The sequence below is a fragment of the Lontra canadensis genome, unplaced genomic scaffold (genome assembly GCF_010015895.1).
Source record: "Lontra canadensis isolate GAN:19392208 unplaced genomic scaffold, GSC_riverotter_1.0 scaffold18, whole genome shotgun sequence".
In the NCBI taxonomy this organism is placed as follows: Eukaryota; Metazoa; Chordata; class Mammalia; order Carnivora; family Mustelidae; genus Lontra; species Lontra canadensis.
Genome location: NW_022631012.1, coordinates 8,832,470 through 8,975,379, shown reverse-complemented (window position 1 = coordinate 8,975,379; position 142,910 = coordinate 8,832,470). Strand labels below are relative to the sequence as shown.

Here is a 142,910-nt window from a genome sequence, read left to right as displayed (position 1 = left end):
TGTATTACTCACTATATAGTGATGGGTAAGTCACTTGAGCATTCCTTAGCTCCGTTCCCTCATCCAGAAATGCCAGTAAGTAACACAGTGCTTTCATGTTGCAAAACCCAGAGAAGATTAAAAATATTTATAAAGTAATCCCAAAAGGGGGAAGGCAACCTTCTTAGGTGCTCAACCTTCCCAAGGGCTGAGGGGATCAGTACCTGCCCATACCACCTGCCTTTGAAGGCATGCTGGTTGGGGGCTTTGTGCAGGCATGCGAGGCGGGGAGCATTTTACCAAGTCATCCCACCATAGACTATTAAGGCTAAAAGGGACCTCAAAAAATGGTCATCAGGATTCAGGGATTGCCTTGGTCAAAATCCAACACATGGCCAGAATGTGCTTACCCTCCCTTTGATCAGAGGGCAGCCCGGAAACAACAGTCCCATCCTTTTTTGGGGGGGGGTCACCCCTACATCACGTGGGATGACACGCAGATTCATGGTCCCCCTGTTTTCCTTGCAGCCTGAGAGCGTGGCCAGAAAACAATTGCCTTAAAGTGGGCTGCCTGTGCGGAATGACAGCCTGCAAGGTTCTTTGCTCTTTTTCTTCTCCTCTGCTATCTGAGAAGCTGCAGTCGATGACTGTGTGCAGAATTAAAGCCAGGAGTGTGGGAACACAGGCCCGCTCAGAGAGCCACTCAAGACCAACAAGTCGACCACTCCGCATGTTGAAGTCATTTATCTAGCCGGAGGATTGTTTTTCCTCTCTGGGTTTATTTCGTTTGCGGGATGGTTGGGGTTTGGGAGAGCTGTTCGTGTCCTGACACTTGAGCTGCTTCTGCACCACTGATTTATAACAGATTCATGATTCTAGAAACGCTGGTTGCCCTGTTTGCATGCCGCCCTGAGCTCCCTCCCCCTCCCAGCTCCTCAATTCCACTTCCCCCTGCTGCATGGAGATGAAAAACCAGAACGTAAAATGTAAAATGTGCTGGTGACAAAGAAAGGCCAAGAAGCCACTGGTTACATGGGCTTGAGAGTGGAAGCCAGGTGCATTCTCTCCAGCATGGCTGCAGATCGTCTTTGAGACAGATGTCACCCACTCCTCCGCCATTCTCTTTCCGTGAGAGAGGCGCAGAGCTCCAGAATGGGAGACAATAGGCATTAATATCCATTGGAATGACAGCTGTTTATGACTCGCTTTGCACGGGACACGTGTCCCCCAAGCAGAATGATTAGCGCTCCGGCAGAATACGATATTTGTGGGTAATCAAAAGCGAATGGCAAACTGTTTGGACTAATGGGAAGCAGGGTCCACATCAGCCTTTCTGGAAGTTCCCACCAAGAATAAATAAGAACGTGCGCTCAGAGCAATAGAGAGGTAGCCTCCCGCCTCCTCCTAACATGGTGGATTTGCTTAGCGTATCCTGGGAAAACTTACCTGCCTCGCCAGGGTGTTACGAGGATTAATTAATGTTTGTAAAGTGCTTGGAATTCCACTGAAGAAATGTACCTTGTCGATGCAAATTATTATCATTCTATAGTGCCTTTCATCCCAGAATCTCAAAGTGCTTTCCCAACAATTAATTAAGCCTCACTACACCCCTGTGAGAGAGGAAAGCATCATTCTGTCCGCGTTAATACAGTAGAGTTTTTGCACCTGAGTCACAGAGTCTAATGTTCAAGTCGCCCTCCAGGAGGGAGAGAGACCCCATTAACGAGCATCCCTAAGTGCTTCATAATACATGAGTCGCTAACAATGCAAGGCAAAGCACTATACCCGATACCTATGGCCATAAGGACTTGTTTAATTTTGTTTGGTCCCTAATTGTCTGGGCTGCTTGTTTTATTTTCCTCCCTCCCCTGTAAGGCAATAAGGTGCTTGTCAGATAAGAGCCCAATTAGCAGCTGTAACGAGTTACAGTGTTCTGACTGCACCCTCGAATCCTATCCCTTACCATCTGTAATGCCAGAAACAGGTTGCACCCCTCTCCCACCATGTGCATCCCCAAAGAAGTTAACTTAGCTTTCACAAAAATTTTAATGGCATTATTAACAGGATGGGCAGCTCGATGCTGTGTTAGCAACTAGAAGCTGTGCACACATCTAACATGTGAGCATCTCAAGCACGTATTGTAATTCTTTTTTCATTCCAAGCGCAATAATTCATAAGCACAAATCTCTTGTATTGGCTCCTTTTAAAAGAAGCCTGGAAATCAAGCAAGCATGTGTAGCATTCCAGTGTGTGCTGGAGACAAATCAGCCTGCAGGGTTCTCACTACGTGTATTTGGAAACGGAACTTGTTGGCACCGTTTCTGGACAGGTTTAAGACAGGCTCGGGTGGCCAACATTCTAGTCATGAACACTTGGAGGAAGATCACGATTTCCAAATCTAATCCTATCTCGGGGGTTGAGTCACTGCATGACCTCAGAAACACCCCCTCACCTAAAGCTTCCGATGGCTCTTGGGTTCATCTTGGAGGTGGAAGACCCCACTTTCCAATGGGATTGGCCACTTTCCAATGGGGCTGGCCACTTCCCTGGACAAGCCACTAGCCATGCTGAGGCCCCATTTCCTCATCTCTAACAATGGCTACCCTACATACTTTCCGTGTTGCCATGTGGCTGGAGTGAGATCATTTGTAGTTGGGAGTGCTTTGTCAGCCATGACCACTAAAGTGTAAGTGACTGCTAAGAGCAAGATGAGTCATCATAAGAACCCTGCAACTGTAGGAAGATACGTTTGTTCGTAGTCATAAATCACACAGAGGTAGCCATCTCTAGGTGCGGCATACTTAGTCATGCTAAGTGGCACGGATAAGAGAAACCGAAGAGCTCTAAGATTTTGAAATTCTTAGGCAATCTCAGATGGGTTGTAGTAGTTCGAGTTCTGCGGGTCTAGCTTCTTTACCTCTCCCTCGCCCTATCCCCATCTCCTAGTCTCCTTGTGCTGGTGACGATTCCTCCCCTAACACCTTGTAGGCATGGTGGGGCTTTCATGTACAGAGTCTCATCTGCACCCAACTCTGAGAGTGGGCACGTGATCCAGGTCGGTCAATCAGAATACTCCACCCCCTGACCTAAGGGGTGGGCACCAACTGATGCCTGCTCTGTTGGAGTCTTTTCAATGATGTTCAGATGTCGGGAGAGAGAAGTCCTATTTCCACTGAAGTGACTAAGCCAGAATAATGGACACAAGTTGTCTGCCCCTTGAACAAAGCCCGCCTGGGAATGTCAGAGGCAAGAGGGAAGTGAATATTTGGGGCACATGTGTTAATATGGGGCAATGACTTGATGTCACATGATTTGGGCTCTGAAATCTAGCTGTTCATAGACTTCTGATTTTCTAATTATATGAGCCAATAAATTCCCATTTTACCTGAGTTAATTTGGGTTGAATACCTGTTCCTTGTAATAGTAAAAGATTTGGTTAATTCAGGCATAAACTTGCCAACGGAGAATAGACAAGATTTATCCGTTCATCCTGGGGGGAAGATGAGTCACAAAACTCCAAACCCCATGACTGGATGAAACAGTTATTTTGTGAATCTCTTCATAGTATCTATAACACAGAGAGAAAAGATGATGTGAAATAACTGTTTTTTAAAGAGAATATAGTCCGCTTCCTTACAAGTCGTTTGGGTGTCATTGGATGTTTGGTGTCTATTTTCTCTACCTGCTCCTTGTAACACAAGGCACGTTGTCAACCAGTGACTATTCTCCTGATACGAAGTCCTGTGTTTGGGCTTCCCCCTCTCTTCCGCACCTGCCCCATCAGAAGCCTTCGTTCTCATCTCTTCCTCTCCATTTGTATCATATTAATCTCAGTAGGGTTAGTGCTGTCCTGTGGGGAGATTGAAAGCTCCTTGGGGACAAGTTTGGAACCTCCGAAAGTATAGTACACAGCTTGATACATAGTGAGATCTTTAATTTCCTCATTGAGATTGACTGTGACATACTGCTCATTAGCTTTAAGGGAAAGCCAAGGCACAGAAAGATGATATTTTTTTATTCTGAGGACAACCTGGTCAGGCACTCGAAACATTTAAGTGTAATTGGCGGGTGTGCAAGTATGTGTGTGTGTGTGTGTGTGTGTGTGTGTGTGTTTTAACTCGCAGGATTTTTGTTGACTGGATTGAGGTATACGCATACTTGGGTGCATGACGATGAGCTCCAACTCTGGTTCCAGACGACCTGGGTTTGAATCCTGAAACACTGTGTGACTTTGGGCTAATTATGGTCTCTCTGTGTCTCATTCTCCTTATCTGTAAAATTGGGCAAAAAATAAGGTTACCTTGTTACTGTGAAAATTCAATTGATTTGTGCCAGGAGAGCAGATGGTATAGTGCCCAGATCATAGCAAATACTCAAAAAACATAAACTAGTATTCTTAAGGGTAAAATCTGCCTCAGAGTATGCATTCACCTCTGGGTGTGCGGACACAAAATCCATCCATTTTACAAGGCACACTTCAGAGTTTTTCTGATCATTCCGCCTGTGGAATCAGGTGTTGCTTCACCACGCTGAATCACGGTCCTGTGGGGCTGGGCAGCAGGTGTCATGCTCGTGAAAGCCCATGATGGTGTGTCGCCACCACGGTGAGTCCCAGATGGTGTTCCGAGACGCAGTTATGAAAACCAGCGAGAAGAGACTAGGGACACCCATCAAGCTTCAGTTAAGAATCACAGAGCTCTTCTCTTCGTTCTTGTCAATGTTTTTTCTGGCTTGTTACCTTCCCCAACCTTTATTTTTCTTTATCGCATCCCAGCGGTGGGTTTTTTGCTGTCTCTGTTTGGACATAAACCTCCACGTTTTCACCAACTTCCTTCCCCACCGGCCCTCATCTGATCTTTATTTGCATCCCTTTGCTTGCGTGAGAAACGTCGTCGTTCATGAGTGTCAAGTGGATGAAACAATTCTCACGGTAAGGCAAGTTTATCTGTCCTCCGGGGCTGCCAGAAGGTAACTTCTGACCTACATGCGCTGCCTTCGTGGGGCTTTGAAATGCGTTCAACTTGCTAACGAGTCAGAGAGTATTTACAGAGGAGCGATGAGTCAAATGGGGAACAGGAACAGATGGAGAAAAGCCCGTTGTCATGCTTCAAGAGTCCATTTCCCACGCTGGAACGCATCAAAGCCTGGCGGTATATACTGCGTCAGGTCACCCACATAGTATACAACTGATTTAATTTACTACCAAACGCTTTGTTTTGCCATTACATGATCACAAATGGGCCCCCAAAGAGGCAGTATTGGAACATAAGCCAGGGCAAGGAGCCAGCCAGACATGAGTTCTAGTCCTCATTAGAAAACTCCTTCCACGTCCTTACAAATCCTCTGCGGCCGTTCTGATCTGTGACAGAGACATACCCTGACACCACTCTGGTCTGCGGACTGGTCTTCCGTTTACCTCGCTGTGGTGTGCCACTTCCCGGGCAGATTCTAGAGCGTGCTGAGGCCATAAAGGAAATTGACCTCGTGCCTTTGGGTGTTGAAGTGACGCCCAGCTCCACCACCCCATATCCTGCCTTCTCCATTGTGAAATCACTGCTCTGAAAACAGAACTCGGTGCAGCTACAGAAGGGCCTGGAGAGGATGGCTCTCGACACGTTTCCCCACAAGGCCTTGCTGTTAAATCTCCCTCAAGCTCTCGGAGCAAATTGTCAGCGATCCACTTAGCCAGCCCTACACTCCTCAGCTGCCTCTACTGGATGAGGGAAATTGCTTTCAGGGATAGATACATCTCAAGAAAGTTGGTTACAAAATGGATTTCTATAAAGAGAATTCCATTTTCCCCTGGCTTCCATTACAAAATTGGAAAATTTATCACACTGGGCGGGGGGGGGGGGGGGGGATCCTCTCAGGAGACTAAAATGAACATTTGGGATGAAAAAGAAATTAACGTAAAGCCACGGCAATGGCTCATCTCTTGTTGGAATGCACCAGTGCCTGCTGGGAACCACCTAATGGTTCACTTTTCTTTTGAACCATTTTCAGCATTTTGTAGAAGTGTTGGAACTCCTGAACCTTATACACACTGCCAGTCCTTTTCCCTCCTCACTCAAATCTATTAGAATTATCCCCATGATGGAAGGTTCCATTTCCGTGGTCTTGAGCCACTCAAAACTTGCTAGTGCTCACTCCTACTGGCCGAATATGGCGTCAGGCAGCAACGTAACATTCATTCATTCATTCATTCACTTATTTATACCCTGCTTTACCCCTATAAAGAATTTGATGTGGCTTATAGGGATAAAGATGATAAAATGGTATGTTTGCATTTCAGATTTAGTTCTACTTGTTTGCCCTAATTAAGTCAATTTTGACATTTTAATGTCATAAGTTATAGCACTAAATAATAAATATTAATCTGTTTGAGTTGGAAGAGTTTGAGAGGTCATCTAGTCCTACCTCCCACCCAATAGAGCTTCTGTCATATCCTGTCCAGTGAGGTGGAGAGAGATTTCTACTTCAGCTCCATCACAAATTATTAAGAAACCGCACAAAAGTCTTTCACAAAATGGTACATGAGAACCTGTATTGCTGACGTGAAACTTGGCGCTTTCTACTGAGTGGAGAGAAGTTTGAGTCTCTGTGGGAAGATTCTGTCATAAGGAACCTGTTAAGTTCCCACTGCCACTTTTCTCTTAATAGGAATGCCTGAGACATTTCTATCTTCTTTTTCAGTTTCTCTCCCTTTTAAAATTCCTGGAAAAGCAAGAGATTTTGTTCTCTGAACCCGAGCCCCCTCTCCACCCACGCCCACCTCCGGATTGAAACTGCTCACCTCATGATCTACCCTGACTCAGTGGAATTTCCTGTACCCTGTCCATGGAATCCCTCTGCCCCAAACTTCCCCTTTTCTGGGTCAGTTCCCCCAGTTATTTCCTCTTTAAAGACTGTGAATAAGGCACAGAGTCCTTTGGTTGGCCCCACAAGATGTGACCACAGCTCTCCTCGGGGAGAGGAACTATGGGCAGGAACATTGATCTGACAGCTTAACCGGTCAGGTGATTTTCAGAGACCTCCTCTGATCTCCCTACCCAAGGCCAAGGACACATCCTTCTGGCAAGGACACACCTCCCTCAGAGTGTCTAAGTCCCATTCCGTCTATCACGTTGTCCCAGGATCACAGGGAGCACCTGCACAATCTAAAGAGAGTTTGAATAATCCACGTCCAAGAGTTCATGCTGTCATAACCCCAGAGTCAGAGTGACTTACATGCGAAGATGTGTGTCTCGCTCTCAGCGCACATCGGCACGGCTAACCAGCAGCTCAGCTTTGCCCTTTGTTTCTCCTCATGCTGGGACCCAGCTTCATGGGGCAGCCCAGGGTTGACACCTGCCGTTCTCTTGCCAGAGGCAAAGGGCAACGGCTGAACCTCACGATGGCTCTCCAAGAGTCAGCTTGCAGGTCACACTGTGTCACTGCTGCTCAGTTTCCAATGGCCAAAGCACGTTCCTGGCCACGTCTGATGTCAAAGGGGCGGAGATGTGCACTCTCCCTTAGAGAAGGCACTGCACCCCGCAGGGCAAAGGAAGGCCCTATCATCCTTCTGCAGTTAGTGAGCTGAGTAATTGCACCAATGACACGACCTATCTCAGCGACGCTAAAGTTTGGGGGAAAGTCCACAGAGGAGCTAACCTGCTTATTCCAACCACACATTGACATGGAGTTCCACTGTCCAGATTTTGGGGGCACCCCCTTGCTGCTATTTCTTCTGGTGGCACTGAGTGTCCTTCAGGGAATTTCTTATCCCTTCTTTATGCCACACGCTTCACTTCTTACTACCCTCCTCAACTCTCTCTCTCTCTCTCTCTCTCTTACACACACACACACACACACACACACACACACACACGGCAACGGGGTCTTCTTCGCTCTCTCAAGTTCCCTATACCCCCTTCAGTCCCAGACTGTCGTCCTTCCCAAAGCCTCCTCTTGTGTGCCTCGGAAATCGTTAGGGGCACGAGGGACAGATGTTCTTGCCTGTTCCCGTTTCCTCTGTTGGGTAAGTCACAGGGAAGTTTCCAGTCCTTCTGAGAGAAGGAAAGAAAGACATAGGCTGGGCTTGACTCTAACCGACAGGCTGCTGTCGTTTGCTCCTTGGATTACTTCACTTGCGGTCACATTCTGAGTAGATCAGGAATCGCACGCTGCGGAGGGAATCTTCCGCCCACAGGTTTCCCTGAGTTTATAGATGAGTTTCATATTGTCCCTGCTCACGAGGCTTTTGTACCTTCTTGGGCTAAAAGGGTATCCGCCTCCTTCACAACCTTTGGTTACATACAAATTACTTTTCTGTGAGTCATCCTTAAGAGATGTGCCCCAGGGTGGCACTTTGAGGATGTGTCAGTGTGTGTGTTTGTGCGTGTGTGCGCACGTGCGTGTGTACTCTGGTTTTCGGCTTTTTCTTTACTTGTTTTCAGTGCTAAGTAGAGTCACTTCTGCCACCCGGTCACACAGAAGCCACAGGGCACGAGTCCCATCCACTGAGTCATCGCACCCCCCCCATCACCACATTTTCCTCTCTCGTCGTCCCCCAGTCCCGTTGTTTCTTTATATTCCTCGGGACCGTCCCCCGGTCCAGAAGGAGCTCTGTCCAGAGGAGCACTTTCAAAGGGCTCTGTCTGCATGTGCTTCTCCCAGCGTCGCAGGATTTCACAGCCCGGTTTAAGGGAAATAGTCCAAGTTTGTTACCGCACACTGATACGTTCAGATGATCTCCGAAAGCAACGCTGATGTGTGCCAGAACCTTCACTTTTCAGTTTGCCCAACTGCCTTTCTATAGTCCAAGAGCTCCAGCCCGAGCCCCGCGTCCACGCCCAGTCTCCCCTGAGGCTGAGCGCCGCCACCCGGGGTCAGTAACAGTGTCTCTGGGGGAAAAGCACCTTGTGACTGGCCCAAAGCCAGACTCTAATGCCACGCAGGTATGCAACTGTCTTGGTTTCCCCCCCTCCCCCGAAAGGTCATGACCTTTGACCTTCACGATGTTTGCATGGCTGCCCCTGTGCCTCACCCTGCTGCTTTGGGACAAAGGGCGCTAACCTATAAAGGGCCAGGCTCTTTTCTCTAAAGTATGGGTGGCCATTGGAAATCGTGTAACGCTAACCCCCGCTGAAAGGACACACATCGAGAGAGGGCTGTTGACACAAATGTCGGGTGAACGGACGTTTCATAGACCCATGGAGTAGAAGAAAGCTTCGTCTTCCAGGGAGACCTATCTATTCCAACCCCCTCACTTTCCAAAGGAAGACACAGAAACCCAGAGCGCGGAGCACGACTTGCTTGCAGAGCCGCTGAACGACAGAACGTAGACTTCCTATCCCTTAAAAGAATGTTCTTTCTGCTTTACCGTGTCCCCTTCGTGGGCTAAGCACGGTGATTTTTTTCCAAGCACCAAAAAACCAACAAAAAGATATTTGAGCTATTCCTCTTTTTGAGAACGTTACGTGACCAGGAATGGCAACTTGTCCCCATTTATTCAACTTAGTTCCCGTCAGCACTCAGTGGTTCTCCCTACCGAAGCACAGCCTATCTGCCTGGTCCTGGAGAGATCGTGCCACACCAACAATCAACAAGTTATCACTCAGGTGAGGATAACTTACTATCCAGGAGCGTCATACCTGGGTCTTTCCGCCTCTAGGACAGTCTGCCTATGTGACCTGCACTCCCAGAGAGGCTGAAGGAGGAGTTTTCTCTCTGCACGGTCCCATCTACCCCCCCAAAAGCAATGAGGTGCTTAATAAATACTATTGTAAGGTGATACGTTTTTACTACAGCGGTGATAGCTGGGGTTGTTCTGTTTTGTTTTGTTTTTTTAAATATTTTATTTATTTATTTGACACAGAGAGAGATCACAAGTAGGCAGAGAGGCAGGCAGGGAAAGGGAGAAGCAGGCTTCCCGCCGAGCAGAGAGCCCGATGCGAGGCTCGATCCCAGGAATCTGAGATCATAACCTGAGCCAAAGGCAGAGCCTTAACCCACTGAGCCACCCAGGCGCCCCTTGTTTTGTTTTTTTAATCAACATTCTCATGACAGACCCCAGTTGGACCAGCGGATGCTGATTTGTGGTCTCTTGTAAGATTTCTCTTTGGGATCTATTACCAAGTTCTTTTGTCAGTGCATGAGTAAACAGATCATGTGGAGAGGTGGGGAGAGCAGGAGTTTGAAGTCTAAACATTGCCCTGTGGTGAAAGGACAGTACTTGGTTTAGAGTTTAATTTCCTCTTCAGCCAACAACTCTTTGTGTGATAAATAAGTTAACATTCCTGTACGTATAGGCAGAAAGACAATCTACACAACTCTGGGGCAGGGGAAACCTGTTTATTTTGCAATTAGCAAACAGTGAAGGGTCTTGTCTGGACCATGTTGTGAGGGTCCCGGACTTTGACCCTCTCCACTGACAGTGGGCATCTCCCTCCTCGTTAAATAATCCTCCCGCCACCACATTTTAAGAGTCAGAGAATTTTTTTTTTTATTAACTCTAATAAACAGCACAGCAGCATTTGTTCAAAACAACTTTTTCAAATTCTTTTCAATGGATGTGGGGTTGCTCCCACGTGTTACTCTTGAAAAGAAAGGATCAAAATACAAAAGCTATCATAACAGTATTTCTGCTGGAATTGCCCTGGTGAGCATTTTAAAAATAGCAGCAGAAGATACTTTGATTTTTTTTCTCATCGTGATGTTGCAAAAGAACCTAAATACAGCTTTGCATTTGTTTAACTGAAAGCTGCCATTTCTCAGTGTCAGTTAGATGTCGAGTCCCAAAATGATGAGCACAGTTAACTTCAGCTACCAAAAAAAAAAAATTATATGAGTCTTAGCATATTTTTACCAGAGTGTCTTTGTTAAAATGATTCTACAAGAGAGTCTACAAGAAGAAAATCTACAAAAACTGGAATTAGGGAAATACATGGGATGGGTTTGGATTTGACATAATTTCTATTTAGCAATGCAAAATAAATAAATAAATGTCAATACATTGAATTTCTCTGGCCTGGACAAATTCATCATTAGTTACAGAAGCAATAAAAACAAAAATAATAACACCAATAAAGACCATAAAATGGTGCAAAGGCCTTTCATGAGTTTTTATACATTTTATACATTTTGTTCTAAACAGTGGCTTCAGAACTGATCCCACACATGTATGTTTTAGTTAGTTCCAGATCAGTCTACACCTACAGGACAGATCCTGGGATCCTTATTCCCCTCAAAATACATGCTTTCCTCAAGCAGTGGCTTCTTTTAGATTATTTATAATATATTTCACAAAAATGTGATTTTTTTATGTCTTAGCTCAAGAGCACATTTTTGCCTGAACCACGGTGCCCTCAGTGGAGGCTCAGTCACGCCCACCACGTTGTCCTGTGCTCGGCAAGCTGTTGCAATGTGACTGGGGTACCAGGATGCTGATATTTCTTCTGTGTCTGCTTTGCTTTAGGGAAGGCAGGAGGGGATGGATACAGAAGGTTGGGTGTAGCAATCCTAAACTCTGAGTCAATTTGCCTGGCCGTGGATTTCAGGCAATTAAGGAAATGGACTTGAAAATTAACTCGTGGGCATGTGTGTTGGGCCTTGAGTGGGTTCCATTGACTCTTGCCTTCCTTAAGGATGATGTATCATTGATTCCTCAATGGGATCGCCTCGGTCTGGCTCCCCTATCCCGATGGACGTCAACAAGGGATCCAGGCAAGGAAGGATGGAAGGCTTGGATCATCTATTTCTAATCAAATGTATAATTTTTAAAAATGATTCTGAGACTCAGAAACTTACTATTTAAGCCATAACGAAGGGGAAAATCTGTGTTACAGTAAGAACACTACAGCTTTCAAAAAGCTGTCTTAAGAAATGAAACCTCACATGAGTCACAAGAGGTTTCATTTCATAATTTCATTAATAAAACTTCCTCCAGTTTTAGGAAGGCAGAATTATCTGGATCCCCCAAGAACAAGAAATAGAAAAATTTCCCCACTAATTCTTTTCTTTCTTTACACATTCTAAAACTTTATTGAATTACATTTATAAGTGAGAAGAAAGCAGTTTACCCTACTTGGGAGAAGAACATGTTAAGCTCTTTTTTTTAATTTTTATTTTTTTGAAATCTTAACAGAGTTTCTGAGCATTCTAAGAAAAGACAGTTCTTAGCATCACAAGGGCAATAGAATTTTGAATTTGGTTTATAAGGCTGGCATTTGGGAAACTATAGTAAATAATTTTGATACTTTGGTAAGTTATTTGGTAATTCATATGAAGTTGCTATATTTAAGACCCAGTACATAAATCTCATGTTTTCATTTTCAAAAACATTTGTCACGTACCTGAAACTGGGCTAAACACTCTGACGAAAATAGACAATAAGTAGTAGCAATGCTACTGTTTACTCAATAATGAGTAAAATCAAGGAAGAGCCATGCTCCACTGAGCCCCTGCTATAAAAATATAATGGGGACACCTGGTTGGCTCAGTGGGTTAAGCCTCTGCCTTTGGCTCAGGTCATGATCTCAGGGTCCTGGGATCAAGTCCCGAATCGGGCTCTCTGCTTGGCAGGGAGCCTGCTTTCTCCTCTCTCTCTCTCTGCCTGCCTCTCTGCCTACTTGTGATAATTCTCTGTCAAATAAATAAAATCTTTTTAAAAAATTTAATGAAATCATAGAATTTGAGAGCTTACAAATATTTTACAGATCACCTAATTTACTACAACCCCCAGAAAGAAATATATTTTCTTGTGACCCAGAACACTTGTGTCTATGTGTCTATGAAACATACAGAAAGGGAAACCAGTTTCATGAACAATGTGTACGCTGATCTTATTCTGATCTATTGCATTTTTTTTTAAATGTTGATCACAAACTTCTAAGTTGATTTTGTAACTCACTAAGGGAGCTCATCCTGAATTTTGAAAGACACCAATATGGTACAATTCCCCTATCTTAACGATGAGAGCCTGAATTAGGTCACTTGCTTATGGCAGAGGCTTGGTTCGTGGAAGGGCTAGCCCGGATTTCCTGTCTGTTGGCATACGGGTCTCTATCATGTTATCTTATTTTGTTTTCTTCTTAGAAACTCACTATCACCTTCTGAAATGATCACACTCATTGCTGACTTGAGGGTTACCGGCCTCTCTCACTAAGAGAACACCCGTCTTCATTGATGATTCATTATTATTCCCCCCATGTAAAGCTTGGCATACAGTATGTGCTCAATAAATATTTTTTCTTTGAATCAGTGAGAGCCCTAAACTGACCCTGCTTTCTCTCACGTGCAGACTCAGCAGAATGGTGGGGTAGGGTCAAGGCTTTGAAATAACAACGTGCCCTGGATGAGTGAGGAAGTAGCCTCAAAAAGAGAGAATGGCTCTCATGACACAAGGCATACTCAGTGCCAGGGAAAAAAGCTATCACCAGGAACTAGGTCTCTGACCCCCGTTCGGGGGCCCAAGTTAGTTTCCTCTGACATGTCTGCCTTACATTGTCAACCTAATTATTCATGTTATCAGGCTGACTTGCCCTAGAATACGCCTCACCCCCGCCATGCAACTTTCCCATTTTCTAAGAGCTGGGGGAGCTCAGGGCTTAGGAAACCCCAGTCTTTGTGAGAATACTGTCAGTCGGGTATGGCTACAGGCACACTTCCAGAAGTGTTGAAAGGTCAGAAATTACATTTACTTCTTCTAAATTATGATCAAATCAAATGGGAAATCAAATGGGAAGTGTTTTCACATCCTAGCTCCTGGCCAAATTCTAATAAAGAGACAAACTCGCTTTGTAATTTAACTTTGGGGGACTTGTTTAAAGGAAGCAAACTGCTTCTTGTCAGAGAGGTTTTTGTTTGGCCAGATTTCCTGTTTTGATTTTTTAAACTTCTTAGAAACTAATCTCCAGGACTCCATGTCAAAGAAAGGAAGAACAAGAATGGGCTACAGAGAGCTTGCGATGGGAGGCTACAGAGGAAAGTTAAATTCCGCAAGAATGACCCGCGTTTGCAATAATGCGTGTCACAACTCAAGCACAGTTTGTCAAAACTCCAGGGCCTGCTCGAGAAAGCCCCAGCTTCATCGGGCACATGGTTTAGCAGGCCCTAATGACAAGTGCACCTTGGGCTTTTCCTTTCATAGCCCAGCTGGCCCGAAATGTCCCCTCCCCACCCCGAGCCTTAGTAAATACAGGAATCTAACAACTGTAATGGAAGGTTGAGAGGAAGTGCCTTTGATTCTAAAACAAAAGTTTTCACTGGATTTTGCCTCAGTGACGTTGGGTATTGTGTTTGGCAGTATTCTGTCCTCTGAATCAGATTTAGCCAATAATAAATACAGGATGGCCAGGCATTCCGCGCCTTCCCTAGTGACCCTCAACCAGGGCTTCCTCACGTCTCTCCTGTCTCCTTTATAGGAAGTTTGGATTAGAAAGAGAAAAGGAGACTAAGCTAAAAGTGATCATATTTACTGTGCTCTAGAAACAATTTTCCATTTCGTATTATCCCAGCATAAATGTTGCCCCTGCATTCCATTCACAATGCAAAACATCAGGGTACAGAACTCCCATGAGGGTTTGTTTCTGCCTAATGTACCCAGGGGGAAAGCCTAGAAAACATTAAAGCAGTAGCTCGGAGCTTTAATGAAGTTAACCTGCTGAAACCAGGGGAGGTTTGCCTGAACTACACCTGAAAGCACTTTGATTATGGCATCAGCTTCAAAAGAAACCCATTCCCTCATTTCTGAGCTCTGCTGCATTGAGAAATAGAATTGCACCTTTATATTCAGGCTAATTTTGCTGCCTTGCTGAGGGCTGAAAGCATTCTGAAGCATTCTAAAGATGTAAGGGAGGCAGACTTCTCCTTCCTGTCCCCTTCACCCCCCCACCCCCCACCCCACACAAGCCCAAATGGACAGAGGGTGCTCTCAACTCTCCAGGTCCTAAGAATGTAAAGTCTAGTATGATAAATGCCTTCTGGTCAGAAAAAGATAACCTCTCAATTTCTGCTAACATTGAGCCAATACAGGCTCTACAGGTATGCTAAAACAACAACAACAACAACAACAAAAAACCACCTTTGTAAATTTCCCCTCCCTTTACACTTAACCTTCTTTTAGCTTTTTAATGTAACTTCCTTCTCCATTTCCTTTCACTTTGTAATGCTCTGCTGTTGTGTATTTCCGCTTTCCTTTTCTTTCTTTCTTTTTTTTTTTTTTTACTTTTGCTGATGTCGCGCCTTAACGTTCCTTTTTCATTTCCTTGCGCATCTCTTCCTCTTGGATTTTAGTTCAGCCTGTGCTCCTGCGGTTTTCTTTTCTGGTCCCAGCTGCCCCCTAATGGTTTTCAAGATCATTACTGCTTAGGGGTAGGGAGGGAAGAAAAGAGAGCTGGAGAAAAACATAAAATGTGTTTTTTCTCCTAACTTGGAACATAGTATCAATAACTCTGGAAGGATATTGACCGCCAAAGGGTATCAAAGGGGAGGTGAAATGGAGAGGTAAATTATAAAATTGGGGGATAGGGTGGGAGGGCAGTTTGGGCTTTCATTGAGAACTTTTTGTGCTGTTCAAAATTTTTTTTTAATGATCTACATGTATCACTTATTTTCTCTTTAATTTAGAAAACAAATAGAATCCCAGCCTGGAGATGCCTCTACAAATTATCTTTCCTTGCAGAAAGCAGGAATCATTCCAAGCCTCTTCCCCACCCCCACCCCACCCCCACAGGGATCCAATCCTGATACTAAAGCTGATTGGCAGCTCGGTAAACTGCGTAGGAGTAAATATGAAGGAGGAGAGTGGGAACTAATGACAAGGGTGGGTGTGAATTAACCCACCCTGGAGTATCCTCAATCGCAAAAGGTCAGCTCCCTGACTCTTGCCTTTCCATCACGACTTTCATGCTCAAATTAGCAGCTATCGCCATGATAATGTAACAATCACCTGACATGTAGATGTCTAATTAAGGCACCATAAGTCACAGTTTATAAATTCAAAAACAGCAATAACCAAAAAAAAAAAAAAAGAAAGAAAGAAAGAAGAAGAAGCAGAAGAAGAAGAAGAAGAAAGAAAGGAAGGAAGGAAGGAAGGAAGGAAGGAAGGAAGGAAGAAAGAAAGAAAGAAAGAGATCCCTTGTAAATCTACAGGGATTTGATAGGGTAAGTCTGCACAGGAACGAAGGAAAAAGCATGTGCACACATGGATGAAAGATTCAAGCTTCTAAAAATGTTAGTCTATACACTTAGTGAGAGACTGTGAATTTTCAGTTCAGAGTAAGATTCACCTGAATAGTAGAAAATTTCAGATCATAACCTTAAAATGTCGAATCGCATCACCTATAAATGCCATGAAGTTATAAATAAGCTCTTGGCTTTTGTTTGTGATTGTCAAGTGGAATCTCTTTCTCGTTTTGTTTTGGGTTTTTTGTTTCATTTTGGTTTGGTTTTCTTGAGGATCTAGCAAAGGACTTTGTCCAAAAAAAAAAAAAAAAAAAAAATCTCTCTTTTGAAAGCCCTGTCAGGATACCTAACATACTATTACTCACTCTTTGAGAAAAGGTACTCATAAATACTGTGATAACGGAATATACAATTAAGCCCCATCCATGCATTAATGTCTTCCTGGGGGATAAATGGCTGTTAATTTTAATTACTTAGGGTGGCTATGAAATTTGAACTAAAACAGTTTTAAATTTATGAATGAGGAGGGAGTCAGGAAATATTCCTAGCCAAAATCCAAAACTGTAAAGGGATAGAAGTCATTCAAACTAACCCCTTCACTTCTACAGGTGAGGAAACTGGTCCCAAATGAGTTAACAGAATTTCAAGGACACTCAAGGGCAGCAGAGACCTAAGGTCCATCTGTCCTGACCTCAGGTTTCTGCTGCCCCAACCTGCTTCTCTATACCGAGGCCCAGAGCTGAGGCCAGGAGCCCTGGGAGCTCTGTGGAGTGTCTGGTTCCCAGTGAGTGCTCTGGAAAAGTCATCCAAGAGAACACAGACGGAGCACAGGATGATAGATAATAATATGATCCAGCCCTTCTCTCCTTGCCAAACAGACACCAAACATTTTCAAATGATGCTTCTGTTCATACTGGGATTCCCTTTTTGGTGAGCAAGCAAAGTAGCCTCAGCGACTCGCATAGACCGACTACATGCCGGTCTCTGGGCTTCTGCGGGAAATCTCCAGCTCTGGTGTTCGAGTATCTAGAGCTGAGCTGTCTCCCATGGGAGCCGCTAGACACAAACGGAATCTGTATTTTTTTGAGGGGATCCGAAACATGTTTAAGGAAGTTAAATACAATTTAAAATTCAGCTCTCCAGTCACATGAGGCACATTTCAAAGGCTCGTTCGCCATGGGAAAAGCACAGATATAGCTCCTTCGTTGCCTAAAGTTGTATTGGAGGATTCTGTTCTGAAGAGAAGGGTTGATGGGGATCCTGGTGCCTCAAATGTTCAAAAATCAGTGTGGCCGAGGGAGATCAGCCTCATTAAGCCGAGCAGACTAGAAGGAGCGATGTGCCTCCTTTAGTTTCCTTTGCCAAGGATTCCGGGATATTTGAGTGAATTTTGCACATTTTGCTTACTGTTTTGTTTTTTTCCACTTGTAAGGTTCCGTCCTACCTGATCTAGTGTCCATGCCCAAAAAAGAGATGAAAGATAGACACAATTTAGAGTAAAGGAGATTTTGATATTTTATGGAAGTCTGTAAAGATTCTGGGAACCCACCGAAGGTCAGATCAAGTAGAAACTACTAAGTAATATTCAAATGTATTGAATCAAAGAAAAACATTGTTTAAGAAGTGAGTGGAGGAAAAAAAAACCCAAAACCTATTGACCAGAAACCTGGACTTCACTTCAAACAAAAGAGAGGATAAAAAATGAGGACTTATTTTTAACTTAACTGAGGCTTTGCCTCTGAGACAGATGTAGCTAAATATTAACCAGGACAATGTAGTAAATTACAGATTAAGACGCAATTATGCCTGGTATCTCCCCCTTTCAGGGTGAGAGCTTATCGGCGGCGGTGCTCAGATAAGGGGAAGCACCATGTGACAGGTGGCTTCTATTGTGGGTGGAAGCACGAAACTTCTGGAGCCTTTGGATTCCGTGTTCCCAGGAGGCAAGACCCAAATGTCTTATTTGCCTGCACACCTCCTGCATAGTCATGCTTCCATGAGCATTTAATAAGTACAATGTGATGAACACAGATGGAAAACCATACCTGAAACAAACCTCTAGTAACAACCAATTGGTTGAGTGGGTTGGCGCTGAAAGGGCTGGATCCAGCTCCATAAACCCCAGCAGCTAGCACTTTGAACATGTTCTTGCAAACCTCCTGCTCCCGAGATGTAGAGGCTCTTGGTGCTTTCAAGAAGCTCTTTGCTTTTGCTGCTAAATAAATGTCACAAGGTAAAGCTGGGAATACCACCGCTCTGTCATTTTAAGAGACATGTTCTTGGAGGCTTTTTCCAATGTTTTCCTTGAAACATCTACCCCCTATCTGAAAAGTGCCTGGAGAAAAAAATGTGGAGAAACACTTATCCAGGTATCCTTTGATGGGAGTACATACATGGAAGGCTTGTGTAAGTATAACACCTCAGAACAGAGGTTTCCAATGGCTGGCCAGCTGCGCATTTGCATCAGAATCACCTAAAATGTGTCGAAAAATCGAGATTCCCAGACACCACCCTAGATCCAAGGAATCTGATTTGCAGGAAGATGGTGCCCAGAGATCTGAATTTTTAACAGTTACCCTGGGTGATTCTGATGTGCCCTGGCCCTCAGGTGTGGGGTGTCTAGCTGGGAACACCCAACTTTCCACTGGGGTGTGGCCAGGTTACAGCTTTCTCTTAGCATCTTTTACAAATCTGTTTATGTTCCCCACATCCCTTCCTGTCAAAGGAATGGAATGTAGGATGGGATTATCTATTATTATTTCACAATTAAGGATAATGATGTGAATCATCCCAGGTGAGTCAGTGACGCTGCCAGGAATCTCAGACTCACTGGTTAGCTGATTTCTGGTTGGTTCAGTGTTTTCTCTCAACAAGCCCATCATTTCTATCCACACTACTCGTCCTTTAGCAGGCAGTGTTTGCGGACTCCCAAAATAATGAATAGTACAGACCCTAGCTCCTCACCGCTGAACCTCTGGTCGAAACTAAGCCAACTACAGCCAAACCCCTGAGAGTCCAAGTCTAGACAAAAATGGGCTGGCAGGTCTGAGCCAGTCCCAGGCTGGAGAATTTCCCTGGAGATTTCTTTTTCATCAGGCCCACGTGAGATTTGTGTTTAGTCCTTGGAAGTCCTGGATTAAAGAAATTCTAAGTCCTCCCTGGGCCCGTGGGCTCTTGTTCAGCGTGGTCTGGTGGGGAGATCCGGTCTCTCTCTCTTTCCTGGTCTAATAAAGTGTTTTGAGCTCCGGGGAGTAAACGCACCGTGGTCAGAAGCGCTATGGCAGGTAGAATTCGCATTATTTATTGAGTGCTGCCCCCTAGAGGATTACAAGCTGGCCGGCCGCCTGGAGTCCCCAGGGTTCTGAACCAGGCTCACCCTCTACCCAACTGCAGGAAATCAGGACTTCCCTCGGGTGGATTGATGAGAAGTCTTGCAGCAGTCGCGCTGAGGACTGCCAGGAAGTAAGTTAGCTCCCTCTTTAGGACACCTCTGAAAAATTAAAACCCATAATGCTGGGAATCAGGTCCAGGAACAGAACACCAAAACTGACCCTTCTCCCTACCAGACCAAGGACCCTTGAAGCTGCCTGAGCAGGACCCCCAAGAGCAGGAGCCCAGAGCTGCCATTCTTATGCTTTCCCAATGGGTTTTAGAGTACCTTTTCTCTCTCTCTCCTCCTCCTCCTCCCTGTGCCATTCACCGAAACCCTGGCTGTAATGGTCTCAGAAACAGGATTCTTCCATGTGGGGCACTTATTAGCACAAATGGCTTGGTACCCCTGGTGAGTCGTGGGGGGAGGTGATGCTAAGTGACTTTCTTTATACAGGTTGTGTCTCTAGAGATAGTAGTGTTTCTTGTCCTTAGGTTAGCGTCTTGGCAAGGACAGAAGCTGGGATCTCTACTGAAGGTTCAAAATCCAGACTGCCTCTTTCTCCTATTAAATACTGGGGAGGGGTGGTCTTTCTTGACAGTTGATGTTTAAACAGGGGGAAAAAAGTAAATCTGGAGTTTTTAATAACGTAGATGTGCTCTCAAGCCAAGGGAATAAGGAGGGCATGAAGGAAGAGAGAGGGTTGGGGGTGGGGGATGAAAGGAATGAAAGGTAGCCTTTGGGCCAGCCAGGGGTTATGGTCCCTGGAAGAACTCACTAGGCCTCTGTTAAATACCCTTTCAAACCAGGCATCTGAGATTAACAGTGTGATACGGGGTCCGTGGATTTACACAGCACTGTAAAATCCCTCCGTGGCTTGGCTCAACTATTGCAAATCACTTCTGATTCAATTTTGTTTTGGTTATCTCAGTGTAAATAACAGTTAAGTGGGAGTTACAGATTTTTCAAACACTAAAAGTGATAAACAAAGCTAATGGCAAGTCCAGATAAGGAGGAAAACCACCCAGAAGAATCCACAAGTACAAGCAAAGAAATAAATGGGATCTTCAGATGTGTGTGTGCTTCTTGTCACCGAAACTTTATTTTTCTTCATCAGCCGAGTGGCAGAGAAGGTACATGCCAGTGTTATTTCGACTGTTCTTGTTGGAGTCTTTAGGATAATGTAGTAATAGGTGCTTAGTGAAGCAAGACAGTTTGGAATCCACAAAGCCATCCTCAGAAACAAAGATACAAGTGTTTCCCCAGCTGTTAGCTTACAACTCCCTCTAAACAGTTTTCACACCTCCATTTAAAAATAGGTGGCATAATGCTGTTTTCTTTCTCGGGCGCGCTGTGACCACATTTCCCTGGGGGAAAGGTGAATAGAAGTAGCTACAGTAGCATTCGGAGGAGAAGCCTTCACGTACCCGTACTTTGGGGGACGATTGGGGGGGAATCCATTTTAATTACCTGAAAAATTCTTGGCATAAAGTCTCTCTTCTTCTGATAGTTACGAGTTAGGCGCGCAGGGAGAACTGAACCCTTACCCAGCGAGCAGAGGAGTCTGTTTGGGACACAACAAAGGACCCGAGTAGTAAACGCACGAGTGTTTGGGGTCGTATTCAGCCGGGGCCGGCCGTGTGTGTCGCCGCCACGCACTGCTGCCGGTGCGAACGCATGGCTGAGCCGCCGCCTGGTTCCCTAAACACCGCACGCCACCCAACTCCTCTTGTAACGCCATTGCGCGTGGCATTGTGCTGCCTCCTACGTGTGTGGCCTCGGAGCTCGGGAATTTGGGTTGGGGGGCAGGGATTGCCCGCATTTCCTGCGGAGTCTCCGGCGGGCGGGGACGGCGCGGCCAAGGGCAGTGCGCCCCGGAGGTGCCCCGGAGCGCTCCCTCTCCTGGGCATTGCGCGCGGGCGGCCGGGCGCAGCCGGGCGCGGAGGTGCCCGGGGTGGGCGGGAGGTGCCCGGGGTGGGCGGGAGGTGCGGGTGGCAGAGGAGCGGCTGGATGGGAGCCGCCTCAACTTTGATCGGGCCGCCGCTGGGCGGGTGGGGGGGGGAGCCGCCGCCGCCCCGCCCGAGCCCCGTGCCGCGGCGCTGATTTGTGCGCCGCGCGTCTCCGCGGCTGCCTCTTTAATCAGGAACACAGAAGGGGCGGGCCCAGAGCCGGCGCGTAATCGGATAGCTCTGCCGCGGCTCTGACATCCACATGCGGCTCGGCCTGAAAAGGCTGGGGGGAGCCGGAGGGGAAGCAGAGAAGGCGAGCGAGGCACTAGCCCGAAGCCCGCCCCCGGCACATCCTCAGACGCGCAGACCTCGGCGAGGCGCTGGGCGAGGTGGAGGTGAGGGCGGGCGCGAGCGAACTCGGAGAGGGGCTCGCTCACTCCTAGGCGATCCCAGCCGCCGCCGCCGCCGCCCCGCCAGCAGCAGCAGCAGCCGCAGCAGCCACAGCCGCCGCCGCCGTCGCCGCAGCAGCTTCTTTCCTCTGACTCCCCTCGTCAGGCTGGCCGAGCGGGTGTAGTTGCTGGGGAGGCTCCCGCTAGGGGAACCCGGCGACGGCAGGAGCTGGGCGGCCGCCTCCCACTCCGGCCGTCCGGCGGTGGCTGCCTCCGCCCGCGCGTCGGTCCCGGGTGCCGGGGGATGTGTGTCAGTTTACGCCTCTGAGATCGCACAGCTGCCTGGGGACCGTGGGATGCCCAAGCCAAGTCTGGGCTTTTCTTTTTATCGTCATTATTATTATATATATATTTTTACGCTTGGCTTCCGGGAAATCTTCGTGATGTTGTAGGATAAAGGAAATGATACTTTGAGGAACTGGAGAGGACATAGATGCGTTTTGTTTTTAAGAGAGGAAACCCGTCCCCTCTTGCTAGCTTGCTCCCGCGTTGCTGATTTCAAGAGCCACCCTCCTCTTAGTGAGGTGAGAATCCAGCAGGAATAAGGTGAAGACGGGCCGCCGGGACCCAGGAGGGAAACACTGACCATTAGAGACCTTTGCAGAAGACACTGTAAGGAAGAAAGCAAGAGAGAGGAAAACAAAAAGACTTAAAATTATACAAGAAATCTACAAATCCAGCTCTGAAAGCCTCTCAGAAAGCCTCCTTCTCCAAAATGGATATGTTTCCTCTCACCTGGGTTTTCTTAGCTCTCTACTTTTCAGGACACGAAGTGAGAGGCCAACCAGGTAAGCCCCTGAAAGTTTTTCTGTTCATTTCAACATGCTTTTTCCCTTTAAAACCAACGGCTTATATGGGCCCCCACGGAATGGCATAGAAAGAGGCTTCCTCTATACTAAATAATTTAAAGAGAGATCCCAGCCGGCCCTCCCTACACCACCACCACTGCTCCTAAAACCTAACTTTTCTTCCCTACTAGGAGAGTGTGTGTGTGTGTGTGTGTGTGTGTGTTTTGAAACATAGAATTTGGCGGTGTTCAGATGTCGCATATGGACTGAATCAAAGGTTTAAAAATACTACAAAGCCTTTGCATTACAGTTTTGGGGATTTTTTTCCCCCTGTCTTGAAGCAGAACACATCTCCCTTGAGTTTCTTCAACCTAGCCAGTGAAATATAAATCATTTGCATTCTCTCCACTTAGCTACATTGAGCAATGTTAACTGAAGGGCTTGGGAAACACAAGAGTCTAGTTTTGGTTTTCCAGTGCTGTGGATTCTTTGCAGAATGTGTGGATATGCCTGGAAATCACAGGGCACAGGCTGATGGAGCGAGTGGGCCTGCAGCTGAGCTAGGGGCCTGGGGCTGGGCGCTGCTGGCAACCAAGGCGGCTGGTCGTCCCCGCTCTCCTCCCTGCATCCATGTGTTTTCTGGGAAAGTAAATCATGTTCTTTTCAAAATTATTATTAGATAAAACAGACTGCGTCGCCTTCGAAGGTCTCTTACTCTTGTGAAGTGGTTAGAAACTTTTGAGTGGAATTTGTTCTCAACCACTGCCAAAAAGGGTGTGTGGACAGACTGCAGAGATAAGGACTGCAAGGCCCAGAACAGTTTGGGGCCAGTATTTGGCAGCGGGGAGGAGGGCTGGCAAGGGGCACCCGGCCTGAGAAGGGATCGCTGAGTGCAGGGAATCCAGTGGGGCTTGCCTTTCCTTCCCCACACCACTCTCCCGAGAGTGTCTCTCTCCCCTCTGAAAACCGTGGGGAATCTGACAAAACTCTTGGAAGCTGCTACAGGTGATTGAGATTGGGGAAACCATCTATGGAGGAAACAGGGAAAAGAGAACGAGGAGATAAAGCTTCCGTGAAGTGCCCTTAGTGGAAGGCACTTCCAAGGCTACAGCCGGCGGGCGGCCGGGGTAGGGCTAACCCCCTGCGGCTTCCTGGGCCCCTCCCCTCCATCACCGCGGCATGGGGGTCCTGCGGGAACCCAGAGGGGAAGCTGTTCGCCTGGTGCTCTGGCTCTCGCCGCCAACACACCCCATTTAAGCTCGAGTGTTTAGTTGAGGGGAAGGAAGACTGAGGATCGCCTTTGCTATCCAGATCACACGTTTGCTGCTCCTTCTCTGCCATATAGCCGGTCTTCAGGGCAGCTGCAAATCGGATCAAAGAGATGGGCGCAGGTCTCACTTGTCTCCCCATCCCCTCTTGCTTTAATTCTAAGTTCCCAGCTTGAAGCGAAATTAAATTACCTCCCACAGACCTAGATGCTGCATAAATTATGTATGTTTGTGTGATTCGCTGTGTGTGTGTGTGTGTGTGTGTTTGCGCGCGCGCACGCGGTGAAGATGCCCACAGTATATTATGTGTTCAGGCACGGACTCTAGTAGGCCCCGGCGAGCGCGCGCACACCGGGGCACACACCGCCGCGCGCGCGCTCTCACATACACACGCGCGCGCGCGCGGACACACACACCCAACTTCAGGTTCCGTGTGCTTTGCGGAGCGGGAGGGGTCGTAAAGACTCAGACCCATCTCCTACCGCAGATGTTCGCGCATCTGTCCCCGAGCGCTGCGCGGAGTGTACGTGTGCGTGCGACACCCGCTCGAACCCACTCCCGCTCTGCCACCTGCCTTTCGCGCTCTCCGCAGAGCCCCCTCCCACCCTAGCCCCGGGCCGCGCTGCGTCACTTCTAGAGAAGCCCAGGGGCGCGGAGCGCGGGGCAGGTCACCCACTAAGACGCCGCAGGCAGCCGGGCACCCGGGGTGGGACCTCCTTGTGGAACACGGGGCTGGGACCCGCCCTGGGTGGATATTCTCCAGCTTCTCAAAAAGGCGATCGCAAGCCGCGGGGAGCTCGGGCTTCCCGTCGGAGCACCCGATTGGCACCCGAGGAGCTGGCAGCCGCTGGCAAAGGGCGAGGCCCTACTAAACCTCTGACTCACCCGGTGCGCGCCTGCCGGGAGGGGGCTGAGCCCAGCCGGCGGCCGCGGTGGCGGGAACCCGTTCGGAGAAGGAGTCAGGGGAAAGGGAGGGCGGAAGGTGCAGGAGGGGGAGCGACTGAGCAAATGACCCCGCGGCCGCGGCGGCAGCCTCTCGGACTGGCGGGAGGTGGGTCGGCAGGCCGCATGGGCTGCGCGCTCCAGGCCCCCCACTCCCTGACCCGCCGCCTGCCTGCCTGTCTGCCTCCTTCTGCCTGGGTTCGGGGGCTCGGGGCAGCCCGGCGGGCCCTGCCCTGAGCGCCCCCTCCTGTCTCCCGCGCCCTGCTCTGCGCTGAATTCCCCCGGCCGCCCCTGGAGGGCCGACTCCGAGGGGCTGAGGTCCGGGGCCGCCGGAGCTGGGGATCCGAGCGCTGGCCGAACTGGGAGGCGGGAAGTCAGGGTGCGATTTCAGAACGAGGGCGGAGAGGGGCGGAGGGGAGCCGGCTCTAGCCTCGGGGATGCGCGCAACTCGCACGGCTCCTAGCAGCGCCCAGCGCCCGCCCCGGCGCCTGAGCAGGTGAGGAGCACGCGGCGCGCGGGCATCCACGTGGCGGGGACGTGGTGGCCCTCCAGCCTGCCCCACCCCTCAGCGCCGTCTCTAACACTGCATCGATTTGTTTGGGCTACGCAGCAGAAACAGAGCCGAACGATCCATAAACATTCTATTAAGCAAAAATATTACAGCGAAAGCAAAACCGAGGCTCGAGACTGGGAGAAGCTGGCTGCCTCCAACAACTCCAGCCTTGTCCCCTCCTCCTTCTTGACTAAGGACACCCCCAGGGAGAGGCTTGCGGCATTTCCTCCACGCTGTCCACTGCCAGAAAGTTAAGTCGCCGCTGCGGTTCTCCGCTGGGGAGAAACCTCTGCAGTCGCCGGCGCGGTCAGCTTCCCCTCCCCCGCCTTCTCGCTCCTTGCTTTTCCACGTGAGAAAGAGAAATACTCACAGCCAACGCTTCATTTTCACTGATTGATTTCTTTTTAATATCAACACAAGTTAATGGAGGCGAGGCGAGCTGTGATTAAACGGCTGCCCCCCACCCTTTGCCTCGGGCTGACTGCGCCGCAGTTTTTCCAGCCGGGTCCCAGGAGCCCGGCGGCTGGGTGGGGGGCGCCCGCAGAGCAGAGGCGAGGTCCAGGGGCTGGCGGGGGGGAGGGGGGCGGGTGGTGGAGGAATGAACCGGCCTCTCCTCTGGGAACCGTGGGGGTGGGGTGGGAATCAGCTTTCCTGGCAAGCTTAGGGGATCCGGCTCATCCGTGTCGCAGCTTCTGCGGCTCCGGTTGAATTTCTCTGAAAGGGGAGGGGATCCACGCTCTGGTGTACTGGCGTGTGCTCACGGCTCGCCGCCCTCCCTCCTCCTCCTTTCCTTTCGGCTACAGACAGAGAGGAGAGCCCCCTGGCGCTAGCCCCTCCTAGTCAGCGCCCGGCACTACTCACCCCTTTGCTGGGGGAGGGGGGAGGAGGCGGTCTGCGGTTTGCTCAGGAAATTGTTCAGGTCCTGACAATGGGTTTCTTCAGATGGTGGCAACTCCCAGCCCCAACGTCTCCACCCCCGGGTCCCGTCGCTTGTGGCCAAAAGAACCCAGACCCTATAACCAGCAACCTTCCCTCTCCCGCCCCCAGAGCTTTGATCTATGCCTGGGTTTAAACACCATTGCCATGGACACGGGCAGACGCGGTCAATCAACCTTGCGTCTGGAGTGGATGATCAGATAAGAGGTGTAAACTGTCCGTGGGAGACAGGTCTGGGTTCAGACAAATCCTAAAAGAGAAGCAATGACGTTCTAGGCGCCTGATGAGGATTTCTCTTTTAGCCCCTCTCCCCAAAATGCTGGATGACCATGAGCAGGTGTAATGATTTGCAAGCAAAACTCTGAACTCCTAGATTGTACACAGACAGCCGGCTCTAGGCTCTGGGGACTGGTCTCATGCCCACGTTCAGTGCGTGCCCAGTAAACTTTACCCCATAAGCAGCCACTGGAGGTAGTGAAGTTCTTTCCAGCTGCCAACAGAGCACACAGTGCAAAACAGTGGAAAGAAGAGAGCTCCCCATGAGTGCTCCAGGCAAGCACCTTCTTGTCCAGGATGTGCCTGGTAGGGTTGCGAATGCCCAGGCAACACGACGGGTTTGGACTTTGGTGCCTGCCTTCAGATTAAGTCACAGAGCACCCAACTGGCAAAATGTAAGGTTGGAAGACTGCGGTGACTTGGAAACCCCGGGCTATGTAGACGGGACTCCTGCTGTCTACCAAATGGCGCTCATCCCCTGCTGTTGACTGTAAAATCCACATTTTGCCACAGAGAGGTCAGCTCCTACCTTCCTTAGTATAGAAAAAGAGGAGTCCGAATGCCAATTCATATGCAATGAGGCATGAATGTAAACAAGGGCTGGAAGGGGCCTGGGGGCATCTGTGGGGAGAAACACCATTGGCTAGATGATTCTGAGGTCCCTGCCTGGTGCTGGTGCTGTTTGTTCATTTCATTTAGCTGCTTCTTAAAGTCATCAAGAGAATGAGCTGACCGTGTGGTCAGAGTGTGGGACAATTCTTGGTTGATGGAATTCAGAGCCAGGTTGGTAAGCTGGAAAAGACTAGGAAATAGAGAGGAGGTTCTTCTTTTTCAGAAGTTGGAGCAGGAGCATGATACCTTTTAATTTCTTGCACTGTTGAGAAAGGACTTGAAACGTGACATCTGGGCAGTAGTTCATGTTGTCATTAACGTATTTGCAGTATTTTATCATGTGACCATTATTTGCCACTCTGTGATCTTTGTGGCACCCTCCTTGAGGGGCAGACATGAGTTTGAGCCCCAGAAGTAAGTCTTTGTACCTTTCCTTCCAGGTAAAGAAGTTACTTTTTTTTTTAATTAACCCATTCCTGGAAGATCCTGCCTGAGTTTGTCCTAGAGAGCCTACAGCATTTTTCAAAGCTTTATCTGCCTTGATGAGAAATGGCCAAGGGGCTTAATGGTTTCATTACCTAACAGGACTCGGGGAGGCTGGATTCCGGGACACAGTGGCCCTGTAGCATGGCTGGCCCTCCAGGAGAAAGGATCTTCTGAAGCTTTAGGAAGCTGTCAAGTTTAGATAAGGCTGAGCTCCGATCCTATGGGACCTTGGTTGTATTAATAAGAAGAAATTAATTTTTAACCACTGGGAACGTTGCCAAATTATGTGACCTTTGGCAGACCAGCTGTGCTATAAAAATAAATCCCCCATTTCTGAAAATGCTTCCCCTATCCAGTAGAACAATAACAACGTGGCATTTAGGATAGGGATGAGTGGGCTTGGGGCGACAGGAGAGAAATGGGAGTTGCCAGCAAAAAACCCTCAATGTTGTGACACATGGTTTCAGATTCGAACATCCTATCCACACCACCCTCCCACCCTGAAGACACACCTTGGTTTCCGGTACACAGGAAAGAGGGCTGGGATGACAAGGAGCTGGGTGCCAGTGTGTACAGGGAGGGAAGAAGAGGTTAAGGGCTCCCAGCCCTCCCCACACCCAGCCTTGAACGGAGAGATTACTGGCAGGCGGGAAGAGCAAAGGGAGTTTTCCGCCCAGGCAAAACATTTGTCTTTCCCTAAATGCCAATAAATAAGTTTGTCACATAGAAGTTTTGGGGAGCCCTGCCTTGGGCTTTCCAGCTTCCAAAACACTGTAGCTGGACTGCCCAGGCTGAAAAGCCAGCTCAGCCATTTGCCAGCTCTGGGGTCCAGAACACTCCGTCTCTCTGTACCTCAATTTCTTTTCTGTAAAGTGTGTTTGATAGTACTACTCCCCCCATCGGGTGTTTTGTGTTGTGGCAGATTGCACAGGGCACTGCTTGGTCCAGTTCTGAAGGCCTTTATCCTCAGAAGAGTTTCAGGGAGGTTAACTGGAGCTCATGATCATAGAAAGTACATTATAACCATTGTGATAAGTTTATGTTATTTTTATGAGTTTTTGCAATAAAATAATTATCATTCTCAGCTCTTACCCACTGAACACTGGTCTGTGTTTCATAAGCTTCAGATGATCTCTCAGCACACTGTTCTTCAGAGAGCAATATTCTTTGCTGGATTTTCATCTCAGATTTACATCTCCTTGTTGCATTTTTTTCTCTCTCTCTCTCTCTCTCTCTCTCTCGCCTTGTTCTTCTGCTGGCGGTGTTCTCATCTCTACTTTTTTTTTTTTTTTTTAATCTCTCCCCCTTTCCTTCCCTTTTCTCCTCTTCCATCCTTCATCCCTGCAAGTGTGCTCAGCAGGGAGCATGTGTGGAGGGTGCTCCCCCCCACCAACGTGCAATAACTTCTACTCTGGCATTAAGGCCCCTCAGCAGCTGAACTCAAGAAAGTCATCATAAAGACAAAATAGCTTTTACCCAGCAAGACTCTTAATAATCCCATTTCCCTCTGGGTCTTCATAAAAGAGTCATGATCTAATCCAGGAAAAAGGAAGGGGGCTGGGAATAACAAAAGGAAAGCTCTCCCTGGTAGCCCACAGTGGATGGGGCTGCTAGCCAGCTTAATGCACATATCCAGTGAGTCCCTGCTCTGGGCCTCAGAAGATCCTGATAACCAGTGATCTGGGCTCTGGCCAATCTTTCAGCAAAGAAAATAAAGGGAATTGCAAACTGTGGGACTGAGCGGTAGTAATAATAATTGTTTTGATGAAGGGGAAAAATAAAACAGATGTGCCCCAAGAAGCATCTTGGGGGCCAAGGGCAGGGAGATAGGGGAGGGATGGGGAGACGGAAGAGATCATTGATTACCAACAACCTGTTTAGTGATGAAGTAGGAGCATGCCTCTTCCTGGTGCTATGGGTAACAACTATCTAGAACTCACCTTCGGGAGAACAAGAGAGGCAGGGGGTGAGGAAATGCTCAGATAAATTATTTTTACCATCACTAGGATTAAAATGTAAATATCCTTTGAACTGCAACATTATTATCCGGGGTTTAGAGTGTCCTTTGGAGACCAGGTTCACATAACTCAGCCTTGACTTATGACCAGGTATCATGATCCCAAACACGTTAACTGAAACTCTCAGTTCACCACTAAAAAATCTTCGCATTTAACAGCACACTGTTGGGTTGGGAAGGAAGGGTAGGACTAGAGAAGCAGAACAGTTTGGATAAAGCTTCCTCAGAGTTTGTGCTGGTTAGCGATACTTTGGGTGCTATGTTAGTCAACTAGCAGTTGGTGAATTAATCCCTCAGAGTCTGACTTTTGGGCAAGGCTCTGGGTTTGATCCTAAAAAGTTCACTAAAGATGAATGAGGAAGGAGTCATGCTGTCAAGTTGCTGTGGTCCTGAGGAAGGGATAAGGGTGTCCCGAGCCTTCACACACCTTAGAAGATGTTAAAGAGCTTCGGTCTCAGAGGTTCTAGATATGGAGTCCAGAAGAGTACTCTTGGTGTGGGAGACCAGGGAGGGGGACATGGTATGAGCGCCTAGACTGAGAGGATGGATGGGCATTAGAGCTGGGAAGGAGTATCAGGGGAAGATGAGAACTGAGAAGTGGGGGGCGCCTGGGTGGCTCAGTGGGTTAAAGCCTCTGCCTTCAGCTCAGGTCATGATCTCAGGGTCCCTGGATCGAGCCCCACATCGGGCTCTCTGCTCAGCGGGGAGCCTGCTTCTCTTCTCTCTCTGCCTGCCTCTGTGCCTACTTGTGATCTCTGTCTGTCAAATAAATAAATAAATAAAATCTTAAAAAAAAAACTGAGAAATGGGCACTGGGTTTATTTGGGGAACACTCAGAAGCTGCACTTTGGAATGTGTGGAGGGAAATAATTGCAAATAAGGTCAGAAATGATTCATTAGGCTAAACGCAAGGCCCCATTGCTAGGCCAAGGGGTTTGGATTTCATTCACTAACCAATGGGGAGCCCCTGATGTCTCACCATAAGCCTTTGGTTCGCTTAATCCAAATAAATGAAAAAAAAATTATATTACCTTTTTTTCTCCTTTGGTTTTTGGAGAGACCTCAAAATTAGTCTTCCTCTATTTCCTTCCCCAAATGTCTATTGAAATGGGCAGGCATTGTAATCCCACATCTCTCATCAATGGCATCAAAATTACATTTGCAATGAGGACTGGAAAAGAGTGGACATAAATAAAAACTAATGATATTATATTGGCTGCCCTATTGGAATTGCATTTGTTTATGATATAAGATGACAAATAACAAGGTTACCACAGGTGGCATGATTCGAGGTCAGAGGAGGTAATCACATCAAACTTAACGTTTTTTAAACGATTACACGAAGGTTCATTTTTAGAATCCAGATTAAAGGGAAGTGATTTTTCCAAAAGTCCCCCTTTCCAGACCCAATTCCTGGTTCTGTCCCCGGTGAATCCATTGGAGGTGTTTTCGAAGAGGGCACTTGCCTGGTTCCTTACTCATTTCTTCTTGCCTACGTGCTGCCTTTCCCTCCCGCCCTCTCATCCCCTCCTTCCTGCCCTCCCAGAGGTTCTTTTATTCAGATTTTGAACTTTATCACTGCAAAAGTTCACAGGGATTTCCATTTGCTGTGCCTTCAGGAGTGTATCACTCACTGCCACCCGGCCCCATAAATTGAATAGATTGCATCCCTTTCCAGTTGCCTTAGGAAGTGGTCAAACAACCGCATTCCTGGGCTGATGGATTGGCTCATTTCTTCCCAGCTTAAGCCAAGATACAGATTTTATGAGACTGTCTTGTGACAGACCGAAGTCGCTTTGAATAAAAAAAATCCAGCCTCGGCTCACAGAAATAACTCTTAAAAAGCAGCTTATCCAGGGTTAGTGAGCAAAATTTGGTTAAAACCCTGAGCAGGGAGCTTAGATGATTCAGCCAAGGGATTTGAAGAAACTTTTTGGTCTTCCTTTTTATGTATCGGTGTTGCTCACATGCTGACACACAGAACTGCGTATCCACAATATTTATACATTTGCAGCTACAGACTCAGTTAAGGAAAGAAACTCACGTCAGTAGGGCTAATGTGATTAAAAGACATTTGAACTCTCTATAATGCAAGACAGGCGTGCTCATCGGAAAAATCCTAGAGGTTGTTTCAAGGCTTACCAAACAGATGAAACATGAGTGACACCTTGAGTAAAGGTCTTGTTCTCTAGGTGGGGAAACAGCCTTTTCAATTTTTGGTTCAATCTGTGGGGTTATGGGATCTTTTCCCCACCTCATTATAGGGGCTTTGAATTTAAGAACTGAAACTGACCTTTAGAATCGCTCCTCTCATTTTATAGATGAGAAAACAAAGTCTCAGAAGTGTTTCCTGACTTACCCAAGGCCACACAGCTTGTCAGTGGTGAGACCATGTTGAAGGCAAGACTTCTTGCTAATGAAGTGGCAAGGTGACAACCGTCTCTCTTTTTAAGGAGGAGAAAGGGCTGCTTCTTTGCTTGCTGCTAATAATGAAATGAAAGCAGTACTTTGGAAGTACGAACAGGATGGGATTATGCTGTGGATAAAGGATAAATTATAGAGGAAATAAAGTCTGTTATTGTCAGGGAAAATGAAACCGACTGCTCCTCTCCATCTGACCCTCAGGGATATACGAGAAATGGTTGTCTTCTAATCCTTCTATCCTTTCTTCTTGTACAAGGTGTTTTAAAGTAACAAGGGAACTGGGTTCTAGTTCAGTGAGTTTCAAACTGTGCTCCCCAAAGCCCAGCAGAGGTGACAAGGGAACTGAGGGGACCGGATTCTACACCCCTTCTCGCCACCCTATCCTGCACCCAAGAGAGCCCCACTTCCTTCTACCTGCTTTGGACATTGGAGTTCTGGGTGGACTTTTGTTCAAAGAGAAAACAAACTCTTCAAAGAAGAACTTTGAGAACTACCCACTTGGTTTAATCCTCCCACTGAATTACAGTGTAGGAAGCTGAGAGGAATCCACTGGCCTCTTCTTGCTACCATGGGACCACCCCGCTTCCCTTTCCAGTAGCTCGGTCCCATCCTCTCGGACCCACCTCTGACCACAACCTGACTCCAGTCCCATGTTCAGCCAGTCCTAAATTTCCCTGTTTGGGCCAAGGACGTTTTCCTTCCATTCAGCTAAGCCCGGGATAGGACTGTTCTTTTGCTGGGGGACTGCCAGCAGGCTGTTGCCTGGTGTCTCCTGGTGCCTCCGCCCGGCCTGGGGTGAGCCATTGTAATTCTAATTATTCAAAAGTATTCGCAGCCATCAGGGTTTCCTTAGTGAACCTTAGTGTCAAGCGCAGGCCCTACAGGGTTCCTTTAGAACAACTCCAGCTGAATTTCCTTAGAAGGCAGACCAGATTTTAAAAAATATTTTCTTTTCCTTCTCATTACTTCCTAAAAATCATATATTACCAAGGAACTAGTGGTTTGGCTTAAATTTAGGTTCCTGAGAAGGGTGGGTTCCTTCGGAAGCCGGCAGAGTGAGTGGCTCAGAATTGCCCGCCGGCGGGTACAAAATCACTTTACCTGATGCAGAGCCCGGTTACCTCTAGGCGGCTTCAGATGGTGCCTCAGCCACCAGCAAAGATGAGGGCACCTGAGGAGGAGAGGAAAACAAAACAAAAAAACAGAGAGAGACTGGAGGATATAAATGTCAGAAATCATCTGACATTTCACATGTCAAGTAAAAACACCTAAATGCTCATCATGGGGGAAAAAAAAAAATCAGACCTTCCGGACTTGAGGACTTACTGTTCCCCTTCTTTCCAATTAGGTCTAGAGGTGTCCCCTTAATCCTTTTATTCTGCCCCCCTCCCAGGTCTTTATCTGGCCTGAGCTGGCTCGTGCCTCGGGCTGCCCTCACAGATGGAGGAGAAAAGCCTCTCTGAACCGCCCCAGCCAGGGTCTGCCTTCTTTTTGGGAAATGAATTTGCCCCAGGTGAAAGGTACTCACGAAATAGTTGAAGAAAGAAGTCCCTTGTCAACTCACTGAACAGGCCCGGTGGCTCCAACTTCCACGGGGTCCACTTCCCTTCTGTATGTGGAGATTGGCCTAAAGGGATTTGCCCTTGAGTTCAACTCTCTTTTGGCTCTGCCCGGACTCCTCTGACACAGGACAGACAGCATTTATGCTGTTCCTTCTGGGACACAAGACAGACCCCCCAGAGTAACGGGCGGTAGCGCTCTTTAGAGTTCATTTCTACTGGGGGCGTGTTTGTGTTCAAGAAATGAAGATCCCCAAACCTGGAAACGAGATATCAGTGATCAAGAAGACGTGTGGAAGGATTCAGTGTGTTTTCTTTACAAGTTTTACTGATATCTTTCCAGGATTCAGTTCTCTCCAAGAAAAACAGAGGCAAAAATGATAGTATTTATCTTGGTGGCTATGTGTCTGTGCAAACGACGTGTGATATTTTACGAGCGGGTGTGAAAGCGTGTACGGGCCTGAAGTGTGACTTTCTAATAGATGTGTGTCCCTGACTTCTGCTCGGTATCTATGTGTGTGTGTCTGCTTTTCAGTGTGTGTGCCATCCAAACAGGAATGCGAGTTTATACAGGCTTGGGTATTGAAAGGGTTAACTACACCAAAGCAAAGCAGATGTTTTAATGAGTGTTCAAAAATTTTAATAAAATGCCTTGATTTTCTTCAGATAAAGAAAGGACAGGAAAAAAAAAAAAAAAGAAACGAGTTACTCCTTTTTCTTTCCATTAAGTTTTTACTGTGGAAAATACAGACTATCCGCTATGGGTTATACGTAATTTCAATTTTTTCTGAGTGGGGAAGTGGTTACTCCTGGTGTGGATGAGAAATGAAACCTTCCTATGAGGAAGTTTCCTGCCTTGATTGCTGCTTATGTGTGCCTGGTCTGATTCCTAAAAAAGCTTGAACTTGGGGAGAAAGGGGGGATTGAGGGAGAAGTTCTCCTTTTGGGAGTGGCTGGAGAGGAGAGCAGGGAGGGAGAGGGAGGGAGAGAGTGTGGGTGATGTAGAAACCATCACAGGAGCTCAGCTCCCATTCCTTCTGGAGAGTTCCAAGGCGAACGGGGTGGTTTGGGGGTGAGTCTGCTAGTCAGGGCTACAGTCTTGAGCAAAACAGCTGGCAGAGAGCTCTACCGGGGAGAAAACCCCTCCCCCTCCCAGCCTGGTAAGAGCAGCTGGTGATCTGAAGTCCCCACACCTCTGCTTTCTCAGAGGTTCCTTCTCAGCCCCATCGCATGTGCACGAGCCAGCACCAACTGGCCCCAGTTTGACTTGCTGGAAGGTGCTGGGCGCCCAGCATGGCCCGGGGTGTGGGCAAGCCTGCGGAGATTGGCTGCGGAGGAATGGGCGGTCCAGGCCCGGGGTGGGGGCTCCTCTCTGTCCGCGGGAGGGCTGAGCCTATTGTCCTGCAGGACTGGGGAGGGTGCAGGGTCATTAGTTAGAGGATGGTGTGGGCTCTGCTAGCCAGAGGAAATGGCCTGCTTTTGTTTTCCACCCAGTAGGAAATGGAACCCGAATCCATTAGATTCTGGGCAGTTCAACACGGCACAGTTTGAGCTCGCAGAGGCACGATGCCTAAAAGGCTACTTGTGCGGATCTGTGTGTCCCACCGCCATTGTGCGGCCTGCCCATCTTTTATGCATTTAAAGCCTGTCAGGCTGGTAATCTAAAGCAGAGGTCTGGAAGACAGTAATGCCAACAGACATGGGGAATAGTAAAGTGCACCTGTAGAGTTAAAAAATGCATGACCCTTTCCCTCAAAGAGCGAACGCAGGAGAAAGAGCCCGTCCTGTAGGGTAGATGCTGAGACGTGATACATAATTCACGGGCCCACGCTGCTCCATGCAGATGGCGATATTAAATCCTGATTGATGCTCAGAGAGGCACACATCGCAGGAAGGTCTCCGGGAGGCTTCTGAATATTTCCAGGTCTCTCGTGCCTTCCCGTCCTCGGTTCTAAGGTGGTATTAAGCAAAACCCCCCATTTCCCCGAACCCCTCCTGGGGATTACACTCCCAAATAGATGAGATTCTTCAAATGTCATCACCCACCTTTTCTGCCTTTGAAGTCGCCCCCTTGCCTCTTGGCCCACAGGAAGCTGTTTACCTCCAGCCGGGCACTGCTGGGAAGAGGGGCGGCTACCCCCCTGCAGTGGCCTTTCAAGTGGCTGGTGACTGGTTGGCCTGGAAAAGGCAGCAGCACACTCTGGTGGTGGTGACGAGGCAGGAGGGCCGGTGGGCAGAAAGCAAGGGAAAAACACAAAGCACTTTTGTGGGAGCTCTGAGGTCAGAGCCAGTGAATTCTCTAATGCAGATTTTTTCCACTCGGTGTATAATGAAATAATAAATCAAATTTGTGGTGTATGTGGAATTAAATGTTTGGGGTTTTTGCTTTTTTTTTCTTAAAAAAAAAAAAAAAGAAGAAGAAGAAACTAAAATCACCCTCCAGGGCCTATTCTGGCCCAAAGCTGAAAGTGTTTCCTCCATATCACATGTAATTGTTACCAGGCTTGCTTGTGGGTCGGCACCACAAAACCACTATTGTCACTTCCCGGAGCCGTTGCTTCTGGCTGCCTGGGCTGGGCTGGGAGACGCTGACTGAAATGAAGGATTTATGAGATAAAGATAGAGAGGAGAGGTTTGAACAAGAAGGGCCAAGGAGAGGAGACAAGGAAAGGCAGGGGGCAAGTTACATTTATAGCTCTCTTGTTTGTTTCACATCAGCGCATATAATTGGGAATATTTATGATCATTTTCTGGAATATTTTCATTTGGGGAACGTGTGTGATTGTGCCCATCTGTGTGTGTGTGTGTGTGTGTGTGTGTGTGTGTGTGGTGAGTGGCAGGGAAGATGAGTTGAAGTAATCTCTTCCACTGAGTGAGTAAGTAGGTTAGTCTTCTGGACTGCCATAAAAGGTTTGTAAAACAGTTTTAATCAGCCAGTGGTAGGGAAGAGAAGGGGGGAGACAAAAAAGAGGCCGTAGCATATTTGAAGTTCTTTGGGTTCTTTGACTTTTCTTTCAGACTCACCCTGTGGAGGTCGTTTGAATTCCAAAGATGCTGGCTACATCACCTCCCCCGGTTACCCCCAGGATTACCCATCCCACCAGAACTGCGAGTGGATTGTTTACGCCCCTGAGCCCAACCAGAAGATTGTCCTCAACTTCAACCCTCACTTCGAGATTGAGAAACACGACTGCAAGTAAGCGCCTGATTCCCACCCTCCCCCTGTCCCAGGCTCCCGCCCCTTCTGCTGCCTAATGGCAGCCCCCCTAACCCACCTCCTGAACAGGGGCCCCAGAGGGAAACCTCGAGATGACATTGTCTTCCAGGAGAAATAAAGCCTTAGGGGATCCCATAGTATGGAGGAAAGAGCCTTCTTGAGTGAAGAGGGTAGAGAAGCGCACCCTGTCTTCAAAGTGGGTTGTGGAGGAGAATCCCATCTAGGGGCCAGGGGTAGACTGCACTATACCAGCTCTTGACCTTGGGATTTACTTTCCCCTTGGAGCTCTCCCCATTTCCACCACTGCCACCACGTGTAGAAGCCCTACGAGCTTCTCCCCATTTCCACCACTGCCACCACGTGTAGAAACCCCACAGAACTAATACCAGGTCCCCACAAGGAGACTTCCTCAGCTTCCAGCCCTGGAGGATGAGGCTGTTCTGTTGTGAAGCGGCCGCTGGTTTCCTTACAGAAAGAGAGTGAAAAGTTTGAGTCCACACTTGGAGGTTTAAGCTTCGCACTGATTCTTACTACGCGTGCCGCATGGGTTGGAGTCTCCAAGCTGGTTGTACGGGTTTATGTCACCGACACCGTTCTAATTGCTTTACAAGTATCCCTCCGTCCTGCCCTCCTGGTGGCCCTGGGACATTGGTGTGGTCAGGGCTAACATTCTGCAGATGAGAAAACTGAAGCCCAGAGAGCCTCTCAGTCCCCCAAGGAGGCTTGGCTGGTCTCATAACACCAGTCCTGCTACCTTGGAAATGTGCAGCTTGGGAGATACCAAGTGGGCATTCAGACATCCATGAGTGCTTTAGAAACGGCTTCTCGACCCCACGGTCCCTTAAATGAAGTTGAAGGAGCAGGTAGCATTGCAATGTCAAGGATGTGCATGTACTTTGCACCTTCTAGTGGGCTCTATCCGAAAGTCTTTGCTCGTTGAAACAATAGTGTGAGTTTTCGGTGCAGAAAAGAACATAGCGATGATCACATCCTGCTCCAAAGGTGCCCCAACGATGTGCCACTGGGTGTTCAGTGTCCCGTTACGATTCCTAAACAGTCTGGACATTCCTTGTGACCGAGGTGTCGCAAAGATGGAAAAATTCATAAAGGGGCCAGCTGGCGAGAAAAGTGCAAGGGAGCAGGCCTACCTCCAGGCTCACGCGTCCTCGTGGAGGAGACAAGGCCCGCCCTTGAACCAGGGCTAGACTGAGAGGCGGTGAATTGATGTTGTTGTTATCCTCCTAGGACTACTTCACGCCTACATAATGGTTTTCTCCTAGCAAGAGGTAGTCTGCGCTGAAAACCGGAGGGTGTCTGGGATGGCTGCCTCATGTGATGAACAGTCATAAGACGGATTTTCTAATCCCAGATCTACTCTTGACTCAGTGGATGACATAGGGTAACTCATCAGTTCCTCTTTGCTTAAGTTAAAATGCACAGCCTGATACACTCCTACAGCATCTCAGTCCCGCTGAGTCCCGGCAGGGGACTTCAGCAAGGGTTTCTGGCAGAAGAGCTCCTGTATTGGGTGTTTTTGCAGCCCAGTGCCTTTGGCTGGGCTGCAGGAGGCTGGCACAGACTGGAGCCTAATGCACAGGGAGCTTGGGTCTGAGCTCAGAGAAATTTGACTAAGCACCTCTGTCTACCGAGGGCCAAATTCTGTTATGCGTATGCCAGCAAATCTCCCAGGGAAATTGCTAAGAGGTCATCTTATGTATATTCAGAGTGGCAGGACAGGAAGGCATGGCTTTTGGAAGGAAGAACTCGGAGCCTAGTGAGCATGGCTTAACACATGTTAGGGAACTAAGCAAGGCCAGGAAAACATGCTCTTACCCTGTTTGGGGCCGCAGGGTCTGCCTTCCCCCAGCCAGGACTCAGCCCCCTGGGTGGGGAGAACTCAGGTTGCTGGAGTCTCCGGCAGCAAAAGGGGACAAGCTCTTGCTGGACTTGGAGTAGGGGAAGCAGAAAAGTTGCACGTTATCTTCGGGCTTATAATCCTTACTAAGCAGCTTCCTGTTTTTCTCCCCACACCCCATGGATGCTTCTGGCTTGAACTGAAAAGGTCAGGAAGGTCAGAAAAAAAGTCTTTCTGGGGTCTCTTTTCCCCAGTGCCACGTTATCAGAAAGGCTCTGCTGGGGTCAGGCCTCCACTACTTAACCTCGTCCTTAATTCTCTCTCCCTCCCCCCTTTCCCCTCTGTTCCCCATTTCTCTGTCATTCCTGTTGACTCTTGTATGTAGAAAGACACTCCCGGTTCTCTCCATCTCTCACTCTGCAAGGTATTTTTAACATTCTTCCCTGGCCATTTGCATTCAGAATAAATGAGCTTCTCCTCCCCCACGGCCTTGTACCACTAGCTGGTGAGAGGAACAATTAAACTTATTGAAGTGTTCGAAGTTCTGTCTGGTGCCTTCTCTCTCCCCCTTCTGTCCTTTTCAGTCCAAGGGAGCTCCTGGGTTTGGAAAGCGCTGACTACCAAAGGAAATTAGACTCCTTTCTCTTTTCATTTCCGGTGCATGTTTTGAATTGGACTTGGCTCTCCAGGCTCCTAGCGGGGATGGATGCTTACCAAGGGAAAACCGCCTGCACTGTCCTCCTCCTGACAGGGCACAGCAGCAACACCCCTGCAGAAAGGAAAGTGAGTAAGAGCACCAGGAAGCAGCCAGCCCCACACTGGAGGAAGGGCCGGCCGCGGACAGCACCATCCCCTCCTCACATCTGTGGGGGTAACGGGCAGAGGTGGCCCCGAGATCCAGGAGCAGGCCCGGCCCGGAGCTCCCTGGGCCCTTGGCTCTCTGTGTCTTGAAATCCTCAACCCAAAGGTGGAGCCCCTGAAAAGTAAACCCCAGACAGGCCTTTTGCCTTGAACAGCCGCTTGTCCGTTTTGTTCCACCGAAGCCTGCTGTCTGCTTGGAAACTTTCCCTCACAGCCCCAGCTCTGCCTGAGTCAGCGCGGTCCCAGGCCACCACCATCTGTGGGGAGCTCTCTGACTCCTCCCTCGGGCTGTGAGCAGGAATCCAAACCCCCAGCACCCACAGGCTGCTCTCTGTGGGCAGAAACCAGAGGCCCCCGTGGCCTGGCCACGTAGATGTGGCCAAGGGACCAAAGGGCAGGACTCAGGGTCCTCTGAGGGAACAGGGAAGAACCACTCATTCCCTGTGGTGAGGAAGAGGGTACTACTGCTTTTCCCCTGAGTCAGCCAGCAGTAGGCGGGACACTAGAGGGCTTTGGGAACATATGTACACAGACTTGAATCTTTTTCCATTTCTGAAATCTAAGATACATGCGTTTTTTTTAAGAACACCCACCTGCATATGATACACAACTTATTCATGAGGCCTCAGACCAGCATGGCCTCCCTCCCCAGCCCAGAGGCCCAAGGGAAACCCAAACCGAGAGTCTGGGCCCTGTTAAGAATTGGTCACTTCCAGATGGGTGTCTCGGAAAACATGCTTCACCAAGTGTGCAAACCACTAGGAAGACCTAAAAGAACATTTCTTGAAAGAACAAAAAGCCCACACGAAGTTTATGCGAGTGATTTTAGGCATGCGTTCGGCATCTCATTTTCCACGGGAGAGCCGTGCTCCGTCCAAGGGAAATGTTTAGATACTCGGACCTACTCATTTAGAGTTCCACAGTCCTCTTTTGAAAGGATTTCTAATAAAGAACATTCTAAATCCTGTGCCACACTTCCCTGTCTTCTTAAGCAAAACCAGCAGTAAGGGGAGTCAACTTCTCCTTCATGATTCAGGCCTCTAATTTCAAATTTCGCTTTTTGTGACCCAGGCCAGGTTTTGTCCAATTTGGATCCCGAGAGATTGAGAGTTGAGTTTTTGTTGACCTTCTAAACTTCCCAGGCCTCAGTTTCCTCACCTGCAAAGCTGATCATAAGTGCTTCGCAAGATTGCTGTGTCTTGTTTGTGTGGATACGCAATGAATTAGCAACCGCATTAACACCGTTGTCCTTTGTCAGGGGAAAGTCTGTGACTTTTTCCTGTCAGTACTCTTGCTGTCACTTCCTGTGAGGTGTATGCCTGCCTCCCGGAGCCGCCTTCTTCTGACTTGTATTACTCTTTCATTGTGTTGTACGGATATTGCTTCCGGAGATCTTGCTGTCCATTGGGAAGTTCTGGGTCTGGGGTCCCAGCTCTGCCCGAAGCCAGTGTCATCCAGGGCCAGCATGTCTGCTTGGCTTCAGTCCGCCAAGCTCACGGTGGAGCAGGCTCTGAGGCACACCCCCATGGACAGAGTGTGAAAAGCATCAGTGCACAGAATCCTGGCACCAGCTGAGGTCCGCAAGATCTTTTCTTTCTATTTTTTTTAAAGGTTTTATTTATTTATTTGACAGAAATCACAAGTAGGCAGAGAGACAGGCAGAGAGAGAGGAGGAAGCAGGCTCCCCGCTGAGCAGAGAGCCCGATGTGTGGCTCGATCCCAGGACCCTGGGATCATGACCCGAGCCGAAAGCAGAGGCGTTAAGGAACTGAGCCACCCAGATGCCCCCTCAAGGTCTTTTCTGAAATCATCCTCCCAAAGCCCACCCATGTTCTGAATACTGGAGGTTTAGGGATATTTGGCCTTTAGCTAAGTGTGCTGGATAAACAAGGAGCCCCTGTATTTTTGGCCAGAGGAGCTCTTTAAATCTTAGACTTGCCTATTTCTCCCAAAGTAAGGGATGATATTCTAGAGAGGCAGCAGCTTCCCAGGTTGATAAACTGATTATGGTCTACAGAGGGAATGGACCAGATCTCAATAATCTAGCCCCTCCCCATCCAGCTGACAGCAACTTCTGTGCTCCGTGAGCATCCTCCATTCCAAGCAAACAGCCAAAGAGAACCTTATATCTGCACGAGACCCTGTGAGTGCCCAGTGCTTGGACCCTCCTCCTTCTCCCCTCCACAGGGACCAGCCGCACACTCCCTTCGTCTTCCCTTCTGTTTCCTTGATTCTCCCAGTTCTCTTTTATGGTTCCCAAGGTCGAACTCCCAGAGCATTGCGTATTGCCTTGATTTGCTGGCTTGCCTTTAGTTCATGGGCGGTCCGTGTTATGTTCTGAGAGTGTAAATTCTCTAAGGGCATGGACTACATATTTCATTTCTGTACCCTCAGGACACCTGGTCTTAGAGTAGTAAGCAGGTGCATGCACAGGATTGTTGCATATTTTTACATTTGAGTTGCCAGGACATAGGTCAATGTGGCAGGAGCCCATGCTGGAAGCAGACGGAACTGTCTGCCCTATGCGTCCATCACGTGATGTGATATAATGAGAGCAGGAGGATGAGACACGGGCTTACGGAGGTCACTAAGCCCTCTGTGACTCAGCCTTTCACCAGTGAAATGGCAATAAACCATGCATTCATCCATAGTGACTAAACGCCTACCATGTGCCACACGTGATGATAGCATTGGGAATGCACTGATGAGTATATCATATTCTTTGTCTTCATGGAGCTAAGAGTTTGGGAGCAAGTCTGGGGTGCCTGGGTGGCTCAGTCGGTTAAGCGTCAGATTCTTGATTTTGGCTCAGATCATCTGTCAGGGTCCTGAGTTCAAGCCGCATGTCAGGCTCTGTGCTGAATGTAGAACCTGCTTAAGATTCTTTTTCTCTCCCTCTGCTCCCTGCCCGCCGCATTCACACACGCTCTCTTGTTCTAAAAAATAAAATTAAATAAAATAATGTTAGGGATGCCTGGGTGGCTCAGGGGGTTAATTAAGCCTCTGCCTTCGGCTCAGTTCATGGTCTCAGGGTCCTGGGATCAAGCCCCGCATCAGGCTCTCTACTCAGCCTGCTTCCCCTTCTCTCTCTGCCTGCTGCTCTGCCTACTTGAGATCTCTCTCTGTCAAAAAATTAAATAGCATCTTTAAAAAAAAAAAAAAGAAAAAATAATGTTAAAAATATATGGTTATTGATGATAAAGCTACCACGTCTAGAGCTTCACCTCTGAGACTAGCGCTTTGCTCAGTGCTCCACATACATCATCTCATTGATCCTTGAATCACAAAAATGTGAAGTCCTTGTTACTCTTCCCATTTTACAGATGAAGAAACTTGGACTTAAAGACTAACTTCTGGCCCCAGGTACCACTCACAGGAATAGTGGGGAAGGGATTTGAAGCCAGAATGCCCTCCTATGCGACCTGTGCTCTACTCTTAGGCTCCACTGTGTCCCCCAGCACTGTGAGCTCTGCCTGGGGATATGCAGTGGGCCTGATTATGTGAGCCACCAGCACTGAGACCCAGCGTAGGCTGGGGAGATCAGGGAAGGCTCCCTGGAGGAAGTGATGCCTGCACCAATCTCAAAGAAGTTAGCCAGACAGAGCAGAGCTATATATCTCTGGTGGTCCAGGTAGAGAACATCACGTCAAAGACAAGACAAGGAAACAATTTGATGCCTTAGGGAACCACAGTAATCAAAAGGCCATCCTTGTGACTTGATGATCAACAAAACTTGTTTTCTCTGAAGAGTGCCTGAGCAAAGCTGTTGAATTTTTTTTCCTGGCCAGGCGACTTCCACCATCTTAGAGAAAGGCTAGGGTCAGGAAGCGGGGAAGACTAGGACTTTTAAGCACCCTCTGCTGTTCCCAACCTCCCTGACCAGGGTCTCTACAATTTTACACCTTGTGTCCTGGGACAAACCCCCTCTGACCCCCCAGTTTAATGCCCGAACCTGGAAAAATCCACCTCTCCATTTACTCCTACGTAGGACTCTGAACACTACCCAAGTGGAGGCGTGGCTTCAACTGGAGTCCACCTAAGTCTCCAGAAATCGAAACAGAGTGTGAGTTCTCTGGTTCAAGAGAGTGCCTTGCACTCAGGAGAGAGCCTCACGTTGATTACTCATGACATTATTATAGATTTACTGCCTGCCCAACCACAGAAATATTCTGATTCCCCCAAGGAGCCAATGAGCAGCAATATTTTTCTGTGTTGCAACAACCCTACTAATGACAGAAACAGATCCCCCTGCAGGTATATGGTGCAATAAAATGGGCAGCCCAGCTGACTCCGGCTCAGCCTGCGGCGGACCCCGGCACATCAACCTTGACCAAGGACTCCACCCAGCAACTCTGCTTGCTGAGAAGTGGGAAAAAAACATCACAGATTGTTCTCCTCCTCCCACCAAGGCTAAAGAGCAGTTGGGACAACGGTTATTTTTGGCAGTTTGTTTTTAAATACACGATGTTGCAATCGCCATGCTCCAAACGCAAGCTTTGCTATGGAAGTCCTTCTTAACAATGCATTTTATCTCCTGATTGAGAAAATCACTTGAGGTTTTCTAATCCACAATCCCACTTGTTCTGCCTCTCAGCCCTGGCACCTTCTCTGAACCCAGCTGTCCCAGAGGGCCAGCATCTTACCCCATGTAACTGCGTGTAATTCTCCCAGCTAATTACACCGGGTGAGAGTCTGTCTTCAGAAATTCAGTGGGAGTTCAGGGTGGGGAGGGGATAAAGAGGACGACGAAAGAGACCAAGTAAGAAAATTAGATTTTTCTTAAAAAGTGGTTTGTGTATTTTCCTATAGTCATGAGTCCTATAGCAAATACGATGTTCTCTTTGTTTTTTTCCTTTTTAATGGCAGGGGGATTGAAACCTTTGGATTAAGAGAAACTCAATAGATAATTTAATTTCATTCTTCTACTTCGGCCTTGATAAATCATCCCAGAAAAAAATATATACATGATAGCTGCCCTTGTCTTTCCTTCCAGAAAAGAGCTTTCATAATCGACCTTCATTATAAAACCTAGGGCCTCACAACTCATCTCAGTGATTGCAGAGTAGATGGTTGTATTTAATTTACATAATCAGAATTTTTTTTTTTTTTCCCTAGAAGGAAAATCCCTGAAAAATGTTAGCTGGGTCAGAATAAAATTTTTAAAAAGAAGAAGAAAGAAAAACATGTAAACTGGGCTTAGGTTTGGGAAGCTATCAAAGGACTTCACATGATGAAAGAAATCCACATGATTTTTTTATGCTTTTTTTCCTACCTTTGTAATCAAGCATCTTGACACACTCTCTCTCTCTCTCTCTCTCTGTGTGTGTGTGTGTGTGTGTGTGTGTGTGTGTATATATATATATATATATGTATGAATGAATGACTAGGTACTGCGTTATTCCCATTTAACAGGTGGGTACACTGTGAGAGAGATCTCACAGACAGTAATGGCTGGAATTGGAGGCCCACCACCCAAAGCTGCCTTTGTATGTCTGTGTCCTTGTACTGAGAGCTGTCACCCACTGTCCCCATACTTAGGTATTTGAGCCCTCTCTGATTTCCTTAGATATCTCTGACAAGTCTTTTCTTTTCCTCTTCCGTCTCTTACTCTTTTCTTTGCCTCTTCCTGCCGTGGGGTCACCTCCGGATGCCAGCAGGGCAGTCAAGGAGAGAGAGCTCTTTCTGGGACGCTCTGTCGACGGTCTCCGTCTGCCTCCCTGTCATCCACCTTCTACTCCGCAGGTCCCCTCCAGCCCCCCTCACCATCCTCTTCAAATTCCCTGCCATCCCCCCACCGCCTCCCTGTGCAGCTGGAATCCGAAGATGTGAGGGCTAGTAATAGAGTGTCAGCGGAAGTAATTGATTCCTCACACACAGAGAATTCTCCTGCCTTCAGTGTCAATGGAGCTGAACCAGAGCCTTGGAGGTGAGCGAGACATGTAAACAGTCCATGGCTGAGCTGTCAGGGCGAAGCTAGACACACGGAGAGCGGGCGAGAGGAAGAATGGTGGAACAAATAATTGTTTTATTGGGAAGGAAAGGAGTAAATAATATTTCAGCCCAGGAATTGGCAGTTTGAAGGAGATGGTTGAGAGAGCCAGGAGCCGAAGGAATCGTGATGCAGGTTTTAATGGGAAGAGTTTTTCTTTGTCTCAAGGTAGGAGGTTTCATCCTCACCGCACCCCCCCTCCCATTATCATCATTATTATCATTAAAATAATTACCGTAACAATTACGGTTGATGAGACCTCGAGTTTATAGAGCACCTTTCATCTAAAAGTTCAAAGTGATTTATCTATGTGTCATCCCTTTGAGAGTGGTAGGAGGGTAAGAAAGTTTTTTTGTTTTTTTTTTTTTGTTTTATCCGCTGGGAAACTGAGGTCCGAGCAGATAACAAGATTCGGTGTAGGCCTTGGGGCAGGCAGCTAGGTTAGGCGCTGAGGCTGCTCTGCTAGGGGTCTCTACGGCCCTCCTGCCCACCAGGGCCCTTATACTTGTGTGGCCCTCCCAGCTTATCCCTGGCACTAGTGCTCCCTCCCCGGGTGCAGGGGGGCCCCCACCGCTCCCCCCTCAAGTCAGTAGCTTTGCAGCCAAGCAGCCAACAGCTCCTTGCACAAAGCAAACAGGCTGCGATGCTGTGGGATAAATAAAGGTCCTTCAAGGTCTGACTCACACTGCTCCCATCCTGCTCAGAGACTTGCTGCAATCTGGTTCCCTTTCTTGTAGAAGCTGCTGTCCTTTCTTGACATAGTTCTTCCTAGTCTTAGGGAGCCCCCTGCCAAGAGAACCCAATATTCCTGAATGTTTGCTCTTTCCACCAACCCACCATCCTCCCACCCCCCATTAGAGATGCTGGCCGGTTCCTGCAGAATACAGGACCATTTCTGTGATGGAGAAAGGCAAATGCTTTAAAATGCACCAGGCCGGACTGGGCGGCCTTTGCTCCCAGTGCCGCCCCGACGTTTTCACGACCCACCCGTCGAGGAAAGCACTGGTCACCAGGTGCTGGCTGGAGAGGCGGAAGCTGTCCCAGCTGACTGGCCACTAAGAGCTATATTCAGAATGTCCACCCTGGCGTGGCAGCAACCTTCCTGCTTGGTCATTAGCACAGGTCCATCATTTCCACAACTAACGTGTTTTTTGCACTGTCGTGACAAGTCTGCCCCTGGCGCCAGGAGAAGCTCTGAGCCCTGTAACCTGAAGCTTGCAGTGAATGAAACCCAAGGAAAGGGCCCAGCACACCAGCCACATACTCCCAAATGGTCTCCTGCTTGGATTTCTGCAGGGTACATTTTTCAGGCAAGCTTTGTATTTTATAAATTTTGTTATGGGGGCTGGATGCCAGCAAAGAGGGACAGAAACATGACTGGGAGCCTAAATCCCTAGAAAAATGTTTTTCCGATGCAGTGATTGATTCCCTGGTGCCCAGTATGCCTCACTCCCAGCAGGCTCCCATTTTTCGGACAGATGGGAAGGTTATGATTTGCTCTCACAATTAGACCCTCTGGGAGCCAGGGTTAGCGAGCGCTTGTTCCAGAGGGAACCATTTGCCCGGCCGAGTGTCAGGCTGCTGCTGCCAGCACACCCCGGCCCTGGAATGGTGTACTCTGATTTCCCCTTAGTGGATGCCAGTTGCTTTCTGCCCCTTCCAACCAGCCCCGGAAGGCACAGAGGCGTGAACCCTGTTCCCATTTATGAGATGAGGCAAACTGAGGCATGCAAGCTCGACTGATCCAGGCCAGTATAGACCAGTCTGGCCTTGCTGGGCAGGGTTCACCTTCACCTCTGAGCGCCAGCCTGCTGGGGCACAGACATGAATTATGGGCTACTCTTACCTACTTCCTACTCTGGTGTCCTTACAAAATGCTAACAAGGAGCCCTTTGAGCTAAGCGCAGAGAGTGAGGACTTTATAGGCGTGTACCGCAGATGGAAAAAAGACCCAACCGTCGTGCTGAAAACAGCCTACCCTAACAGCATTCAACTTCACATTGGCACTGGTCACCTAGAAAATCCTTCCTTACATAAGCAAGCACGTTCCATCCAAGCCGGCCTCCCGAGCGCTCACTGGTCCAGGAGTGGAACAGATCTGTGGCCTCAGGAATGCGCCTTGCTGGGGAGCCAGGTCAGTGGGGGAAGCGGTGTTCAGCGAGGGGCCAGGGGAGAGGAGCCCGAGGCTTTGTTGTGTGCCGTTCGCTCTCTGAAAGTTCACCCACAGCGAGACCCATCAGACACCCTGTCTGCAGCGGCCTCCTTGCTCACGTCGCGCGGCGATCTTGGCAGCCTGCTCCGGCAGGAACAATGAGATCGGCAGGGCCCTCTCCATCATCCCGGGGCTTCTGCGGAAAACAACCAGCAATTATAAATAGACGTTATTTGTATTTCCATTTTCTTGCCTTCAAGGTTTTCTGGAATAATTCCTTCGGTTTGTTTTGGGTTATTTTCTTCGCATACTTCCTTTGCTGGGGGGGTCAGATTTCCTCCTTTCTGAGGCGCCGTGAAGACCCTGGCTGTGCGGAGATTGTGGATAAGCCCCGAGCATCAGAGACGGGTGGTGGGAAGAAAGGAGGGAAGAAAAGGCAACTGCCAGCAGTCGCCATTAAAGAGGCAGCGGCACCAACCCTGAGAGGCAAACCAATGCCGAGTCTTGGCCCGTTGGGGTCCTTGCAGTGATCGAGCAAAGAGTAACAATAACGACAACAGTAATAGTACTAGTAATGACTGACGTTTATTTATTGAGGACTTACTATGTGCCAGGCACTGTACTGAGCTGTTGACATGCATTAACTCACCACAGTGAAGGAGGTCGACCGCTAGTTATTCAAGACCCTCCAAGTCATGGGGGGTGGGCTGGCGAGGGGGTTGGGGTGGAGAAGGCACGGGCTGTTCTGAATCCCCCATGGCAGGCTGGCTCTGGAGGCGGGACTCAGAAACACCAGAGTGAAAGGCAACCTCAAAAACTCAAGTGACTAAAGCACTATTGATGGATTTGTACAAGGGGAAGATTTTTTTAGAAACTGCCACCCCTAGCATTGAGGCTGGCGGGCATTGGGACTGTCTCTAACTTTGTGACTTTTCATTCCCTCCTCCGTTTGATTCATGTGTATATAACCCTTCTCTCCCCCATGTCTGCCACCCTGCTTTGTAAAAACACAAGTGACAGTAAAAATAACCAGTGTCTTCCAGGGATGTTCGCAGGTATCTAGCACCCTTCTGGGCTCCTGTGGACTTTTACAGTCCTTCCAACAGTCCCACAAGGTGGGGATCATGGTTATTTCCATTTTATAGATGAAGAAACTGAGACTTAGAGAGGTTCAGTGCCTTGCCTGCGTTCGTGCCACTAACGAGTGCTGGAAACAGCTGGATCTGCCTACAAAGCCCGTACCCCACACTTCTCAGAGAACACACCCGCTTATCGACAGATATGTTTCTGTATCACAGTCATTTAAGATTTTTTTTTTGGTCACAGACCTAGGAAAATGTGCGTACACACAAACGCACAAAATTTCTGCATTTGACTCTAGGGCTTCTCTCACCTACTGAAACTCATCTGTGGGTCCTACTAGAAATCCACGGGTTGAAGAATATGTGCTCTAGATGATACTTTAAGAGCTTATAAATACACAGGATACTGTTTTCTCACTCGATGGACCATATGTTCACATATGGGTATATATGTGCTTTTAAAAATACTTCACTTGCAAAAATTAATATGTTATCCCATCTGAACACTTAAAAGCCAGATTTCAACTGGGTGAGTCTTGAAACCATGGATTCCAAATCCGCTCACTGCTTCTATGGGTGATTTGTCTATTAATTTTGGCAAGTCCTCTAGGCTTTGTTTAAACAAAACAGCTAAATAAAAAGAGCAAGATTCTGCTAAGTCTCCAACGGGAACCAAGCAGTTTCTTTATACCCCGTACCTTCTGATTCTATTGTACGGGCATGATCTGATACTTTCACGGGATGGAGGTGAGGCCTGTAGGCCCAGGAGTGAGACCACCTGGGTCTCGAGCCCGTCTCCGACCTGTCCTTCTCATGGGACTCTGGGTAGGTCAGTTGGACTCTCTGAACCCCAGATTCTGCATCTGTAAGTGGGTGGGAACCGTAACATCATGGGGTATATTCAACAAGGATTAAATGAAATAATATCTAAACGAGGGTCTAGCCCATAATAAATGCTCAGTAAATGGTTGGTATTTCTTTCCACTGATGTTCCCAGTGTTGTTCCAGCTTCTTCTTAAATGGGTGGCCCTGATGAAAGGGAGAAATTCAAGGAAATGAAATTTGCTTCTTTAAAAAAAATCTGACCTGACCTTGACCTGATTCTCCATAAAGGCTGGATTTCACTATTGAGCCAGAGACCAGGTGACCCGGCTGTGGGTCTGACTGGACCAGAGACTTGGGTGGGCCTCATGCAGACCTGCCCACAGCCTCTTTGTGTCTCAGGCAGCTTCTTCCCTGCGAACTTGTACGTGACAGTGTTGTGTTTTCCTCCTCTTTTCCCTGCAGGTTTTAATGTAAGGATTAATAAGACAGTGTTTGTAGATGTCTTTGAGCTTCCCAGAAGAAAGGCACTCCAGGAGGTGGTAGATTCTCTGGCCTCCATAATCTACTCATGAAATATGGAACTTTGAAAGTGTGAGAAAAATCTCAAATCACTTTGACAGCATTTTAATTATAGTTGATTTGTTTGCCGCTAATAGTGAAAATGCTGTCAGCATGATTTGAGATGTTTCTTCCACTCAAAATGTTATATTTCATGTTTTCGAGTCATGAGGCAACATTTCAGTTTCCAGATAAAACCAGAATAGCTCAGTGAATGTGTTGGAGCACAAAGGCAAAGAGTAGAAAATGGACCAAATGTATCCATCCCCTCGGGAAACGTCATCACAGAGTGAATTCTTCCCGAACTTACCAACTGTAGGCCCCTCGTTCATTTGCTCACACCACAAAAAATAACAAGCCCAGCTCTATGCCAGCCACCATGGAAAGAGTAGAAATTCCGCAGGAAAAAGGCAAGGTCCTCGCCCTCGTGGTGCTTACTTACTATGTAGTGAGGACACAGATTCGAAACAAATAAACAAGTATATTGACAAGACCTTTGCGAATGATAATAGCTATAAAGGCAGTATGAGGATGGCGAGGCAGAGAAGAAGGGTCGAAATAGGGTGGTCAGGACAGGCTTCTCTGAGGAGGTGACTTTTGCACTGAGAAGAAGGAGACAGCACCAACCACAGAAGAAAGTATCACAGACAGAGGGAAGAGACTGTGCAAAAGCCCAGGGGCTAGAAAGAGCTTGCCATGTGCAAAGTGTGAGGTCTTAAAAATTTGTGATACAAGTAGCATAACAGGAGACATTGACTGGTTGGCTTCCAGACATGGTGGGGGACATGAGTGCTGTGATGTGTAGACCCAAGTATCATAGAATGGGCACAGCACTCTTCCCCAGAGCACCAAGCACTCCACCTGTGACAGAGAAATCTCCTCACAAGCAGCTCTAAGTGGCAGTCCTTCGGGGGCACTCTGGCAGGGTGGACATCATCTGGCCATTTGAGAAGGGCCTGGATGTCGTGAAGAATCTTCTAGCTCAGGCTCGGTTGGCTAACCCAGCCTTCGGGGGCCTGCTGGGAAATGTCAAGCGTGGATAGAGTTATGGAAACTAGAAAGCCTCTTTTCATGTTTGCCTAGTGATGAGAGGAAGCAAGGAGTCTGTTGCTTTTTCATACCTCTCCCGTGGACTCTGAAAATTAATTCCCCCGTCAAGATTCCCACGCCCCAAATGTGGGTTTGGGGAGAGAAATTAAGACTTTGAAGTCGAGGAAGAACGTACAGAAAACGTTCTCTAGACAAATGCTCGACATGCCGATGTCAGAATCTGTGAGGAGAAAAGTAAAAAGGCACCCGAGAGCCATTTTGGAGAGAAAGGAAAAAGGTAGGAGTGAAAATGGCTACTTCAGCTTAGGAAAGTAAATAGACGGCTAAAATAATAAAAGGTAGTGTTAAAGCTTTGGAAGGAATTTTTTCATTTGAGGGAGATTATGAATAATGAAATGCAAACACAGTAGTTAATATGTCCGTTAGCTGGTTTATGTTTTCTTCTGGAAGACGAATAATGTGTTCTAAGAGGAATGGCCTTTCAGGTTATCCTCCTTGGCTGTCGTTGGGGGTGAGCCCAGAGTTTGGACCCCAGATTCCTTTACCAAACAAATGCTGGCTATCAGCTGCTCGATGAGGAGCCGTATTTATTCCAAGGCCACAAACTTCCTAATCCCCCACAAGCTCTTCCAAATGAATCTGACAACACTGAAATTTCTAAGGAGATTTACTCCAGCTGTAGCAAATCCCTAATAATAAAAAATTTCCCCAAATGAGTCAGTCACACAGGACATAAATGAGACGTTCTGTGTGAAGTCAGCATGTCATTCAGTGTGTGCCCTTTATACAAAAAGCCCAGCCAGAAGACTGTGTTGTCCACAGGGCAGAGCCTGGGCACTGGGGGTTGGGAGAGAGGGTGTCAGCCACCAAGTTGTCACTCGGGGTCCCTTGCCTCTCAAACAAACCTGATAGGAAAATCCTGATTATTTGCCTCACAAAAGGATTTACCAGAGGGGTCCTTTAAATAACAAGCCCGGAAAGAAAATTTATAATTCGATTGATATGTATAAACCTTTTTCAAAAATGCATCCCTTCACTGTGTGTATGTAAATATGTAAGGATGTATTTGTAGCTGCCGGCATTACAAAAAAAGGATTTGGGCGGTACATGCACAAAGTAAATTGAGGCAAGCTTACAGCCAAGGCATTTGCTAGGGAGCCCAGCTTGGTCCCTGATTGTGTTAATCCCCTAAATTACTCCACGGGTGATTAGGCAACCAGATAGAACCCTCCCCTCCTGATGACCCAGCCAGTGGGATGTCTGGACCTTTCGTTGTCCTTTCTGGAGAAATAGGCAACACAAAGCCTGGAGGTATCTGGTTATCATTTTAAAAAAATACCTTCAAGTATTTTCTGGGTGTGGGCCACGTCCCTGGCCCTGTTCTAGGTGACCCAGCGCTGTGACTGACTTAGTCCTCGCTACATGTCTATGTGGCGACGCTAATGATGGTGATGATGGGATTTACATTTTCATTTGCCACATTGTGAGAGCTGGCTTCTTTTTCTCTGCTGTCCTACTCTGAACAAAAAATCTTTCTTTTCTTATTTTTTCTTTTATTCTATCATGTACTGCTTTATGGGTTATTGAAATATGGTTAAATACACCGTTACATTAATTTCAGGTATAGGATATAGTGATTTGACAACTGGATGCATTCCCCAGTGCTCACCACGATGGTGCAGTTACCATCTGTCACCGTGAAAAAAAAAATTCTTAATGGAAGCAGCTTTATTTTATATATTTGTGGCTTATTAAGAGATGCAAGCTCATTGTAAGCAATTCAGATAATAGAAAAGAACAAAGAAAGAAGTAGCAATTACCGATTTTACCATCCATATATCTCACTACTGTTAATATTTTAGTTTATGTAGTCTTTCAGACTTTTTTCTGTTTGTGTATGCAAGATTGTTTGTGTGTATATATGTACACACATATATACATAGGTATTTTAACACATTGCTTTTTAAAAATCCATTTTTTTAAACTAACAATATAGCATGGCCATTTTCCTATAAAAACAAAATATCTAGACCTAAAACACTATCAGTTCACTATAGCAGTAGAGCATCCCATTTTATAAATATACCAAAATTGATTTACCTGCCTTCCTTTGTTGGACATTTTGATATGGTGCTGTTTATAAACAAAGTATCTTTTCACTTTTCTTATACTTTTTAAAATTATTATTATTATTATATCTACACCCACAAAGATGCATATACATCTTTTCACAATTGTCTGATGATTTTCTTAGGAACAATTCCTAGCAGTGGAATTGCTGGATTCAAGGGTTTGTCCCATTTCTGCCAAAATGCACCCCAAAATGTTTTAACAGATGTTCATTCCACTTACACTGCACTTTTACTCACTTGCTCTATTCACCTCAGAAATGGGTGTGAGGATACAACAAATCATGGCTGACAAATGACCAGGCTGAGTACTGACGCTCTATATAGATTATGTTGGTCACTTAAATCTCACAACAACCCTAGGAAAAAGGTTCTAATATCCCTTTTTGGCTGTCATTTTCCCCATTGCTGAGGATCAGAAAGGTTAAGTAACTTGCCTGAGGTCACCCAGCTAATAAGGCCACACTGGGATCCAAACCTAGTTCTCTCTGCTTCTGGGATCAGCCAGGGCCTGGCAAGGGGCGGAGGCTGGCGGGTGGGGGTGAGTGGGACGCTTCCATCCAGGTTCCTACATCCACTACTCACGTGAACTGGGTAATATCTGCTTCCTGAACACAGCTGGCTTCTCAACAGTGGCACGCCCTGATGGGACATCACCGTTACTCAACTGAGATTGACTGACTGATTAACAGTGCTTACCTTAGAGTGGAAATACCAAGGAGGGATTTTCCAGAAGGTTTGGGGAATTTCCTTTGCGAACAAACTATCTTTCCCCTTTTGTTTTGGAAGTGAGGAAGCACATTTTCAAACTGAGAGTCCTCTCCCAAATTGAAATCACAGATTCCCCCACCTCCACTCCCTTTCTCAGTCTGTGGCTCTCTCTCCAGAGCTGCTGGGGGGAGACCCGCCATCTTGTCTACACTAGATGCAGCAGTTTCTGTGATTCTTTTGACTGTAGGATTCCAGCCCTCTGGGGTCTAAGACTGAACTAATCCCGGTCCCTTCCTTAGACTTCCTTCAGTGCCCTGTTTGTTCCTAAGTGGCTGTGCAGTCTGAAATATGGCGCCTGGGGGCTGCAGTGAGGCCTTGGGCCACTGAGGCTCAAATAAGCTGCTTGTGCAGGCAGCCAGCTCCCACAGACCCTGTGTGTATGGCAGGAGCCTGCAGGCACATCCCAGGGAGGGTTGCTTCTCCCTCTCTTTACCCAAAAGAGAGAAATTTCTTACATGTTGTTTTAACAGTGTGCTGCAAAATAAACAAACAGGGAGGGAGAAGGAAAGGGATGGTTATCAGTAAATAGTGGGTACAGTGACCAGAAGTTTGCAGGGAGCTGGTGGGGAAGGACTCGCCCACCTCAGCTGCGGAGACAGTGGTAGTCACTGGGAGACCAGGGAGGAGCACAGAGTTGGCACCATGGAGATGACCAGAACACACAGCAAGGCCCCGAATGTGTGCCTGTGCAGTTAAAATGGCGTCCTGCGGTGTGTGCGCCATCCTGCGAACCTAGCCAAGGATGTCTGTCTTTGACGAGTCTTCCCCAACCTGGGACCGGGTTGATTGTGTTTGAAATGAGCTCAGGCCTCCGTGCAGGGATGGCCTCCTGCTCTGCCTCTTGCCGAGGCTAATAGTTATGTGCTCCTAGACACTGGGTCCCCAGGGATTCACCCCCTGCTTTTGGAGAAAGGTTTTTATGGCCTTCTCTAATACAGTGCTGATTCCTATTAAAAACGTGTTGTTGACTAGATGCTGCAGAGGTGAAATTGGTAGAGTCATCTCAAGGAGGGAGGGGGCCCACACACGGGAGTCTTTATCACTAACAATTAAAGATAAGGGAAGAGGGGGTAACCCAGGAGGAATCTGAAGCATGGGGGAGAGGGTAGGAAAGTAAGCAGATCTCTCAGGAACATCCCCAGTGTGCCTGGCTCAGTGCCTAGCACCTTCCTCATATGCTTTATTTCATCTCCAACCCAGCCCTCTGAACTGGATATTTTTATCCCCATCTTGTATGGATGAAGAAATTGATCTCAGAGGGGTTAAGTAACTTGCAGTAATGCAGAGCTAAGAAGAAAAGACTAAGATTCAGAGAGATCATGATGGAAATAAAAATGGTGCTATGGAAGGAAGGAAAAGTGCTTGTTTGGAGATATTTGATAGAAAGATGCTGTGTTCTTATGTGGGCAAGAGATAAGGCCCTAAATCTAGCCATCCACCGAGGCGCCCATTCTCTCCATGGCTTCAATAAGGCAATCCAGCTTCCTATATCCAGGTCGATCAGTCTATAGAAAGAAGCAAAGCTAAGTGGACTTTGTTTATCAATCTGAAATAACCCGGTGTCTAGGAAGGGCGAGCATAGGATCTGCCGTGAGACAGTGGTCCCTTTCCTCTCCTGAGAGTCATCTTTGCTCATACGTGCCCCTTTGTACCAACCTCACGTAGGTATGACTTCATTGAGATTCGGGATGGAGACAGTGAATCTGCGGACCTCCTTGGAAAGCACTGTGGGAACATCGCCCCACCCACCATCATCTCCTCGGGCTCCGTGCTCTACATCAAGTTCACCTCCGACTACGCCCGGCAGGGGGCAGGCTTCTCCCTGCGCTACGAGATCTTCAAGACAGGTCAGTGCGGTCACGGGTGGAGAGCGGGGGTCTGGGCGCGCTCGAGAAGACACGGGGCCGCCGTCGGTGTCTAGTTCTAGAGCACCGTCCAAGGGAACTGTGTGATGGTTCCATGTGCGTAGTGGAAAGTTACATAAGTTGTTGGAGTTGGAAGAGGGGCTCAGGGGGACCATGGACACAGCCCCAGGTGAAAAAGCCAGTTTAACTTACCCAACTTGAGAGCGAGCCTTGCATGGTTAGCGCTGGGTGTGCCCGCCAGGCAGACAAGCATTGTCTGTGGCCCCGAGAGAGGAGGGGGCACCAATAAAATACACAAACGCTTTCAAAAAGAATTCGATTTTTGTGTGTGTTTAAAAATCACAATAATCTTCATGGGAAAAAAGCAAAACTTAGTCGAACTTCCTCCTAATTACTTCATGGTTTAATGTTGCCTTTATCCAGAATTTCATGGGCAGAAGGACATAATCTTTTCAGTGTTTAGAGTCTCTAAAAGATCTTACCAGTGGGGTCATACAGTAGGTTTTACATTCGCATGTGGTTCGTCCGAATTCCCCTTGCTGACCCATTTTACCTCTTGTGCCTGTTGGACCCCAACTTCCTAAGTGCCAGGGTAAATACCTCCTGAAAAGCCATCAAAAAGGTAGTAGAAAAAGAGACAGAACACTGCACTTCCTTTAAGGTGACTACTTTAGGCTCTGAGAACATGGGTCCATCCTTACTTCCATAACCAGACTGACCCAACTCTTACTCCCAAGTCTCTGGTTCAGTATCTACACTGACGCGCTCCGAGCAGCGTGCCCGGCCCTCCCGTGTGCGAGCTCATTATCTTGAGACTGAGCAAAGTGCACCCCCCAGCCACCCTCTCACCCCCGGCCTGTTCCCCACCTCTCAGGCTCTCACCCTCCACCAGTGTGGCCCCTCTGAGCCTCTGTTTTACAACTTGTGGATGGAGTCCTGTACAAGGGGAGGCCGTCCACTTTGTCATCAGGAGACCCAAGTCTGGCGCCTGTTGGGTTCAGTTTAAGGGGACCTATTCATATATATTTTCTTTTCAATAAACAGTTTTTGAAAGGAAGTGGTAGCTGCTGAAAGCACTTTTTATATCCACTCTGTCTAAATATTTGTCAGATTTGTCTGCCTGAGAGCAAGAGCGTAGAATCCAATGAAGGGGCAGGCCTGAGGGAACTGCGTCCAGCCATCATCGAGCCGGAGTGGGAGCACAGACTGTCTCGGGCACAAGTCCCAAGAAGGCCCGTCTGTCATGGGTCATCACACTCCCAACCACATGAGGTCATAGGGACCGGCAGTCTGTGTCCAGTGTCCCAGGAGGCTGGTGAGAGGCTCCTGAATGCCTCCATCCATATTCCCTAGAGTCCTGTATAAGATTCCGATGGGTCATCCACCAGCTCAGCTGGAACCTTCATCGTCCCCTCTTCTGCAGTGGGGAGAGAGAAGATAGAAAGGAATAAAAACGGGATGTTTGCCCTCTTCTCGTGGGCAAACAGGTGTGCAAACCCTCCCATGTAACAGATGCACAGTGGATGTTGTTGGATGAACGTAGGTAAATAGTTATGTAAACTGAGAAGAAAACTATAATATGAGGCAATAGGAATCAGCACCGAGTAGTAGAATTAACATGATCGGGTTATGAGAACGAGGGCTCCATTGAGTGGCTTAGCAAGCGGGGGACCTGGGAAGTCAACTCGATAGCCAGGTCCCCAGGGCTAACGCCGCCACTCGGCTCCCCTGTGCGGACAGGGAACGGAAAGCAGCTGCAAGCAAGGTCTTCTGGGGAGCTGGCCCAGGGACGTCACAGGAAGGGTGAGCAGGACCCTTGAGCTCATCTCTGTTTCATGCTTCCTGACTTAGTATTTCCCAAAGGATGGTGCCATATTCTCCAGAAAGTCGCAGAAGAAGTGGATGTTAACCCTCTCCACGATGCACATTTGCAGGGCTGAGGGGAAAAGTTAAAACGCACGAGAGGGTAGCGTAACAGAGCACTGCTGTGTTGAGGACCACTAGTCTGTGGATGCCTAGACGCAGGAACTCCAGCCATGGCAGGCGGCTTGGCGTGGAGCAGTGGGGCAGCCTGCTTCAAGGACTAGGACGGCCTAAAGAAGGAAGAGAGAGATTCCTGCAGTGGGACACAGCCCCACCGACAACAGCCACATTTCTGGGGGAACCTAAGAGAGAAAACGAGAACCCAGTGCTGTTCTTGGGGTCCACTGTCTCCAGCCACCATGCCTGCCTGCGAGAGCAGCTCTCGGCATGACAATCGACCCTGTATACCACGCGTAGGTGTATGGGCTACACAGTTCAAAGCTGAGACGTCTAGAAGGATGAGCATTCCTTCAGGTGCCATGCCCTCCGTGCCCCCACATTTCCACTGTCAGAGTCCTGGAAGAAAATAAAGTTGACGTCACCCACGGAACATGAAAGAAATGTGTGAACATGCTGCAGAAATCCAAACAAACACAGCTATGTTTGCTAGTCAGATTCATAGAGAAAGAAGGGGGACTGTAAACACAGATACACAAGATAACCCTCCCGAGGACCGGGGAAGCCTGACGGCGCATTGCCCTGGCCAGCAGCAGCTGTAGAATTCTCCTGACAGACGCAAACCCCCAGCTCGGGTCTAGACGGGGGGGCATGTGGCTGGAGTGGGATGTTCCTGTCTGCCCTGAATGAAGTGGTTTATAAAAGAGTCAAAATAATACCAGACTGTCCACGTGTAAAAGAGCAAACCGAAATGGCTTGCAAACTTAAAGGATCTCAGATTGCCCAATCCTAAGCAGAACAGAGAAAGGAATTTTAAAATGACTTTAAAAGTAACACTGGACGCTGAATCACTGGAAGACATGGGTTTTTTGGTTTGTTTGTTTTCTGATACTCTTTTGACCAAAGTTCAAGATCAAGTTTTCTTTCCTGGTGTCCAGTGACATTTCAGAAACTGAAAGCCGTGGGGTCATTCACAGACAGAGAAACCTTAGCAAGTGCCCTCTAGTCCTACTTCTTGAACCGAATTTACCTTTCAAGGTCAGGCAGAGTTCCAATGGGATAAATCCACCACGTTTTAAGTAGCTTTATGCATGCAGATTTGCCTTTCGCTTGCAGAGTTATTGTAACATTGATGGTGGGAAAACACGGAGGGGGCATTTTCCACACCAGAGTCCTTTGGTATGAAATCATCCACCGCAGCCGAAATTCCCCAGCTTGCGTGGACAGCCTTAGCATTGAGTGAACAGGAGTGTTTGTTTTTGACTGAGCTATTTTTTTTAACCTTTAATTCTTGTACTTCATGGCAGAAAAGGATCTTGGATGAGCTAGATATCTATAAGATTCCACTTTTGTCCCAAGATGGTCCTGAGACCTCCTCTCCACTCACTCTTCAGCCTCCTGCTTTCTGACACTTTACCCACAGTCCAGACTCTGAGTGGCACAGCTAGAGATGAAGGTACCCCTGCAATGGACAAGTGTGATTGTTCTGCATAGAAAGGATAAAACTGGTTTTTTTCCTCGTTTAAAATAAGCCAGAGGATACACCTATGTATAGCCATGTGTCAAAGAGAGATACACACTCTTTTTGGTGGTTTTTGTTTGTTTGTTTCGCCTTAAAGATATCATATGGAAAAATTCTGACCACCCAAGTGCAGGACTGTAACTCTGAACTCTGGAAACGGGCTCCGGGGTCTCTCTCGGGCTCACTAGGTGTCCAGTGTGGAAGACTTTGTCCCCTAGGGATGGGAGGAACCAAAGAAAGATTCCACCAAAAATTCCCCACTCCCAGGGAGATGGGGATTCCCCTGGCCTTGAAAGGGAATGACAAGAGAGCAAACCCAAAGAGGGAATGTCAGGATGCCTTTTCTAGCTCCGAAAGCAAGTCGTGGAGAGAGAGTTAATTTCCTCTGGCTGAGTGACCCACATGGAGAAGACCACACAATAGCAATGAACACTAACCTTTTCAAGATTCCTCGCAGCCCTTCCAAAGGCCTGCCAGCTGGCTTGGCTTGGCCAAAGCGCCTCATCCCGGACCATTGAGGAGGCCCTCCAGAGTGTGAGGCTTGACAGTAAACAAAGCTGGGGCCTCGGCGGTAAACACACTGGGGAAAGACCGTCCCGGCTCAGCCCTGCGGACCTGGTTGCCGACGGGGCCGCCCTGCCCTTGACAGAGCACAGAGCCTCCGAGGGGCAGATGTGGCACTTAGGGAGCGTTTCGAACCCTGAAAAGGTTAGCTCTTGCCCCAGCGGGCACGGGGCACCCCCCTGCCAGGGCAGAGCGCTGGTCGGAAGGGCGGAGGGCATGGATGGGCGGGTCGGGATGTCGGGATTTTCGTCTGATGCGAAAGGAAGTTGCGGCCCCCCTTCGCCCACTTCTTTGCATGGCCCCTTTGCCGAGTCCGACCCTCGTGCCTCCCAGAGAGCTGTTGTCGATACGGAGCCCTGCAGAGGGGCCTGCTGCGGGAGCCGAGGATGAAGACATCGCTGCGGGCGAAGATTCGTGTATTGACATCACACAGTTCTGTTGCAGTGGGATCCCCAGAGGACACTTCCTGCCAGTAAACACCTGCTTTATTGAGTATTTCTGTATTTTTCCTTCATACTTCCAGTGCCTGTTATCCTCCTCATAAACCCTGCTACCTTTTTTTTTAATTTTAAAATCAGAATGCAGTGAAATCGATTGTGACAGTCCAGCCTTCCAATGGTACCATGGATTGGTATTGCTTTTGGCCCCGGCTGCTCCGTGGGCCGGTGGCCTGGGCTGCAGTGTCCTGGGACCCGCCAGAGGCCCGTCCTGGCTGAAAACCCATGAGGCGCCTTTTAATGGGACTCTACCTAGAGGCATTCCCAGATCTGGTGGCTCTAATCCTCTTAGAGCTCCCACTGCCATCCAAGCCTGCACCGGGCCGCGAATGTGTGCCTCATTTAATAAGAAGGCCTCCCGGAGTCCCAAGGAAACAGCCCCAAGAGCTTCGGAGACAAACAAGGCCCTCCCCACCACAAAGGGACCAGAAGCATTCCAAATGTCAATACACTGGAGCATTTTTCCAAACTTGCTGCTAGAGCAGCCTTTAACATCCCCAACGCCCTGCTGTGATCCACCAGCTACAAAAGTCGATTGTTAATTGTCTGGCCACTACAGAGCAGCTCGTTTTAATATAGTCATGACATGAATGAGACCCGAGCTCCCCTTTGCCCCTCCCCTGAGGCACCTTGGATCTTGGAGGGAGAAGGGGGCACTTCATTGGCTCTGGTACAATAGGGGCTAGTGTTGAGGTCAGCAATAAATAAGGGGTGACATTGTTTTCCTTGCTGGCAATCAGCAAGCCTTCCTTAAGGATTGAAATAACTTACATTTCTGGAGCAAGCAGCTGAGTAATTGAGAAAGAAGACTCTGTTCCTCTTTCCAAGAGACTCTCTCTCTCTTTCTCTCTCTCTCTGTATCTCACACACACACTTCTTTCTGACCCCCCCCACTCCCCAACGCCTCAACGGGTGCTCTCGCTCTGCTACGTAGAGCACGCCAGCTCTCCTCCCCTAATTTCTCTCCTCGAGAGAGTCTGGCTTAAAGGCTTGAGACGTGGATGTGAAGAGTATGTTTCTTCAAGGGCCACTCCAGTAGAAACAAAAGCCGTATGAGGAGGGGGATCAGGGCTCAAACATTGAACTAACCCATGTGACCGAGGCAGCGAAGGAGGGCCTCTTCTTCTCTTCCCTTAATGCTCCAGTTCTCTTTTACATACAGGCTCCGAAGACTGTTCCAAAAACTTCACAAGCCCCAACGGGACCATCGAATCCCCCGGGTTTCCCGAGAAGTATCCGCACAACTTGGACTGCACCTTTACCATCCTGGCCAAACCCAAGATGGAGATCATCCTGCAGTTCCTGACCTTTGACCTGGAGCACGACCCGTTGCAGGTGGGAGAAGGAGACTGCAAATACGACTGGCTGGACATCTGGGACGGCATTCCACATGGTGAGTGATGCTGCCCTCACGAGAGGTTTCTCTGTAGCTTCGCCTTTGCCTGTGAATGGCTTTGGTGACAATAAAAAGCGAGAACAAAGGCTTCAAAGCTCCTTAGGGTTTGTGTATAACCCATGATGACTTTCTTTCTTGTTTTTCACCAAGGATGATTTCAGAGGAATTGCAGAAAGGCAGTTTCCTTTCTTGGAAATATTTCTTTGGAGAAGGATAGGCAGAGACTGAGTGGACACCTGGATGAGGATGAGAAAGCCTATCCGTAATGTCCTCTTCTGGACATTAGTAGAAATTGACTAGAAATTGACGTAGAAAGTGACTCCATGACCACCGTTTCTGCCCAAGTAGGATGCTAGAGCCACACGGACTAGATCTGGATCCTGGCTCCGCTCTGAAGCAGCTCTGTAAACCTGGGCAGCTCACTTAAACCCTGCATCCTACCTGTATAAATAATCTGCTTTCATCATCATCATTATTATTACTATGATTTTACTGCTATTAATTAAAACAGTCACAGATGTCAAAAAGCCTGAGGAACCAGTACTTCTCAGCTGGCGTCCAACGTAGGTCTCCATAGTTCGTCTCGGTGAGAAAGCCACTCGTTTGCTTCTGTAGTGAGCCTCAGTGTTTTGCACTGAGAGGGAGGCTTGACGACTGAGCAGTTTCATTTCCGGAGAAGAGCATAAGACTAAGTCAGAAAATTTGGGTTCTGAGTCTCAGCTCTTCTTTCCAAAGTCACGTGACCTCCCGAACCTCAGTTTGTTCTTCTGTAAGTTGGGTGTTATAATGGTAGCTTTCCGGCCTGTCCCCAGAACAGAGTGAGAGAAGAGAATGAGGCCAAGTCAGGGAAAACACAGGTGCCCCTTGAACAGAGAAAAAAAGTACAGTTGCCCCTTGAACAACACAGGGATTCAAAGGGCTGGTCGACCATATAGCCGAAAATCCACACATGCCTTCTGCCTCCACAAAACTTAACTGCTAATAACTTACTATTGACTGAAGGCCTGACTAGTAACATAAATAGTCCATTAACACATATTCCATATGTTATATGTATTATATATTGTATTCTTACAATAAAATAACCTAAAGAGAAGAAAATGGTATCAAGAAAGTCATAAAGAAGAGAAAATACATTTACAGTACTGTGTTTGTCAAAAAAGAAAAATCCATGTTTAAGTAGGTCCGTGCGCTTCAAACCCATGTTGTTTAAAGGTCAAGTGTATTTTTTAACGTACAGGAAAAATATGAGACAATGTCCTTAGAACCTATCTTTGGTCATTCTTCTATACCCAAAGAGTGCTCTGTGGCGCGACTTCGATTGTGGCAAGGGTGAATGCATTGAAAATGGAGTTTGACATTTCCATTTCTACTGACCTGTTTTTGTCCTGCCTATCTAGTTGGCCCTCTGATTGGCAAGTACTGTGGGACCAAAACACCCTCGGAACTCCGCTCGTCAACAGGGATCCTCTCCCTGACTTTTCACACAGACATGGCGGTGGCCAAGGATGGCTTCTCTGCACGCTATTACCTGATCCACCAAGACCCACCAGAGAGTGAGTTGGCCGGTTGAGAACTTCTGTCCTCTCCTTCCATCAGGGCTGTGAGATGTACGGTGAAGAGAGGGAAATTCTCCAGAATTTGTAGCAGCCTCTGAATTCAGGGAATGGGGGCTATATCCTCTTGCTAGACAGAGATTTGTAAGAGTCGAACAAATGTCGGCCGGGTACTCATTTCTTTAGAAAGTAGGTATATGTACCAAGAATGAGTTATTCCCAGGGTAAGTCGCGGGACCATCTCCCACTTCAGTTTTCTCATCTGTGAATGCAAGGGAGGTGAGTCAGGATATCTACATAGGGTCCCCTCCCTGGGCTAACATTTTTTGAGTCTTTTCTCCCTCTCTCAGCCTCAGTGGCCATGGTCAGAAAACTGAGCAATTTGTAAACCTTCTTCATCTATGTATTTTACATTGAACATCGCTGGCCCTGGGTAGAGTTTGTCTCACTAGACTGATACATGCTTGGACTTTGGCTTCATGCTTCAGTGTACACACTTTCTAAGCTCCTACCTTGTGCCAGGTACCTTGCAAAGCCTCGAGTGTAGCTCCGACCCCAGCTGTCCTGGAAATGCCCATCTAGACCTTGAGTCTCCTGCCTCCATCCACATCTACTCTGAACTCCATCTTCAGATCAGCTCCTCTAGAACACGTGCTTCAGACGTGCTGCCTTTACCCCCCTAGAAACCCAAGTGATAACTCTGAGCCCTAAAGACGTTCTTTAAGGATTGGAGCTGGGCAAATCCTGTCCCGGTTGTAGACAGCTTACTATGTGCATACCCACAGACATGGCAGCCCGGCCAACTGGAAAGGCGATGGGTTTTGCTTTCGTTCTTCCAAGGGCTCATGAAGATTGAGGGATAGGAAAACAGTATGGCACCAAGAGCTGCCCATGGCCAGCACCGTCACAGAGTGACTCGGGAATGGGTTTGATACCTGAAAAAATTGCTGGGCTTTATCGAACACCTGCACACACTGATACTGACCAGTGTCTGCGGTGTCCATGGGAAGGACAGCAATTACACTAATGGCACGGAGCCAGAGTCTGTGACTTCTGGGTCCATTTGCCCAGGTAGAGGGCACAGGGGAAGAGAGTGGCGTGGCTGTGCTCCTGGAGAAATGTCCCAAAGTTGGGTATTCACTGCTTTGCAGTGCCGGTCTTCTATGCCAGAATGCAAGACATTTGAGTGAAAGAGAGAAGCAGAAGGGCCTCCTGGGTGTTTGTGAAGAAAGCAGGCTTCTCACGATGTATCAGCCCACCCAGATTGCCACGAGTCTATCACACATGTACCTGTATTTCAGTTACGGTGCATCTGGCGTCTGCGAGCGTCTGTAGCCTGAAGCGCCAGCAGTTCTTATACTTGAGACTGTATTTTTAATTTGTATGATGATTCCTATTTACCCACAGCCTGACTTCTTTTAGGCCCAATTTAGTTTCTTTTCAGGCCCAGAGGGGTTGTCAAGCTCCATGACTTGGCAGAGTTGTTTTCAAAATGCGGTGTGTAATTAGGTCTTTTAAGATGAGGGAGTTCCTGCAAGGACTTGTCCCTAGAAGGGAGCAAGATTTGGGGGATCCCGGGAGTTTGAGGTTGAGAGACGTAATCCTGCGCTTGACCCTGTCCCTTCCCCAGACTTCCAGTGCAGCGTCCCTCTGGGAATGGAATCTGGCCGGATTGCTAATGAGCAGATCAGTGCCTCCTCTACCTACTCTGACGAAAGGTGGACGCCTCAGCAAAGCCGGCTTCATGGCGAAGACAATGGCTGGACCCCCAACTTGGATTCCAGCAAGGAGTACCTCCAGGTACATACTCAGATAACGCACGGTGTGCCGAGTGTGGGTGGACTGGTGGGCACGGGAGGAGGCTCGGCTGGAGTGGACGGAGGACACAAGGAAAACACACACAGCCCATACTCGAGAGCTCCCTTCATTCATCCGTCCAGACACACGCATGTTCCAGGCACAGAGAGACTCAGCCAGGCACTGTACTAACTGCTGGGATCAAAGGATGATAAGGCAGACACTGCCACCACCCTTGTGAAGATTACCAGGCTTTGGGGAAGTTGTTTGGCCTGGGCGCTGTTTGCCTCTTCGTATAGCTATCCAAGGAACATTCTATAAACAGTTCCAGATCTTTCTCATTCTTGGCACAGGGAGGCATCAGAGACTTGGTCGGGGGAGGGCTTTTTCCTGAGGGCAGACTTGTTGAGTCGCTGGCTGAGCATGGCAGCTTCTCATGATCTTTGCTGTTTGGAGGGAGCCCTGCCAGGAAGGTTTTGCACATAGCGATCAGAAGAACACACGGGAAAATGTCACCACCGGGAATGCAGCTCTGGTTGCCCAGATGCTTTGCACCGTCTTCTCAAACTATTGTTCGCTTTCCTTCTGAGTGAGCCTTGCAGTGTATGTTGAATCCTCCCCCACGAAACCGTAAACCGGTCTGGTTCGCATCCCCCAGGAACAGTGAGCTGCTAGGTCCATGCTAGAGCAATGACTGCTTTTATGACACACACCAGACAGCCTTGTGACCCACTGACAAGCGGTCCTAGCTCTGATGTGACCCAGTGGCCTCCGCTCTGAGAAGGACGTGGCAGAGCAGACAACAGGACAGGGAGAAGTACCCCTTAGAAACTTCCAGGCAGTCCGCAGAGGTTCAAACAGGGCAACCCTAAGGCCATTTGTCACTATCTCTTCTCTGCCTCTCCAAAAACCCTTCTCATCCTGCAGAGCTTCCAGAACGTTCTCCTACATAATCAATGTTCCATTGATTTCACTCCTTATTTTTGGTCCTCAATCATAAGCTTTCTCTTGTTGCCCTCCAGCTGTTTATAGTACACATATACAGCACGGCCTACCTCTTTTGAATTCACTATTATGCTGAGCACATAGTAAGTACCAATAAATGCTTCCTGAATCAAATTTTACCAGGGAGTGCTGGCTCAGTTTGGATCACAGGGGGGTTGTCATTAAGAAACACTGCGGCCGGCAAAGGAATGACATCCAGCAATTTCCAAATGGGTTTAGTGTTGTGGGAAGAGAGGTGCCTCAAAATGTAGGCCATCTTCCTCACTGAGCAAAAGGTCAGGACTTGGTGCATAAGCCTAATTGCTTGGGCAGACTCTGAATGCCCTTTGACCCTTTGGTGACCCGAGTGACTAACTACACAATGGAATGAGGGACCGAGGGAAGGCAGGGGAGGCGAGGCAGCCCCGAGCTGAGACGTGGCAACCAGAGTGTCGTAAGTGAATTGGATTGGACCGGACTGCAGTGGGGTGGAGTGGAGAGGAGTGGAGTGGACCGGATTTAACCATTGTTCCTTTAAATAGCATCTGATTTTACGATGCAGGGAAGGCTGTAGTTCAGTAAGAAGAGGTCACAGTTCTAGATGTTCGAGGATCCCTTTAAGGTAAACTGAATATGGTCAGTTCAGATTTGCAAAAAAAAAAAAGGGGGGGGTGGGGAAAAGAAAAACCATCCAGTTACCATTTCAAAGGGATCCAATGTAGGGCTAGAGAAGTGGAGTCTGACCCTCCGGGCTGGAATTGTAGACTGATACCAATCCCTCTGATTCTGGTAGATCACACAGGCACAAGTAGCAAGCTAAGTATGACAGTTTTGTCCTTTGAAGGAATAGCAAGAGGTTGCCCTCCTGTCGGGAGCTATGGGTCCCTTATCCCTCCTCCCCTCTTCCTCAGGTGGACCTGCGCTTTCTGACCATGCTCACAGCCATTGCAACGCAGGGCGCCATTTCCAGGGAGACGCAGAATGGCTACTATGTCAAATCCTACAAGCTGGAAGTCAGCACGAACGGGGAGGACTGGATGGTCTACAGGCATGGCAAAAACCACAAGGTAACCCCATTTCCTCTCCCCTCCCGCCCCCGAAGACATGCTGGGGTGTGCAGGAGCCTGGGGATGAGAGGAGCTGCCAGGTGACCCCACAGAAAGGAGGAGGCCTTGCTTGGTGAGACTCAAGTAATTGACGGAGGCATGGGAGGCGGTGGCCCTGAAAATATTCTTTCTTATCCTAAAGTGATTGGAAAACACTGTTTCTCTGACAGCCTGGCTGCTGTGGTGTGTCGCACCGCAGAGAGAGAGTGTGTGTGTGCATGAGCTCGCACAGTGCTCTCTGACTGCAAATGAAGGAGAAAATGTGTCCCCAGTCCGCGCCTTCCCATACAGGATTCATTGAGCATTTATGGCCTGAGTCCCTTCCCCATGCTGGGTTAACAATCACAAAACCACATGAAACTGTGGTTCAGGAGTTACCGAGGTCTAGAAATGAAAGGGCACAAATCCTGAGAGGGAATCACAATGTCCCGAAGAAGAAAGAGGACAATAAATGATGAGGAGAAATTCAGTTTGTCAGGGATGGGATCTGAACCGGCCGTCATGCTTGGCAGAAGGCATTGAAATCTCCCGGCTGGTGCCTTCAGTGTCTGTGGCTCCCGGAGGTGTGTCCGCACGGGTGATGTGGGGCTTTTGTTGTGCACATGGATGGATGTGGGGCGCTCGGCTTTCTGAAGACACGCGGCTTCCTGGCGGCGAGCAGGACTGCAGCCAGCACCGCCAACCCTGGTTATCAGGGGTGCTCGGCACATGGGGGGCTCATCGGGAGCGGCTGGTGATCTAGCCTGGGCCAGGGGCAAACTCTGTCAGATGCTGGCTCCTAGCTCTGGGAGGACAGTGTCCATCCTTCCCCAAATGGAAGCAGGAACAGGCAAAGGGACCCTCCTCTTTCATGCTCCCGTTCTGCCGGGCCCCTGGCCTGTTGTATCGCGAGTGAGCAAAGTGGGACGCATGTGACCAAACCAAGAGAGGCCAGAGATCCTTTCCAAACACAGCCTCCTCGGCTCCTGCCACGGTCCCAAGGTGGCTTGCCCTCGCTGGTGCGGCTGGAAACATTGGACGGAGAAAAAGCAGAACTGTGGTGTCGACACTGATTCACTCAGGAAGTGTGAGTTTTTAAAGCAGTGGGTTTTTTTTTTTTTATTATTATTAAAATCGCCATAGTAACATGGCACCATTCATCTGAAAATCACGGCTTCTAGATATTACCAGGTATCTCTCTCACACAATTTCTTCATTTCACAGATGAAAAGGGAGGTTTTTCGCAATTGAAAGACCTCCACACCTTGACACAGTCGGCCAGGTCTGGCTTCTCATTGACTTCTTGTGTTTTGGTTACAAATACCACTTGGCAAGGGCAAGGCTGAGTTGGCACTGGCTGTTAGGGGCAAGGGACCGGGTGCTCGTCCCCCTGGCGCTTTCCCATGCCTTCTCTCCCCACCCACCCTTTTCTGTAAGAAACCGGTAGAAGCTGGAAAGAACCTCTGCCAGGCAGGCGAGGGCCAGTGCTGAGGAGGGGTGGGCCCTGGGGGAGAAGGAGGCGGCTCACCTGACTGCCTCCCTGTCCAGGCTCAATGACTAAGCAGTGCTGGCCAGAGGGATACTGTAGCATAAGCTGATTTTAAAAGCACGCAGATGGACTGAGATGCTATTTAAAACACTATTTGTAGGAAATCTGCTTTTGGAAATACCTTAGCACTGCACATTTTGACAGAATGCTGTCCTCCCTGGCTTTATCCCTGGTGTTCATTCTGCGGAGAAGATATTCCTGAGAATTGAATTTAGCTTGCTGGTCTCCTTTGGAATCATTCTCAACTTTTTCATATTAGATAGATTATTCTTTCTCTCTCTTACCTCCCCTTCTCACCCTCGGCTAGATTTCTCTCCCCAGGTGCCAAGGGGTAATTTCGTTTTTGTTTTGAGGTTGTTTGGCTTTTTAGTGATCAGTCCTGCCCACGTGAAAAATACACTGGGGCAGAGGAAAAACCGTTTTCTGTCCCCCATTAGATATTCATTCTCTGGCTACCTAGAAGGAGGCAGGAGAATGGAAAGCCTGCCAGTTAGGCGTTGCCCCCTCCCCTTGCTCCCCTGCCCCACTGCAGGTGCGTGGGCCATGAGGGAGACCCGCCCCTCCGCCCCTGTGGCGGTGATCTCTGTGGCTCCTTCATTAGCAGATCGCTCTCCCAGATGTCTGTATCTGATGTGCGGATCCCACACCGCACCGTTGGTGGAGCGTCAGCGCAGCTCTCTGCTCTGTTCGGGTTGAAATAGTTGAGTGAACCGTGCCAAATAGATTTGTCAAGTCTGCTGCAGTTTGATTTGATGCCATGAAGGGGAGGCGGCTGAGGAGGGGAGCTGGGGGCCGGGGAGGGGAGTGGCTTCATCTGCACCGTCTACGCTGGCCGCTACCACTGAGCTTCTCTTTGTAGCCACTGGCTGGTGGGCGCCATGCCAAGATAACTGGTACTAGGTGGTGGGCTTGAAAGCACAATTCCGACAGCAGGACCTGTGAGCAAAGCAGAGTGGAGGTAGAGGCGGCAGCGGGCTCTGTTCTGACACGCAGGGGGATGGTTTGCAGGCACAGGGTGTGAGGAGGGGATGGTGATGTTTGGGGCAGAGATGCGGGAACTTGATTTCAATTCCCTGGTTACTGTCAACACCAGTGCTATGTACCAAAGACCAGGGAATTGGGGAAATTGGAGAAAAAGAAGATTAATGAGTGCTGATGGTGGTGGGGAATGGCTATGCTATTTCCTTGCAATACGCGATTTACAATGTGGACCCAGGCTGGGCTGTGGCAAAGCCTGGGCCGAGGTGGGGGTGGGGGGTGGGGGGAACAGCTTCCTTCTTATGACCAGAAAGTGAAGAAGACTAAGGAGCTCTTTTCCAGCTTCCCGCCAGCCTGTGTGCAGCCTTGTCTGTCTCTCTCTACCCAGCAGGTCACGGTGAGGTTACCTCTGAAGAAGGCATTTGAGTATCATGGGGGGGGGGGGCAGATTGCAAGCATCCTCCTGGCAAAACACGGCCTATTTACGCAGACCGCATGTACAGCACATCCCCAAACCCTTATCCAATTACACACGCCATAAATATGGAACCTATGATTTTCCTATAGGGTGGGCCCTCCTTATGCATATTTATGTCGTAACCACAAGGCAGAGAGCTTGTCCGCCTGATGGAGCCCATATCCAGCCCATGTGCTCCCCTAGATTGTACAAATGGCTTCACATATATTTCTTTAGAAACCACAAGCAGAAAACTACTGCTTTTGATTTCACCAGCTACATTAACAACACCCTAAACATAGACATAGTGTTGTAAATACAGTATTAGAAGGTTCACGTATGTGTCTATAATTATGGGCACAGTTATGTACACACAAGGCATGGGAAGGGCAGAGAGAAAAAAGGGAGTAGCTGGAGGCTGGAGGCCTTGGCCAGGACCCTGCTCACCTCTGAATGGCTAGTTCTCTGTGTGTGCTGGATGGAACGAGGTCAAGAACAAGGTCAAGACGGGAGACAGAAGCCGTTGCCCTTCTATGTTGAGGCAAGAGGCCTTGTCTTCATTTCTCCCTTATTTGGTGAAAGTGGGCATCTCATTGTTGACATAGTGCTGGTTACCTTGCTGTTGTTAGTCACAGTGCTGCTGGCTGTTCTGATGTGTTTGGAAGAAATTTGGGCTCAAAGAGAGAGCCTGCGGGGGTGCTAAATATATCTTGATGGCCAGATTGAGGATGGGAGGGTGAACACAGGGATGAGGTCCAAGAGTTTTCAGAATTACCCTGTAATGAGTGGCAGAAATGTGCTAAGTGAGCACATCCCGTTCGTGCACTGATGGCTTCCAAGGGATCAGAGATCCAGGTACCACCTCACTGCTTCAGAATGGAACAGAGTTTCAAAGACTGGGGTTGTGGGGCGCCTGGGTGGCTCAGTGGGTTAAAGCCTCTGCCTTCGGCTCAGGTCACGATCCCAGGGTCCTGGGATCAAGCCCCACAATAGGCTCTCTGCTCAGCAGGGAGCCTGCTTCCTCCTCTCTCTCTCTCTGCCTGCCTCTCTGCCTACTTGTGATCTCTGACTGTCAAATAAATAATAAATAAAATCTTAAAAAGAAAAAAAAAAAAGACTGGAGTTGAAGCTCTTAGAGACAGAGTAATTTGCCCCAGGGACCTGGGGAACTGTGGAGTCCCAGTGAAAGGCTCCCGGTCACAGGGTTTTGATCTCCAGGAAGATGCTCCCCACTCTGACCCAGGCCTTGTTGTCATCTTGACCCAGAGGGAAACTGGCTTCCTAAATGTTCCGTGTAGGGGTCTACAGGTGTACATTCCCCTGGAGAGCTCCATCGTTGTGGAGATCTGAAAGCAAGCAGCCTTCGGGTAGTGTGGCGTAGTGTGCTCGGCTGATCCGTCTGGAGTCTGGGCGACGTCCTAGAATCCTGAGGACGCAGAGCTGAGAGAAGTTGCTTTGTGTTTGATTTGGCCACATCCCTTCAAAACACATCCACACCCAACTTCAAAATATTCTCTGTCCTATATTTATTTTCTAAATTAAAACAAGTCACTTTGAAAACCATCAGAGATTCTAAGACCCTCTGCAAAATTATCAGAGACTTAGGAGGAGAGAGAGTGGTGTCAGAAAACCAAACCTCCAAGTCAGTCGGCTAACAGAACCATGTGGCATCTATTTTCAGATCTTAGATGATGCATCGTGTGACCCTGGAAATTTCTCCTAATAGCCCCATGCCTCAGTGTTTCCGCCCGCCCGAACGGAATGGTGCTGTAGCTTGGGGTGGCAGGGTACCTTGGGATCTGTAGATGGAAGGCTCTCTGCAGATATAATTAATGTATTAGGCCCACAAAGCTCTTCTCGAGCAGAGCAAGTTATCAATTTAAAAAGTAACAAGGCCCCATGGGATATTTATCTGCCTCTTTTAAAATCGTAGGTCTGGAAGGGACCTGATAAGTCCTCCAGACCTCTCCCTGCATCTGATGGGCCCTGCACTTGAGCTGCCTCAGATGAACATTACCCTTCTGGGTTTCATTCTTCTGTTAGGGATGCAATTATTCCTCCAATTAATAACTTGGAATTTTCTAAAATATATTTATATTTATATTTATTTTTTACCTCCTGCTGGAATACTGGCTTCCCCTTATCCTTTTCATTGCAGTTTTGTTACGTGTATGTAAGATTTTGACAGGGACTCAAGCTGTCAGCTGGGAATGGGCATTAGACTTCAGAAGTCATGCATCTGATCGCATCGTCAAAGCAGGGTTCTGTGTATTCCAAAAAGGGCCGATGCCCTTTTGAAATTCATATCCCCCCATTTTTCTGCCCCCTCAGTTACAACAGAAGAATCCAGGGCCCTAGGTAATTAAGTTTGTCCCTTATCCATTTGCCATGGGATGAGCTCAGACCTTTAGCCTCTCCACTTAGGAGGCCCAGGGGAAAATGTCATTATACATAAGCTTGGAACCTTTTCTCTATCAGGCTCCTGTGGCTGGCTTCACCCAACTCCCATGGGTGCTGAATTGTCTCTGGGAGCTGCGGCCAGCCTCCGCGGCGCTTATGGCCTTGATGCCAAATTCCCAGGGCTTTCCATCTCACAGCTGTGCACTGCGGCCAGTAGGGCAGAGCAAGTGAGCAGGGGTGTCGAAGGGCACAGTGAACCTGCTTGGGCTGGAAACACCCTCTTTGCCTCACTCCAGCGTCCCTCGAGGAGCAGTGGTGTGAACGCTGCACCTGGTGGAAATATCGCCGTTTCCCTGCTCTGTGATTGGCTGAAATTGCGCCAGAAGAGGAATGCAGATGGCAGATGGGCTCAGGCACTTTACTCCCCGTCCCCTTCCACGTGCCCTTCTGCCCACTTCCAAGTTAAAAGTGCCTTCTCAAAAAAATGTGACGATGTCACAAGAGGTTTTCAGTATGGAGAACCCTGCCGACCCTGAGAGAACATCCCCGCCCCTTGTCCTTAGAGAAGGACACTGGCCATTCCCTTCCATGACTCTAACGACCCATCTCTCCTCCAGCCCCGGATCCCTGCACTTCCCTCTCCTCCCCGCCTCTGCTCTCCTCCCTGGTGCTTTCCTGTCTCCAGTCCCGAAACCCTAATCCTGTTAGTATGCTGTGTTCCAGGGCTTTACGTCTCAATGGGGGTAACATAATCCTGCAGTAAATCTAACAGGACCCACAAGGCACACACAGATGGGATGCGCACATCCCACCCATCTCCACCCCCCACCCTCAGGAAGAAACCGGCCCCCCCCCACCCGCCACGACATGCTTCTACTCCTCAGTCTCCTCCTTCCTCATCAGCAGAACCGGTTGATGACAAAAACAGCCCTCAGTAAAGGAGCAGGAGACAGGAGGGCATCATGGTCATAAATGAGCATTTGGTGGTTAGGGAACTTTCCCTGCCCTCCCCCTATCCTCACCCTCCCTTAAATTCTCCCCCGCTCCTCTCTCTCATACGTGTATATGTATACACATATATATGAGACACATCCCTTCTGACTCTGTTTCTGGCTAAGTTCCCACATCCACTAGTATGAAAGCAGCTTAAAAAAAATTTTTTTATAGTCTTTAAGGAGGAGTTTTAAGGGAGAAATGTCAGGACCATGATTTACAAAAAAGAAACCAAAAATATCCATTACCTTCACATCATTTTCCCCGTGTGCAACAGCACCCCTACCCTGCCCCCCACCCCTTGCCTGTTTGGTGCAACAGATTAATTAAACAGGATGGCAACCATTGATTAACAATTTATTTTTATGTGTGGACCTAGTGGCTGGTTTCAGAGAACATGCAGGGGAAGGGGGTGGGGGAGAGAGGACAGGCATTTGGTTCTGCAGTTAGGATGAGTCAGTTCAATTGTTTATGAGAGACATTTTTAAAACATGCCACTGGTTTCCCCAGTTTCTGCCCTCCATTCCTGCCACCTCTCTTTTCCGCCTGCTTTATTCTCCTCCTCCTTGAGCGTCTGTGCCAAGTAGATTGAAAAGGAGAACTTTGGATGCAATGAAACATTTATTAGTGGAGAGAAATATTTATTTTTTAAAAAAAAAGGGAAAAAGACCGTCTCCTGCACAATTTCTACCTCAGGGCTCCAGCGCTATATCGTCTTTGAAAAATTTCCTGCTTTCTTTGCAGTCCCTGGAGCTGGCCACGTTCAGATATTTACAGCAAAATAGGAATAAACCGTAGGTCACACCATAGGTAATGAAGAGACTGGCGTGTGCGGACTGCATACTGAAGCCCTCCTCAGACGGGAGGTGATGCATGTAATGAGCTCCTGCATCTGTCGGTTGAAGGACCTGCCTGGTGATGGAAGGTTCCAGCAGCTCCCACCATGAGCCCACCCTGTAGCTCCGCGTCCAGGAGCTCAAAGACTGTGATGGCCGTGGAGCGTCCACACTATCTTGGGCACCTGGACGCTGATGACGGAGACTACTGGGGTACAGGAGAGGGACTTGGGCCTGGCAGCGAGCCCCCTTGCCCAGAGGCCTCTGAGGAAGGCAGGCCAACCCTCAGTGCTAGAGTCATTGCATATTCTTATAAGAAGAGTTAAGGGCAAGGCGACAGGGATTGATGTGGTAGGTTGATGTGACAAGAAATAGGTGGGAAAATAGAGAAAAGATGACCTCAGAACCATCAGGGATGTTTCTGGCTAGATGTTTCCTATTAGATCACATGTATTACCTCCTTTGATTCTACATAGTATTAGAACATAGTATTAGAACCCGTTGCTGAGAAGCTCTTAGGCGTGGTCAAAACATGTTGATTTTTTTTTTTCCTTTTCCTGGGTGGGGTGTATAGATAGTCACCACACTGGGATGTTGGATAGCCGCCAAGTTAATTGGCAGATGTCCCCTCCCCTCCAGAGGTGCAAATCAGAAAATCTTTGAAGTGCTGCTGGTTTCAGATTCTGTCTTTCTGAAAATAAACCAAAGGTCTCAAGAATCAATTGGGAAGTGTTGGATTATGTTCAGAATTCAGCAAGGCACCAAATGGATTGTCCAAACCACTTTGTGCCCTGAACTGCTTCTTAAACTTGGTTTGCAGAGATGCATTTGAAGAAATCTATGTGTTCAACATAAACACACACACACACACACACACACACACACAATCTAATAATTACATCCACCAATGCTCTCCTTACCTCTTAAGAAGGCTAGAGACACCTTGAACACACTTTCTGGTTTTCTTTTGGGTGATAAAGCAACCGTATTAGTATTTTGCTTTTAAAAATTAGCAAACATGCCTACCATCTGTGACATCTAGCTTTTAAAGCAGATGCTATGATGTGATCATCACGTTTGGTATATACTTATCAGGGTGTCCCATACGCTGACGACCCACTGAATTTTCTTAGCGTTACGGACACCTTTCTGTCAAGTCATGGCCTGAAAATTTGGGGCCCCGAGGTGGGATTTGGGAGTCAGTGGCTTTCAGACCTTGAACCCTCCCCATCGAACAGAGAGACCCATGTGTTAGGTATGACGTAGCTTCAACTCTAACATCGGTCCTGGGGGCTGTGCAGGCATTGAATCAAGGAGGGAGGGCTGGTAGACCTTAGCGTCTATCGGCAAACCTCCTATCGACTTCATTTTCCTGAAGGAGAAACCAAGGTATCTAAGGATTATTGATTGGCCTATAGTGATTCAGGGAGTCGGCAGGGAATAGGGAATAAAACCAATTTCCTGGCATCATTTCCCATGCACACAACCCCTTACCTTGCAATGCCTAGACCAGAAGCCAAGAATCCATCTCCGAGAATTTGATCAGAAAACATATGAAGGGTGATTCTGAAACCACAGAAGCATTGAGAAAGTCATAAAGATGTATAATATATGATAGCATTTTCCAGCTATAAATAGGAAGATGCAGGGAGAAAAATAGAGACCTTGTAAATCCATTGGGTCAGGAGAAATAGAAACTGCTTAATATTTCATTAAAAATGGATTTTCATAAACTGCACTTTGGTATCTTTGGGTGAAAGTCAGTATGTAAGGACTAAGGTGTTGTTATTCATTACTTTTCATTATTAATAATTGGTGCTGTTATTGAGCGAAAACATCAACAAGGTGTACTCTCCCTCTGAGTGGGGCCCTCACCGTGTGTCCCGGGCACTCTTTGAAGCGTATTAACACCCACAGCCCTCGTCCACCAAAGCACTTAGGTGTTAAGAGACACTGAACAACTAAAATACCCTTCACAAAATGGGCACTGCTGGGACAGTTCTACTTGGAAACTCTTATGCAGAAAGCCTTAGAATCTGGGGGCCAGAAAGGAGCTGGCAAATCAACTCATTTCATAGAGGAGGAGACTGGGGCCTGGGGGAGGTAGAGACATTTGCCCACACTCATGAGCTCAGCAGCAACAGCCTGTCTCCCCTGGCACGACGTTGGTGGTGTTTGGGGGGTTCCCCCCCACACACTCTGCCACACTCAGAGAAGTGTATAAAGAGTTTAGTTAAATAAGCTGATATTCCTTCCGCAAAGGGTCCGGAGAGCAGGGGCAGATCTGAGTGCAAAGTCAAGGGCACACACGAAACCAAGAAGGAAGCAGGCTCAGAAATCCAAAAGGCAATTTGAGGCCACATTGAACAAGCATTCGTGTGGTTTGGGGCGGGAGTAGGAGCAGAGGGAGTGAAACAGGAGGCGGAATGACACGCCGTGGGAGCAGCCGGGTAGGTGGTCTAAGCAGAGGGGCCGTGTGCCCGCCTCCCTTTCTGACGGGTGTCACTATACACAGAGGTCCAAGGGGCTCACCCAAAGCCTGTGACGACGTGCGTGCCTCTGCAGGAAGACCAGCCCCCATGCCGGGCAGGTACACATGCACGTGGGTGCACGCCCCTGCCCAGGTGCCGCCACACTCCCAGACGTGCCAGCCTCCCAAAGGCCGTGCAAAGACATAGTCGTTTCCTTACGGGGGTGGGGGGGGGGGGGGGCAGGGGAAGGAAAGGTTTCTTAGCATTGTCTGCCAAGCCTGAGAAATGAAAGGGTCAGATAAGATAAAATCAGATATTAAAAACACATAAGACGTGCTGTGTCTCTAACGGTGCCAGCCTGGTGTGTACGCCGTGGGTTAGCAGCTGTGTTGAAGTTCAGATCTACTCAACGCTCCAGCTATGTATCCACATGCCAAATCCAGCTCCCCTCCCCAGATGAACTCCTTAGCATCTCCTGATGGAGGCCACACACAGTCAGCCTCACCGTCCTCAGGGAGCAGGCCTGCGTGGCCCCCCACAGCTCACAGCACCCTCCCAAAATAGCCAAAGTGCTGCATTTGCTTCTTGCTTGCCAAAACAAAACAAAAAACAAAAGCCTCTGCCTTGTGCTGAATTCTCGGAGAACTGATTAATCTCTCCCTTGAATTCAGTGCCTCATTCCTTTCCTCAGAGCTGCGGAGCTCTTTATAAGCTCCTGGGAAGCCATGGAGTGGGCACGGCCAGACCGGGGGCTCCCTGGGCCCTGTATCCTTCCTTGGCCCGTCCTTCTCCAAGATTAAGATCACAGAGTCTTGGGCCCCTCTCTCCTCCTCTCTCCATTAGCCTTCCCCCAGGTGTCTGACTCTAACCCTCTTTCCTCCTGTTTGCCTGGTCTTTCTTCCCTTGTTTTGTCTTCTGGCCCCTCTTTGTCCTCAGTCACTGTAAAGGAAGGCGCCAAATCAGACCTGGGAGCGATGGGTGGTCAGGCAGTTCTGGGTCTTGTTCCCTGCAGTTAGCAAGGCAGCAGAGGAAGAAACTCGGCCTTCGGGTGGGATGGGAGGCTCCCTAGCGAGGACAGGGGGCAGCAAGCGGGGCAGGCTCCAGGAACGAGGGGTTTAACCTGAATATGGTGGGCCGGAGAAAACCTGCTTCCTCCTCCCCTTCGCTCCATCTGTCTGAAGCAAGCCACTTCCCCTGATCTGGTTGCAAATGTGTGATGTCTCTTACCCTTCACCCCCACCGTCAGTCATGTGCTATTTAAGGGCTCTAACTTTTGACCTCAGCAAGTGGGAAATATGGAAGGTTCAAGGTTGCCAAATGGCAGAGTTCCTAGTTACAGTTCATGGGAAAGAAAGGCCCACGTTGTTAATTAGCTCTAAGCTTCCGTGCCGCTCATTGCTGTAATTCAGAGCTTTCAAAGTCAGGATTATAAACACACATCCCTGAAGAGTAACCCCACCTCCATTCAACCCAGGCTCAGAGACTTTAAGGACTCCAAGACTCCTAGCCACCGGTATAAATGCTGCAAATTTGTTCCAGGAGTTGAGAGCCAACGTAGGAAACCATAATCCTACAGCCTAAAAACATGGCAGGGGCTTCGGATCCAAACAGAAATCTCTGAACCTCCGTTTTCTCATCAGTCAAATTTTTCTCATCTCATCAAATAATAATACTTCCCAAGGCATTTTGGTTGTAATTGTGTTTATATGGTGTCTATCTCAGGGGTACTGGAACAGACCAGTTTCCCCGTCCTCTGGTCCCAGCCCTGCCCATGTCCACACACCAGACCTGTTCCAGGTATCATAGTGTCTAGTCCGAGTCGACTTGCAGTCTCTTGGTTGTTAGAGCTATGACAGGTATGATTTAGAAGTGCCGCTTGGTTAGTGGGTCTTTCCCTCTGCCCTTAGCCAAGAAAACCAAGAGAAACTCACATATACTTGCTCCGGCTACTTTTTCTTTTCCCTTTTTTTTTTTTTTTAATGGAGAGCACAGAAAAGCATACAGCCCATATGGCAGTTATTGATTTGGGCCATCTGGTCAACTAGGACTTGCTCCTACCATGTTGGCTTGGAAGCTACTCCGAAAAGCCTTTTCTCCCCTAAGAGAGGCACTGGTCAGATGGGGACAGGGATGGATTTCATTATGGGGTGGGACCACAATGAGAGGAAGCCAGGGCAGGATTCTGAGAGACTGTCTGCAAGCCTGACCCTCCAACAAAGACCAGAGGGAACCAAGAAAGTGTTGATTGACATAGAGCCCGGAGGAGTAGATGGTGCCCTCCGCCATGCTCTCCCCAGTTTGTGGAGCAGGGAGGCCTCTAAGTAACTAAGAAAACAACCGTGAAGCACTTTAAAAACACCCTGCAAATATGCCTGTATGCCTACACCGTGAGGGAGGGGCAGAATCAAGTTCAAGCTAGTGAGGTTCACTAGCCCTAAAAGATGACCGTTCTGGGGGCGCCTGGATGGCTCACTGGGTTAAGGCCTCTGCGTTTGGCTCGGGTCGTGGTCTCGGGGTCCTGGGATCGAGCCCCGCATCGGGCTCTCTGCTCGGCAGGGAGCCTGCTTCCTCCTCTCTCTGCCTGCCTCCCTGCCTACTTGTGATCTTTCTCTGTCAAGTGAATAAATAAAATCTTAAAAAAAAAAAAAAAAAAATGACCGTTCTGCTCCATCTTTTAAGGTGCCTTCTTCTGCTTGCTCTCAGCCCAGAGGCAAAGTTTTTCTCTCCTCTAAAAGTTCTTATGAAGACCAGTTATTGTTTTCAAGTAGAACAATGTGAGAAATTACATTTTTGGTTTTTTTTTCCCCATGGTGCTCCTAATAAAACCCCAAACAACAAACACACTGATTAATATAAGCTTGAGGGAAATAAGGCTCAACAGAACTTTTGCAGCCCCTTCAAAGGCCGGGTGAGCGGCCACACTACAGATGGATTTTGACAGCGGTTTCCCATCTGACCCTATAGGTATTCCAAGCCAACAACGACGCATCCGAGGTGGTTCTTAACAAGCTGCACACACCCCTCCTGACCAGGTTCGTCAGGATCCGGCCCCAGACCTGGCACTCAGGCATCGCCCTGCGGCTGGAGCTCTTTGGCTGCCGGGTCACAGGTAAGGGGGGCCCCCCGTGAGGCTGCAGAGCTGGTTGTGTCCTGGGCTCGGCTCCCTCTTTCAGCCCAGTAGCATGATTGCACCCCGTGAGCTTTCCAGAAGGCTTGTTTTCACCTGAGGCTCTGTTCAGCAGCATCTAACGTACCCTGACTCAAGATCTTGTCCTGCCGGATACCATGTATCTGTGCATCTGCCACTCATTGACTGCACGAGTGTTCTTGGAGGCCTGCTTTGCAACAGGCCCCACCCTGAGAATGGAAGTGGACAGGGGAAGTGAACGAGCAGGGGGGGTCTCTAGCCACATGAAACTTTGGCTGGTGGGCAGTGTGGATCATAACCAGATTGTGTACTGGATAGTTATTAACTAAGACGTGTGTATGAAGGAGAAAGACCAGGTGCTCGGAGAAACGATGGCAGAGGGGACCCCACTAACCATTGATTGGAAGTTTGGGGATGGCCTTTCTGAGGGTGTGATACTTAGGTAAATCTTAGCCTGATGAAGACAGAGGGGAAAAGCATTTGGAGCAGCAGGAACAGCATATGCGAAGGACTCAAGGTAGTAAAAAGCTATGAAAACACACGTGGAAGCAAAGACCTGATCCCGGAAGAGTGTCCATCCAGTTAGGAAAATAATCATCTGGGAAACAACGCAGGGCTCAGCTGAGCTCCCCTGTGCTTACCGCCCTGGGAGGCTCAGGGGGGCCTGGTGTCACCGCAAGGATATGCATGTCCTTGGCTCACAGTGTGAGATGCTTAGACACCAGGCACTCTGCTGTGACCATTTATGTGGTGACTGGGGGAACCCTTGCCACAGCCCCTACAAGGTAAGTTCTGGTGCTAGCCCTCCCTCACACCTGGATACACTGAGGTATGGAGCAGCTGAATCACTTGCCTGATGTCAGACCGGTAGTGAGGGACACAGCAGACTTGGACCCAGCTAGCCTGGCCCCTAGGCTGGGCTCGTAACCGCAGTGCTCGAAATGCAAAGACGTCAGTTCTGACTTGCACATGTGGTTGCTGGGTTCTTTCCCAGCTCCCGGCTAAGGGGAGATGGTGGCCGTCAAGCAGGGCGCCAGCCACGAGCCCTTGCGTCTCCCTCCCCTCCACAGATGCACCCTGCTCCAACATGCTGGGGATGCTGTCGGGCCTCATCCCTGACTCCCAGATCTCGGCCTCCTCCACCCGCGAGTACCTGTGGAGCCCCAGCGCCGCCCGCCTGGTCAGCAGCCGCTCGGGTTGGTTCCCCCGGATCCCTCAGGCCCAGCCAGGCGAGGAGTGGCTCCAGGTGGACCTGGGAGTGCCCAAGACGGTGAAGGGCGTCATCATCCAGGGGGCCCGCGGGGGAGACAGCATCACTGCCGTGGAAGCCAGGGCGTTTGTGCGCAAGTTCAAAGTCTCCTACAGCCTGAACGGCAAAGACTGGGAATACATCCAGGACCCCAGGACCCAGCAGCCGAAGGTAGGCCATTCCCTGGAGACTCCCTAACCCTATCCCAAACAGGGCAGCTTAGTTTTGGGATGCTCACTTCCTAACTAGATAGTCGTCACCAGACTCCCTGTGTTCTAATAAGCAAATGTTAACTGAGAGATTACTTTGTTCCACTCTGCTAAACGCCATATTTTAATCCTTCCAACATGTCTGGAAGAAGGCTCCTCTGTCGCTCTCATGTTAGAGATGACAAAACTGAGGCTCGGTGTCACCCCCGGGGTCACAGTGTGTGACTGTGGAGAGCCACGATTCAGTCTGACTCCAGAGCCCAGATACCCACCCACCACCCTGCACTGCCTTTCTGTCAGGTTTGACACCCTTTGCACGCTCTTTCAGATGACGTTTCCTTGGAATTGGCCAGACGTCCACAAGGGGATGTCGTTTTTGGAGGCTTCAGTATAGAACCTAGGGGATTATTTCCAAAAACGACTATTTTTTTGAACGTCACGGTGCTCCTTTGTATTTTCCTAGTCTGGTCTCTGCTTAGACCTTCCCCACCTCTCATACGGAGGCTGGGAGAGGCAGGAGAAACTTTCCACATCAGCAGAGCCTACTCCTCCCACCATCAGGGAGTACGGGGCAGCCCTCGACCCTGGGTATGGAGGAGCCCCCCGCAAGGGGAAAAGATATCATGCCTCTCCAGGTCAATCTCGGCGGGGGAGCCAGGCATTCTGATCCTGACTGCTGAGTTACCCTCATTTTCCTCAGAAGAGCAGGCCTCTTTTACCGAGGAAGGGGGAATTTCATGTCTCTGTTTGGTCCCCTTTGCTCAGCAAATGTTTCCGTTCTTAATGCAGAGGCACGGGCAGGGTTGGAGGCTTTGCAGTGCTGATGTAAACACCCAGCTCGCACTTTAGGGGCCTGGAAAGGCTCAGGACTTGGTAACTGGAAACCACAGGGGACAGAGCACAAACGGGACCATGGGTTTTCCTGGCAAGAACAGACCCTGGCTCTTCTCGATCATTCTGGGAGCCTGGGAAAGGAGATGATCTTAGCCAGTATCTGGGCCTTCCCTCCCCATAATAGTGCCCCCTTTTGGAATTGTGGGGATCCTGCAAAGTAGGTAGCATCCCTAGGTGCCGCCCAGCCAATCCCTGGCATGTCTCCACACCAACATCGCCCTAAGTCAGTGGCTCCCACATGTGCTCTGGGTTGGGTCCCCCACCTGGCTTGGACCAGGACAGCCGCACTGTCCTCAGTTCATGTCCTGGGGCTCGATGTGAGCTTTGTTTTGACCTGGGAGCTGTCAGTCAGCTGGGACTTTCTACTTCTAGACTTTCAGTCATTATAAGAATTTTTTTTTTCTTTTAAGATTTTATTTATTTGAGAGAGAGAGCATGAGCGGGGTGAGGGGCAGAGGGAAAGGGACGAGCAGACTCCCCGCCGAGCAAAGAGCCTGACGTGGAGCTCCGTCTCATGACCCTGGGATCATGACCTGAGCTGAAGACAGACCCTTAAGCACCTGAGCCACCCAGGCACACCTACAGCAAGAACTTCTAAGACAATAGGCAAAGCAGCCTGAAATTCACTTCTCTTCTTTCCAGCCAAGTCCATTCAGAGACGAAGTCTTTCCCCCAAGTCCACAATCTCCAGTCCCAGGGTAGAAGACAGAACGTAGCAATTGCCCCTTTTATCTGCTCCCTCTTCTCTGTGTTCCTGGGACCCTAACTATCTTCCAAATGAATCAAAACTTTGGTCTGGGGATGGGGCTCCTATGGGTTGTAATGTCCAGTGAGTCAACTATGAGGCTGCCTTCTGGATGGGTGTGAGGGGCAGGGAGGAGACGGTGAAGGAACGGGAAGAAGGGGAGGAGGGGGAGGGGTCCCACAGGAGAGGTTGCTGAGTGGCCCATCTCCCTTGCAGCTGTTTGAAGGCAACATGCACTATGACACCCCTGACATCCGAAGATTTGACCCTGTTCCTGCACAGTACGTGCGGGTGTACCCCGAGAGGTGGTCTCCGGCAGGGATTGGAATGCGGCTGGAGGTGCTGGGCTGTGACTGGACAGGTAAGGCCTGCTTTCCCACTCCGGGTCCTGCTCACATGGTCGTGTGACCCTGGCTTCCCGGGATGCCCTGGGAGGAGGTCAGACCATGAGGTTGTGGATGGGCAGAGGGGACAGCCCTCCCTGGTGAGGCTCTGTCAGCTCAAAACCCCACCCAGCCCAGGCCCTGCCATGTTCTTCTGCCTCCCACCATGGGCACTACAGCCTCTGAAGGGGGGACAGTTTCTCAAAGGGATGTGCTTTGTCTTTTTTAAAGGATCATTTCAGTTGCCCAACCCCAGTCTCTCAAAAACAAATCATAACCGCACACCACCCACCCAAATTCAATTAGACCCTGACTCTTCAGGCCAGGAGGCTGTGGCTGTTGATTTAGGGAAGAAAAAAAAAAACCCCTCATGATAATAAAGTAATCGGTTTATGTCTGAATCTGGCCTCCAGATGTCAGTGGCTAAGAGACTTCATTTTCATTTCGAAGCCACATCTGTAAAAGGCATTTATTTTCTCAGGAGGGACCCTGTTGTAGGGAAGCTGACGGGAGTAGGACTTCTTCCCCCTGCGCAGCGGGAGTCTTGCTCATTCCTTCCCGCCCCCTCCCCACCAGCCTCACCCCTGCCACCCTCGGTGGCCCAGGCCCGGGAAGACCTCTAACTCTCCCCTTAAGGCAGCTCAGGTCCCCTGCGCAAGCCCACCCTCCCCGTGTCCGGGAAGCTCCCTTTGCTTTGCAGTCGGACCCCACCCTTCCTCCTGACATCTCCTTGGGCAGAGCTGCTACGAGATGTCACCTGGTGCTGGCTCCCTGCTCTCCAGAAGGAGCTCAGAGGAGCCCCCTGAACCCAGGGCCAGCAGGAGCAGCGGACAAGCCGAGCTGCCCTGCCTCTCAGTCCACCAGGTAGCTCCATTTTCCCATCTGTGCCGCACCCATCTCCGGCTCCCCTGACAGGGTATCCGGCAGGAAATAAGGGCACGTCGGAGAAGCAACCCTTGGCGCCCGGGGAGGAGCCTGCTGCCTGTGTGAGGTCTCCGATGGCTCAGAGGAGGAGCCCCGTTGAGGCACACGGGCTGGAAATCGGGCCCAAATTAGCCTCTCTCACCTTTGGATTGAAGGCAGGCCCAGCAGACATATTTTAGTAGGAAGATTCTTTACTCACCATCACGTGGGGGAAAGGCCAAGTTTCCCTGCAGCCTGCTGAATGTGAGTCACCTGTTTGCTTGCAGGTGCCGAAAACTGTCCCTCCAGCAGTGATACAAGCTGGCTCCGTTTGTGGCCTCTCTGAAATGAAAGGGTTGGAGCCGCAGGGGACCCAGGAGCTTCTAGGCCGGGGGCTTTCAAACATTTTTGACCATAATCCACAATTTAAAAGAAATTTTTATTGCAATCCACTTGGCTTGCAAGCACGTGATGCATGCATACAAGTTAGGCCGTCTTGTTAAGTGCTGGACCCTGGGGACAGATTGCCAAGTATGAGACCTTCCTCTGCTGCTCTCTGGCCACATGGCCTCAGACAAGTTCCTTAGCCTCTCAGCATCTTGGTTATCTCAGCTGCAAAATCGGGACGATAATAGTGTATCTGCACCCCCTAGGATTGTTAGGTTTCAGTGAAATAATGGATATAAAGTACTTAGACTGCAGCTTGGCATCTAATAAACCTGTGATAATAAGTAAACGCAGCCGGAACAAAAGGTCTCCAGATCAGCGTTCATTTTCCCCACGTGAGCACACTCTGACATGTCAAAAATTCTGGTCATGACCCATCACAATGATCCCACATCCTACTAACCAGTGTGGCATACACTTTGGGGAAAAAAAAAAAAAAATCACAGATCTAGGCCAACATCTCTATCACAGATGGGGAAACTGAGTCCCAGAGAGAGGAAGCTACTTGTCAGAGGTGTGCCCTTCTGTGCCATGCCTCTCCCAGCCTGGCCCTGCTTTACGACCGGCTGGACAGTTGTTAATGTCCTTTCCCTCTTACTGCTCCCGCTTCCCAAGCTGGCCCAAATTACCCTGGCGATGGTCAGCAACAGGTTTCTCATTTCAAATTCCTGCCTGGCCATTCCTTGGAAGATCAGAGTTGGGGCTTCTTAGCCTCCACCCAGTCTCCTTCCCTTTGAAGTCGCTGACATCTGGTTTCAATTGCGAGGGGAGCGTTGTAGTTTGACGGGCAGTTACCCCTGAGCTCCCAGTAAAGCGCAGCAGACACGGCCTGCCTTCTCACTATCCTTCATACGCCTCCTTGCCTCGTCAGCCCCCTGAGCCCCTGGATTTAACGTGATCTTTACCAACCTGCTACCTGACCCCCCGCCCCAGAAACTGCTTCCACAGGCCACATGGCTTTTTTGCTTTTAAAATTCCCATCCTCTCTGCGACGCATTCCCCCCACCCCTGCCCCAACCTTCACTTTGTTCCTACCCCAAGAGGAGAGCAGGAAAAGTAATGGGGCTGGCCTGAGTCACTGCACTAAATAATCCGAAAGGGCTGCTTCCCCTGTTGGTTTGTTTGTGTTCCAAATGATTACTTCTTGCTTTGCTGCCCACAGTTTGCTTTACAATTGAGTTTGAGATTCTATGACACAGTGACAAATTTGAACTTACAAATTAGGACGCTTCGAGGTTATTTGCTATTTACCGTGCGCAAGAGGCAGACACGGCGAAGGGAAGTATGAAAGGTTATGTGCGTCATATTTAATAGCAGAAAGATGGGAAGTCGACCGTGAAAAAGCTTTTCAATGTATTTAGCCATTTCCTTCAGCTCCTGGCTTTATTAAACGGCATCCCAAAGTGTGCCTGACAAAGGCGCCTCTCCACGCGCAATAGTGCAAAGGAACGTGTATAGGAATGGGCGGAACAATGCACGAGCTTATCCGGGGAGTCTCCCGTTGGAGGGCAGCCCTGGGATGAAGACCCCACCCCCAGGCGGCGGACTTGACCGCCAGGTACTAGAACCCCTCCTCGCCCCACCTAGGGGCGAGGCCCCACTGTTTCATTCATTTCATTAATAGTTGGAGGATGAATGACTGGCAGGAGCAAGTCGACAAATGAATGGACGGGCGAGGGCATCACCTGAGACCAGGTCAGAACTGCCTGCCTGCAGCCACGTGTGGCCCGGCCACGTTCTGTGGCGAGCTCCTGGTGACAGTACTCTGAATAAGCTGCCAATATGGGCGAGTCTAGAGCTCTTCCATGGGAATGGAATTGGCTTCGTGTTGGGGAAAAAAAAAATTTTTTTTTTTTTTTTTTCAAGAGCCGGCCACCTTGGGCCCCCTCCCCTCAGGCCTTTAGTGTGCTGGGGCCAGTCTTGGTGGCCTCCCTTGAATCAGGGCGTGCAAGCTGCCCTCTGCCACCTTCAGTCCCTCCCTAAACTCTCCCCAGCCTGGGCAGCTGCTGGCTTACAGTAGCTGCTTGCATGCGGAAAGCATTTGAATTTGCCACACCCTGACCTAAAGGCATAGCCGCAATTACTTCCACCAACTGGAGTCTGAGTCCCTTTGAGTTCATATTCCTTTCTGTGCAGTTTTGTGCAAACACGAACCACAATGGCTGGGGTCACACCTCCCCAGCTGGGGCTGCTTCGCTCATGGCTTTGGCTGCTGCGCTTCTGACAATCTCGTTAGAGGTGGGCCCCCTAGGTCAGTTAGCTTTGGTTCAAAAAAGTGCTCTCTGAGTCAGAGAAGGCTGAAAAGAGAACGTCTCTTCCACGTAAGAGCAGGGTAAACGGGCCGGCAAGGCACGTCAGCAGCCCCCCCAGGGGCAGTGCACGGGAAGCTCAGTTCATTAAGCAGTGGGAGTTTTTCACTGTGTTGGAGGGTCACCACTCACTGTGTGTGGGGGAGAGGGGTGGAGCGGAGGGGGGTGTGTGGTGTACGCACATGTGCATCACACACGCTTCCGTCTTAAACAGAACACCCAGAGCACGGGTTAGCCTGCCTTGGGGTCAGCTTCCCCGGCATCCATCGCGGTCCCACCTGGGCTTTTGTGCTGGCCCCAGGGCCTTTGCTGTGGAGTTTGCTGCAGGGACATGGGTTTGTGTCCCTGCCTCTGTGGAGGCTGTTCTGTAGCTTGGGACTATTTTCCTTCAACTCAGGCAATGCTTTTGACTTCACTGACAGCACACAGAGGTGACTCCAGGGATGTGTGTGAGTGTGTGTGTGTGCGTGTGTGCGCGCGCATGTGAGGGTCTGTGCGTGTCCATCTTCCTCCTTTAAAAGCCTACACTTAGAAAGGAAACTGCATTTGGGGCATCTTCCTTCTGCTGGGTTTCAGTGCAGGCTGCCGCGTGCAGCACTCACTTCCCCTTTCTTCGCCTTTCCGCAGACTCGAAGCCCACAGTAGAGACCCTGGGACCCACTGTGAAGAGCGAGGAGACCACGACCCCATATCCCATCGAGGAGGAGGCCACAGAGTGTGGGGAGAACTGCAGCTTTGAGGATGGTGAGTCACCGTCCGTCCGGGATAGTGCAGTGCTGACCATCAGAGGAGGCTGGCCTTTGGCTGGGGCAGGGACCTGGATGTCCCCTGATCAGAGGTCAGGGAGGTGCGGGTAGTCAGGGGCTTGAGGCAGTGGCTGTTTACAACCGATCTACAAGCATTCATAACCAACCAGGACGGCCTACAGGCTTGAACCTGCTGGTCACCAGCCGAGATGAGTGCCCATCCGGAGAGGACCCCTCGTTTGAGAAGTCTCCTTTCCAGCCTTCACTTTGAATCATTAAAATCCTCAGCTTTTTTGGGTTGAGCTGTGTCTCCACTGTACAGTCCGGTGAAGGTCTGGCAGTCATCGGGATGACTAGGCCCATGGAGGCAATCCAGGTTAACTCAGCAGGTAACCATTCTGTGACCACGTTTCTCAGGGTCTGTGCCCACTGCTGGTTGAGAATAAGTCACAGTCATGGCTTCAGAAAATGGCCCATCCCCTCCTTCCTGGGAGGTGAGCACAGGTCAGTGACAAAGGCAGGGAGGTGCAAAGGCACCTCAACCCTTCTTTGAGATCTCTGGGTCCCCTCATTCTGAATCAGCCTCTTCACAGGGGAGCTCTGTGTTACCTTCCTTTCATCTTCTGAACGCATCCGAGTAAGATTAAAACAATCGACAGAGCCCGAAAGTACGTCACCTCACCAAGTATGAGGACATTCCTAGCAAACCGCAGATTTTGGAACACCTGGCATTTTTGGCTAGAATTTAAGGCTTGACAGCCTCCACTTACAGTAAATTACTGATCCTTATTAAACGTTCATTAGACAAAACGAGGGAAGATTGGTGGAGAGACTTGGGGAGACTTGGAGAGACTTGGAGGAGACGCAGCTTAGCGTCGACTCAGTGGGTAGATGGCACAGTCTTGTGAGAACCTGCAGCTCACGGACACCAGCCACTCCGCTGGCGGAGTGGCCAGCTCCAGAAAATGGCGACAGAGGAGAATGGGAGGGAAGCCAAAAATAAACGCTAAAGTCATGTGACTGAAAAATGATAATTTAATGCATATGCTTTTAGGAATGTTCTTTTGTATAATGTGTGGGTGAGGGGGACACCATTGGTCAGGGTTAGTTGAATACAGGATTCTGACATTTTCATGAACTTGGTTTTGTTTTATGAAGAGGAGAAGGAGACTTGGAGAATCTTCCAAGACGTGTTTAAGATAGTTCGCGAGCTCACGGTAGAGTGCACACAGAGTTAATATGGTATGGGATTAGCAGAGTTAGCCCGGTGGTGGGCAGGAGGAGGGGGTTCTATCTAAATGGCAATCCAGAGGAAAATTTTTTTTTTTTAAAGATTTTATTTATTTATTTGACAGAGAGAGAGCGAGATCACAAGTAGGCAGAGAGTTAGGGGGAAGCAGGTTCCCTGCTGAGCAGAGAGCCTGATGCGGGGCTCGATCCCAGAACCCTGAGATCATGACCTGAGCCAAAGGCAGCGGCTTAATCCACTGAGCCACCCAGGCGCCCCTCCAGAGGAAAATTTAAAGAGTTCTGCTGTAAGCTTTCAGAAGTTTAATGTAATTTTCCCACTTATAGTGGTTTGTTTCATTTGAGGTTTCTTGGGTGGTTCCTCCCAATTTTTTTTTTTTTTTCAAAAGGTTTCTTTGTGGAATTTGGTTTCTGAGATAGAGTCTGAGTGTAAACATGAGAGAGGAATTATGGTATATTGAATTACTCCATATTTTTTAACGGAAAAATAGAAATTCAGAAATTGGCGGGAGAAGGGGGGTGAGGGCTAAGGGCCGACTTTTCCAAGCCACAGGTTGATGCTTCTGTAATCGATTCCATGTGTTTCTTCTGGACTTGAGCTGACATTGGCCAAGGGCGGGCTCTCTCTTGGGAAGGGGAGACACAGCCAGGGCTTGGTGGCAGTCTGCCTCCACGGCCCGCACTGCCCTTCCCCTCGCCCCCATGGTGTGAGCCATTTGTTTCCACCAGTCTGTTGTTCCCTTTAGATTTCCTAACCTGCATTCTAGACCTGCCCCACGGAAATTCCTCTCTGGGAACCCTGAGAAGGGAAGTGAGAAGGCCAAAGACCCCACTTCCTCCCCGCTACTAGCACTGGCCAGCACTTTTCCGCTGTCTCTGAGGCCGCTGCCGGCAGGCTTCCAAATTTGGATTCCCGTTTCCTCTTTCCCCCACCTCCACACCCGCCCGCACTTCATCACATCTTTGGCACCAGCTCCTACTGGGTTTTTAGAGCTCAGTGGAGCCTCCGAAGAAAGTCTCTGGTCCAGTCCTCCAGCTTAGACAGGTAAAAAACCAAGCGGAAGGCACGAGCCACTTTGCGGGCCCTTCTGACATTTCCACCAGGAAGGCATTCCCTGCTGCCCCCGGGATCTTGGCCCGCGGGCACTCGGTGCCGTGCACAATTGTTCTTTTCTCCTGGTCGGTGCTGAGCCCGGCGGCCGGCTGCTCTGGCCCCTCGCGTTGCCCTGCCGTGCCAAATCACCCACCTGGCAGTGCTGTCCCACAGGGATGCCAAGCTGACCTCGTGTCGCAGAACAAAAGACCTATCCTAGGAGGTGAAGGGGGACAAACAAGCCTTCCTTGTTTCGGAGCTCACTCTCTCCTCCCTGGCCCAGCACCTGCCCGGCACATCAGCCTCTCTGGATGCTAATGGGCCTCCCCATCCCTTGTGAGAGTCCGGTTGGCAGGAGCTGGCCTTCCACTGAGGCACTGGGGAGACATTCTTCTCTGGCACTTAGGGAACAGCCATTTTCCCATGTGTCTGCTCTCTGAGGTGGACAGAAGAGCCTGGAGAGAGCCTGAAGCCATTTGGTGGCCTCATTTATAATTGCTTACTATGGGAACCACTGGCAGACTTGGCTTTCGTGCCTGGGAAGGATGAGACCAAAGGCTGACCCGAAAGCCAATGATCGCCAAGATGAGTTAAATGAATAAGCAAAGGGAGCCACTTCGCTTAGGCCTTGCCAGCGTTTTCAATAGCACCACTGTGGCTGTCGTCCGAACCCATTTCATTTGCCTTCTTTGGGTTATTTTCCCCCCCTTTCAGACAAAGATCTGCAGCTCCCTTCGGGATTCAACTGCAACTTTGATTTCCCCGAGGAGCCCTGTGGTTGGATGTACGACCATGCCAAGTGGCTCAGAAGCACCTGGCCCGGCAGCTCCAGCCCAACCGACCGGACGTTTCCAGGTAAGCCCGCGGCAGGTCCAGAGAGGAAAGGGTTAAGGCCAGCCCGCTGCAGGGCTCCCGGCCCCAGGTTCCCTGACAAGCATCGTAACTTCTCACCACAGGGCAGTCCTCTGCTCTGCGCCCACAAAACACCAGTCATTGCTCACAGCGTCACCCTATAAAACAGCACGGTCATGGTTCCTAGCCCTGGCTTGGGATTAACGGTGCAGCCCGGAAGCCGGGAGGGAGCAGTAGAGGCCAAGAGGAAAGAAAGGAAAGGCAGAAAGGAAGCAGTTGGGAGGCTTCAGGAGACGGGATGAGTCAGGGTCCCCTTGTCACCAGAGCTAAGCACTCCTGGCCGAGCCACAGAGCCTGTCGTGGACTCCAGGCTGGCCGCTCTTCCTAAAATGCCTCCTTAGGAGACCGCTGGCCTGCAGCCCGACGGGTACTTCTCGGAGAGGGTCATCCCGTCGGTAGCGAACCAAGCTGAGGGTCCAAAATGCTGTTGCACCCGTGGGGTCTAGCAGGGCCACCTGGCACGCAGCTTCTGGAAGAGTGTTGCTAGAAGACAGCCCTTGACGTATTGCTCAGCTGCCCTTTCTGAGGGCCAGGTCTGGGCAGCCTCTGCGGACCCTGCTGATGGAGAGGGGCTTGCCTCGAGCCCTCCTCAGCCTGCGGAAGCAAGAGGCCAGTCCTCTCTCCACCGCAGCGTGTGTTTATAGCAGGTTCTGGTCCTCGCCGAACCCCCAGCTCTCCGGGGATGGGAGAGAAAGAGAAACCCAGCCTGTCCTGTCTGCCACTTTCAGGGGCATCACCATCCCCTGTGATTAAGCTACCGCCAGGACATGAGCAGAGGCGGAGGTGGGTGTATGAAGACCATTTGATGGTTTTCGGCCGTCAGACAGCTCCGAGAGCTGGGAGTGACCTCAGGAGCGTAGAGACTGGCAAGATGGATCCAAATCCTGAGCAAGTGCTGAGTTTTGAGGATTTATGAACTTTTGTTTTTAATGTAACTTATTTAATGGTAACTTTGTGTCATTTAATGTTCAATAATGACTGTGCTTCACAACTGCCTCACAAAATTCCAGAAAATTTAGCAGCCGGCTCTCGCAAGCCAGCGCACATTGGCTCTAGCACCGTGCATTAGGTTTTCGTTTTTCTACACTCCTGGCCTGGACCTCAGAACCCTATAAGCATTGGAGAGGAAAGGGGTCCATTCTGGGAATTAGTCGATCAGATGTTGCCTCACTAGAGAATAAAAGGGGGATGAGCCCCCCCTTCTGCAGGGTTCCCCAGAGCTGCTCTGCTGCCCCTCAACCCCAGGGACTGGGGGTGTCCCCTGCCCCCAGGGGACGGCAGTGGGACAGATGCCAAGAGAGCTTTGCGGGCCGGCCTCCTGACACAGCCTGCACTTGCTTTCCTGGAGGGTCACAGCGTCTGCTCTGGAGAAAAACATTTTCATATTTCAAGTGTTTATCTCTTCAGCATTTGAGTGCTCAGAGAGATTAATATCTGAAGATCACCGTGGCCTCGGGCAACAGGAGAGAACACTTACCCTCATACCAGCCTTAATCACCCTCCCCCCTCTCGTTCACTGCAATAATGTTTAATTAATATAATGAGCCTCCTGCACGTTGGAAAAAAAAAATACTTATTTTTATAACCCAGCCTGGATTTTTCATTTCATTTCCTCTCCTTTGAGACCTGGCCCAATTAATTGGTTGTTTTTCCCAACCTCCACTTTGTATCTGAACCTAAAGAAGGTGTGCGGGGTATGCATCCGCGTGTATAGGCCTAGTGTGTGGGGTTACGGGTGTATGTGTGTATACATTAGCTTATGTGTTTCTTTCTCAAGGTGTTTGTGGGTTCTGTGTGTGTGTGTGTGTGTGCACATGTATCAGTGAATATGTGTGCGCTTGTGTTTGTGTACATGTTTTCCATGGGAACCTCTGAGTGTGTGTGCGTGTGTGTGTGTGTGGTTGAGTGTGACTGAGGTGTGTACCGGGAGTGTCATGCACGCGCCTGCGCACTGCGTGAGGGGGGTCTGAGGGGGCAGCTCGGTGGAGATACTTGGAATGAAGGGATCGAGACGACAGCATGGGGAGGTTTACTGGCTCTTACTCAGGTTCTCCCTAAAAATTTGGCCTTCTCCCTCACACTCTCCTGAGCAGATTTTCTCTCGGAGGCCAGCCCTGTCCGGGCTACAAGGCCACCAGTTAGCAGCTGACACTCCCCAGAGAGCTCCCATCACTGCCCATCTGAGCCTGGCCTTCACCTCAGCCCCACTGCCCGTTTGCCCCCTCCGCCACCTGGCGTAGGCCTCGCCCTCACCTGAGTGGCCCTTCCACCGCCCGGGCTACCGGCTGGAAATTCTAGCTCTTGTCCTCATTCCAGTTGATTCATTACACCCTGCGGTTTGGGAGGGCTTTCCAGAGCAAGCTCGCAGAGCGGGCAGAATTCCAGCCGTGGGCTGGCTGGATGGGGACAGAAAGAAAATGAGGGCCATAAGGAACTGCTCCATCTAATGTTGTTTCTCCCTGAAGATGCTGAGGAGGAAAATAATTATTTTCCTCTTCCAGAGGAATCCCTGAAATTTGAAAAAGTGGCCCTTGTCACCTGTTTCCAGAAAACGCAATTTGTACTGTTAGTTTCGGAACCCTTCCTTCTATCCTCGGATGCTTTTAAAAAGTCACTTGCTGTATTTGCCGCTTTCCTTCTCCTTGCAAAGCTCAATATGGGGCTTTTAGCAGGGGAGGATAGAAAGCCCTTTCTGTTCAGGGTGGTCCTTTCTTTAAAAGAAAGGGGGGGGTGCCTGAGGGGAGCAGTCAGGAGAGAGGAAACAGCTGTGCCTGATCAGGGGCAGACAGATGCTGGACCTTCCCAGGCAAAGCCAAAAGCCCCGTGTCCCCGACACTTCGACACTCCACAAAGAGGAGACACTCTTTCAGAGAAGTGTGCCATATGTTTCACCCCCTTATGGGGTAGCCAAGCAGAAGTCACTGCCTGTAGGAAAGGCGGTGTCTCCATGGAGCGTGGAGGGCATCAGGAGAGCCAAGGGGGGAAGAAAAGGACGACAGAAGAGCCATGTTGTAATATCCTACACAGCCTATTTGCTTAGAAGTGTCTGTGGAAACAACTTACATGCCTCAGATATTTTCTGATTTAGTTCTTTTCTCATATTTTGTTTTGTCTTTTTTTTTTTTTTTCCTTTCAAGTCAGCAGTTAGTTCTGTTCTTTTGGCCAATGGTAAGAGTTGCTTAAGGCTGACAGGACACCCACTGGTTTCTTGCCACTGTTTTTGTTTTTCAAGATAGTCTTTCAAGCCACTCAGAAACCCTTCTTTTAGCTCTTTGCTTGTGGCTTAGAAGCCAGGACTATGCTCACACCCGCCCCTGGGAACCCTGTCCCGAATTCAGTAACCCCTGGTGACTGCAGAAGAGCCAGCCCCATGTCCTCTGAGAAGCCGCTGTGCCTTTTCTGTGCAGCTACAGCCTCACAGAAAATGTCTTCCCTTGTGGGAACTGTAGTATTTTCCAGAGACAGTCTCAAGTGCGATGGTCGTAAACCCAGTTTTGAGGATGATCAGATTCACATATTTCAGGGACAAGGTAAAATCTCTGAGATGCCGTGGTGAGTCTGTGTGTCTAGAGCGTGTTTAATGTGGTAGCCACTAGCTCTTTTAATTTTACTTAATTACAATCGAATACAGCTATAATTTTAGTTCCTCATTTCAGGGGCTTGGTGGCCATGATGTGTCGGACAGCACCGTTGTAGACCATGGCTATCAGCACAGGACTGTCTTGGTCAGACTGCGTAGACGTCTTTTAGCATTGAGGTGTGCGTGATCTCTGGGGTCCTCGCTGATGCTGCTTCCCCACAGAGGGGCCGATGGTAGTGTAAACCAAGAAGCAAGTGATTAGGTGGGTGTACCTTCTCTGTGGTCCCTTGGTGGGAGTGTCCGGTGCCAGTTACTTTTGTCATCGGGTCATTCAGCCTCAGTGAGCCGCCATAGTGAGGGAAGCAAGTAGCATAGCGTTAGACGGGGTAGGAGCTATTTCATCTGACCAAAAGAAAGTAAAGACTAAGTAATATCAATAATAGTAATAATAGTAGTAGTAGTAACAGTAATAGTTACGGTTACTATTATTATCATTATTATCAGGATCGAGACAAGAAGACTAGACAAAGAGCGCACTATGGCAGGTCCGCTTCAGAATGCTCCAGTGTGTGGGCTCCCTACGTGTGTGCTCTCTTACACGTGTGTTGACCTCGTGAAGTACGGTGACAGGATTCCTTCACTTCAATCACTCCAAATTGTGGACGTGAAATACAGGAAACGGGCAGGGTGCCGGCTGGCTCCGCCTACAGATAAGGCAACACTTGGTCTCAGAGTTGTGGGTTCATGCCCCACATTGGGCTTGGAACCTCCTTAAAATTAAATAAATAAATAAATAATAAAAATTAAAAAATAAAGCGGGCAGTGCCTGTTTGGAACAGTCCACCATTACAAAAAAACAGAGCTTCGGCAACTCAGCACTCCCGTGTTTATTGGCTTGAGAAAGCAAAACCTTCACTCTGGATTCAGAAACAAGCTCAAGACAGACTAAGAATACAATGTTCCGAAATACTGGAATTTTGCTAAGGGTCGCTATTCCCCCAGATGTCAGTGGGAGAGTTATTAACGTTATCGCGGGGCTGTTTTGATGCACATCGGGCCATTTATAAACTCCATGGGAGTAGAAGACCAGAACTGTGATTCACGGGGGCACAGGTGCCTGAAACTCTGTGTGTGTGTGTGTGTGTGTGTGTGTGTGTGTGTGTGTGTGGTGGGGGTCAGGGGAGGAAGATGGTTGCAGAGAAATGACAGAAGAGAACTGAGGAGTGAACTTGCTCACGATAGGCTTGTTATTTGGCAGGGAGCTAGTTATGACTCTGAATGAAAAAGCAAATTCTCCGAACTCAAAAGACCTCCCCCGTAGGCAGCAAAGGATCCCGACTCTGCGTTGGCATTAGCTTGGGTTGCCATTGGAAAGAGGATGAGGTGGCTTGGAGGGGCAGAGCCACTGCTCATACACAGACGAGACCTTCTGGGGCTCAGACTGTAGGAGACAATTAAAGACCAGGAACAGCTTGGCTACAGGAAAGCTGACATTCAAAGAACACCTTCAGCTGGAAGAGAGAAGCACAGAGGCCCTTTTTTAAGGAAAATAGGAAGGCAAATATCTCTGACTTTATAGAAAGACAGCAGTGAAGAGAAGCTATTATTCCTTTTTTGAATTTTTTTAATTTAAATTCAATTTAATTAATACACAGTGTATTATTAGTTTCTGAGGTAGAAGTAGGTGATTCATCAGTTGCACGGGACACCCCATTTCGAGTGCCCTCCTTAATGCCTGTCACCAAGCTGCCCCATCCCCCCACCTCCCTTCCGGCAACCATCAGTTTGTTCCCGGTAGTTCAGAGTCTCTTACAGTTTGCCTCCCTCCCTATTTGCCTATTATTTTATTTTTCCTTCCTCTATGTTCATCTGCTTTGTTTCCTTTTTTTCTGAAAGTCCTGATTGGCTGAGTTCCCCAGCAGTGTGCAGATTGATAACGAAAGGGCAGAATGATGACAAGACTGCCACCATTGCAAAACCTTCATGAAAGCGGACACACAAAAAAATAAAAAATAAGTTAAAAAAAAAAAAGCCAGCTCTGGGAAGACTCCTGCAAAGCCCAGACCTGACACCTCAAACGTCCACAAAACGGTCAATTGTAAACCTTGAGAACATCCTGCTGAGTTCATCCAAAGTCAATGTTTCCCTTAACAGGTTGTTAATTTGAGGACCTTAGCAGAGATAGACTGACCTTGGGAGGCCAGCCGAGGGGCTGACTCATGTTTTAAGCATGACCTATACAAAGAGATTACATCTCCTGCAGCACTAAATATTCTCTCAGATGGTTGTTCTAGTAGGAGGGCAAGATGCTAGCCAGGAGATGTGTGTGTCGGACAGATGGTGCATTTGGCTTTGTGATAGCCAGGACGATCGGGCTGGTGATTTACTTCAGGGTTTGGTAAGGTGTGGACACGACCGAGTCCATGCTGTTGGGCCGAACAGTCACGTGCTCACACAGCGCTGCTGCAGCTGAAGCCAGATGCAGCCATAAATCGCCAGGTAAGACATCAGGAGATCCTTTCTAGAGACAGCGGCAGGTTAAAATGGCGAAACGGCCCTGTCCTCTGCACGTCCCCGATGCCCTTTTGAACTCCTATTGTTAGTTCCCATATGATTATTTTTCCTGTGTCATGGGCAACGACAGATGTTTTGAGTCAAGAACCTAGCAAAATGCCTCCCAAATACGTCAGGTCCAGGAGGAGAGGGATTGTATCTCTGGGACATTAGTTCTTCATTCTCTTTCAGCAACTGAACATATTTCCTTCCTATTGTCTTTTTGTTGGAAGCTCTCCATGGCCGGCATCACTGCCATCAGCTACGAGTACAAGACTGTCTCCAGCAGGCGAGCTTGTTCTTAGCTGGTCGATTGTCATGTCTGGGGATCTCTTAACAACCCAAAGGGCTTTTCCTTGAAGTCCAAGTCAATGGCTGAAGGGGACCCACCTGTGCCATCCCAGCCCGTTAGTTGATCAAGTAATCAGCAGCCATTGCGTGCTTACAACTTCCTCTGTGTTCGGCAGTGGTAGGCCATAAACTAGAATGTTCTACGGGAACTCACAGCACATATACGGGTGCCATGACTTGAAAGAACGGAAGCACTTACCTTAGAGGAGCATTAGTATAGACCTACCCCCATAACTAAAGCCCCCCCCAGTGTGGGCATTTAAAGAGGCAAGCATTGAGTTTCCTGAGAAAATGAAGACCCAGGGTCTGAATTCTTCACTAGTGAAAAATGTTTCCAAGTCAGAGGACAGAAATTGGCTGTGCTCCATCAGGGATAGAAGGATGACGTGAGTCTCAATGACAGCAGGAAAACTTAAAACTGAATTTAAGAAGTTCCTGACAGTTAGGGTTGTGATCCAGAAAACACATTGCCGATGTGACCTATGGAAACTTCTTCTCTGGAGGATTGAAAGCAGAGGGTGGACAGCTGTTCTGGGGACATTTTCAGTGTGGTTCCTCTGGGCAGCCGGGCTGACCTGATCTAAACTGTCTCTTGAGGTTCCACTCTCATTCCAAAATCATGTTGTATTTCATTTCATCTACTATATAGTGGCAAGAAATACATGTGGTCAACAGCACATTATGCACAAGTGGGGGCTGGCTGGTTGCAGGGGTTGGAGCGTCTTCACTGACCTCCAGCCAAACCATACTTCCTCGTTAGTCTAGGACTTGTCTTCCCAGGTGACTGGTGCTTTTTTGACCCTTTTTCTTTTCTTTAAAAACAAAACAAAACAAACAAACAAAAAAGGCAAGCATAGGAGTCAGTGTGCGTAGGGATAGTAGTAGTAGTAATAAAGACCAGAGGTTTTAATGAGCACTTACTATGTCCCAGTTACTGTGCCAAGCATTTTGCATGGCCTGTTCCATCTCCTTCTCCTCACAGCCCTCTCCAGCAATGTTCTTATTATACCCATTTTACAGACAGGGAAACTGAGGCTTTAAATGATGGGTGAGCATCAGACAAGGGGTCCAGCCCAGATGAGCGGCCACGCTCTTGGCGATCCTGCTCACTTGGGTGCCGCATCGCTCCCTAGCCGCCGTCTCAGACACATGGCTTCAACCCTCCGCACCTCCACCTCCGTTTCCTCTCCGGTAAAATCAGAGAAAGCGGTGCTTGCTTCCCCAACCTAGATTTCCCGGGGACGATCACGGAAGAGAAAGCAGGCGGCGCTTCTGGCGCCAACACTGGCCCACAGGAGACTCTCAGCCAACACCAGTTCTCTTGCCCCCGCGTTTCCCGTCCCTTCCCTGGGACCTGCCTGGTCGGAGCCATTCCTCCCTGACGTCCTGCCTCTAATCAGGCCCCTCTCGGTGACAGGCAGGGAGGTTTTGCGGCTCAGCGTCCCTCTGACTGATGTCTACTGCTAATTCCTTAAATTTACATATCATCTTTCTTCCCTCAAGCTCCTAGCACTTAGCAGACAAGTGGGGCACAGATGATTTAACTGAGTGAAATTCAGAGGCCCGCTTGTCTTGAGATTCTGCAAACTAGTGGATTAGCTTAGATGTCAGCACTGAATTATGATCCTTCAGCTGCTCGTGCTTAGCACGCCACCAGCATTAACTCCCCAGTCTTCCCGTGGTCCTTTAAATCATGCGGAGCGATTATGGTCTTATTGTGAGAGCGAGAGCAGGGGTGGGGCAAGGAGGGGGCCGGCTGGGGTCCGGGTTCGGCAGCCTGGGAGACCTTTGGCCTGATGGGGCCCGAAGTTTTAGCCACAGGATGGTTAAATGGAAAGACCCGGATAAGATCCAGCCAGCGCGGCTCTCTCCACCTCCACACACATTTTACTTACTAAATTCTAACCATTATGCTACGAATCCCCTGCCGCTTAAGAATGTAAATTCACACAAGTGACAGTATTTCTGCCAAGCAATTTTCAAGCAGCAAGTGGGTCTTATTTGTGAAACTGTGAAGGAAGAAGGCTGAATAATAAGTCTCTGAAATCTGGTTTCCTTTCGATCTGAGGTGGAAGCAGTCAGGGCTTGGAAATTACTGGAGCACGGGAGCGTCTTGGGGGAGGGATGGGGGTTCTCACTGGTGGCCCCACGTGCATCCCCAGGTCACCCTGTTGTTATCAGCTCACCTCACCTTTGAAAGGGCTGTTGGTTCAGGACAGTGGGAGGGAATTGTGAAGAGATGATCTGAATCTGGGATTACCAAAGGCTAGCTGACTCTCCCTCTGTTCTTGGGTCTTGAGAGAATATCGAGCCTCGGATGTTTCCTTCATCTGTGGGTTTGCCAGTCATTCATCTGTGGGATTAAACTTTTCTTGAGTTGTGACATACACAGGGAGAAGGAGCAGAGTATTAACCCTTACATGTGTAAGCCTGGGATTCTGTCATCTAACTGGAGCCATGGGAAAGACACCCACGAAACGGTTAAATTACAGTGCAAGGCTGTGTGTGGGTGGTTACCTGCTGAAACGCATGAGAAATGGCCTCAATCTTTTTAAAAATAAGGTAAGATCAGTGGTGCAGTCGGTAAATGCTTGAGTTGTGGAGAGAAAAGAGGCGGTAGCTGGAATGTGCCAGAATGGGTTGGAGAAGAATTGGCAAAAGAGGTGGGAGAGGTAGAGTTGGTGGGGGGTGGGCTGGCAGGAAGGAGACGTGGAAGCAGGGGCAGGTGTCGGGGGTGGAGCCCAGTTTGCCTTGAATAGACAGTGACCGATTGCCTGCACGCTGGGAGGGCACCTGGGCATAGCTGAAGTGAAGACCCCACTTCTGGGAGGCGGAAAATCCGACGTCAGGTCCAGCTGTGCACCTCACCACCCTCTCCACGTTGGATGAGCCCCTTGAACTTTACTGACCTCCGTCTCTCCGTATTGTACAAATAACAGTCAGAAGATAGGGCTCTCAAAGGCATTTAGGAAGGATTAGACGAAACAATGCTCGTGAACGCGCTTTGGAAACCTGCAAAGCATTCTGCAAATATGACTTATTATTATTAATAACGGTAGTAATAAGATCTGATAGGAGAAGGCGTAGGTTTGGAAGATCTTGGAGCTGTCTGGTTGCGGCCCCCGTGTCTCCTCCCTTGGCAGATCACCGCCTTCGAAATTTTTTGCTGTGGACCGCTGCTTAGTTATCTGCGCTGACTCTGGCCTTGAAGGGCTCTCCTGGGCTGGGGTATTAGACGTGTGGTTCTGGATGGTTAAGGAGACAAACCGCAATCCCAACTATGCATCCTGAACTGGTCCGATTTGACTGCAAGGGAGGGTAGCTTTTGGTGCAGTAATCCTAGGGAATCTAACTGGAGAGGCTTGGGGGGGCAGGAAGGAGGGAGAGAGATGGCTGTGGGAAGGAAGGAAGGAGAGGTTTGGGGGCCAGTGATGGGAGGACGGCGACACGTTCCTTCTTGCTCAAACAATGATGTCAGCCGGGGCGGCAACAGCGAACCGCTGGTCTAGAGAATAACCCTGTTGATTTGGGGCTCTGGGGTCCTTGCCTGCTCTCCCCTAACAAGCCCAGGATGTTCACAGTCCCTGGTGAATAAGAAAGCTGGGTTCACACGTCTCAGATGAAGGGGATTCTAAAGTGTTTGAGGGGCTGGCTGTGTGGTGTGAACGTGCCCCCGCCACCTCGTGGAAGAGTTCAGCCTAGGAGGTTTCGGGGCCAGAGGAGGTAGTGAGATCGTCAAACGCCACCCTGTGTTCTGCACAAGAGGCCGGAATGCTCCTGTGCCTGTTGGGTTTGCAGGGACAGGCCCCGATACCCTGTCTGCAGGGGACGCGGTCTGCAAATGGCAACAAGACCTCCATCGTCTGCGCAGGGTCTGATGTATTTGCAAAGTAACCAGCCATAAGGCCCATCCTCCCAGCATTGGGGGTGTGAAACCTTGATTTCCCACCCAGCATATATTGTCTATTAAACACATAGCCTTCGTGAGTGACGATGACTGCGCCCGTTCTCGGCGGAGCTCTGTTTGCCTCGCTTTCTGAAAAGGGCCAGTTCTGGCCTCCTTGGCCCAGACAGGGAAGGAAGTAGAGTGTCCAGCCGCCCTGGCTTTAACCCCACCCCACCACAGCCAGCATCCCTTCCGCTTTAGGTTGATGCTGGCTTCTGACAGTCACTAGAGCCCAGGTACCTCCTAGTGGCACGGGTAGAGACAGACTGTTTTAAATGTCTTCCATTTGGACAGTGCCCAGCCGAGACGACAAAGGCTTGAAGCACAAGTCGCCTGGCCGGGATCTTCCACAGGTCTCGCAGCCGCCTCGCCCCCTTATAATCTAGTCCATTAGGCGGCATCGGTCCTTTGGGTGAGCCAATGGCGAATAAGACGCGGGTCTGGCATCTTCGAATCTGGGGGGGAAGACAGACACAGACACTGCCAGCCAAGACGGAAGGCCAACCGCACCAAGTGCCATCTGCAGACAAGACAGAGAAAGTGATATGGAGAAACGGGCAGGAAAGACCAACCCGACATAAAGGCTCCCAAAGAGGCTTCAAAAGGAAATCGCTTTTGAGCCAAGCTCGGAAAGAGCCTTGAGAAGGAAGCACGGGGCCTGGAGAACAAGGACATGAATAAACAAGAGCTCAACCCCCAAACTCCAGTTCTGGCTTTCCCGGGGCGGGAGGGCACGGCCTCAAACTGGTCTCTCTCCCCAGTGTTCACCGGGACCCTCTGGGTTTCTTTCCTACAGATGACAGGAATTTCTTGCGGCTGCAGAGCGACGGCCGGAGAGAGGGCCAGTACGCACGGCTCATCAGCCCTCCCGTGCACCTGCCCCGAAGCCCCGTGTGCATGGAGTTCCAGTACCAAGCCACCGGTGGCCGCGGGGTGGCGCTGCAGGTGGTGCGCGAGGCCAGCCAGGAGAGCAAGCTCCTCTGGGTCATCCGCGAGGACCAGGGCGACGAGTGGAAACACGGGCGGATCATCTTGCCCAGCTATGACATGGAGTATCAGGTAGGGCGGTGATGGGCGGGGAGCAGGTACAGAGATCCAGGGGAATCTTTGTGATCCAGATTTCAAGATTTCCGAGGGCCGTGCCCATTCATCATTAGGGAACGTGGTTAAGCGCCGCTGTTTTCATTGTGTTCCTCACATTGCCATGGCAACTAAATGACACTCTTATTTGTTATTCAAAATGTGCCTATCTCTACACCCAGACTTGGTTCTTTGTTCCTCCTATTGCCTTTTATATTGCTGAAATCTTCCCAACAAATGTTTCTTCTCTCCAGTTTAGTTTAGATTGCTATCAGGTAGCCTGACAAAGGGGCCCAGAAGCCAGGGAAATAAACACACACCAGCCTCCACAAACAAGGCAGGAAGCCTGCCTAGCCCCCTCGTGCTCCAAGGAAAGGACAAAATCCTGCCAGACCCGCCCTGGGGCAGGTGGGCACATAGAAGGGGCCGCCGCTGTTTGCACTCAGTGGCCCACAGACCCGAAAGGCTCCTCAACAAGGGGTTCCTCTCCCCACAGCTGCAGGAGCTGGGCTCTGTTATCTCTGCCCCACAGAGCGAAAGACTGAGGCACAGATGGGTTTGCGCAGCTGTGGCTGAGGCTTGGGTAGGAGTAGGCGCACTGTGGAAGAGGTGACAGAACCAGCCAAGGCATTAACCTGCTCCTCCCCAGACAAGAAGCAGCAACAGATGGCTGGTGAGGCAGCCAACTGCTAGCTCAGCTTGCCAGAGGACATGTGCTCGTCTGCGGAGAGAACCGGGGAGGGTGAGCGTGAGGAATGATTGAAGACCACGGAGCCAAGGGCCTTCGGCCTGCAGCCTCCACTCGAGCTGGAGGTTGTAAGGGGTCCTGGGCTCCGCCCCACCCCGCCTGCATTCCCATTTATAAACCTCAGTGCGCTGTATTGCAAGGACCTGTTTGCATTTTTGTCTCACCCGCCAGATGGTGAGGTTCCCTGGGCAGAGGGTCCGTATGCTCAATTTTGTAACCATCCTTGCACCTGGCACATAGTAGGTGTTCAGGCAAGTATTGGTGAAGGAGAAAATCCTTTCCCTCCTCGTTGTAATAATGGAGGTATAAGACAACGTTATGCCAAAGGCAGTCCAAACCCAGCACACTGTGTATCTCACCTTACTCCCATCTGTTATGTCCTCTGAATTTCCAAATACCTGGATTGGGCATTTTGAAAGATTTATGGAAAAGAAAACTCAGACATGGCTAGGGACATTTCAACCCTCCTTTAAACATGTCTTGATTCTGGTCCTTTTAATCAGTACTTTCCAGTTACTGGACAACAATATCCACACCTTGTCATATATATTTTTAATCCCTTTAGATATGCATTTGATTCTTTTTAAATCAAGATTTCAAGTACTCTAGCCATGTGGTCAATAGATGTGTACCAGGTACAGTAACATACACACACACACACACACACACACACACACTTTAAGCTATGGTTAACAGAAAATTGGAAATCTTTGCATGGTTTGAACCTCAGTTAACCATGGCTCTTGTTCTCCTGGCTTCTAGATTGTGTTTGAGGGAGTCATAGGAAAAGGACGTTCAGGAGAAATTGCCATTGACGACATTCGGATAAGCACTGATGTCCCACTGGAGAACTGTATGGGTACGTGAATATCTGTCTCTTTGTGGGTCTTCCAAATAAGACACCAGGGGCAGGGATATATAAGAGGAGGCAGCACACCATTTTCAAACCCAGTTGAACCCAGTGGGAGAACAGCTACCGTCCATGCAGGAGGTGGGCTATGAATATCGTTGTATCTTAGGCTGCATTCGGGATGGGAGGGGTGTGAAACGAGGTGAAGTCTTCTATCTCCTGTTCCCATTCAGAAACAGACAAGCATTAAGTATACGGAGACTCAGGGTGCCAACACCCCATCATCAGACTCCAGCTTTTAGCAAAGAAAATGCTAGAGAATGAGAGCAGCTGCCAGTCAGAATTACATGCTGCAAGGGTTTGATGTTTTTAATGAAGCTTTCACTGGTGAGCTAAAATAGTACATATGTTATATCAGACTGATAACACGATTACCCACGTTGCTCCTGTACATGAATGAATTGCAGGGCAAATGATGGCAGGTGAGGTAAAATTTTAGTTTTCTTTGAAGCTAGTAGCTTCAACGCCCAGGATCCCAGAGCTGTAAGATTAAATACCGCAGGCCACGTGACCAGCACAGGAAGGACACCGTGATTGTCCCTTTGGACAGAAGTGCTGAGCAGACAGCCCACAGAAGATGCACACATCCACCCATCCAGACCATCTCCCAGAGCGCCATGGGCATTTCCAAAAGCAAGAGGGAATTCTGAGAAGGAACGGGACCTGCTCTACTCGGCAGAGTGACTGTGATCACTTTCTGAGTGCTTTTCTTGGCACATGGGTCCTGGATGTGTGTGTGCCCCATGATGTCAGAAGCAGCTGGGACCACCCCAGCCCCTTCAGGCCCCGGGCATCTACGTGTAATCCAGGCTCCGAGAAAGTAATCAGTGGTAAATGACTGATTACAATGCTTCAGAGACCCATTGCTCTATAAAGTCCTTTTTGTTCCAAAGCAACTTTAGGGCTCTCCCCCTGCCCCTGCCAACCCCTGTGATGCTGATGTGTTAGACACAATCTCAAGCATGAGGAGACATGGGGACACTTTTCATGGGGTATTACAAAAAATCATCTTCATTATACCTTAAACCTGCCCCATGACTTCTACCCCTTATCTAACTCAATATTTTTTTCTTTTTTTTTTCCTCCAGAACCCATCTCAGCTTTTGCAGGTGAGAATTTTAAAGGTAAAAAGAATATTTTGTTTTGCATGTCTTTTTCTTCCACCCATGTGATGTGAATTTGGTGTAGGGGAGGCACCTCCAAACTTGACAGATCTCTCAAGAGAAAACAGACGCCACACCTTCCCGCCACTAGGTGGCACCAACAACACCTGTAGATTCCAGGAAAGAGGATTGAGATCGTTACCGTCTCTTGTTTAATTAAAGTTTCGAAACCTATAATAGAGACAAATAGGTTACAGATAAACCTTTCAGCCTTGCATTGTCCAACGGGGAGCAATGAGGCTGAAAATGCATGAGCGGTGAGAAAGGAGAGGCTGTGGGAGAGACTGAACAACAACAAAAATCAGTAGTAAATTAAAAGTGAAATGAGGTGGCAATGATTTATTTTCGCCTGAAGATGGTTTCTTCCCAGCCGCAGGGCACCAAGGCAGCAGTCTCAATGAATCCGCAGTGAGGGACAGTGCGGGCAGTTTGGCGAGGGTAGAAAGTTAGGGAAAAGACACGAGGAGCGATGATCCTGCGGAGAAAAAGTTGCAGAATTCTGGAGCCAGTGTCCGGTGAAGGGAACAAGGAGGCACATTTGCTGGCTAGAGTTAGAGCATTTGAATACAGGCGTGAAAACCAGAACAGGACATTTTCTCCCTAGTAAAGAGCAGAGCAGAGAGAGAAGAATTGGGGATGCTGGCCTCATGGTCCGTCCGTGGGTGGTGGTTCCCCTCCTGCCCTCCTTGCTCTCCAGTGACTTGGCACCAGTGCAGTTCCCACCCAGCGGGCCAGTGCCGAGTGTCTAGAAGCCTGTCCGAGGGCTTCAGTTCTGTTGGCCGGGGTGGCAGACCACACGCCCACACTGCCTGTCACCTGACACCTGGGGTTTTTCATACAAACAGTTGCGAGACCTGCTGTGCCCTCTTCACCCCAGCTGGCCTTTACCCCAGAGGTGACAGCATTCCAGAGATAAGGGAAGTCATTTTTATATCTCAAGTCTAGACTCGTTATCTTCACTCTCATTAATCTGTCCAGCTCATGGCTAGAAAGAGACGAATTCCTGGTTTGCCACCTAGATGCGCTTTTGACTCCAAATCATCGCGCGTAATTTTCCACTCATCACCCTCTAAGACAATAGCTGCGGGGGGAGGAGGGGAGAGAGAGTGGCTGGAAAGAGAGTGACAGACCGACACAGAATACGATTTCTTGCTTTCTCCCCCCGTCCTTGGCTCCCCAGCGCCGCCCCCACTCCCCACGGCACCCTGGAAAGTAAGGAGTGTGTTCCTGGGCGTGGGCTGATGCTCTCGGTGCGTGAGATTTCTGTTCATGCGGGTCTGAGTGTGGGCAGGGCAGCTGAGTCGGAAGTGACTCACTTGGATCACAGTTGCTTTCAAGTTCTTGGAATTCCGGGACCCAAGGTAACGTCTCTGTGGGGCCAGTCAAGGCTGCTCACTAAGACTCCAAGCCCCCGGGAAGGCTGGCCAAAGACATCCAGGAGTGGCACAGACACTGTCGCATGCGAGCCGGCGTGTCTCGGTCCATGACTGACAAGTACAGGGGCTAAGTGCTTTGCTTCTTAAGAGAATCAACAAAGCAGGGCACATGTGCTCTCCTTGAGGCTGTGTTTACCGTGAGGCTTCACAGTCCAGTCATGTTCTCGTGCACAAAATATATAAATAAAATATCATCAGAGCCGCAGCGCTCACTTAGCCAAAATAAACTCGGGGCTTAGTGACTGGAAGGTAAGCATCTCCGGCGGGCTCCCGGTGGGCTGACTCCGGTGTTAAGCAAAAGCAGCTCCCGGTGGCATGGTCTGGCCCCTGGCTATTGCCTCTGGAGAGAGCGAGCATTCTGGAAGCAAGAAACCAAGTCCTGAGGGGCAGAGACTTGACCGAGGAACGTAAAGTCAAGGGCAGGATTGGAATTGAAAATAAGCAATTTCTATCACGTTGGCAAGTTGTACTTGGAACTCGGAGGCGGTAGCCAGGTGAACTCAGGGCCGGCCTTCTGTGGGGCCGAGGCCGCTTTGACCTCAGCATGCAGCTCTGTGTTTTGAATTCAAGCAAAGCCTTCTACCCAGGGTAACCATTTGCTCTGTCTAACCTTGTCAGTGACTGGCACAGCGCTCCTCTCCTGGTCAGCGGCAGCCCTGGTGGGGGTGTGGGTGTCCTGGGATGAAGTCAGTCTTTTCACTCAAAAAGGGAAACAAAGAGAAACCAGGTTTGGGCAGGCAGGATGTGGTTAGTTGATGGTGTAACACTAGTAACAATAGGCGGTTACATTGTTAGCACGGCTTTTTTTGAATCCAGGTTGTTTTTCTTTTCCATTATAAATTAAGCATGAGACAGAAGCAATCTCATTCTTTAGGAGAGACTGATGTGTACTAGGTAAATCTTTAAGGAAACGCAATAAAAGTGGCCTCTGGGCTGGGTCTTATGAGGAATATCTTGATCTTTTCTATTTGAAAGTGTCTTTCATTCTCTGCCTCTTACTCATTTCTTGCCATGAAACATTTTCTTTTTATTCCAATCACCTTGTGTTTTCTGCTTAGTGTGTATACTTTGATTGTAAACCAGGGTGTGAGTCCCTAATGATGAGAAACAAGCCTTAGAGAAAAAGAGAATGCGTAGGGAAGGAACAAGGAGGATGGAGAATGAATAAGCTTCGTTGTCATGTGATTTGTAAGAAGACTTTTGTTGTTGTTATGAGTCACATTTTAAACAATGTAGCCTGGGTGTGCATTTTTTTTTCTTCCTTTTTTTTTTTTTTTTTTAAGCAGCGGCTATAAACATAGTGCCGTCATGTATCTTTTTCTAAAATTTGAGCTTTAACAAATGAAAAAGAAAAGAAAAAACCAAAAAATGGTATAATTAAGATGATGGATTATTTCCTCTTAACCAGTACTTTCTTTTTCAATGAGAGAAAAAAGAAGAATAAAGAAGCCAGTAAAAATATGGCAAGCCCGTGGTCAGAGCTCTGTGGTTGTTAACCAGGTGGCTATTCTTAGTAGAATAGTAGAAGCCAGAGGTTTTGTTCACATTAGAGGCTGGGGACGTTGAACAACACAGGAGCAGAGAGATCGGGTTTGGTACCCTCCCCGTTAGAGACCCGTGGAAATCCCAGGCACGGGTGTACTCAGGACGGGCGGTTGTTATCGTGAAGGATTCAGAACCCGTGTGTCTACCACTGATGGATGATAAAAGGGACATCAGTATCTCTGATTAATGACTGTGAGTCTGGGTTTTATGTCTCAGACCAGTTCTGAGAGCCATAGGGCCCATCTCTGGGTTTCATTCTCCACAGTTCTGCTCCATTTTCCTCCAGCTGAAACCAGGAGAAAGTGAACATCTCAGTCTGTCTCCTGGGCAAAGAGGGGAGCCGTCTTACGAGAGAGAGACCCGTTCTGGGGTAGCGACAGAGCTGGCTGGGGTTTGCCTCGGGTTTTAGGTTCTGTTTCTTTGGTGCCAACTGGTCCATCTCTGCCAATTTCCATCACCATCTCTCCTCTTTTACCCCCATCCTCACTCCCCACGGACCGCCCCCCAGAGGCATCGCCAACTGACATAGTGTCCCCCATCCTAGGGCACAGGACCTGGGATTGGCCTCAAATTCCCGCTCTCCTTGGCTTCCCCGCTCTTCTCTCCTAGAAGCACTTCCAAGACGGGGTGCGGGATGAAAGGCAGAGAAGTATTCCTAGAGGCTGCCAGGGTTCCGGATAGGCAGCTGTGGTGTGTGATTCCTTCTCGTCGCCCCCCCGCTCCCCGACATCTCCAGCTGCCAGATTAAGGCTAGGTGTTGCTGAGCAAGGAAGCATGGAGATCAGATGTGTGTAAACCGCCTCGCTGCTTGGCTGCCATTGCTTGCCTGAGGGGACACTGAGGCATTCTCTGTGAGGTTCGCTCGTGCAAGCTGCCTCTCCTGTCACAGAGGGGTCTGACGCGCCCCTCCCCACGAGCTTGCCGTGCATGAAACGGCTGCCAACGTCAGTGTCTCTAAGGGGAGAAGAACAATTGTTTTTCACCGACTTTTCCTCTCTCCAAGAAGAGAGTGCCACCAAAGAGAAGTGTCTGCAACTCCAGACAGCCACAGATCTGAATTCAGAGGCATCTTGGAGAGGCGGTGGAGCTCAGTGCAGTGTCTGCTAGCCGCGTGGAGGCCTCCCGAGGACCCCCTGCCCCGCTCAGAAGGCAAACCGAGGAGTCCTTTCTCAGGGAAATTTTGTACTTTAGCATTCTTCTTCCAAACAGATCCCCTAGGCGTGACTACACTCTTCTACTGCCTTCTGCAAACCCTTCTAGAGCAGGCAACCCTTTTCTGTTTGTTTGTTTAATCTCACAAATTAAACAAGCCTTTTATCTGAAATACTCCTTCCCCAGCACCTCATTTTCAGCCTGGACAGAAAGGGCTCCGCAGAGAGGCCAGGCCTGAGTGGTTCTTAATCACTCTGAGCCTTTTTGTCCTTCTTCTGAGAGGGATGCCTCACCGTCCGTGTCCTTTGGAACGTTTCTTTGGGAGACCTGGGTGACTCCTCCAGGTCCAGAGGACATTTTGTAAATGTAGCTTGGAGAGATGCTTTCTCTTTACCATGATTCAGTGGCAACTTGACCGAGACCGTCCTCAGGCAGGTTCAGGTGGAAGTCGGGGACAGAGAGTGAGGGGACTACTTCTGTCCCTGCCCCGGGGCTTAGGACAGGGGTCTGTGTGATTCTTCGGTAGAAGGAGAGACACTCAGTGTGTTGGGCTCTGGGAGACTCTATCAGAGTAGCCCTAAACACTATGTAGTAAGGGTGGCTTTGGCCACAAAATTAAGCGATGGGCCAGAGAGGTTATCGGACCCCTGGGTTCCTGTATAAGCTGGGGCTCCGCTGCGCGTGCTTCTGCTCCTAACCCTGCTACATGTCAGCTCTGTGAACTTCCCCCAAGGACCCCGCACCCTCTCCATGTGCTCTTCTGTCCTCCCCCTCCATTTCCCTGCAGATGAAATCTGGGGAAAATCACTTTCCCTCTCCGATCCTCAGGTGTCCCATGTGGGGTCAGGAGGAATAAGCAAGGTGATTCGTGGGAGGCCCGCAGCCCCACACCCAGCCCCCAGAAAACGACCGCTCACTCCGGCTCCTCTTCCGGCACATTTCCCTGTGGTTCCTAATTCCGTAACCCTGTCTGCACAGTAAGAATGGAAGGGGCACTACCTACTGTGTCCTTTATCCACCTTAGTCTCCCCCTATGCATGGCTTCCTAGAATGTACTCTTTGTCACAATTCAAGTTCTTTGCCTTTGCGTTGCCCCCTCCTCTCCAGGGGGCTTAGGACTTCCGCAGATGGAAGCTTCCCCAACCTTGCAAGTACACTCGGCATTACTGTTTATGTATCTGCTTCTCATTATCTCACACAATGAGAAAGCTTTGTGGAGAATTAGAGGATGGTAATTCATGGAAAACAGTTAGCAGTTGAAAGCATGTTCCAATGGGGGGCGTGTTATGAGTAAGTGGGAAGAGTTAGTGCAATCAAAAGGAACATTCAGGTCAGCACGTGACCAGCTCTGGACAAGGCTAAAGTCTTAGCCGCACTCTTTCTCCCATGTTGGGGGACCAGTCCAGGCTCCTTTGTTGCAAAGCAATGGCCCAGTCACCCCATGTGACTGAGGGGACAACGGCGGCTGAAATAGAGCCACTCACCAACCTGGGGACCTGGTATGGGTGACATTTGTCTGAATGGGGCACCTTTTTTGCAACTTCACTAGAGGTGCAGTATGAGCCAGACAAATCTCTAGCACTTTCCAAGGATAGCTGTTATGTGAAATACCAGTGAGTCATTATTGTTTTCTGGGGAATCTAGATGTTGTTTCAGATACATTCCCCCCCCCCCATGCATCCATCCATCTGTCCATCTGCCCGACATTCGTTGGAATGCTGCTTTGTCAGGACGTTTAACCCCTATTGAGCTATCACCTTTCTTCTGTTTGGCAAAGCAGAGCCTTATAAGGTGTACAGCCCTCGGAGGCTGCAGCAAAGCCAGGTTCCAAACCCACGATCCACCTGCCTGTGTGAGCTGAGACCCTTTAGCTGGAGAATGTTCTGAGAAACTCTGGCTCCAACTGCGGGTCACCCAGAATCGCCTGGGGATGAGGGGGAATTGTGAAAGGGACCCTCTCTGTTTTCTAACTTCCTTAACACTAAAAACACGTGAGTTTGTCAGGTAGCATGTTCTCACATTTCTCCAAACAAATGTCCAAGGAAAACATCCATCGCTGTCCATAAAATGGCTTTTGTCATGAAAATTGTCTTCATGTTGATAATCTTGGGGGAGGGGAGCATTGGTAGGAAAGGGGAAGCGGGTGTGTCTTCCGGAGCAGAGCAGAACCCAGGCCAGAGGTCTAGCTCCGACCGACTGTGTAATCCCCATACTGGAAAGGATTTCCCCTTCCTCCAGTGGGCCCCCAGCTCCTCCACACTGTGCCCCAACATTGTCTGTATCACAAGAACCACTTTAGGAAGAGCATTAAGGCCCAGCCCTGGCACTCTGAATCTTGGGGGGAGGGGGTGTATTTAATGTCAAAAACCAACATTTCGGCTGAAGGAAAGCAAGCCTTCGAACCCGAGACGATGTGATTTGGAGGGAAGGTGGACAGTTGCGACTGTTTTCCGCTTGACAAAAATGTGCGCTCCCACCTTTGTGGTCTGGTTAGGTGCTTCAGGCAGGGAGTTGATCCCTGTGAGCAAATCACCTTCCTTTCCTCTCATTAGAGGAGGGCTCTCAATTTGGCACAAAACCGAAATCAGACACAAACCCAGGATGCCCTTTGGGGAGAGGGGGTTGGCACTGGGGAACTTTGGCCTGTCCCCACGTACTTTGTTGTTTCTTGTGCATTCTTCTGAGCCCACGTGAAAATCCAACGGCAGGATGGTTGCCAGGCAGCAGATACTCTTGGTGACCTGAATAATGAGTTGACACCAGTTCACTGTGGCTCACAAGCTGGCCATTTCAAGGAGCTGTTTTCAGCGCCTTGCTTTCTGTTTCTACGCATAATTTTCAATATGGTCACAAAGATTGACAGAAGGGAGGGGAGGAGGGGAAGGGAGGGAGTTAAGGAGCTTTCTCAGCTGCAGTCGTGAAATTATAAGAAATGATTTGGGAATAAGGAAAAACAGCAGGTGGTCATGAAGAAGACAAGGTAGAAAGGGGAGAGTGGGGCTGTCGATGCGGCCACCGATGTGTCTATAGTGTGACACATCCCCGTCAAAGCTCTTCCAGTACAGGGGCACTCCTGAGGTCCCACCAACAGACCCCACACCTTAGCACAAGGGGAACCCTCCCACTGGGGGAGCCAGGGATTAAAGGCTGGGAGGGTGGGCAGGCTCCAAAAGATATTATAAGCAAAAGGTTCTCATTTCTGTCCCACTTCTGAGAAAACATCAGAAGGTCTGACCCACCCCTCAGCCATTCCCCAAATCAAAGAGAGGCGTTCTGGGGTTCAGGCTGAGGACTTGGCGGCACTGTCCCCCACATAGGAGTCTTCACCTCAGAATTCTGTCTTTTAGTCGCAAGCATTTGTAGAGTGCCTTCTTTGTGCGCACCTTGAGGTAATATTCAACAGGAGAGCGAGTTCTGCTTGAGGGGCTCCAGGTCTGGCGGGGGAGGTATGGAAATATAAATCCACCCTGGCTACATCTTGAGCAGAGAGATCCCCCCGCAGCATAGGACCAAGGATGGATGAAGAAGGCAGAAGCCCCTCCCAGCCGTGGCTCTCCCTGGGCGGGGGAATCCCAAGGATAGAGAGGATGCTTCTTTGTGGCCCCCACCAGTTGATGTAAGCAACGAGGGATGCAAGCTTTCACAGGTTAAGCATGCATCATTTTTCAGAAGTAAAGATCATGTCTGGTTTTGGCAGGCTCCAAAGCTCCTAGTCCCGTTCTGGGCCAGATTCTCATCTGATGTAAATCTTTGGGAGAATCAAGTTGTAGGACTGTTTTGCATCAAGTGGGACCCTAGCCAGTCTTTCCCCAGAGTTACCCTGGGCTTAAATCTGCTACATCATCTCCATGGCAACGAGAGGCCGGCCAGCGAATGTGGTTGCCTTCGAAATCCTCTTCTAGCTTCTCGTCCCTCCTGTCTTTTCCATGATTAAGAATGATCTCCCTCCCTTGGCTCTCACTCTCTCTCTCTCGTTATCTCTCTCTTATACCACTATCATTTATGCCCACATTTTTTTGTTGTTGTTGTTGTTGCAACGTCTTTCTAAGCAGGGTTCTAAGATCCTCTATCCAGTTTAAAAAAAAAAAAAAATGAAGATGCGTTAGTCATGGCCTGACAGTGATAACTGACCTGTTTAGACAAGACCAGGCTGATTTCGATGGGCATGGAAGCTTTGGCAAGCCAAAGTGGAACTCACCTTTAAGTCTAGCCAGCCTAATTAGGACATTGTCTAAGAATGCTGGCCAACCGGACCAAATATTCCCACTCGTTCAGAGAATCAGCCTTACGGAATCCCGGAACTCATTTCAGCATCATTTACTTGCGTGCGTTCACGTGTGGATGTATGTGTGTGAATTAGAACGCTTCTGGCCATGGGAGAGTAACTGTGGCTTAACAGAAAGAAGTAAAGAGCCTTGTACTCACGCAGCTCTTGGTTGACTCCCATACTTACCTACTTACTTGCTGTATGACCACTGTTTATTTAACCTCTCCGAGCCTCTGTTTAGACTTCATCTGCGAAATGGGTCTGACAGTACCTATCTCATACAGTTGTGAGAAGGAAATAATGTCAATCATTGGAAAGTGCTTGGCACGAGTGAATGCTCAGTACCATCTTATTCCCTTGTCCCCTTCCCCATCCACTCCAAAGCATGTATGTGTTTCTTTTTTTTTTTTTTAATTAAGTTTTGATCAGTCTGCATGCTCTCAGCCTAGCAACACTCTTCTGTGTCTCTCCACCAGGGGGCACCCTCCTACCAGGGACCGAGCCCACAGTGGACACGGTGCCCGTGCAGCCCATCCCAGCCTACTGGTATTACGTAATGGCCACCGGGGGCGCCCTGCTGGTGCTGGTCTCCGTCGCCCTGGCCCTGGTGCTCCACTACCACCGGTTCCGCTATGCGGCCAAGAAGACCGATCACTCCATCACCTACAAAACCTCCCACTACACCAACGGGGCCCCTCTGGCGGTGGAGCCCACCTTAACCATTAAACTAGAGCAAGACCGCGGCTCGCACTGCTGAGGCCGAAGCAAAGGACAGCACCCAAAACAAACGAGAAAGACTGCAAACACGTTGCCTCGATTTTGCACTTTTTTCTCCTCGCCTAGTCTCTGTGTGAACTCTCAGACATCTCTCTCTCTCTCTTTCTCTCTCTCTCGGGGCCCAAGCCCTGTGAGCTTTTATTCATCCTGACCATTGTCCTCGGGTTCTTTTTTTTTTTTTTCTTTTCACTGATTCCAAACCAACCACCCCCAACTCTAATGCTGCATCTTGGACTATGAGAAGAGACACACCCCTCAGCCCTTCACAACTGAAGGCTCAGCTGGTTTTCTTCCCGAGACTGGCTCCCCGTTTCTTCCCCTTGCCTTATCCCCTACCTCCTCTCGGTGGGCAGTCTGCCAGGAGACTCGAGAGGAAACCTGGCTGTGTGTGTTTGTACATAGTATACATTTGCGTGTGAATATCTGTGTGTGTGGCTGGGGGGGTTGTGGGTGTGAGAGAGAGACTGGTTCATTGTGGGGGGGTATTGTGTGGGTGTGTTCAGAGAGGACCCCCTTTAATTCTTGTGTTATTTCTCCAGGGGGTACATGTTACAAGAAAATAATATACTGAACTAGTTTTGTTTACTTGGAGAAGAGATTGAAGCTTTTTGTTGCCTTATCTAGCTCTGGCTGGGTTTCTGTTGGCTACCATTGTCATCTCCGGGTACCTAAAAAGCTAGAGGCCACATGAGATGAAATGTGGCCCCTCCCATCCCTGTCCCTTTCCCAACCCATCTGACCCAAGAGGAAAGTTCCCCCAACGCTCTTAGACATGACCCCTCGTCGTGTCTCCTGGAGTCTTTGAAGTAGCAAGAGAGCAGCCGTCGGGGGTGTGCGGAACCATCTCTGCTTCCAGCCCTGAAGCAAATCTGTCTCATGTTGCCTTATGAAAGAGAAGCTCATAATGAATGTTTAGCTTTTATCAGTTAAGTCCAATCTTGGAATAAGTCATAAAGAATAACAGATCGGAGACTGGCGTAGGAAAAGCAGTAGTCTGTTTGATGTTGGGAGCAGGAGGTGGCGGAGAGAAGGGAGGAGAAGGACAGAAGTGTGGTCCCTTAAAAGTGTCCTCACTCCGGGAATAGGGGAGGGGGTTATCGTGCCCGAGACTCGGGATGGAATTGAGGAAGAAGGTGAAAAACCATATTCTTTGGTGTTCTGTTGGTCCTTGTAACAGCCTTTGTAAAATATGGGGGAAAAGGGATCCTTTGATTTCCTTTCGTGGTGTTAACGTGTGCCTGAATCTAGAGCCTCTAAAACGTAAGACTGTCCACCTGATGTATTTAAATATTTTGAGAATATAAAAAAGTAATCTTTTTTCTTCATGTGTCAATATGCTACCCCTTAAAGCATTCGTAGCATCTGGCAAATACACCCTCGTAGGCTGGCCTGGCATTTCCAGATGTTGCTGCATCGGGAGAGGATATAATGAAAATAAATCTGTTGCTGCCCATGTGTCTTCTCTAAACCACGCAGGGGGAGGGATGTTGGAGATAAATTGCCTAATGATACTGTGCAAAGGATAGACTCGATCATGAAATCCGTTTCATTGATAGAAAATGCATATTGTAATGAGACGCTCAGCCCTGGGGGTGTTGATTTCTCCCCTTCCTGCTAGGAATCCACTAGGGAAGGATAAGATTCTCTCCAAAGATGGTTGCCTGGGCTGAAAGCCTCCAGGTACCTTCTGAGAACAAAATATTAATTTTTTTTGGCTGTTTGGGAGAGAGAGAGACTTTTAGCATTCTTTCAGAATATACTGGCAGACCCCTCCAGCACACACTCACTTTCGCATCTGGTTTGTTTCATCCTCCCGAAAGAAAGGTGCTCTCCCACTCTTATTCTATTTCAAAGAGCTACTCTGTCTCAACCACAGCAGCCCTGCCAAGAAAAGAAAAGATGAAAGGCTAGAGCCTGAGCTACCTTGAGATTTCAAGTGTCTTACCCCAGCCGAAGATGGAAAAAGAAGCCAGGAGAAAGGGGAGGGGCAAGGGCCCCGCATACCGGGTGATGGATTCCATGCCAGTCACTAAGGGCTTTTTATCTCAGGTGTCCATATCCAGTTGTGTGTTTGGGGCCAGGCGTTCCCTTGAAATGATTGACATCCCTACAGGCACCCCATGGAGGCACGGTGTCAGAAAATTACACCTGGAAAATCCAGCCAGTGTAGCAACTGTCTGAGTAACTATATACCCTTGAGGATTTCCCTTCTTTAAAAGAAGATGACAACAGCTTTGTGCATTTGCTGTGTGTTTATCTGATGCCCCGTGTGGCATCATCTTTATGTACACGCCATAGCTGAAAACATGAGACTGCTCAAGTCTGTGAATCCCATGATGCAGTTCAGCTGGGGATGTCACCTCTCTCTCTCTCTCTCTGGCCCAGCAACTTCCATAGTATTATCCAGGTACTATGCTCCAAGGGCAGCTCTTCTATAAAATCACGCTTCGCAGCTTTAGAAAGCAAAATTCTGTATTTCATAGAGGGGAAAGGATCACTCTCTTCTAAGAAAAATTGACTGGACAGGTGAATGCATGCTTGCATGTGATTAGAGTTGCTTCTCAGAAGACAAAGAGGTGATAGCAACTATTAAAATATGAATGAATGAATGAATGAATGAATGAATGAATGAATTGAAGGTCTAGCTTGGGCTGGTAATGTTTTTGCCTTAGTAGAGGTTCCCTATCAACAGCTCCAGGAGGGAAACCTTTATCTCTGGGGTAAAAAAAAAAAAAAAGCCTTCCTTGGTATGCTAATAATTGCTATCCCCCTAATACCTGGTGAAGGCATCAAAAAGAAAAGAAAATCATAGCATTGGCATTGGCAAAACAGGACACTGAAAATAAAGTGAAATTGTCTTTTCCCTTATCCCACATTTTTGGGATTAAAGCCAGAATAAGATAGGAAATCCAATAGTATTTCCAACATTGATACCCCATCTTTAAAAGACCCTGTCTTGAAAAATGAAACTAGCAGGCAAGCAAACACCTGAATAATTGAAAATTACCAAAGAACAATGACAAAACAAGAAAACTTAAAGATTTTTACTTCCTATTCTTATTCCCTCTTCCTAGAACTGTGACATCTCCCGCATTGCTCAGTTGCCTGTGTGTCAAAATAACTTGTGGACATTGGAAACTATTTGAAAATGTATTGTGTGGAATGTAATAAAATGATGATATTTTTATACAAACATCTGGGCTTTTTTTTCCCTTTTGCCTCGGAGAACAAAGTTGAAATGTAGACTTTGAACAAACTGATGTTTCCCAAGTTTGCATATCACCTCCTGAGCTACAGGGCACTGCTGTGGGAGGTAGGTGGGTTTTCTCCTTGAGGCTGAATGCCAGCTTTTTCTTCTTTCATTTTTATTACTGCTTGTTAGGAGTTTTATCCAATTTGTGCAGCTGAGCCAACTTTTATGATTGGTGTGGGATTTTGCAAAAGTTGCTAAGTGCTAAATTGCCCAGTGTGATTCCACAGAATTTCTCTTGATGGCAAATCCCTGGGGATTGGACTCTCCTTTCAAGGGACCCCAGGGGGATTGGGACCGGGGGAGCTGAATCATGTACTTGGCCCTACGGAGACAGATAGCTTCCTTTGGAGAAGAAGCGGCAACATCATACCCCTCGCCTACCAAATTATTTCTTCCGTGGGGATGTGGATCTCCAGTTTATGAGCACTTTCCCAGACAAAATGGGAACTTGTGGCATGTTCAAGGCTCCAAAATCTTCCAGACTTCCTTTTGGAGCAAGTAATAAAGATGATTACATGATGACTATGAACCTGGAACCATGAAGCTGGGACAGTTTGTAAGAGGAACTTTCTATAAAAACTTTGAGAGGGGCTTGGGGAAACTTACTTGAAAAGCCAGATTATGTTGACATGTATTTTTCTTTAGTTCTCCTTTCTGGGAAGTTAGTGATTAGTTATATAAAATATTTCTATCAGTGGGGGTTGAGGGCGAGAAATGTAGGAAATACCACCTCCCGGCTCTTTAATGCTTCTAAATGGTGATCCAGAAGAAGTCGTAGAAGGCTTTTCCACCAGCCCTGATTCATGGGGTGTATTAAGAGCATTCTCTCAACCCAGGAGCCTTCCTCGGGGGTCCAAGAATGATCCTCAAATGTCCTAAGGAACAAGACATGTCCGGAAGACCCTATTTCCAGCACAGCCCTGTTTTTCCGTCTCAAAACCTAGATCCAGGAAGGAGTATTTTTATTTTATTTTATTTTTTTTTTTTTTTACATCTGTAATCCTGTCCAAGTGCTACAGAAAGGAAGCAGGCTTTGGGTTTTCAAATCTTACAGGATGCTCTATTCACACAGATGGCTCAGTATAAACGTTGCTATCTGTCCTCTGCAGGAGGAAAGAGTAGAATGCCCAAGCATTGTTTGTTACTCTAATGACAAAGCATAATTACCTTTTTGTCTAAATAACCCTTGGCTTTCCTTAAAGCCATTTGTTCCCATTAGTAAAAGATCAACAGAAAGCATCTCAAAAGTGTTTATTTCAGGCAAAGACCCAGGCTCAGTCAACATTTTCTGGAGCTCCGGGACCAAATTTGCCAGCCTAAATTAAACTAACCATCACTTACACTTCATTAGCGTTACCTATTTTGGAACCACCTTTGAGCATTTCATCGTTGCTCTTCTTGTTTTGGTTCTAGTCCCAAGGCTTATTCTAGAAGTATTCTCTCTTCCCCAAAAGGGCAAAAGACCGTTAGGACTCTAATCTCAGGCGTCAAACACGGTGCTGTTATCACTGTGGTATTTCAGACTGAGCCCAAGCATAAACGTTACAGAAATTGTGTTTCCATGGATCATAAATACCAGATGTCAAGGCCCAGTATGTCTCTTCTGGCTCCTACCTGGCCCTTTATGATGGTTTAAATGTGTGGTCTCGCTGTTGAAGCAAGACATCAGCCTCCCGGCCCAGATCACCCAAGCCTGGCCAATCTGTTCCTCTCCCTCACCCCTGCTCACTGCCTTTGCAGCTGCTTTACACAAACACTGTGGCCTTTCTATAATCTTTGATGAGAAGAGTTTCATTTTTAAGTTTGATTTGTCTGCGTGGCAGGCTACCCATCCGAGCTGGACTGCAGGTCCGTAGGTGCGTCTTACTTTCTCTCTGTAATTGTGCACGTCGCTGGGGCTCTCACGGCGTAATTTGCCTTTCATCCACTTCAGTGATGGCCCAAAGAAAACACAGAACAAATCCAGCCAGAGCAAAAGGAGGGGAGAGGGGGATGCCAGCTGATGGTCTTACAATCGGCAGGAAAAAGAATCGCCTTACATAAATAAATTAAAAGCTAGAATAGTGTAGGATTTAATTAAGCCTGACAGAGATCAGGCGCACTGCGGTATGTCTGGAGGTGAGATCGAATCAGAAACCTGCGCCCTTAAAAGGTGTCAGGCCACATGCCGCAGCCAGAGCACGTTTGCACTAACTGTCGGGGGTGGGGGTCCATTTGGCCCCAGACCCAAGCCCTGGAGAGACATGAAATCTGGAGAATCGCCAAAAAACAAAACCCCTTTGAGCAGAGTACAACCCCACGAAGAAGCTAGGTGCTTCCGGGCCCTAGCCCAGTGGGCAGAAGACCCAGAATTATCCTACTGTCTTCCGGGTAAAATGATGGTTCTTAGGTTTTGCTATCACTGACCTCCAAGAGCCCCCCAAAAACCTAAAGGCCAACAGGTGTTGGACCTAGAAATAGGAAAGACTGAAAAGTCAACAGCGGACATTCCAGAAGCAGACCGGGTGTTGAGTAGGAAAACATCTTGTCTTGGAGGCTTACGACCAGAGTGGTTATTGATCCTGAAAGAAGTTGCTGGGGAGATTTTAGCATAATAACTGGCTGGGTTTCTCCCTCTCTCTGTCTTTTCTTAACTTACAAGTTATATACAGCTATATCCTGGAAACATGCTATAACACAGAAGCAGAAGTCCATTTCTCTGCTAACCAGTCTCTCTCTCTTCTCCAAAGAGAGTAATCGCAACAAACAGTTTGAGGTGTCTCTTCCCAGGCCTTGTTTTCTACCGTCACGGACGTGTATGTTTGTGTCCAGCTATGGGGTTTGGTTGGGTTGGGGTCTGGTTTTGTCTTGCGTAAATGGTACCGCAGCATTTCCTCCTTTGTCCGACAGCCTTCTTCCTTTCCTTTAACAAAATCTTGACAATACTTCAGTCTACACCGCCACACTTACCCCATCCTTCTTAGCTCTTATGTAACATCCCATATTGTGTCAATGTACCATAGTTTATTAACTGCTCCCCTACTGGTGGGCTGTGTCTAGTTCACTTTTTTCCTATTATAAACAACCCCGCGATGAACATCTTTGAGGTTGCCTCTTTGTGCACGCTTCTCTCCGACAGAATTTCTGGGTCAAATGGTGTGCCTAGGTTCATTTTAAGGGATGCTACAAATGGTCAAGGCTTACCTTTTATGGCGCACCCATCCCCATGTGTGAGATAGTGGATCTCTAGTGGACATCCTGGGCTCTGTCCCCTGCCACATCTGCACAGACTGTGTAATTTCTGTGACTATCTCTCTCCCCAGAAGTGGGTGGAGGGTTTGCAAAGAAGACTTGACATAGTTTTAACTGCAGGGAATTTTAATTGTGGGGTTTTTGTTTTCGTTTTTCTCAAAACCTGTCCATCTGCGGAGAACGTGGGCCTGGCTGCACGTGGCAGTTCACTGGAGCTGTGGCTGCCGGGGCACAGGCGTTCATCCCTTCCCTGGCTCCTGTAGCCAGAGCCCTGTTCTCCATGATTAATGAGTTCCACTTGGTTTCTTCAAAGAGGGACTGTGCTGCGCCTTGCTCTTATTTATTTATGTTTTCTACTAAAAAATTCATGTAAAAAACATCCTTTAAGGTCAGTGCACCATATTGTGCTGCAGACTAAAACATTCCAGCCGCCACAAGCAGGCCCACATGCCGACAGAGAGCCTCCAGGCCTTGAGGCCATAGGACCAAAGCCCCCGCCCTGGCCCTGAGCAGAGCAGGCATTCTGGGCCGAAAGGTGGTGTCCGCCTTTCTTCCAAGGAGGTTCGGGGCTGATGTGACCCAAGGAAAGTCACCGGGAGGGGAAGTGGTTCTCCAGTAGGAGGTTTATATAGGCAGGCTAGCTGCTGGCCCCAAATGGCTCCAGCAAGGAGGGACAAGTGGAAGAGAAGCCAAGGGGCCTGTTTGTTCAAAACACCATTTCTTCCAAGAGTGCCACCCTTTTTCTACTATGCACTAAGACAAAGGGTTTTAATAATAGGGCTTTGCCTCTGAGCATATCGGACACTGTCTACTGCCATATATGGTTTTATGGGCTTTTTTCTCTGACCTGCCAAAAAATCCAGGACTTTTGCCTCTTGGGCATGGGGTTCACGTGGGTAACTCAGGGTGGCTCAGGAGAGAGGGCAGCGTGAGCAGGAGGTATGGATGAGCTAGAGATACGTCACTGCAAACACACGTACACACGCGTGCACACACACCTTGTTTTGTCTTCTGATTGTGCAGAATTAAACTCTTTAAAGATCATTAACTAACATACCCCTAAGCAAGGGCTCCGATGCAGAACAGGGATGATAGGATACCATGTCTCGGCTTTCAGCAAGCCGAGGACCGGAGTTCTCTGAATTGCTAGAGAGCGGCGGCTACAGTAATGATGGGTGGAGAGAAAGCTTTGAGCCAGAGGTGGCCTTGACCAAAGTCCTCTTCTCAGCCAGCCTGCTGGTTACTGAGGCTGCATTTCAGTAGAAGGTTAAAGAACCATTTTGTCCCTTTGTGTTTCCTCACTGCCACCAAGGGGCTGGGAGAAGGGGTATGAGGACCTCAGGGGCCTGTGTGGACGTCCCCATGGCTCGTTGCTCCTCATGGGCCGTTCTGGCAGCTGGCCCTGAGGTGGGGGCGGGGGGAGCATTAGGACCTAGACAGGGGCTGATGTGGGTTTAAAAGCATCTCCCCACTCTGCCCCCTGCCCCAGGGAACCTCATCAGCCTTGGCCAACTGTAGACCACACGAGGGTAAGCTCAATAATAGTGTTCATGGGAAGTCCAGGAGCACAGCACTGTCATCGTTGTCTGGCTTGGCAACTCCCGATAGCGCCACCATCCCCTCCCTCCTCTTTCCCCGACCAGGACCTGTCTCCCCCACTCCCCCCGCCTTTGTGCCAGATATTGGTCGTCTTCCACCTCCAGCCGCCCCTCTCTGCATCGTCCCCTCTCCCGGGGGCCCCTTCTCCTCTCCTCTGTCAGTCTCATACCATGACCAAGCCCTTTCCCAGAAAAGCATGGGGCAGATTCCCTCAAACAAAAGCTCGAGGGGCTGCTTTCCTCCGAGGAGTTGCATTCTTACTGGAGACCAAATTATTCTCTTACGTGATAATTACAGGCCCTGGTCACCCGCAGGCTGCTGGGGGCGATCACCCTCTGAATGGGTAGAGAGAGGTGATTTTATGGAACCGCTAACATCTGCTCACAGAGTTGCTCATTCTTACGTTCTGAGGGAGAGCCCAGCTTTTAAGTATAGCAAACTCCCCTGGTGGGATACGTAAGGTATCTTACTTACAAAATTATCACTTACAAAATACGAAGGGAAGCTTTAAGAAGACATCTTCTGTCGCATGGGGAGTGAATGCAGCTTTGTTTCCTCAATTCCATCCTCTCACTCACCCAGGTCATAGGGACCTACGCCACCTGAGGGCTGTTCCCAGGATGCACCTGTCCTGAGGGTCAGGACAGGAGGACAGGAGAAATGTCAAAGCCCACTGGGGGAGCTCTTTGAAAGGTGAAAATGTAAGACTTTTATCTCAGGGGGAAAAAAAAAGACTGGGGAGGAACGTCTCTACCCTGAAGTTTTATGGTTTCCTCACCTTCCCACTCTAAGAAGGTAACCAACAAAAGAAGAACCTCTTTCTTGTTCATATATCTGCTTAGAGTCATGAAGAATATCTCTGATTTTTCCAAGACCTAGGGTGAGAAGTTTCCAGAATTTTCCTCTGTCACCATAGCCGGGTTTTTCCAGCCTACACAATTGTGAATCCCATCTTCATTGCTAAATATTTCTCTGGCTGCATTTTTCTTATTTTCACACCATTGTTGGGGCTCAGTGGAGCCACTCTGGCCTCAGCTGCTCATCCGCCTCCACACTTGAAAATATTATTAGGTCATTTCACAGCCTTCTCATGTAGTGTTGGTATTTCAGTCCTTTTTAGTGTTTTCTCCTAGTTATTCAACTAAAAATAATAAAAAAAATAATGGCTAAAGTCAAATTCAGACTCCAGATATCTCAAACCGAGGCCCCCGGGTTTTCCATCTTGAAACCATTTGAAAACTCCAAAAGATATTTTTTTCCATGACTTTGCATAGAGTTGGCTATCAGCCCAAGAGATAAAAACCCATGATAAAGGATCTTCTGGTGATGTTTCTAAACTGAAGCCAAACCCAGCAAGGGATAAACAGCTCTCGAGTACCCTGACTCCCTAATAGAGGAGCTTTGGCAAAGTTTTCATCAACATCTGAACCCTTGGCTCCTTGGAGCAACTGGGGATGAACACACTGAATTAGGGAAATTAAGTGTGGTGGGGTGAGGGGAGCAGCAGCCAATACCAAATGTTAAACTGAATTAAACACTTCGAAAGGCCAGGAAATATCTCCTAGTCCTTCATGGCTTCTCATTTATTTCAGTCTCCGTGTTATATCTCCTGCTGGGATCAAAACAAAATGGCTGAGAGAATTTTCCAAGGACGACTCCCATCGGAACAGCCCAGTGATTTAGCTGGCTCAGGGGTTTCAAGAACTTGGAATCAAATTCAGCAAGGGTTCTAAGTAGCCAAGAGCTTATCCCCCATAAATCACAGCCCCAAACAAGGTGTCGAAAGTGTGGCTTACTCACTTCACTGCTGATTTGTTCAGTGACTTACTGCATTTTTCGACCCTCCTTCCTCAATTTCTTCCTCTTTAAAGTAGGGGCGATGACACCTGTACCTGTGAAAATGAATGATTTCGATGATCTCTTGTGTGTAAGAGATTCTTCGATCCTTGCTTTAAAGGCCGGGTGCAGATTGGTGGGTTAAGTGGCCCTGTGAAGGCTGGTTTTATCAGTCTGGTGTCAGTTGAGGTGGAGGCTTAATACTTGGGGCACAGTTTACCCTCTTACTTCCTTAATTGCCTGTTAGCAGGGCTGGTTTCTAAGGCAAATGAGCAAGTATCGAAAACGGGACCTTATGGCTTCCCCTTTACCTGTCCTTTTCGTGGTCTTCTCTTTCCACACACATCTTAAGATGGCTGCCTTCAGGAAGCAAGGACCCAGGAGAGGGGAGACCTGGGGGAAGACTGGAGCAATGAGTAGCGTGGGACCCTTTCCTGTGGAGTCACCTGGTCTACTTCAACCAGCAGCCTCTTGAGAGAGCCCTCATATGAAAGTCCCTTCGACCTTTCTCATTTTCTTCTCATAAGTCATAGAATTCTAGAACAGGGGAGAACACCAATGGTTACTTGACAGAGGAGCAAAATGAGACTCAGAGGGTCTCACCCAGGCTCTCACAGCTGGGGCGGGTCACCGAACTCAGACGAGAAGTAGGCAGCCTGTTCCCAGTGCAGTCAGTGCTCCTCCATAGCCCATGGTGCTTCCCCTCAGATACAGAGCAGAGCTGACCCCCCGCTGGGCAGACCTGTCATCGGCTTCAACCAGGCCTCTTGATCCATTGCTTGGAGTTGGCGTGGAAGGGACTCTTCATAGAAAACCAGCGTGTTGGTAACCTGAAATGATCTACATTCAAGCGACCCAGGAATGGGCTGTCGTAGATCATTTATCTGAAAAGAAACAGTGGTTTGGGGTCGACTTATCCCTCCCTTAGCTATCTGGTGAAGCTCCTTTTACGATGCAGAAAGTAAACAGAACAACGTCAATGCCAATACCCTGGCAGGAGACCACAGCTTAGCAGAAGTGGTGAAAGTGAAGGTGGAAAGTTTTCTATGAGTAACTGCAGAAAAGCAGTCTCTGACCCCAAAGAACCTTCATTTAAGAGGGAAAAAAAAAATGGAAGAAAGTGAGGGAAAGAGGAAGATAAAGCGTGTGTGCGTGTGCGTATGTGCACACAAGGCGGGGAAGGAGAGAATGGGAAGGGAAGATGGAGAGAGAGCGTGCTTGGTGGGGAATTCCCCGACAGCAGGCTGGCGTGTTGGTGTTTCCCCTGCATAGCGTGTGTGGTCTGACCAGGCAGCATTCCAGACCCCGCAGGAAAAAACACATCTCCTTAGAGTGGGTTCGGTTTGTGACCAGGTATGGCCATTCAACCTTTCGTGCCATAATGTTGCAATTTACTGACAAGGACACTTGAAAATCTGTGACTCTTCTAGGGTGGAGAGAGTTTCTGGAACAGTGAGTGGATGTTCTCATAACAAGCCCCTGCAGACCTCTTGCCCTGAAAAATCAGGACCAGAGGAGATGGGGGAGACCTTGAATCACTCTTCACTGTACACCTAACCCACTTCTTTTTTTTTTTTTTTTAATTTTATTTATTTATTTGACAGACAGAGATCACAAGTAGGCAGAGAGACAGGCAGAGAGAGAGGAAGGGAAGCAGGCTCCTGGCCAAGCAGAGAGCCTGATGTGGGGCTCGATCCCAGGACCCTGGGATCATGACCTGAGCCGAAGGCAGAGGCTTTAACCCACTGAGCCACCCAGGTGCCCCACCTAACCCACTTCTTGATGGTGCTAAGGAAAGGGGCTCCTGGGGAAATGGGACTCTGCAGCCAAGGTTTCCATCACAATATGAAAACGACCAGATTTTGTTGCATTGCATTGTTTTTTAAGCGGAGGCTACTCTGATCACTTGGTTGCTTAAACTCTTAATGGAACTCCTTTCCAGCCCTGCATGAGTTCACTTCTTCTTTTCACTGTGTTGGTTCACAGCAGCTGGTGGAGGGGAGGAACAGAGACCTGACTCTCGAGAAGGGAAATCCAGGTGGAAGTTTGCAGCCAGACGTGGCAATCTCTTTGAATTCCTTAATGGATCAGATAAAAGTGAATTCAAGCCCAAACCAGGGGATCCATAGAGGAGTGAAAAGGCTCAGGCGACATGTTTGGAAACCATCCCTATCCATCCGATAAAGGAGCTAGAACTCCCCAGACCCTACCTCGCAGCAGCCTCAGTTCCAAAGCATCCTCCTCTCCGCTCACATGTTTTCCTTCCAGGCAGTGGTCCAGCCTCATGTGTCCGATCCCCACCCTTGATGCCAGCAGCACTTGGAGTCCCCTCTACAATGCCCCGATTTCTTTTCTGCTGTTCTGGCATGGACAGGACTTTGCTTCCCAACCATGCTGAAGGGCCTTGATCGTAGACACGTCCCATACTTCTTCATTTTTCAAAGTCCTCGGTGCAGTTCCTAGGCACCTTGTAAGTCCTTTTTATAAGTGATGGTTGGTTGATTGGTTGGTTAATGAAGACTGCCCTTGGAAGAACGAGGTAAATCAGCCTTCCCCCTCTGAGTAATGCCTATCAGGGAAGACATGAGCCTCAAATTTCAAATCATATGTTCACATTCAGGAGAAGTCCTCCTGGATTCCCATAAGGTAGTGAGCCGATTATGCAGGCCAACAGTCAGAGAGTGTAGCCAGTCAACTAGGGTCCGTTACTACCCTGTTAGAATAGGGTAGTGATGATATGGTGGTAATCGCAGTGTCCTGCCTACCCCCAAAGAACTCGCGGGCAGACCTGGGTGGGGGTGGGAGGCCTCCACTGTCCCTAACACAGTACTGAGAGTCAGAATTCAGGCTTTGGAGTCAAACTGGCCTGAGAATGAGTCCACAAGGGGTCCCAGAGGAAATAAGGTTATGGGAGAACAAAGGTTGAAACTTGAAGTCGTGTGGGTGGTAAGATTCGTTCTTGATCTGTGTTATCCTATAGGCGTGGCCCATTCCACTCTCCCTCATCCATCTCCCACTCACAGACACACCCACCCATTGAACCAGAGTCCTGGAAGGTCCTCTCCAAGTTTGTCCTTTACAAAAAAGAAAAATACAATTCAATTCCAAGTCCTGGTCCCTACATGCTTTGGCTGTCTTTTGCTATCAGGACAGGGCTGCCTCCCCTCTGTGCCTTGAGCTCACCATTTCTCCCTCTTTTCTACCCCTGCCTTTTCTAGCTAGAACTACAGGGACCTGGTGGGATGGGCACACTTCTTCCTGCCAACATCCTGAGGAATCAGGCTCAGTTTTACCTACTGGGCTTAACAGAAAAGGAAAGTGGCCTGTGAAGGGCAAAGGGGCTTTTAAGAAAGAAAGCCCTTAATCAAACACAGATATCAAGAATAATAGCAAGGGGACTAGAGAAAATTGCTATCAAAGTAAATTGCTTTTTGTACAAATGTTCCCTTTATTTGGATTTTCCCCAGTGTGCCATTCTTTCTTGAAGGCTTGGTGAACAGATGCGCTTTTGAAAATGTTGATTAACTTATCCTTTTGTCGACCCCTTCCCACTCACCTAAACTCCTGGGAACAGTGATTATACAAAAAGCCAAGTCAAGCCTCTACAGTGTTCTTCTTCACCTTGAGTAGCCTTTGATTCTCCAGATGCAGAAATCTCAGCCACATCTGGGCAATCAATTTCAGAGAACCTTAGAAATAGACCAGTTCTTGTGAGGTCATCTCATCCAGTCCTCTTGTCTCCAGAGACAAGAGGCTGTGATCTCCTAGGGTGAAATGTTCTCATACTCATTACCATCCTTTTACCCTTTTTCCTTCAAGATCAATGCCACATACACCCCTTTCCAGCCATGATCAATAGTGTCCTAAGAGTTCTTCCCTGAGGGTGTGTGATGGAGGAAAATGGCATTCTTGCCTCCAAGAATCTGTCACTTCTTTGGCAGAGACCAAATCCCTAAAAGCAAGAACAGGCTTTGGCCCAAAAGTCACTGGCAAGAGCCCCACGGTTTTTGTGCTAGGCTGATTCCCATATTCTTATCCAGTGTTCTGCATCTTTTAACCGTGAAGGTGTTGAGACATGAGCATCCCGTCAAAACAACTAATTGTTGGAAATGTGATGGGTTTTGTCCATGTTTGTTTGTTTCATAAGGTTAAAAAAAAACCTCTAGGTTGACTTTCACAAGCTCTGGTTTGGTCCGTATGACAGACACCACCTGCCTCTTTTTGATTCATACTCACATCTTCATTCCAAGGAAACAGCCTGTGTCATAGAGGTCTGGAGAATAATGCAGGGGATGGGCATTGAGGTGGGGAAGCTGGCGTGACCCGCAGGTGCCAGTTGCTGTGTATAAACATGCCAGAAATCGGCTGGATTTATGGCGAATCAGTGCCACATGGCGTTGATCCTTTCATGTGGGGTCTTGGCAAGTTGTTTTGTTGCATCCCTTGCTGGCAACCAGGGGGATCAAAATGTGCTTTAGCACTTTGGCCAGGAATGAGGAAGACTTCTATCTAAAAACACATTAAAAACACGGCCTCAGGGAAAAGACTGAATTTTGAGAGTGGCATTGATAGATCAATCCCCATTTCAGGTCAATGTCAAGTAGATCTTCTCTGAGAAGTGCTGACGAGGGAAAAGTTTAGGCAGGTCTGAAGTTCTTCTCCCCTCCCCCTCTTGTTTGATAGTTTTAGCTGTCTGGGATTTGGTTTGGCTTAAGACTGGATTTTGGGATATCAATTTATAGTGCTGACCTCAAGGTTGTTCACCTGACTTGGGGTTCAGTCAAACTCCTAAATGACCCGCACACTCGCTGGCACCATCTTGAGCTGACAGCCAGGGCAGGCATAATTAACTAGTGAGAAAGAAATGAAAAATCAGCACATATCTAATTCTCTTTTTTTGATGTTTTACCATTTTAGACAGGTAATTTTCATTGGCTCTGATTTCTATAAGATGGACAGCATAGTGAACAGAGAGACTGTCTTTCTCACCTTCCCCCCCCAAAAAAATTATCATAAAAAAAGAAAAGATAGACAGCGATAATACTGGAGAAAATTCACAGTAAATTAACTTAGCTCTATTCAAGCCCAGGCTAGTCAGATTGGATGGCCATGTTTGACCTATTCTAAGCCATAAAGAAAGCCAGCGGGAAAAGTAGATGGAGGAGGAAAGACGAGAGAGATTAGCGTAGATACGTGGAGGTGGTTAGGCACTGTGACATTCTTTTCAGTTCTACTTCTGCATTAAAACATAAGATGATGAAATGTGACTTTGTTAAATTACCATACGTTTATTTGATATCCAGAAGAGAAAGACCCTCATAGTATATGTCTACTTAATGCATGCATATGAGGAGGGTCAGTTACTAAATAAACATCACAGTAATGGCCAGGGATGATGGGCATGCCATCCAGGCTGCCTTGGATAAATGCAGACCTATATTGGCAATGAACTGCAGTCATTACAATGACATAAGTAAGGATTTTCATGGCACTAAAGATCTTTTTTGTTTCTGTTCTTCTGGTTGCTGTTGGAAATAAAGACAAATCTTTTGAAGGGGAAAGAATCCCAGTAATATACATACTCAATGTTCTAGAAGCAGATGTGACTGTTTAGCTGCCTACTGTACAGACAGTCATTCTGAAAAAGGTTGCTTCTCTGTCTGTTGGCCATGGTGATAGAACTCATTATAACTTGATTTGTTTGTTTTCTTTTTCATTATAGTGGACATTCCAGAAATACACGGGAGAGAAGGCTATGAAGATGAAATTGATGGTGAGTATTGCTATGATTTAGCAGATAATCATGAAATTCAAGTTTGGTTATAAAGACATCAACAAAAGTAATGCCCGGGGTATTGGAAGGCCAGAATTTAGAACTACCAGTCAGAAATGTAAATGAAAAGAATCCAGAGAGGAATGAAGAAACCATCAATTGCTTTGTCAAGGTCAAATTTAGAAATTTAGAAAGTTTATTGAGTTCCCTCTGCCTAATCTGAAACAGGTCCCCTACTTAAGGCAACTTTCGACACTGATCGACTTCAAATCTGGATAAACCCTGTAGAAGTAAAATCCAGGTTTCCCTATATGTGTTGCTGCTTGAACCCGTTGACCTCTTCCCGAAAAAGGACTTGAGTAAATGAGTATACGTGTGAATATTCTCCTAGGCTTTCTGTGGTTTCCTGTTCCCTGGATTGAGGGGAGCCTTTCTCACACTATCCAAGACTCCAAGTAGGGCCCACTGCAAGATTTAGGTTTCCTTTCTGCAATGCCCATCCTGTGTTTTCATACTTATTAGGAGCTCTACTCTCCCACTTCAAATACACATACTTCGGGGAGCTGGAGCAAGGGCCCCGACTGGATGGCCGCCGAGCAAACATGTAGATATCATTTCTCCCCTCGACTCAGAGCAGCATGGGTCTCTCTGGGCTCCTCTGAGTGCCAGAGCTGATCTCCAAGAGAGATCACCACGGTTTCCCTCAAAGAACAGCTTTAGACCAAGATTGATGCTTTTAAGAAGAGCAGTTTATAGAACAGCTGCTTTTAACCCAACCTTAATCAAACACTTCAAGTGTAGTTATAGAAACGGCGTGACTAACCCAAACAGCACCTTGTTAACTCAATGCAGACTCTCTCTGCAAAACCCCATCAAGCACTCCTTTTATGGGCAAAGCTGGGGAACTGGCCTGGAAGGAGAGGCTGCAGCCAGTCAAACAGCCAAGGCTCTATGATGGGTACAGAGAGCAGGGCCCAAGGATGCAGAAAGCCCGAGGCCTATTCCTAGTTTCACTGCCTTCTATCTCCGGGACCTTGAGGGAGTTACCTGGCCACCTAATTCCTTAAAAAAAAAAAAAAAAAAAAACCCTAAGTTTCTTCATCTATTTAAAAAATATATGTATATAATAGCACCCTGCCTTCTTCATGGGATTATTAGGAAATCCCACAAATGAGCTGTGGATGTGGTCATGCATTGGCCACGTGATGGAAACCTAAGTATATTCATCTGCTAGGGCTGCTGTATAAAGTGCCGTAAACTGGGTATCATAAACAACAGAAACATATTTTCTCACCATTCTGGAGGCTAGAAGTCCCAGATCAAGGTGTCAGCAGGGTGGCTTCCTTCTGAGGACCGTGAGGCTTGTAGATGGTTATCTCCGTGTTTTCAAGGTAATCTCTCATCTGTGTCTGTCTCCAGATTTCCCGTTTTAATACAGACACATCCGTATGGGGTTAGGGTCCACCCAAATGAGCTCACTCTAAGTTGATTATTTCTATAAAGACCCTATCTCCAAATCAGGTCACATTCTGAGGTCCTAGGGGCTAGAACTGCAACCTAGGAACCTCGGGGTTCATAATTCAACCCACAACAGTTAGGTAAGGTGTATGCCAAGTGAGTTGTGGTGGTTGGAAAAATTTTGCAGCTCGGACGGCCGGGAAGGCTACCTTGGAAAACTCACATGTAAAAATAGTCTCAGCCTGTCCTTCGGTTTCACTCAATGCCAGTGGAAGTGGGAGGTGAGGGAGCAAAGAAAGAAGCGTACCCAGAACGCAGGACCACCCCAGAGCTCCAAAGGCCCCTCCGAAGTTTCTGTCAAAATCCCGAACTTACCTAGTAGGAGTCAAATTATTTAAATATCAAATACTTAGGTCATACTAGGTATGTGCTGGACACCAAGGACCTTACAGATATTAATTCATTTAATTCTCCTAGCAACCCAGTGAGGCAGACTTAACAGTACCCCCGGTTTATAGAGGAGAGGACGGAGGCAAAGAGAGGTTAAATAACGTGCCCGAAGCTACACAGGCAGGATGTGATGACCCTGGGCTCTGACACCAGCCAGCGTAGTTCTGGAGTCCCCTTGCTTGTCCCCGTGCTCCGAAGACCCTGTGAACAGGTCTGGGGAGGCTCCGTTACTGAAGGGGCAGCTCCCGCAATCTCCCGTGTGCTTTATGTCACAGATGAGTACGAGGTGGACTGGAGCAACTCTTCTTCCCCGACCTCAGGGTCCGGCGCCCCTTCGGCCGACAAAGAAAAGAGCTGGCTTTACACGCTGGATCCCATCCTCATCACCATTATCGCCATGAGCTCCCTGGGCGTCCTCCTGGGGGCCACGTGTGCGGGGCTTCTGCTCTACTGCACCTGCTCCTACTCCGGGCTCAGCTCCCGCAGCTGCACCACCCTGGAGAACTACAACTTCGAGCTCTACGACGGCCTCAAGCACAAGGTCAAGATGAACCACCAGAAGTGCTGCTCCGAAGCGTGACGGATTGCACCCAAATCACATCTGACGTTTCATTCCAGCAAGAGGGGCTAGCGGAGATTACATTTTTTTTGTCCTTTGGAAACTGAATGCCATAATCTCGATCAAACCGATCCAGAATACCGAAGGTGTGGACAGAATGGACAGACGAGTCGACGGGGGCGGGGAGACTGCGGCCGCGCGGGGGGCCAGGACCCACCCGAGAGCGCCGTGGCTGAGTCGTTGCTGGGACTAAGATGGGAGCTCATCTCTTTGGGGTCACAGTTGTATTTCGTTTGTGAGTTTGTTATGATTATTATATTTTATTGCTTTGGTCTGTGAGCAACTCCAAGAGGCAGAAGAGGAGAAGGACTTTTCTAGGATGGAAGCAGAGCAGTGGTCAGTGGTACTCTGCTCTCTCGTTCTAATCAGCACTTGAAAAGCAAAAGGTCTTTTCAGACTTTCCATCTTTAGGGTCAAAAAAAAAAAAAAAAAAAGCCGTCCAACTTATCCTGTCCTCTGATCGTCTTATGACTTCCGGGATTTGCTGTGGTGTAGGTCCTGCCAGCCAACCCTACAAGCTGCCATTTCCAGTCCTAGCATTTAAGTAGGATGTTGTTGCCTTTAACTTTTTTTATCCAGGGGAAAATTGCCATTTTAGGGTCAGCGTGAATAGCTCTTTCTTATATGGGATTTAAAACAAACCGGAAAGGAAACTTCACACGTCAAAATCCACAGAAGCATCTCCCTGTTAGAAGCGGACAAGCCTTAACGTGCTTCGTGACTAGGAGCCATTCATTAAATCTAGACCCAGAATTTGTGGCTGTGAGGCTACTTCAAGGGGCCTCTGGTGGTGGTTTTGCGTTTTTCTTTTGCCTCCTCCTTGTTCTTCGAAAACATACACGTATACACACACATACACGCGCACACGCACACATTCGTCAGGTGTCTACTCCCCAAGGCGTAGCATTGGTCTCTGTCCTCAGAGATGGAGGGGAGGGTGAGGGCAAACACGGGCTGTTAGTATGTTTTCTCCACTGGTGAGATGTCACCGGTGAGCACTGATGGAAAGGAGAACAGTGGAGAGGGAAAAAGGAGTCCAGCCTCTGTGATGGTGTCATGGCAAAGCCTAAACAGACTCTACGGAGGCATTTGGATGAATTCGTCTCTTTGATAGGCTAGTAAACACTGAGTTCTCCTCGGGGTTACAGCCCCACGTCAGTGTTTCAGGAGAGTCAGGTAGGATGTATGCGAGCTGATCTGAACCAGAAATGCGCAAGTACTATGGACCAAAACACTAACAACACGGCTTCTACCCCAGAGAGACCTGTGTTCTTACACACACACACACACGTACATACACACAAACACAGTTTATGTGGTTTTTATTAAGTGCCTTGAACCAATGAAAAAAAACCTGTCTTTTCCCTCTATGTAGAAATCAGTGAATATCATAAAAGTAAGGCATTCCTTCTTCCCGAACCCCCGTGACTCCACTGCCAGTTCCCCCAGCTCACTGCCGATCCTACGAACGGATTAAGCCCTGCTGCCTGAGAGGTAGTCACGGCCCTCGATGACTCTCCCCTGCTCTAGGAGGGGAGGCATCAAACTGTGAAGGATAAGATAGTCCGCGCCAAGATCCAAATCTCGATTTTGTAGTCATGCCTAAAGATCGCCTGTGTGCTGGAAATGCATTTGAAACCCAGCCAGTATGCCCAGCCCGTTGCTTATCCGTGGTAAACGGCCAGACCATGTTTGCTGCTATGGCCACCCACGATTTCATTTGTCTCATACCCAGGTGAAAGGAAAAGGGTGAATGGGACGGCGGGTTCCTTCAACGTTAACGTATGGAAATGCTAGTTCAAATGGTAACGTCACAGTGTTTTGTTTGCGGAGAGGGAGCGTCCGAACCAACAGCTATTTATTCAGATGTCTGTGTGTCTTTGCGAGCCTTTGAGTTCTCTGTATCTCCTGTGTATGTGAATGGTCACGTGGGACTCCGTGATGTTGTTGTGACTTTGACCTAGGGCCCGAGTGTAACTGCTGATCTCGGCACTCGTTGGCACAGTGGTAGTTAGAGTGAAAAGTAAAGCTGTCAAGCCCACGGGCTTAGCTTTAGGACCCCCCCCCCAAGCTGGGCATGCAGCAGAAACCAGTTCTTAACGCTTTGTCGAAAGCAAGTTTTTTATTAGCCCACCTTCCTCTTCGCCTTCCCACGTAGCTCAGTGTTCAGGAAGCTAGCAAGTCCTAGGGATTTCCAGAAGTTGCCTGCAGAAGAAGAGAAGTTCAAAAGCCTACCTTGGGGGTCCTGGCCCTCTCATGCTCTGTGGGTCCTTATACAGTGCCCCCAAAGACCAGCCCTGTCTTCAGCCTGCAGTTGGCCTCTAAGTTACGCACAAGCCAACCTACATCCCCCTGACGGTCCTCCATCCGTTCTCACCATTGGCTTGTTTGGGGCCCTGGGTAGGCCCTGCTACACAAAAGCAAGGCACCAGGGCTACATGTAGTTACCTCACCAACACTGGAGGCTGGTCCGTTGTAAGACAGAACGACAGTGGGGTCTGGTCCTAACTCAGCCAGGGGGTGCCCTGGTGAGTTTGTTGTCTCTCTCTGCAGGTAGGCTAGCTGACCCGTCCCCTTGAGTCATTCCCTTTGGGAAACCCAACTCACAGTATTGATCTCCTTTTTTGCCTTGTACCGAATGACACATTACCTCCACGCTCTCCCGGACTAGGCAGTCCACAAGGCCACGGGGTGGCTTCCTCTCTTCGGTGGGGATGGGTCGTTGACAGGGATGAGGGTCCGAGGAGTAAGCATGAATGCAAGAAAGCAAGGGGGAAAGTTAAACGGTCACACGGACGATTAACTTTTCCAGGGTTTGCAGTTAAAGGTATTCGACCATTCGCTGGCTGAGCCAGATCGCGGGAACTTGAGAGCTTTTACTGTGATTCTTCAGTGTAAAAAATAAACAACAAGGTCAAACTGTGTTTATATGATTTGTATAAAGTCTTTTTAAGATTGCTATTTAAATAAACATTATACCAGAGATATGTATCTGCATGTTTTTTGTTGGAGGCAGAGAGTCTTGGGTTTAGGGTGACCATCCCAGTTTGCCCCCAGACTTTCTTGGATGTTTGCTCTGAAAATCCCTGGAAACCCCTCCAGCCCGGCCAAACCAGGATGGTTGGTCATTCTCCTGGGACAATGTTTCTTAACCTTTCTTACGGAGTTACTAGGTTGATTGGTTGGCTGGCTTCTTATAAAATGAAAATAGGGTGGGGGTGGGCGTTGTGCCACCTGACCAGGGGGGCCACTTTAACTCAAAGACTTGCCGACAGATTTCTGAGACCGTCATCCTTGTAAACCCTCTTCCTCCCAAGAGGCCGCCAATATCCTGCAACTTCTGACTCTTCGATGCTTCCTTCTGTGCAAACATGTGCCTGTCAATATCTATGGTGATTCTAAGGTCTGTGGCGGTGCTTCTCGAAGTGTGCTCCCGGGACCAGTGGCTTAGCATCACTTGGGAACTTGTCTGAGGTGTACATTCTTGGGCTCTGCTCCAGATCTACTGAATCAAAAACTCTGGGAGGAGGGCCTAGTGATCTGTGTTTTAACCAGGCTTCCCGGGGCTTCTGGTATTCTTTCAAGTTTAAGAACCTGTGGTCCGGGAGAAAGGAGAAGTTGCCAGGCCTCGTGGGTTTTTGCATTTGAAACAAACTAGACCTTTTTTTTTTTTTTAAGATTTTATTTATTTATTTGACAGAGATCACAAGTAGGCAGAGAGACAGGCAGAGATAGAGGGGGAAGCAGGCTCCCTGCTGAGCAGAGAGACGGATGTAGGACTCGAACCCAGGACCCTGAGATCATGACCCAAGTCAAAGGCAGAGGCTTAACCCACTGAGCCACCCAGGCGCCCAAAACAAACTAGACTTTGACCAGGGAAAGCTAAAGGAGGTTGAGTTCCATTCTAGGGAGTACAAGTTCCCAAGGGAGGAGGGGGGAGAAGCTTTATTATGAACTCCCCCCCAAAACACACATGAATGGGAGTCTCAACAAAGCAAATTTGTCCTAGGGCTCTGTTCCCCCCCGGAAAGGAAACTGGGTTCACCCATTTACTCGGGAAATGTTTTTGAGCACTTCCTGATTCCGTAAACTCTTGGATCTTACACTCCAGTGAAGGGGACCACCAGCAAATAGCCACACACATCAAATAAAGACTGGTTACATAAATGTGGTGAAGGCGGCAAACAGGTAGCTCTGATGGAAAATTACTAGACAGTAAAGGTGTAATATTTGTGTTACTTGAGTTCGTATTTGCAAAACACAGCTCTTTATTACTGATGTTATGGGATTTGCAGTAATTAAATACAATTCTCTTATAGTCAACAACACTCACCATAATGAAAGCTAACGAATCTGAAATCCAATACAATATGTCTCTTTAAAACTCCTTTTCAAACGAATGACTTGGGTCACTCCCACTAAATGGTTGGCCAGAGAAGGCCTCTCTGAGGAGGTAATATTTAAGCTAAAACCCGAAGAGATAAGGAGTCCTCCCGGGAGAAACTTTCCATACGAAGGAAAAGCACTGAGAGATCCCTGCTGTGGGGAAGAGTTTGCTGTGCCCCTAGGTACTCCAAGCAGTGGGAAAAGTATGGAGAAGAAGCTGGAGAGCAGGGTAAGACCCTTTCAGGCACAGTCAGGGGTGGGGGTGGGAGGGCACTGTCTGATCCATATCACTCTTTGGCCTTCCTTAGTTTATAGAAAAGAGAGCTCCCCGCCGCCCCCCCCCTCAGAGCCCCTCCCCCCCACCCCCACTGCCTTCCCACTCCTCACTTACTGGCCAGTAAGGTCACCCCAGTCAGATTTTTGCAATTTCCCTCTCTGCCCCTCTGTGATCTTTATGATATCATGTGTCTCCTGAGATGCCTGCTTCTCTCATATTACTGACCCTAGCAGCAATAACAAAGGTTAAAATGAAAGCAAATTTTTACTTTCCTTTAGTTGAGCTTTTGGGGATTTTTAAAGCCCTCATAAACTAATAATATCTCCTGGTTCCTAGCCATCTAGTATTTACATAAGGTCTTTTTTTCGCCCCCCATATCTGCATCCTTCTGGAAATGTTTATACAATCCTCAGGGGAGGGAGTGAAATGAAGTTGGAACAGGCCCATCCTTGAGGGAAACAGGACCCATCTGGCGGCTGAGGTGCCCTTGTCTCTGCAACGTTGGTGGTAGTGATGGGGGAGGGAAGGGAGCCTGAAGAAGAAGTGGAAAGATGAGTCTGTTCCAGATCTCACAGGCTTCCGTCTCTAATCCCAGGCTGAGCTAAACAAATTCCTGGGGAAATGCTCCCCCCTCCCCACCACCCACCACCCACCAGGAGACTGGGTGTGAGGTGAGGAGGTGATGGTCAGACTAGGAAACGCTACCTGCGTGGGTCCCCAGAAACTCCTCCCGTCCGCCCGTGGGCTTCCCAGGAACTCTACCTCTCCGCTCCCGTCCACAAAATGGGAAGCGTCCTGAGAAGCTCGGGGACTGAGAGGCAGAGGCCTGGCTTGCTTCTGAATTTCCACCTCTCAGAACATCCCAGGCCTCGAAGCCTGCAAGGCTGGGCCTCCCCGTTCCTTGACCCCAGAAGAGCTCCTCGAGGAAGGGCATGCTTTCTGGGTTCCCCCAGAAGACCGAGGTGAGAGACCTGGGAGGGAGGCTCTGCAGTTGTTGCTGCCGCTTATTCAGAGAATGACACCTGTTTCCTCTCTCTTCCCTGCCAGAAACCCCATCCCACACCTGTGTGCAGGAGCACAGTTCCGGCGCCGCTGGCTTTCGAGGGCTAGGAGAAGAGACCCCTCCAGTGAGGCCTCAGGCCCCGGGGGTTTGAGCTTTCCCTTACGCCTCCTCCCCTCCTGGGGCACCAGGTAGCAGGGCCTCCCCCCACCACCTTCTCCACGGAGGATCCGGCCCAAGCAGGTCCCACACAGGGTGCAAAGGACCTGAAGTCCTGAGGGCAAGAGGCACACAGAGGGGCCCAAAAAGCCCTCCACCAGCAGGGAGGTAAAGCCCCGGGCCACGGACCTGGGACGTGAGGATTTGGGGCGCTCTCCTCTGGGCCCCTCCCCAAACCAGCAGGTCAGGGCAGCTGTGGTCAGGCGCCCACCCTCCTCCACCCACCACACCCCCGTTCAAACCAAGTCCCCAGCCCCATGCAGTACCGCTTGCAAACTGCAGGCGGCAGCTCCACGGCCCCCCAGGCCGCTCTGCACCGTCTGCGTGGCGGTCTGCGTGGCCAGGCTGCGGTGCTTTGGAGCACAGCTCAGCTAATAAATCTCCTTCCTGAAGCCCTTGACTGCCTCCGCCGGGAATCAAAGCGCAGCCTTTCCAAGCGCCCGCGGGCCGCCCCACCGCCTACCAAGCTTCTCGCATAACCGCACAACCGTCCTGGCAGGGCCTTGACTCTGGGCCCTCGCAGGCAGCCTTTCTGGATTTGCCCTTCTTCTCGACCTTTCCCCGTCCTGCCCTCACCTCACACCTCCTGAGCCCTCCCATTTCCATTCCCAGCCAATCAGGTTGCAGTCCTGCGTGAGTGCAAAGAAACCTTCCGAGGGTTTTGAACTTGGCAGTGCTCTTCTCCCCTCGAAGGCGGGCTCGCGGAGGAGGTGGGAGAGCTCGGGTCCCCGCGCTGGGCAGACCAGGGTTCTCAGTCCCACCTCGATCTCTGTGACCCTGGGGAGATCAGACGCATTTCGGCTTTCCCATTTGGGAAGAGGGCATTGAGCTAAACACACTCTCAGCCCTGCTCTGACTCCCTCGCTAGCAGAAGGTTCCGTCCGTCTGTCTGAATGTGTGTCGGTCGTACAGCTCAGCGAGGCCGAAGTGCACCCGAGCCTCCCTTCCCCCACCTTCTCGCCGGCTCCCGTCTGCAGAGGCGCCGGTTCCCTTTTCCTGCACTTGATTCCCCTGGAGCTGGCCCCAATCCAAGCCCATCTCAGCAGAAGTGCTCTCCCTTTGCCAAAGCCCCTCACTCACAGCAATTCACCTAGACGTGACTGTGCTTACTTGTCTCCAGTTAGCTCTTGGGAAAAAGAATTTCTGCACGACTCCATTTATATGGCCGACACATTTTATAGTAAACGCCTTTAGGCGCCTTGCTAGATGTTAAGGGATGGTGATAAGCATAACAGACATGGTCCCAGCCTTCAGGGAGCTTACAATCTAGAGACACAAGCGAATCAGATAACCACACAAGTCCAGCAGAACACTGTGGCAGGAGCTATGAAGTGACGTGTGGAGAGCTGTGAGTGTGTGACCGGTCAGAGAAGCCTGAGCTCCATGGCCAAGGCGGGGCTGAAATCCCAAGGTGATTCAGATGAATGGGAAAGGCAGGGAGAGAGCATGTCAGACAGAAGGCCAGCATGTACAGAGATTCAGAGCCCAAGGGAAACCTGGATGAAGCAAAAGTGGAGGGTAAGGAGAAGCATCTCGTTCTCCTTTGTGAATCAGGACCTCCAACTCATACTTGGCACTGACCATCCACACACAGGAAACGTTTGTTGAACAAATGAATGACTTGTAGAAATTCTCCTGACAGGCATCAAGCCCCCCACTTTGCACAGACTAGAGAAGCTAAGTGTTTCATTCCCCCTCGTTGCTACCTGGCCTTCAACGTAGAGGAAACCGTGGAAGTAGGTTTCCTAGAGTCTGCCCTGCGAGGTTATGCCCACAAGTTCCAACATGGAGATGGGCACTCTCTGTTTAATTATGATGATTTAGGTGAAATATATTCAGATTAAAACACTGTTGAAAAAGTTGGAGGCTTGCCAGAGTTTGCAAATTAAAATATCCCAAGCGGCCACTGTGGGAAACGGTATGGTGTTTCCTCAAAATGTCACACACCAGTTACCATGTGATCCAGCAACCCCACTTCTAGGTACGTATACCCAAAAGAACTGAAAGCAGGGCATCAAACAGATATTTGAGACATTTGTGTACCAACATTCACAGCAGTGTTATTCACTCTAGTCAAAGGGTGGAAACAATCCCGATATCTATCAAGGCAAGAAAATAAACAAATTTGGTAAGACTACACAGTGGAATATTATTCAGCCTTAAAAAGGAATGACATTCTGACACATGTTACAACATGGGTGAGATTTGAAAATATTATGCTAAGTCAGACATGGAAAGGCACTTCATTATGATTCCACTAGTAGGAGATACCTAGAACCGGCAAATTCAAAGAGACAGAAAGTAGATCAGAAGTTACCAAGGGCTGGAGGGAGGAAGAATAGGGAATTACTGTTTAATGGGTACAGAATTGGGGAAGATGAAAAAGTTCTAGAGACGGATAACGGAGACGGTTGTACGATGATGTGAATGGACTTAATGCCAGTGAATCGTGCACCTAAAGATTAAAACCACACATTTTATGTTCTGTATATTTTACCACAATTTATAGAAGCAACTTGTCTTTTTTAAAAGTCCCATTCTTTTTTTTAATGTCTAATACTTGGGACATGCTTAAACCGAAAAGTTACTGATCATTTATCTGAAATTCCACTGTAACTGGGTATCCTGTGTTCTAGCTGGCAACCCTAATTGAGGGCTTTCTCTTCACCATTAGCTTCCTAGAACCTTCCCAGGTTCAGAGACCATCGTTTCAAAACCAAACTCAGTGCTTGTGGGCTGATAAGAATGAGCGTACGAGATAGGCACAGGAAATCAGGAGGGGGCCTGCCCTAATTACAGACTCAGCCCTAGACAGAGGCCATGAAGTGACTCCCTCAGCCCTCACTGGCTTCATCAGTGAAGAGGTAGAGATTAAAAATCTTGGTTGGGTTTCCCATCTGTTGTTTAATCATCATGATCCACAAATGCAGTAAAAGCTGGTTGTAAACCCCTTCTTATGATTGACCACGTGGCCAGAATTACAGTTGCAGATGGCGACACTCCTGCGGATGACTCAGACGATGGCCTTGTCCCCCGCCATCAATGCGTCGTCACACCAGAGTTGGGAAGAACCCATGGGGTGCCCAGATGCCTAATTGTCCCACCGCTTGCACCCATGTCTTCTCAATGAAAGAAATTGCCTGCACAGCTCATCATGCAGCAAGAAACAACAGGTGCAAAAGGCAAAGGCCACTTTGGAACCATTTGGACCAGAGAACATGGCTCAGTATAACAAGAGCGCCCACAGACTTGGCACGCCTGCCTTCATCTGCCTGTGAGCCGGGCCTGGAACCAGACCATAGCCCTGGAGTCCACGGCTGCCGTTCCAGGTGGTCCCACCTACTCCTTCTCTCAACCGAGGCGAACGGCAGCTGGGGAGGGCATTTCACAGAGATGGGTCATGTCCAATTCATTTTTACTAGGTGCTGACAAGTCACTGCAAAAGCCTGGAAATGTGTAGCACAGCAAAAACACACGGGTCACAATGCACTGGTGAATGATTACCAGAGGAGAAATTCATTACAGGCTGCTCTCAGCTCCCATCACATAAGGAAGCGTTACATTAACAAGATGGAAGGTCCCTGGGCTTCCCCTCCCAACCGCAGCCCCCACCGCCACTGCCTGCCACCCCACTATTTCAATTTGTGTCGCATGGTGGGAGCAGAGCCCAAAGGCGGGGAAGTTAATTCAGCTATACTAATCAAAAAGGGGGCCACGGTGGCAGCCAAAGCCAATGGAAGCAGACTCGACCTGCATGCTACACGTAATTCTTTATGCCCAGCCTACACAAGCTCTGACCGCTGTAGTCTGGCACTTATCTATGG

At 48.8% G+C, this 142,910-nt stretch overlaps 1 protein-coding gene across 4 annotated transcripts; it reads left to right on the top strand.

Moving 5' to 3' along the window:
• Positions 1–21,985: 21,985 nt before the first annotated feature.
• Positions 21,986–133,356, top strand: NRP2 (neuropilin 2). Of its 4 annotated transcripts, none has more exons than XM_032859989.1 (17): positions 21,986–22,699; positions 36,791–36,968; positions 55,927–56,108; positions 61,852–62,082; positions 63,486–63,641; positions 65,272–65,441; positions 67,334–67,489; positions 80,156–80,300; positions 81,410–81,759; positions 83,653–83,797; positions 88,106–88,222; positions 91,280–91,420; positions 102,704–102,966; positions 104,498–104,594; positions 105,734–105,754; positions 130,627–130,677; positions 132,861–133,356. In XM_032859989.1, the coding sequence occupies exons 1-17, from the start codon at positions 22,627–22,629 to the stop codon at positions 133,163–133,165; spliced, it is 2,781 nt and encodes a 926-aa protein (XP_032715880.1). In that variant the 5' UTR covers positions 21,986–22,626; the 3' UTR covers positions 133,166–133,356. The 4 variants fall into 4 exon arrangements, with proteins under 4 accessions (XP_032715880.1, XP_032715879.1, XP_032715882.1 ...); XM_032859988.1 differs by having other exon boundaries at positions 105,734–105,769; XM_032859991.1 differs by lacking the exons at positions 130,627–130,677; positions 132,861–133,356 and adding an exon at positions 114,685–115,604.
• The last annotated feature ends 9,554 nt before the right edge of the window (positions 133,357–142,910 follow it).

Coding starts and splice junctions, on each gene's coding strand:
- NRP2 (XM_032859988.1), top strand. CDS start 22,627: ATGGATATGTTTCCTCTCACCTGGGTTTTCTTAGCTCTCTACTTTTCA. Junction 36,969..55,926: donor ATTGAGAAACACGACTGCAA/GTAAGCGCCTGA, acceptor AACCTCACGTAG/GTATGACTTCATTGAGATTC. Junction 104,595..105,733: donor CCCACTGGAGAACTGTATGG/GTACGTGAATAT, acceptor TTTTTCCTCCAG/AACCCATCTCAGCTTTTGCA.